We start from the raw sequence: 144,179 nt of genomic DNA, 5'->3' as shown, positions 1-144,179 counted from the left end.
CACCACCATCTCCACCCAGAGCCTCCCGTGTCACAAGGGCGGGACTGGGGGGATGCTAGTGCAGGCAGCTGTTACAAGCAGGGTTGTGTGGTCAGGGAAAAGAGGGGAAGAGTGATGGGTTCCTGACAGGGGACAGGAAGCTGGGGCTCTGAGGCCCGAGAGAGAGAAGCAGAGGGCTCATGAGATGGAAACAGGGAGGTAGAGCTGTCCTGTGTGAGCCCTGGGCCAGGAGGACAGGGCAGACCCCGGGAACTGGGCCACCAGCCCTGCTGACTCTTAACGTCCCTGTTTCCCGGAGGGTCTCCTCATTCTGTTGTAATTTAAAGAAATGTTTTCATTGGAGTAGAGTTGATGTACACTGTTGTGTTAGTTTCTGCTGTTCAGCAAAGTGAATCAGTTATACATATACGTGTATCCACTCTTTTTTAGATTCTTTTCCCATATAGGTCATTCCAGAGAGTAGATTTCCCTGCGCTCTACAGTAGGTCCTTATTAGTTATCTATTTTATATAGAGTAGTGTGTATACATCAATGGCAGTCTCCCATTTTTACCCTCCCCACTTTAACCCCTGTAACCATAAATTTGTTTTCTACATCTGTGACTCTATTTCTGTTCTGTAAATAAGTTCATTTGTACCATGTTTTTAGACTCCACATATAAGCGATATCTTACATAATTTAGAAGTTTCTTTGTGATTAAACTTCTTCTCCATTTCACTCTGGAGTTAGTTTTCCCTGTGGATACCCAGCCGGCAGAGCTGGAAGGGCTGTAGTCTTCGTCATCAGATCTATCAGTGTTCGAATCCCAGACCCAGATTCCGAGAAATTGTTTTTCTTCCATGAGCTTCGGTTTTGCAAACAATAAATGGGGACCATATTAATACAGATCATAAGATGCTTTAATGTTTAAATGAACATTAAACATTGTCCCTTATTAACAGTCCCTTATTCATTCTGGCCCGTATTACACATTCACCAAACGTCTATTTTATTTCAGTTGTTGCTGGTCTCACTTATGCACCTTGCTCAACCGTGGTAATATAAAGTCAATAAAATAGACTCTTGACCTCAAGAAAATTATGGTTTAATGGAAGCTGTTACAGTTTATTTCTCTTCATTTTTCCCTTTCCCGTTTGAAATCAGGAGTTTTACCTTTCTAACTTACTTACTCAGAGCCCAGCTCTATGTATTGTACAAAACAAGTGCTTAGAATACGTAGTTACTGGTGCGTCTCGAAATTGTAGCAAAAGGCCTCCCTAGAATGTTTTCTAACGTGATTAATGTAGATACAGGAGCATAAAGGACGAGCTGGCTGTGTCCTCAGCTTTCTTTTTTTACGCGGGCCTCTCACCGCTGCGGCCTCTCCCGTTGCCGAGCACAGGCTCCGGACGCGCAGGCTCAGCGGCCATGGCTCACGGGCCCAGCCGCTCCGCGGCATGTGGGATTCTTCCGGACCGGGACACGAACCCGTGTTCCCTGCGTCAGCAGGCGGACTCCCAGCCACTGCGCCACCAGGGAAGCCACCCTCAGCTTTCTTCATCATCTAGAGGAGGCCGAGGAGGAAATGGCACATTGTCACGAGGGTCTAAAGCTGAGGAGGGATGGAACACCCCTGACAAACGCATTCGTCCAGCTCTGCATAACAGGGTTCCTTTCCAATATGCTTCCAATGAATGGAGAGGACAGTGAAAGGGAAGTCTAATCTACAAAAGTAATATAGGCCTGTGGGATGAACTAGATAATCCAAAAGCAAGATGAATCAATAGTATTTCAGGGTTCCAGACCTCATCAGCAAGGCAACAACTTCTCTTTAAAATTAAAAAGTGCTTGCACAGAATGTTTAATATGTGAGGATACTCATACCATGTTTTCTACTAAAAAATAATCAGTGAGAAAGAAAAATAACAATTGTTTGTTTCAGATAGGAACAAACACTTTCTGACACTTTACAGAAATTGATGTGAAGGATTGCTATGAGATGTAAGCGATCTACATACATTTTCAAAAGAATAATTTTTCCAAAAATGATGAAAAATATATTCATTCAACGAACAGTCATTGGTCACCTACTCTATTTTAGTAGCTGTGATCAGTTAATATTTTGGGGGGGACAGAGACCTGCTACAGGAGTAACAAGGAATGTTGGACCTCCAGAAGAGAACAGTGATTTAGGCAAAATTGAGAAGTGGTTTGAATCCACCCGAAAAAGTTTCAATCCTCAACAGATATTTAGGTCTGGGCTCCATTTTTCAATTCATACAATCATGTTTTTAAAACAAGAAGAAGCTCTGCTACAGTCAGATGATTTGTCAGGAGGCTGAGGCCAGAGAGAGGGATTGATCTGCCCATGGTGGCCCACAGCACTGCTGCCGTAAGCTAGACGGGCCTTGCACTCTGAGCTGGTTCATGCTGTTTCTGACATTCCTTCTACAGACGGGTCCTAATGGAGAGACTGCATTTAATTAGCGACGACGGTCACCAGGAGAGGCTTGGTGCAGTGCTCTTGGGTGCACAGGAGGGGCGGCCACCTCTCCAATGGGGAGGCACAGAGGTCTTCCAGAAAAGATGACCCCAATGCTGTGTCTTACCCTTGGACTTGGTCTGTGCCAGCAGTGGGGAGGGGACACATAGCAGGGCTGAATGTGAGCAGAGGCCCCCAGGCAGATGGGGAGGAATCTTTGGTGCCTGGAGCAGATGGTCCACTGCAGACAGAGGGAGCCTTGGGGGCTTAGGATGGAGACTTTTCCACAGTGTGTTTAACTGGGATGACCAGACCTGCTTTCAGATGCTGCTGTGAATGACAATGATGACAAACACGCAGGCCAGCTTATAAAGTGAGCAGAACTGACCAGATTTCCTTAACCTAAGTGCCGTCAGGCACTGCAGGGGCCCCTGGGGTGGAAGAGTCACTTTCTCCAACACCCCTTCTTCTTACACATAAATTCTAGAACAATCCACAGTCTCTCACAGAGTTGCCAGGGGAGCTTCCTAGCTGGAAACTTTGAGGATGTCTCTCCCCTGCTTGAAGCATCTCGGTGGCTTTCTGCTGCTCCCAGGACCCGTGTGTGAACTGTCGGATGTGGTTTAGGAGCACCCCTGCCCCAGAGGGTGACTTTTTCCCCAGCGTGTATCTTGGCCTATCCTGAGCGTGGACCTTTTTGCCTCTATCCGACATGAGTTCACTCTTGAGACCCATTCTCCTTGGTCCTGTGCATGTGGTCAACATCGGAGACAGTTTCAGAGATGGAAATTGACCCAGCTCTGGTCATCCGAGTCAGCACAGAGCCCACATCCCGGGTCCCTGTGCTCCAGCCCCTAAGGGGAGTGTCCGGCTTCTGACAGGCTGCATGGGGCCAGCCCCTCCATGTCTGAGCACCCGCATCACTGGTGGAATAGTGAAAATCTGCCAGGACGGGCCCCGCCTCTGAAATTCCAGCCGCTGCTTCTATCACAGATTCCAATGGGCAGAGGCTCTGCTCATTCAAGGGCAACTCTGCACCTAGACTATCTATGCAGACAGTGTGAGGAGCTTCGGTGGCAGCGAGAGCTGAAGGATGCAGGGAGGGACAGATGTGTAAACAGAAACCCGGGTCTCCAAATGAAGACGCAGCTGACTAAATGCACCTCCCAGAGACTGGAGCTGCTTTTGAGAGATATGAGGGGTATTTCTAGGAAGAAGATAAGAAGAAGAATAGTCTGAAAAGGAACAGTGCATTTGCAGTCGTCAGACAATTATCCCCTTGCATGTCCAGAGACCCTGGAGGAATTGTAAGTAACTGAAGCTGTGGATTGTGAGGGCTGCAGACTGCAGACAGCGTTCCCGGGGCTGATGACAAGAGGTGACAGCTTGGGCACAGAGGGCCGGGTGTCTTGCTGTCCACAGAGCAGTCAGTGTCAAGTCTCAGTGTCTTAGAACCACAGATGCCTGGGCCCCATGCCAAAGCCTCCTAATGGCGTAGGGCTTGGGCATCACCTGGGCATCTGCATTCTTAAAAAGTCTCAGGTCCTTCTGACATGCATCTCCCAATTGATAATCACCATGACCATGATGGGCAAGGCCTTGAAAGGTGAAAATGAAAAGACACATGGTCAGCTTCCCAACATTTAGAACTAGCTCACATGTTCAGTAAAAAATAAAATAAAATAAAATACAAAATTAAACTAAAATACAATATAAAATTAAAATAAAATATAAAAATACAATATAATATTAAAATGAAATGGAATAAAATGAGAGGTCCTTTAATGATGGATGAAATTTTTCTGAGATCTTAGTAATTGGGGGTTGTGTCGAGTATCTTAGTGGTTAACAAAGTAAAAAGCATCAGAACTCTTGAAGGAGTCCAGGTGGGGAAGCCACCTTGTTCCCTCATTCTGAAGCAGCGAGCGTGCCCCAGAGCCTGGATTCTGGAATCCCTGTAATTAGACACTTTCCAGCTACATTTCACAGGAAAGCACACTGCTACAGGAAAAGTCTAACAGCGGTTGTGTGGATGGTGCTACGAGGACAGACGAGTGCAGTGAATGATCTGTAAACTTGTCATTTGCAGGCAACGAGCACATCCTGTAAATAAATCGAGAAGCTGACAGACGCAGTGTTTACAAAGGAGACGAGGAGGGTGGGCGTGTGCTGCAAGCTTGCTGGCTTTCATAACCACCTGCCTTTCCGCCTAAGATTCGTAAAACTCTAGTGAACGCCCGGAGACCCCCTCAGAAGGGCCGCTCTACCCAGACTGCTGAGGGTAAGTGAAGCAGAGGTGGGCAGTGACAGAGCGTTTGGTCCTCGGCATGCCAGTGCATCCTTAAAGCCACTTCCTGGGGTGCTGCAGTGCCTCCCCCAAGAAGAGGTGTGCGCGCTGGGAAAGGCAGCTCATAGAAAGTCCCCAGGGAAAGCCAGGTAAATGGGCAGTGCTCTCTGAATTCAGTGGGACACTGATTTATTTTCTTAGAAATTTCCAAAGATTTAGATTATCTTTCTTGAAGAAGCCTGCCTTTACGAACATCTTTTACCCAGTCTGGCTTTTATGACATTTCGAACATACTAAATATCTTTTTCTAATACAAAGGGTCAGAATTAATCAGGTCAGAAGTTAAATAGAAATGTGTGTGTGTGTGTGTGTGTTGAAGGTCGTACCCAAGGAGGTGATGGGCAACACTTTGGTCTTGCCATATGGCATCTATGCAAATATAGATGCAGGAATTCTTAACCACTCTAAATTAGGCTTCTGTGCTTGACAATATTGCCTGAAGTTAGGCTTTCAAAACAAAGATAGTCATATTAATGCTCTTACAGTGAGGCTGTCTGTTGGTTTATTTGGAGAGTGGCATCCCTGAGCTCTGTGTCTAACGTAGCCGCCACTCACCCAGCACCTTGCAGAGCTTGCAGGATTGTTTGTCCTCTGTTCGATGAGGTCAGATGTGAACGCTTTCTTTCCTGGACACTGGCAGTGTTTTATTTTATACTTCACTGCAACTCAAAACTTCTAGATTGAAGGAAAGGGAGTGGAGCCTATTCCCAAAATATTTAAATGTCCCAGAGATGAGTTACTGGTCCAATGCCATTTTGCTTGGAACCAATCCTCACTCATATCTGGATTGAGAATTCCTGTTTTTCACCCTGCTCTACTTTTAGAATGCAGATTCCTAGCAAGGTGTGCCTGGGGGTTCGGAGCTTTGTTATTTCCCTTTTATTTGTGACCAGGGCTCATGCAGTGCCTCTCCAGGATGACATTGAAACAAGTACCATAGTCACAGTCAATAGTGTGCTCGGTTCAGATGTCTGCAAGCATTAGCATTGCTTTTCTGAGCTGACATAACGGAAGTGCCCACTCCTCTAAGACTCTCCTTTGTATGTGTATCTTCTCGCCTCTGGAAGACCTAAATTGTCTATGTTTTCCAGTAGTGTTTCTGTGGAGAGTTCTTGGGCACAGTTGCACCTTAATAATAGTGTACCACATATACCCCCAGCATCGGAAGATGCTTGCCAGACATACTAGGGAAATAAATCACATGTGCCTTTTCATTCTCAAAAAAGCCTGCTGCTCCAGCACCGGGGCAGAGCAGATATTCGGACAAGACTTATTGGAGGCCCACAGAAGATATCCTTAGCAGGCAGGGCCAGAATGACCACTGGCCCTTTGCACAAGCTAGTCATATATGGAAAGTGTCAAGTAAACGGCTTTGTTTGAAAAAGCCTTGGAGTTTAGGCAAGTGGCTGTTTAACCTGGTTAAATACATTTGAACTCAACAAGATATGAGAGCGGACAGCACATCAGAGTACACGAGGCGCTAGCATGCGTGACACTTCTTTGGAGATAGACGGTGTTTCCCCCAATACCACCTCATTGTGATTGTGAGCCTGATATCCATTCTGTAAGGGTATTTTTTTAAATCCCCACTGGGCAGAAGAAACTGGAGCTCAGAGAGGAAAAGTAACCTAGCCCATGGCGTGGAGGAGACAGTGTTTACATCCAGGGTTTTGTGCTGTTCCACGCCACACGTGTCTTTTCCCCAAGCAGATGGCTCTGGCTGGGTTTCCCCTCCCAGCAGGATGGCCTGAAAAGCCACTGTGGGGTTTGCCTTCTGCATATTCTTTCTTTCAGGAATCAAAGTCCTGCACAGCCTGTTCGACGCCTGACAGACAACTGCTGTTTTATGTGTTTTATCCAGGTCTCCAGCTGTTTAAGGAGGGAGGGGAGTCCCGGTCTTGCTACTCCATTGTGGCCAGAAGTAAGTATGGAAAGGAGGCTTCCAACCTAAGGGTGTGGAGGTGCCCCTCAGAGTACTTACTATAGATGCAGATTTTGAATCTTTCCCCAAAAGCTTAAATTTAGGACAGCAGAGAAGTCAAGAATCTGCTTTTCCTAACAATATCCCAGACGATTCTAGTGCAGGAAGTTCAAGGATTCTGTTCTCAAAAACAACATTTAAATAACGGTTGGCTTATTAGAATAAATGACAAGCCCCAAACCAAACAGTCAAACAATGAAACTCTCTGTATCTAAGCTGGAAGTAAGCTTTTCTAAATCTTTAGTTCTTGGCCTTTTTTCCGCCAGACGCTTCCCTCCTCTCTTGCTTAGCTTTCCGACAGAAGGAGGTCTCGTCCAAGTGGAAGAGAGACCTCTGCAGAAAGGGACGTGGCAGGTTCCCTCAGGTGGAAGAAGGTGTCAGGAGCTTACACCATAGGAAAGAAAGCCAGGGGGACCACAGTAAGATCATGTCTGTCTGTTCAAGTCTGACTGTTCATCTTTTTTCTGGTTTCACTAAGAACTTCAAGCCCATTTCCATGGTCCTACCCTACCCATTCCCTTTTGTTCTTTTTTTTTTCCCCTCTTGTTCTTGACTCTGTGACTTCATTCTCTTGGGCCGTGAAGGCCGGTTGGCAATAAAGCAACGGGATGTGGCAATAAACTGATCTTAAAGAGCATTTGTTGGTCTTAACCACCTCCCGATACACAGCCTTGAAACTGGATGCCACCTTTTCCAGATCTCAACACAAAGAGGCCTTGTTTTATGGGCCGTTGAACCCAATACTAACATTGCAGTGAGTGAGCAAGGGCTGTTTGCCAAAGTTTGGATATCATCCCATCTTTAGCTTTTAGGGTCATAGAATCAAGATTACTTAATGCCATGAGATATGAACTATTATGATGTCCTTCAACTTCATCCAGTTGGATATGAAGCACCGAATTCTAGGACTTTTCTTCCAAGAGTATGTATTCCATGAGTCTGACTATAGAGAAAACAAAGATAATAAAGTCATAAACTTTAGCAATTGCTTGTGTCCTGAGATGACCTGTGGGATCTCTGGGGTGGACACTTCCTATCTCCTGCTCAGCAAGTGATTCCAGTATAGGACCAGACACTGCAATGATTTAAACTGTTTATGGATTCCTGTGATGTCTAGTGACAGTATTTCAGTGGGATGTTTCCTACTCATCCAAGTGTCCAATTCCTGCTCATTAAGATTCAGTCAGGCTTCTCCTCTTCTGTGGAGCTGGCCTCACATTCCTCCCAGCTCCTCCTCAGAAGTGAACCATCACCATTTTGTGCCTTTTATTCCTTTGGGTGGCACTTAACACACTGTTTGCACCTATCACACTGTTGCCGTGTGTATCATCCCTTTTGGATCACATCATCTTGACAGTTGAAATCATGACTAACCCATCATTCATCCCAACCTACATAATATCTATACATAGTATGTGACACGTGCATGTTTGTTGAATGAATATTTCCTTCTTGGTGCAATTACATTTCTTCCTTGAACTCAACTCAACTTCCTTGAACTCAACTCATACTGGCTGACTTTGATCAGTGATGTTCTGGAGTTGCCAAATTTAAACATGGATTTTGTTTCTATTTTGGGGTGGAGACTGGAATCCATTATTGATAAGGAGTCCAGGGAAGAGAATTTACATTGTTGATGACATTCTACTTTTTATCTTAATACATACTGTATTTTCTCTCACCAAAAGTGTTGTGTTTCCATAGCAGCAATAGGAAGAAATCAAGCTAATTACAGAAATAACATTCTATTTCACCTTGGAAAATACATACTTCGCTGAACTTTGTTTAATGTACAAAAGGCAGTTTCTTCTCTATAATGAGCAAGTTACACAAGTGCATCATGGACTCTGGCACATGTATAGACAAACAAGGATTGGGTTCTGATCTAAGGTAGGTCATTTTTGAAGGTGAGAAATGTAAGCAAATAATTGTCAGATAGAATAGTGGGGAAAAGGTTTGCCAACACAAAGTCAGTTATTAATTATAGAATCCAGAGCACGGTTTATGGAGGGTATGGTGGCATGTGAATTGCATCTTGAGTGATAGGAATATGCCAGAAAGCGTGGGGTAATGGGTAGAATATATGCATTCAGGTCAGTGTGACCTGGGTTCCCTGCTTCGCCATTCTCTAAGAGCTTCAGCTCCAAGACTTGTTGACCTTCCTGAGGGTCTGTTTCCTCTTGTGCACAAAGGAGACAGTGACATAGAGCTCACAGAATTGAAGTACGATTTACAGGGAATCATTTATATAAAGTACTTGAGCAATTGTGTTCCAGATTGAATTACATCCCATCAGAAAGACACTGTAGTCCCAACCCCCAGAACCTCAGAATGTGACTTTATTTGGAAGCAAGATCTTGACGGAGGTAATCAAGTTAAAATGTAGTTACTAGGGTGGATCCTAATCCAGTATCTCTGCTGTCCTTAGCAAAAAGGGAAATTTAGCCCCAGAGACAGACACCCTCAAGAAGGAAGACAATGTGAAGACACAGAGAAAAGATGGCCATGGAACCAGAGTGATGCAGCTACAAGTCACCGGCCTCTGAGGGGCGCCAGGAACCAGCATAACCTGGAAGAGGCAAGAAAGACATGGAAGGCAATCCAGCCTCCCCTCCCTGTGGAGCTTGCCCTGGGCCAGGAACACAAAGCCATTGAGGCATGAAGGCTCCTGGGTACTCAGAAGAGGAAGAAAGCTCTGCTCTGGGGCAGAAGAGAGGGGGGCCAATGGCGGAGAGTAGGGAGAGGAAGGAAAGACCACCATTGGGGAGGCTCCTGCTTCCCGCGCTTGGGAATCTGATCCATCAGACTGCTTTGGCTGATTCATAAAATCATGGTAGGAACCGAGTAAGAAAGACTCTGGCGTCATGGTCCTCCATGCGTTTTTCTATACTGATTTCTCCTTCATCCCTCAGATTTTCTAGAGTTGTCCAATGGGCAGCCCAGCATTGCACACAAATCTGTGGACTAAGGATGGTGATTGGTGTGGTAGCCAACCATGCCCAGGTTCCCAGCCTGGGCTTGACTCCTGCACTGTAGCATGCTTTGTATCTTCTCCTCTCCAAAGCTCAGGGTCAGGAAAAGAGACTCCCTCTGAAGATGCGGTGAGACCATTTGCCTCGGTGCTGGGAGGATGCTGTCTCAGGCTGGGCTCCAGCAGCTGCAGACGCCTCCCTCCGTGCCCTGCCCAGGGGCCTGTGTAGGAGGCACCAGCTGTGGAAATAGCTGTGATGCAATGGGCGTGTGTTCTTCCGGCTGCTGCTTGACCCCTCCGCCCGGTCCAACAGCCCCGAGGTCTCCCATGCAGGAGGCAGCAAGGATGGAGCTGCCGGCTGTGCCTGTGGGAAGCCTGCTGCCCCTAGACCAGCTGGAGGGGAGCAGGAGTCACAGCCGAGGTGGACCCAGACCTCCTCTGACCCACAAAGACCTGAAGGTCCTGAGAGTGGAACTAGCACCCCAGAGTGAGATAGCCGGCTGAGCTGATGGAACCAGAATGCCAATTTCACTAGGTACAAGTCTTTCCAGATAAATGGAGTCATTTTTTATTAAGGTTTGTCATAAAACCAGTTTCCCCAAATGCTCAGCTTTTCCTCTTGCTCCTGGGCATCGGGCTTCAGGAAGTTTCCTTCTCCTCACCTCTTGCTGTGACCGCTGTGTAATGTCTCCAGAACAGCGGCCATGAAAACAGTCGGGCAAATCCTACTTGGCCAAGCCTGTAATACCAGTACCCGCTCCCTCGGTGCCTAAAGCCGGGAGATTATTTCCTTTGCGATCTGCTCAGAACAGACAATGCCAAGAACATTTCTTTAGCTACAACTTCCCCACCATGGACACTTTTCCAAAAGTTTTTCTTGGTCCCTCACGTAGAAACACAGCAGAACTGTCACCATTCTCAGTGACCCTGAATTCAAAGACAAATCGGTTGCATCTGCTGAAAGCTTTAAAACTAAAGTCACCATCAGCTCCAAGCTCAGTCAGTTTAGAAGCCAGAACATAGTCATCACGGTTACATTCTCTCATTTAAGAAAACTAACTTTGCCCCTCTATCTTTTATAACAAATGCACATTATATATGTTGATTTTATCAAATCATAGGCTTTCTGCCCTAAAAGTCTCCTTTGGAATCATCTAGTTAGAATTTCTTTCAACTTATAAATGAGGAAACTAAACACCAAATAGCTGTGCTTTTCCATGTTCTAGAAACTGGTAGTCAGGTTTGGCAATCAGAACAATGGCCCCGATCCTTCTGCAGTAGGGAGGTTTTGTGTGGTGTGATGTTCTCTGTAGCGATCGCGTGAGGACTAGACCCCTGTGAGGCTATCTTGCCGCCTCCTGAAACACCAGGTTGGGTTGTCATTGAATTCTTTTCAGTTACTAGTGACAGGTTGGACCTGATGAAACCATCTCTGAACAACAGAGATGTTGACTTGAGGGCGTTGACTTGGCCAACTTCTGAGGAAGGTGAAACTGCCCAGCTCTTTGTCTGTACAAATAGGTGGGTGGCCCTGGTTGACCAGCATGTGATAGATGGAGATGGGACACAGACCATGAGAGCAGTTTCTCCAGAAGGTCCGATGCCACAGAGATGACTCTCACCCTCACCGTGTGGTGGGTCTGTGTGGAGTTTGGTCAGGCCCAGCTCTTCCAGGGGTCAGAGAGACCTCCTGTCTCCTCACCTGCCCAAGTGGTGGGAAAGGAGGAAAGCAACTGTACCTGCAGTGACAGCAGGTAGAGCTGACCTGGGAGCTTTCTACTCTTGCCTCTCCCAGAAACTCAGCTGAATATTATTAGGCACCTGAATTGCCTTGGAATGGAAGCTTTTTGTCCAACCCAAGGAGACAACAGAATAACTGTGGGACAGCTATAAATACAGAGGGACACTCATTTCCAAGATCTCTTGCCTGGTCACTGTCAGAGGCATTTGTGCCCACACCCAGGAATGCCTGGTAGGTCCCGAGGCCATGAGACTATGAAGAGGGACTCAGAAAGGATGGGCCCAGGACACAGCTGTCCCACAGGCCCTGGCACCTCCTTCTAGGAAGGGTGCAGCTGCATTCTTGCATAGGTATCACCCCAGTCCTTCCGGGGATTGCCCTAGAAGCTGTCCGCTGGAAATGGAAAACTATGCATCCTTTAATTGCTCATGACCCCTGGAAAATTCCTGGGCATGGCTGCCTCTGGGACATCATTGGAGGGTCTCTTGGCTTTCAGATGAAACTGGGTGGCTATTGATGACAAGAATCTCTCTGTTTCTCTCTACTTTGCATGCTCTCTCTTATTCTGTTCTTTATTTCTTCTATGTGCTTATTTCTTCTATGTTCTCTTTTATCTCATTGGAGAGGTGAGAGTTTTTAAACATGGAGGGGATGTTAGGCTCGTGTAGCTGTGACTCCCTTTGCCTCATTGTATTTTAAAGATGGCAGATTGAGCCTGGAGATGGGTAGTGGTTTGCCCAGGTTGAGAAAAGGGAAGCCCAGAGCCTGGACAATTCTTAATTCAGGATGGAGCATCTTTCTTCCTCACCGAAGCCCACTTCTTCTTACTCACATGCACCTTCTTTCACCTTAGCTACCAAACAGTTGGACAATCTATTTGCTTCTCAATCCACTTATTCACAAATTTTAATAACAGTTGGTTTCAGAGTTTCTGCAGCATTGCAAACAAAACTAAGCAACATGGCCTCACTGGATTTGGGTTTCTGGTTTGTAAAATCACCTTTGCTTCTGTGACATCTAACCTCAGGCCCATTAACCTCACACTCAGCGGTCAAGCCCTCATCTTTACCAGGAGGAGGTTGGGCCACAGGTCCTTGAGATGTTGTTTGGGTTGAAACATTTTATCATCTCTCAAGTCATTTCCATGTCATCTGGAAGATACACGTTGAGGGGAACAGGGTGTTTAAGACATTCCAGTCTGGCCAGCCCACACACTGAAGAGTTTTACTTGTCATTCTCGAGGGTGGCTCTTTCTTAGATCTGCTAAAAAGTGTGCCAAAGGGCACAGCATCACCCTCTGCCCCACAGAGGACACATTCTCATGCACAGCCCCTGAACAGCTGTGCGAGCCAGAGTCCCAGTACAGATTTTTCTTCTGCCACATTTTGTGCTGCAGTTTGGATCAGCCTCTGCATGTGGCCATTCCCATGAAGGCTTACTAGCTCACCCACATCTCAGAAGTGAGAATTCTCTCACAATTACATTTCTATGGCTTAGGGGTGTACTGAAGTCAGCCAGGGCCCGATGGGAGAGAACCTTGTACCGGTCTCACAAGTGGGAAGTTATGGAGTATCTCACTCCAATATGCTGGATGATTTATTAAAGGCATGCAACTGGAAAGCTAGAGAGTTTCTAGTTTTATCTCAAGACCTTCTCTGTCAGGCTGGATCCAGTAGGAAAGGTCCACTCTAGGGCTCAAGGCTAGAGTGCTAGTCAGTGCTTTCCAAAGGGCCCTGAGTGTAACTGACCCTTGGTGTGAAGTCCAGTGCTGGCTCTCCACCTGTCATCCTCAGCTCCCTTTCCTATCTCCACTGTTTCTCATCTCCCCAATGGGCAGTGGTAGAAAGAACCTGAGAGCAGAAAATTTGACTTTATCATATAATAACGCTTGTGATTCCAAATGAGCTGCCTAATTTCCTCATTAGAAAAATAAACCGACTCACAATATGGCGATCACTGTATTGTTAGGATTAAATAATTAAGGGTGATAATGTAAAGCATTCTAACAGCTAACATTTTACTTATAATTAATATTTGATTTATATTTACAATCTGTGAGTACATATTGTATGTCCAATATTTAACATTTCATCCTCATAAATATATTATAATCTCGTTGTGATGCACAGAGGGGTTAGGTAACATGCTTAAGGTAACAGAGAGAATACTGCAAAGAGTCCATGGTCTGAGTCTGTGTATCTTTATTCACCTGAAGTGCCTGCCGTATTTAAGTGCAGACCCGGGTTGGAATGAACAAAGTTACAGAATGTTTCACCAACATTCCTGTCGTAGATGGTGACTCTGCATTTCTTCCCCAGAGCCCTAGCCACTGGGAGTGGGGATTCCATAGTGCTCTTTGGTTGTCTGTCTTCCAGGTATCCAGGCAACTAGTGATGGATGATTTACTGGACCAGTTGTCTCCAGTTCTGCTTCGTGGGATTTCTCAGGATTGAAGATAAAATCCATGCAGTTCTAATTTTATTACAGTGAGAAAACAGTGGTCCATGCCCAGGAGAAATGTCTGCAGGCTCAGGGCTGAGATAGACATTTCCGTCCCAGGTGTGTCCTCCTCAAGCACAGTGCCTCTGAGGGCACTGCATCTGCCAAGTCACGATTGTTCTGGAATGGTGTCAACTCATGTATTCTCTGAGCCCGGAAGAGTCTAAGACAATCATTTTCAGAAATGAACCAAATTAATGAACATAGACTCAGTTTTCTATAATAAGAATCAGTTAACTGCAATGAATTCTCTTATAGGTGAAGTACTTCATCTGAGCATGTTTTTATAAATTCTTCCAAGCAATGAGCTCATGGTGTAGTCCTGTCTGGCAAGCATCTCCTTCAGCTGCAGTCTTTATAATGTATAATGTAGAACCAGCACTCTATGTACAATGTTCCATGGAGATGTTTAATTTATGTAATTATTGTATGAAAAAATATATGTACTGTTAACTGGTACACTGCCTCCTGAATGACCTGAGGCTGCAAAACGTCTCAGCTGCACTTGTAAGCACTGATAATTTCCTTACAAACCACAAGCTTGACTGAGGGGACTGGATGGACAAAGGATTATTACTTTCTTTTTTTTTTTTTTGAATTTTATGTTATTTATTTTTTTATACAGCAGGTTCTTATTAGTTATCTATTTTATACCTATTAGTGTCTATATGTCAATCCCAATCTCCCAGTTAGGATTATTACTTCTGATCTCATTTAATTGTGAAACTCTTCCATAAATGTATCTATATGCAGCATTAAAAGTCTAGAGTCTATCTATTCATGAAAATAATTATCAGCAAAGTATGAAGAGAAGAGAACTTCATCCAACTGAATAAAAGACATCTACAAAAACACAGGTAATATCACGTTCATTGGTAGAAGACTAGATACATTTCTCTTGAGTTTGGGAACAAGGTTTGGGTACTAATTCTCACCATTTCCATTCAATATTATGCTGTAGGTCACAGCTATTGGAATAAAGCAAGAAAAAGATATAAAGGCATAATTATTTCACAGGTGGCATGATTGTCTATGGAGGATATTCTAAGGAATTTGCTAGGGCAAATAATGAATTTATCGAGGTTGTAAGATAATGATTAATAGCCTAAACTCAAACAAGTCAAAAACTAAACATAAAACACCATTTACAATAGCCTCAGTAATAACCAGGAATACATTTTATGAAAGATATTTAAGGCCTGTGTGAAAATGACCACAAAACATTGTTAAGAGAAGACAGAAAAGGCCTCAATATGTAGAGATAGTTCATGTTCATAAAAGGAAATATTAAATGCTCTTAAGATAATTATTTTCTCCAAATTTTCTATAGATTGAATATGGTCCTAGTAAAATTCCATGCATGCTTTGTTGAAGTTATCATTGGGCTGCTTTAAAAATTTATATGGAAATTCAAAATGTGAAGAATACCCACAATATCTTGAGAGTTGGAGACACAGGAAAACTTACACTAACTGATCTAACGACCACGGACTTAACATGGGCAAACTAAAACTCTAAGAATTCTAGGAGAAATCATAGAAGAAAACTTCTGCAATTTTGAGGTAAGCAAAGAAGTCTTAGGACAAACAAAGCATAAATCATTAAAATATATAAATGTATGCTCCTCAAAGATAAAAACTTCTACCCTTTAAAAGTTCACAGTTAAGAAAAGAAAAAGAAAAGCCATTGACTGGGAGAAAATATTCTCAATCTCTATAACTGGAAAAAGTGTTCTTATCTAGATTGCATAAATAATTTGTACAACTCAATATTAAGGGGAAAAAGGTTTAACATAAACGGGTGTAAGACTTAAACGGACACTTCAGAAAAGAAGATACACCAATGTCCAAGGAGCCTATGGAAGACTATTCTAATTATTAGTTATAAGGGAAATGCAAATTAAAACCACAATGCCATGCTTGTACACACTCTCTTGAATGGATAAAATAAAAAGATATATATGTATCAAGTGCTGTTGAACATAAGGAAAAACTTGAGCTCTGATACACTGAACTTGGGAATGTAAAACGGTCAACCATATTTGAGAAAGACTGGGCAGTATTTATAAAATTATGCATACATTTATCATATTAGTTTATCTTTTGGTTTTTAATTTTTACTTCTATGTAACAAATTGCCACACATTTAGCAGTTGAAAACTTATTATCTCACAATTTCCATGGATTAGGAGTGCAGGCAATGCTTACCTTGGGTCCACTGCTCATAAGACTTTAATCAAGGTGTTGCCTGGGGCTGAGGTCTCATCTGAGGCTCAGGGTCCACTTCCAAGGTGGTTGTCTCAAGGAATTGAGACAGGGTGCAGCAGGGTGGCTTGTTCTTTGAAGCCAGCAGGTCCATCTTTCACTCTGGAGCCTCTTTTAAAAGGCTCACCAGGTTAGGTTAGGCCCACCCGGAAATCTCCCTGTTAATTAACTTAAAGCCAATGGATTAGAAGTTTTAATTACTGCTGCACATCTCTGCATCTTTGCAACTTAATCATGGGAATGACATCCATCATTCACAGGTCCTGACCCCACTCAGAGGAACGGATTAAAAGGGCATGTTCACCAGGAGGCAGGGAATCTTGGGGGCATTCTTAAGAATTCTGTCTACCATACTTACCATAAAACCCAATAATTCCACTACAAAGTATTTACCCAAGGTAATTGAAAATATATGTTCACAAAAGACTAGTACATATATGCTCATGCCAACCTTATTCATAATAATTTAAAAACTGAAATAAACCAATTCCCCAACAGGTTAATAGACAATCTGTGGTTAATCATACAACAGAGCAATATAAGAAGGAAAAAAAATACAATTCCTATATGCTACAACACGGATGTATCTCTAAAAATTATAGAGTGAAAGAAGCCAGAAATGAGTACTAATGATACCATTAACATGAAATTCTAAAACAGACAAAATCAACCTATGGTAATCATGATAGTGATAGAAATCTGATCACTGGTTTTATAAGGAAAGGGAGGGCTGACTGCAAAGGAGCAAGAGGCATCTTCCCGAGTGATGGAAATGTTTTATATCTTTTTTTGGAGTGATCATGAATGTACATGCATGTATTTGTCAAAACTCATCAAACTATACACTCAAAAATGTGTGCACTATGCAAATTATGCAAATTATATCTCAATAAAGTTGAGTCTGTTTTTTAAAGGAAATGTTCTACCCAAACCAAGCAAAAACAAATCCCAGAGGCCAGATTATCTCAGAACACATTTGGAGTTATTCCACTGCTTACATATAGTCACATTCACATTGAAATCTTGATTGCCAGCTTGTCAGAATGCTCCTGCCCTAAACCGCACCTGCCAGCCAGTTAGTGGTCAGCATCTGGCATCCGTGATTGGCTTCATTTGTCTTATAGTTTATGGATCTTCAAGCATCTTCACAATTGGTTCATTTTTTGCCTGAAGCCCTTATGCATCAATGGGGGTCCTTTTCTTTATAAGAACAAGGAATAACTTGAAAGGAAAAACATTTTCTAACATGTGTAGCAAAATGTATCATGATGGTATCAGCCAAAGGTACAGTTTTCCGTATAGAAGTTCTTTCTTATTTTTTACACACACACACACACACACACACACACACACAGCAACTTATTTCATGACATTTGTCTCATTTACAAAGAGCAATTCAAAAAATACACTATGTGAACAGTCAAAAATTGTACTCTGCTACTTTGTAAAGGGAAAGGAGAGTTTGTTTTCACCAAACGTTATTGAACCAGTTGAATAGCAACCTGGCATCCAGTTGAATAGTCCCTGGGAAGAGGGGCTCTGAGGTGACATGCTGTATCATGCTTGAACAATTAGAGAGACTGGGTGTGGAGCAAGACAAGAGTTTGGGGAGGAAGGGCTTGGGTGGGTTCTCTAATTTCCTCTTCTACAGGGATGTGTAGGCCCACAGGCATGTCACTCATTTCTTAGCACCTATTAGAGATTCAATAGATGAATGAATGGATATATACGTATATATATATATATATATATTTTTGTTGTTGTTGTTGGAGGAAAAATTCCCAATCTATAGTCAAGACTTACTAAATAGTGTTTAAAAACATCTTATATTTATTTCAGTTTTTAAAGAATTGTGAATTATGAACAACAAGGTATTAAAAGAAATGTCTTCAATTCACATCAAAGAGCTTGTGAAGACACGAAGACCATGATTAAAGGCATTTTTAAACGAGATCTCAAACAAAGTCAACAATTTCATTCTTGTGACATCCTAGTAGAATACTGGCAAAACTGATAATTTTGCAAATGAGGAAACATGGCCAGAAGGTTTTTAATTCTATATATTTTAAAGCAAAACCCCAAACTATGTAGCTAGCAGTCCCTGGAGGTAAGAATTGGACTTGCACCTGTCCTCCAGCTGCTCTCAGACCAGTAGGGAGAAAACCTAGTATTTGGTGATTTCAGTGTGTCCCGTATAATGAGGTCACAGGATGCACAGACCCTGTAGGAAGAAAGGGAGGACACCAGCAGAGAAAATGGTGTGGTATTACAGAAGCTGGTTTCTGGGATTCTTACAGACAACTCTGGAACTGAGATGTGAAAGAGGAGACGTGAAGAGGGGAATGAAAAAGTGCAAGATAAAGAGGCAAGAGTGAGAAGGAGCAGGTAAGAGAATGGGTGAGTGCAGCTGGAGGACACAGGGATGGATGAGAGAGACGGTCTTGGTCAACACATTAAGGGCTACTTTTTTTTTTTTTTTTTTTTTTGCGGTATGTGGGCCTCTCACTGCTGTGGCCTCTCCTGTTGCGGAGCACAGGCTCAGAGGCCATGGCTCACGGGCCCAGCCGCTCCATGGCATGTGGGATCTTCCCAGACCGGGGCACAAACCCGTGTCCCCTGAATCAGCAGGCGGACTCTCAACCACTGCGCCACCAGGGAAGCCCAAGGGCCACATTTTGTAACTTAACACCACTGACCAAGTTGCATGCTTCAAGTCAATGACATTGCAAGACCTGACTTTATCACTGTGAATTTCAAGACTTACTACATGCTCAGGGATGTTTAAAAGTATGTCAGCATTATACTAAGCTATGCACTTAGGATGCAAGTCATAAAGACAATCATCAACAGAGGATTGTAAATTAGCCAAAGGAAGTCACATGTGTGAAATGCATAAAGTACACACTTTCAGAATTGTCAAAAAGCAGGCATCTTCCTGAAAGTCCTGTAGAGCAAATCCCAAAATGTTTCATCCGGTGCTAAACATTTGAAACTCCAACAAACAAACGAAATCCCTTGTCTTTTTTTCACAATTCTATAATGCAAGGTGAAAGTCGTTTTACTCATAATTTATTTTTGAATGATCAATTTTCAAAAGCAATTGAAATGAATCAGATCCAAGGGTCTGTATTTCACCACATAGCAGAGTATTAAATTTAGTGTTTGGTGGGGTAGAGCTATAAATTGGAGAGAACTGCATATGGAGCATGTAAAAGGTATTCTACTGTGCGGGCTTAAATATAGTTACTTTTGTCCTCGTCAAAAAAAAAAATACCATGCCGTGAATACTAAATAGCTCTGTATTACTTAAAAAGCCTTTAGATACAATTCAAGACGTTGACTTCACAAATATTAGGAATGACACATTTTTAGTGCATGTTCTTATTAAGGCTATTTAGTACTAATGAACATTAAATGCAGCGGTAATCACACTTATTTCCAGTTCTTTGTTCTTTTTTTTAATTGAAAAGAAGAAAATTTTAACAACCATTTAAACATGTTCTTTTAGGCACATGACAAATATTCATTTGAAACTGACAAAAATAAATGCAAAGGGCTCTACAATGAAGTGTTTGGCTGTTCATTACTAAGGGTAAGAGTAAATTTTATCCACAGTGTTTTGGGAGATTGAAAGCTAGATAATGTTTCCCTCTCTTCTCTGTTACACAAGAAGGATTTGAAAGAATATAGCAAAATATACAAGTACAAAACATCATTAACTCATGCCTCACCTGATAGCTATTTGTGATAACCACCTGACAGAAGTGATCCTACTTCAAAACATATTTCCAAGTAGTTTTAATTTCTGTTTTCATTCAAAACTAATCATGACAACTGAGACATTACCTACAAACAGATTTTCAAATTTAGGGCTTGAGTTGTTGGGAATCACTATAAAACCCTTTCTAGGACTTCCCTGGTGGCGCAGTGGTTGAGAGTCCGCCTGCCGATGCAGGGGACACAGGTTCGTGCCCCGGTCCGGGAAGATTCCACATGCCGCGGAGCGGCTGGGCCTGTGAGCCATGGCTACTGAGCCCGTGCGTCCGGAACCTGTGCTCTGCAACCGGAGAGGCCACAACGAGAGGCCCTCGTACCGCAAAAAACAAAAACAAAAAACAAAACAAAACAAAGAAAACCTTTCTACATATTTTAGTATTTCTCACCCTCAAAATCCCTGCCAAGCCCCCAGGAACTTCAAGAGACTTTCCCAAACATCTCCCATTCCTTTTCAAACACCTGCGGGCAATGGTTTGGTAGATTTCCTTAGCTTTAGGCTCTGTAGAATGCCTTTCACTGGTAGCTCTAATAAAAAGAGTGTATTAGGAATCTTAGACCTAAAAGGACACTTCCGTGCATTAATTTCCAACACCAAAATCAATCCCATTATCTCCTTGCAATGTGAGGGCTCTTGGACAATTCTCAGTGACAGGAAACAACACACTGCTTCAAAAACAGTCATTGCTGGATAATCTAAACTATTAAAATTCTCCCTTAAATAGGAAAGTATCAACACTGTTGGCCAAACAAATTAACACTGGTTGTCACTGTGTGTTTAGACTCTTCTTTATTGACTGAATTTATTCCAATGGGTGTTTTTTAGTATCATAATTCAACTAACTGGAATAGTTACAGTAAGGTTTTCTTATATTATTTGAAAGATAAATATGCTAAGATGAACCCCTTGGGGCCATAGAAAGCAAGTTTCTTGTGTCAACTTTGTTAACATGTAACAACTTTGTGATTTGCCTCCTAACCGTGTCCAGAGTGATGTGCTTCTTTTAATGGAATCCAAGGTTGCTTTTGTGTCTGGGCAGCGGCACTGCACCATTGACTTGTGTAGAGTTATTTGTCAATGAAATATTGAGTTCTTTACACAGCTTATGCTCCATCATCCTCTACAACTTGAACAGTGTCAATTTCACTAACTTCAGCCCATTGTTTCTAGTTTATCACAATCTCAATAATAAATGCTGACATTTATTAACTGCTTCCTACACGGTAGGAAAAGTTCTAAGACTTCCATATTCTTTATTTGCATGATCTCAATTAATTCTCAGAGTAGCACTGTCTGGTACACCTGCGGTAATTTGAAGCAAATAGTTTGAACCTAGGGAATTCAATAATTGTATTTGACTTTCTATGCTATCACCTTCTACTGGTTGTGGGAACTTAGAAAATTCACTTTCACTGGAGGGACCTCAGTTGCCTAAACAATAAAATGGGTACAATAATGGCTCCCTGAAATTCTAAAGAATATTTTAGAGGGTCAGAAATGACCACCAGAAAATTAAGAATGAAGAGATATATACTTAAATTTCAGAAAAGTTTTCTTTAGTAATGCACATAGTACCTTGCTACATAAAGCGTGATCTGAGGTCAGCAGTGCTGCCTGAGAGATTGGTGGACCCGTAGATTCTCAGGTATTGCACCAGACTCATATCTACTGAATCAGAGTCTGTGGTTTAACAAGACTCGCAGGTCCTTCCTGTGCACACGCACATCTGAAAGTGGAAAGAGGTTGGTGGGGTGGGGAGGGGGGCACTGTCATAAGTCATAGCTCAGCACACAGCAGCTGTTTGCACAAGTTACTGCAGCCTCTTCATTTATTTTTTAAAAAAATGGCAATGCCACTACCTCAGAGCTGCTTTAAAAGTGAGACAAAATAAGCAAACAGAAAGGCATTAAAAAACCTGCCGTCTATAAGCCCAAAATAAGGAGAGAGCTACAGACATCCAAACACAGGAAAAGTGCATACTAGTTTTTTTTTTTTAACACAAGTGGAAATAATCTAACTATTATCCATTCTTCCTCTGATTTTCTTCTTCTCTTCCCACTATCAAAATCTATGGCTCTGGCTTTTCTGTTTTCCTACTTAGTTTTATTTAATTTTTAAAATTTTTATTGGAGTATAGTTGCTTTATAGTGCTGTGTTAGTTTCTACTGTACAACAAAGTGAAGCAGCTATATGGATACATACACCCCCTCTTTTTTTGATTTCCTTCCCATTTAGGTCATCACAGAGAACTGAGCAGAGTTCCCTGTGCTAGACAGTATGTTCTCATTAGTTATCTATTTTATACATAATATCAGTAGTGTATATATGTCAATCCCAATCTCCCAACTCATCCCTGACCCCTTCCCCCCTTTGTATCCATAAGTTTGTTCTCTACATCTGTCTCTATTTCTGCTTTGCAAATAAGTTCATCTGTACCATTTTTCTAGATCCCACATATAAGCAATATTATACGATATTTTTTTTCTCTTTCTGACTTCATTCTGTATGACAGTCTCTAGGTCTACCCACGTCTCTGCAAATGGCACTGTTTCGTTCCTATTTATGGCTAATATTCCATTGTATATATGTACCATATCTTCTTCATCCATTTATCTGTTGATGGACATTTAGGTTGCTTCCATGTCCTGACTGTTGTAAATAGTGCTGCAATGAACATTGGGGTGCATGTATCTTTTTGAACTATGGGGGTTTTCTCTGAGTATATGCCCTGGAGTCATAGAAGAAAAAGAAATAAAAGCTACATATATCCATTCTTTTTATTTTTTTTCCCATTTAGGTTGTTACAAAATATTGAGTATAATTCCATGTGCTATACACTAGGTCCTTGCTGGATATCTATTTTATATATAGTAGTGTGTATCTGTTAATCCCAAACTCCTAATTTTTCCCCCCTCCTTTCCCTTTCGGTACCCATAAATTTGCTTTCTATGTCTGTGAGTCAAACTCACTTTTCATTCTGCCCTGCAATGTTTGGCTGTAAAATGCAATCAGCGTGTGGGGAAGACATTGACTGTGCTTAGGAGAGATGATTCTGCTTAATGAAGCAAGTGTCCAGAAGTGCACTTCTGTGCCCAGCCTGCCTGCAAAATTATGACACTTACACATGTGGTGGGCTCTACATGTGTGATTAGTATGTGTTCAGTCTTTTCCACCTCCTTGCCAATGTGCAAGAATTACAGCCTGGTCCACTCAGATGTTTACTTCACTCATCATCTGACTCTTGCCAACAGGGGTTCTTCTGCTTTTAATGGAAAATGGAAAAGGTAGCAGTGGAAAAATAATGATGCCAAGAGCAAAAGCTAGAACATTTTTCCTCAGAGTTTTGAAGAGAAATATATAGAAGCAGACTCCTTCCTAAATGTACTTGTCAATATGGAATATACTCTTTAACCATGTCACCTTTGAATGCACCAACATAGACATGACTTTATAATTGGTTCATGTGCATTGAAATGCTATTTGGCAAAGGTCATTTTAGGGGATCTCATGAGAGGAAACATAAAGCAGCAAAGGCAAGCTCCCTGCCACAGGTACACTGGACACCCAGGAGAGGACACAAGGCAAATGTGTGCACAGTTGCATAAAACCAACATTTAACCTGAAAAGTGATGTCTCTAGGCTGCAGGGGACTTCAGGATGCGTGAAATGTGTAGAGGGAAGTGGGGCTTCCAGGAGAGGGAACAACACGGTGCCCTGGAGGAGGTGGGAGTCTTTGCGGAGTCCTTTTCTGAAAGGTGGAAGGATTCCAGGTGTGCAGAGGGGAGAGGAGTGGAAAGGGGAGCAACATGAACAGAGCAACAGCTGTAGAAAGTGCTAGCCTTTGTCCTGGAAATGTAGGCTCTTTGTTTTTGTTCTATAAGTCTCTCTCTCTCTCTCTCTCTCACTATATATATATATATATATATATATATATATATATATATATATATAACAAAACAGTTTTCTGTAACTAATTTTAAATTAGCTACATGTACTCCAATATTCATTGTAGCACTGTTAACAATAGTCAGGACATGGAAGCAACCTAAATGCCCATCAACAGAGGAATGGATAAAGAAGATGTGGTACATATATACAATGGAATATTACTCAGTCATAAAGAAGAATGAAATAATGCCATTTGCAGCAACATGGATGGATCTAGAGATTATCATACTAAGTGAAGTAAGTCAGACAGAGAAAAACAAATATCATTTGATATCACTTATAGGCGGAATCTAAAAAAAATGATATCAATACAAATGAACTTATTTACAAAGCAGAAACAGACTCACAGACTTAGAGAACGAATGTATGGTTACCAGGGGGAAGGGTGGAGGGGAAGACATAGATTAGGAGTTTGGGATTGACATGTACATACTGCTATATTTAACATAAAATGACTTTACATGAAAATAAAAAGAAAAGTTGGGAACCAAAAGTAAATAAATAAATAAATTGGAAACACAAAAATGGCTCAAGAGTTTTCTGGTTGATAATTCTTTTTTGAGTGGCCAAAATAAACACTAGGTGACCCAAGGAGACATTTGAAAAATTCTTGGCCAATCTTAACTCTTTAAAATCAAATATTTACCTCCTTGAAGTTCTGAAAATATTCTGCTTAAAAATTCTTGCCAGCAAAACAGATGATTGTCACAGGATACTGCAGCCGGTATGTGAAGACATTACCAAGTAAATTATCACCAAACCATACTCATGACTACTATTGGTCATATGGCCTGAGTGTTAAAGTTAGCTTTTTACAGGTGAGTGGTAGTGTTGGAAAATCTGCAAAAAGAGTGTCAGTAAATTAGGGCAATATTTACTCTGTGGACATTACACACTTCAAAACATTTGCAAAGCCCATCTACAAAGGCAAACACTCGCCTCTACAATAAAAACTCCCTGGAAGGTGCACACTTCACATCACTAGGCTTGACAGTGAGCTGCACAGCTACTGTCTCCGACCTTCCCAAATGTTTATAGAGATTTTGCTGTAGAAAACAACCACAATCAACCGGACCTTCCTAACTCCAAAGTTGTAGTATCTCTTAGAGAAGTGAGTTTGAAATTCTTCTTTTAAGACAAAAGAGTAAAAATGATTTTGGGGTCACTTTTTAAGCAAGTTAATAGGCTGAGCTATTTTTAGCACTGTGAGACACACTTATTTGCAGGTCGCTCCAGTCTATGTATTTAAGCAAGCTCCCTCAAGATCCTCTTGAGTATGTGGACTTTCAGCCACTTTGAGGGTTTTATTGTCAATTTTTTGTTTTGTATGTTCTTTAGAAGCAATAAAGTTGCATGCATTTATATTGTTCCCAACTTTAACTGTCTTATGTACCCAAAGAATTGGTGACCTTTGCTTTGAACAACCTCCTTGCCTCAACTAGGAAATCAGGCAGCATTTTTTCTTATGCACAAGTTAGCAGTAAAAGACTTTTGCCTCAGAGACAGGTAAGCCTGCATCCTTTTAAAAATTCTTTGAGATAATATAAAATTCAGAATTCTCCAGCATGCTATTGCATATGGTATTAGCACTTTAGGTTAACGGTGGGTATGTTCTGAGTACTTATTGAGTTTCGACTGTGTTCTATACATAAAGAAAGAGTATCCATTGCCTTAGAGGCTTAATATAAATTACCCACATCAATCTGTAGAAAACAAACCAGCAGAACAGAGAGTAGGAGAGAAAAAAAAAGCCATTCTTCTAAATCTGGGTTTGTAAAGATGTCAGTTAATATTGAGTGTGGTGTCTGAATTGAATTAGAAATGCTGTCATAGAAAGATCATAAGCTTTACATCTAAAAACCCACTCTGTTATACATTAGAACTTTTGAGAAATGGACACGGCCAAGTCTCAATTCTGGGGATTTTGACAGAGTGGTTCTTGGGTGAGATCTGCCCAGGAACTTTTGAAAGGCTTGAGGGTGACTCTGATGCTGTTGGCTGTAAATGGAAGCCACAGTAACTGGGAGTTTGAGAACCTGAGTGCCAGTTTTGACTTTTTCATTTATCAGACACATGACCTTGGTGGAGTTACTGATTCTACCTGAGCTTAGGTGTAATATTCATGCAGTGCAGTGCTCTTAAGGATAGCACTTGAAATACACAGGGAAGGGTGAGGAAAATCGCAATCTTCTGTAAAAATGTATGAGCTTATTATTTTCAGAGACTAGCGGTTTCCATGAAAGACGGCTTTTTTGTGGAAAATATTTTGTCGCATGTCACCAATCTAGTTCATTCACAAATGCTTCCTATTGCCTTGATCAGAACTCCAAACTAAACTAGGTTTTCAGCTCAAGGATTGACCAAGTGGCTCCCTTTGGGTTGATAACACAGGACAATTCGGGAAGCAGATGTGCGTCCACACAGCAGTGCACACAACTTGAGTGTTTGTGTCAGTGAATCAAGACCACAGTAGGTCTGGGACCCTGGCACTGAGGTGTGTGGTACCTGAAAAAGGCAGAGGAAAGATTGTGTATTTTAAGAAGAGACATGGAAGATATAAACATGGTCCAAACTGAACTCCTATCCATGAAAACTGTATCTCCTGAGATTCAAAAAACACATTGAATAGGATTAACAGCAGATTAGATAAGGTAGAGGAAATTATTAGTAACTTGAAGACATAACAATAGGCTCTAACCAAAATGAAACGTGGAGAAAGGAATGACTGGAAAAAGTGAACAGTACTGAGTGAGCTTTGGGAAAACATAAAGTGGCATAATATACATGTAATTGGAGTTCCGAAGGAAATGCAAGGAGGGGAAAGCAGAGAAAATCACTAGAAAAAATAAATAATGGTTGAAAAATTTCCAAATTTCATGAGAACTCACAGAGTCAAGAAGTTCAAGAAACCCCAAACACAAGAAAAATGAAAAAAAAATGCACTATAGTCAAATTGTTTAAAACAGTGACAAATAGAAAAATTTTAAAAAGTTCAGATTACAAAGATATATTGAATATAGAGAAAAAAGATAAAGATGACAGTCAATTCCTTATCAGAAATAATGGAAACCAGAAACCAGACAGCGACATCTTTAAAGTACTGAAAGAAAAGAAAAAGTCAAACTAGAATTCTAAAATGCTATGCTCAATGTTTGATGTCAAGATTTTCTATATAGCTACAATAATAAAGAAAGTGTAAGGTGTGAGGATGGACATGTAGATCAATGAAACACAACACAGAGTCTAAAAATAGATCCACATGTAAGATTAATTGATTTTTAACACATGGCCCAAAGTAACCTAATGTGAAAAAGACATTTTTTTTTCTCAACAAATGACACTGGACCCAGGTAACATGCATATGCAAAACAATGAATTTCAAATCTTCCTTTGAACTGTATACAAAAATTTAAGTCAACATGAAATACAGAACTAGATATAAAAGATACTGTAAATTTTTAGAAGAATGCAGAAAATTTTTGAGACCTTGAGTTAGGCAAATATTTCTTTGACATTATACAAAAAGAATGAACCAGAAAAGAAAAATATTGATCGACTGAAATTCATCAAATTTGAAATTTCTTTTTCTGTTCAAAAGACATTGATAAAGAAGTGAAAAGACAAGTCACATATTGAGAGTAAACATTTGCTAAATACACACTTGATAAAAACTTGTATAGAGAATATAACTTTTGATTCAATAATGAGATAATCACATAAAAAAACGGAGAAAATATGTGAATAGATACTCTACTAAAAAATATATGAAGGTGGTAAATAAGCATGGTCATAGTCAATAGTCATCAGGGAAATGAAAATTATAAACACAATGTGATATCATGGCATACTGGCTTGAAGGAATAAAATTAAAAATACCACGTGTTTGCAAGGATGAAAGCAATTGGATACTCATGTTTCTGGTTGTCATACAATGTGATGTGTCCACTTTGGCTATGGGTTTGGTGGTTTCCTATAAAGTTAAAATATATAGACTACGCATATTAGTATATTAGGGCTGCCACAGCAAAGTAACACAGACTAGGTGGCTTCAACAAGAGAAATGTATTAGCTCACTGTTCCAGAAGCTACAAGTCTGAAATCAAGGTGTTGGCTGTGAGGCATAAACTGTTCCAGGCCTCCTTACTAGCTTCTGGTGTTTTGCTTGTGATCTTCTCTGTTCCTTGGCTCAGGGATACATCACCCCCATGTCTACCTTCATCTTTACCTGTGTTCTCCCTGTGTGTGTCTGTGTCCAAATTTCCCCTTTTTCTAACAACTCAGTCTTATTACATTAGGGCTCACCCTAAAGTTCTCATCTTAATTTGATCACCTACAAAAACCTGATTTCCAGATAGGTCACATCCACGGGTACTGGAGGTTAGAACATCAACATCTTTTTAGGGGACACAATTTAACCCATGGTACCATAGGAGCTAGTGATCACACACCTAGCTAGTTTTCCTCAAAGGGTTTTGTGAAGATTCAATGAAATTTAAATCTCAATTCATCTGATTGCTGTTAATAGAAGTTTTACTATATTGAATCAAGCCATCCATTTTGTACTTCCAGGTTGGATGAGAACAAAAAACGTGATTTATTCTGTTCTTCAACACAAAATGCATTAGTTGCATTGTGTATAACCTTGCTCTTAAGCAACTTATAGTCTAGAGGAAGATGTGGCTCTCAATACTGACATGGCCAGGTGGTCTTGCCTTGTATAAGAAAAGTTAGAAGACTTTTGGTGAATTCACAATTGCTAGAGAGTCCTTTCATGTGAGAAGGGTCAGAGATGGTATAATGGGGAAAGTGGCAACTGATCTCATCTTAAAAGTTCTGGACAAGTGGATAGAAACAAAGGCAGTCCAGGTGGGGAGAACAGTAGAAGCCACGTAAAGGAGATGGGAATGCATAGAAATACGTGCCAGCAACCATAAGTCGCTGATAGGACAAAGGAAGTGCAGGTACAGTGGGCTGCTGGGAAATATCATTGCGATGGTAGGTGGGCCAGGAGGCCAGCAGGAGAGGAGACCTGTGTTCTGGAGGCAAAAAGGGAAGGAGGGACACATTTTGAACAGGAGAGTGATGGGATTAGCGCTATTTCAGCAAGTTCATCTTGCGTGGGGGCAGGGTAATCACAAAGGGGAGCATCACATGGGGGCCACTCGGTGGTCTGCACAAGCTGGAGGAGAGACCCCCGCACAGGGGCTCAGTCTGTCTTCCCTTTGGGGAGGTTTGCCACTCACATAAATGGCCTTGCGCATATCAGGTAATTTTCTTTTAACACCAGTCCAGCAGAGGGTGTGTCTAAATGGTCAGAGAGGCTGCTGGTCCTTCCAGGTAGGCTAAAAGGGCAAGTATTACCTGATGCTGCAGTTTCTTCCTGTTCCCATGATGAGAAAGGCTCTTGATCACACAGTGCTGCTGGAATAATGGAACAATCAGCTTTATTTTTGCAGAAGAAACAGGATAATTTTTTTTCAGAGTCAGACCTCTGGATGACCAGCATTAAAGATAATTCCCACAGCCCAGTCTTTACAAGGTTGAGTCTTACACTGCTGCTATTGTCGTCTTCTGCTGGAAGGCACCCAAGCACTTAAGGCTGTACCTCAGATTGTACGGATTTCCAAATGACCCCTCACAGCAAGATCTTTAAAGGTCAATGGCCAAACAGTCCCTTTGAGAAAATCTGAGAATGACTTGATTTCACAGTAAACTCATAAAATTGGGGATCCAGGGGAGCAAAGTTGAAGGACTTCTAATCCCTTAGTTTTATGTCTCTCCTTGAGTATCATCATAAAGGTAGACCTTGGCATCCTCCTTTCACTAAATACCTCAGGGGACTAACCTCTCACCTAAATGTCTTATCCTCTCCCAGTAAGTTGCCACCGTAGCTTCCCTGCTTTGGGAGCGGAGCTGTGTCCTTTATGACAAGCTCAGTGACTCTGAGGTGAGACCCAGCCGTGGGAAAAGGCTTCGGGTCTCCCCAGACGGCTCGGAGATTGTGGATGTACCCAGCCAGACTTCGCACTTACGCAACTTCAGGAAAGTGGAGGCTCCCTTGAGAAGGTGACTCCAGATGCCAATCTGTCACTTGTGCACAGCAGTATGAGTTTAAGAACAATTGAGTTGAATGCACACATGCACGATTTCCATGAGTTTCCCCGGGAAGCATTTTAAGCAGGAAGCAAAAAGTTTATTACTATGTAAAGCTCTGAATTTCCTGAATAAGAAATCTGTTCCCGTATTTCTTTATTTAAGCCTGTACTTCATATATATATCCATGGAGAAGAGGAAAATATTTTAGGTAGGAGCATCTCTGAAAGGCAGCCTTGTATTTGTAAGGAAGACATTTGGAAATTATTTCGATGATCTGAGGGCCAAAGGAGTCTGTGGCTTAGTGCAAAATTCAGCTGAAAGCCAAAGCAACTAAATAATTTTCCAAGCTCCCATGATAAATTGTTGGCTGATTTGAAATTAAGGTCCTTATCTCTTGATTCCCTGCTTCTGTTGTCTACTACTGTATAATAAATCACCCCCCAAATTCAGTGGCTCAAAAGAATAGTAATCATTTTTGTTTTCAACTAGTTTGGGCTGGCCTGTTCCATGCAGAGTCAGTTGTGTTGGTTTCCTTGGGTGGCACGGGGGTGGGATCTGCTTTCAGGAGGGCTCCCCTCACAAAGCAGGCAGGTGGGTCGTGGCTATTCCTGGGGGTTCAGGCAGGGATGTATCCAGGGACCTCATTACCTCTTCACAGCATGGTGGCTACATTTTGCTTGTTTTAGTAGACTTCATTTTTTTAGAACAGCTTTAGGTTCACGGTAAAGTTGAGGGAAGGTACAGAAATTCCCCTCTACCCCCTGCTCCCCCACATGCAGAGCATCCCCCATTATCACATACCCCATCAGACGGTACATTTGTTATGAATGACGTACTTACATTGACAACATATAACTCAAAGTCCATAGTTTACATTATTTATTTTAATTAATATTTATTGGAGGATAGCTGCTTTACAATGTTGTGTTAGTTTCTGCTGTACAGCAAAGTGAATCAGCTCTACATATACATATATCTCCTTACATTATTGTTCACTCTTGGTTTTGTACATTCTGTAGGTTTGGACAAGTGTATAATGACAGGTATCCAGCAGTACTGCATCATGCAGAGTAGTTTCATGGCCCTGAAGTCCTCTGTGCTCTGACAATTCATCCCTCCCTTGCCCTCCCCTTAATCCTCTCAACCAATGTTCTTTTAACTCTCTCCATAGTTTTGCCTTTTCCACATAGTTGGAATCATAGAGTACATAGCCTTTTCAGATTGGCTTCTTTCACGTGGTAATATGCATTTAAGTTCCTTACATGTCTTTTTATGGCTTGACAGCTCATTGCTTTTTATAGCTAACTAATATTCTATTGTCTGTATGTACTATCATTTATCCACTCATCTACTATATCTTGGTTGCTTTCAAATTTTGACAAGTTTTGGCAATTATGATGAAAACTGCTATAAACACCCATGTGAAGATTTCTTTGTGGACATACATCTTCATTTCCTTTGGGTAAATACCAAGAAGCATGATTGTGGGAGCACAATTGCTGGGTCACGTGATGAGTACATTTAGTTTTGTAGGAAATTACCAAGCTGTCTCCAAAGTGGCTGCACCCAATTCCCACCAGCAATGAAAGGGAGTTCCACGTTGTCACCAGCATTTGGTGCTGTCAGTGTTCTGGATTACAGCCATTCTAATGGGGTGTAGAGGTATCTTACTGTTGTTTTAATTTGCATTTTCCTGATATGATATGCCTCCTTTTCTTATGCATATTTGCCATCTTTATATCATCTTTAAATGATGTATCTGTTGAAGTCTTTGGCCCATATTTTAAATTGTTCCCTAAAGGGTTGCTCCCTTTCTGATTGTTGAGTTGTAAGAGTACTTTGTGTATTTTATATAACAGTCCTTTATTAGATGTGTCTTTTGCAAATATTTGCTCCCAGTTGGTGGCTTGTCCTCTAAATCTCTTGGTATTGTCTTTTTCAGAACAGAAGCTTTTAATTTTCACGAAGTCCAGCTTATCAATTATTTATTTCATGGATGGTGCCTTTGGTGTTGTATCTAAAAAGCCATTCCCTTACCCAACATCATCTAGGTTTTCTCCTATGTTATCTTCTAGGATTTTTATAGTTTTGTGTTTTACATTTGGGTCTGTGATCTATTTTGAGTTAATTTTTTTTTTAAAGAGTGTAAGGTATGTGTCTATATATATATATATATTTTTTTTGCAGTTGAATGTCTAGCTGTTACATTACCATTGTTGAAAAGACTACCTTTGCTCCATTGTATTGCCTTTGCTCCTTTGTCAAAGATCAGTTGACTATATTTATGTGATTCTATTTTTAGACTCTCTCTTCCATCCCATTGATCTATTTTTTCTATTCTTTCACCACTATCAGGCTGTCTTGATTACTGTAGCTTTATAGTAAGTCTTGAAGTCAGATAATATCAGTTTTCTAACTTTGTTCTTCTCCTCCAATATTATGTTGAATATTGTGGGTCATAGCTTCCTCTATGCATGAAAGAATTTTGCTGCTGGAAGCTCATGGAATCTCTCCCATTCCCTCAGCCTATGAGTTTTAAATCCCTTCTAGGTCCTTAAGAATGAAAATTGCATACATCAGGTTTCTGTCCCAGCTGTGCTGTTGTTTTGATCTACTGCACCACAGTGAGCTCTGTTGTACAGTTGCTAACATGCTCCTGTGTTTGGGTCATTGTTGATGTTGCTGTGGTCGCTTTATTTACATGTGGGGGCCCACAGTACTATAAAGCCTGCAATGTGATATGCCTGTGTCATCCCAGGGATGTTGTTCTCATTAGTGTGGCTTCAGAAACAACCTCAGTACATACAACACTTTCAGGGAAAGCCTATTCCCTGATGAACATTAAGTAAGAATAACACATCTTTACTCATGGTGATTTTTGAAATGTGATTCTCTGGGTTAAATGTGCTATCCATATATTTTTTAGTTTTAGGACAAACATAGCATTTAACTTTGATTACATAGGGAATAGATGTGAATTTAAACTAGTGGAACTCAATTATTGGACTGATTAAACAAGAAGTATATTTATCTATTTTAATCTGCTTAATTATTGAAACAAGCTTTTCTTTGAAAATTACTCCATTAGCCAAAAGAACAAAATCAATGCATATTCAATTAATATTAATTATACAACAAATTCAATGTTGAGTCAGGTTTAGCACAGTCCGATACTGTGGTTTTCTTATTGGTAAATTGAAAGTTCACTTACTGAAAGAGAGTTGGGTGCTTTTGACTGTATTTAGAACCAGCATGAATGCTAAATTCTAAATGTTAAACCAATCTCAAACTTGTAAGGGTTGTGTTTACATGTATGCAAGACTGGGTGGGGTTCACAATATGGTTCTCTTCCCTCTGCTTCTAGAGCAAAAACATTAAAAAGACCTATACAGTGAAGTTGTGAGCCTTCTGTATATGAAATTAATTTAGCAAAACAATGTTTTAGTGATCAAAGAGTAATGAATCAGAAGATGTTGAATGAATTTTCCTTAAGCTATGTGCACGTTTACAAATGAAGGAAAAGAGCTGTGGTGAGATGGGTCTCTGTTGCCGGTACAGAATTCTCTAGGGGGCCACTGTCCACGGCATCTCACTTTACCCAAAAAGAAAGAATACCATGCACATGTCATTCATTTTGCCAACCAAAGTCCATTGACTACTGACCAATGAAAGGGGAGAAGAGAGAGAGAGGGCTGGAAAGTTTCTCTTACCAAGGTTGACCTGAACTCTCCTGGGTCAGATCCTGCATGCATTCCAGGGGCAGATTTGGTCTTGTAGTGCTACTTTTGTTTAAATATCACTTTCCATTTTACAAAGCTTTCTATTTTCTTATTTAACTTGTGTAATACCTTAACCAGGCTCATATATATATATATATATATATATATATATATACACACACACACACACCTATAGATATACACACACATATACATATGATGTATGCATATATATGAAGTTACATATTATTAACTCTTAATTTAATATATATTAATAATTAACATATAGAAATTAAATAAGTTGAATTTTACTTATGTTTGCATATATGCACAATGATTATTATTCTTCATCTGTCAATTAGCAAACAGGCTCAGACAGGTGAAATAATGATATTAAATAGCTTAGGAAGGGCAGAGCTGGAATTTGTCCCTGTATTTTCAAAGTCTGGTGCTCTTTTCTCTGTGTTGAAACTCCCATTCAATAAACTAAGTTGCCATTCAATAAGCTAAGTTGTTGGTTGACAGAAATGGAGATATAATGGTGTGCACATATACTTTAAGGACCATGAAGACTTTTTTGCCCATGTGGGTCAAGGTAACTTCAGACTGACTACAGATCTGCTTCTCAGCAGGCTGTTACCCTAGAACCTCAGTCATTAAGCACACGACTTCGATGTCCCATTAAAGTACTCACTGATTCATTCATTCATTCAACACATGATCGCCTATGACAGGTGAGGCTCTGTGCTGGTCCCTGGGGATAATGCAATAGTGCAAAGCATCGATATGATTCCCACCCTCATGGAGTCAAGAGGAAACTAGACTAGTGGTCTAGGAATTAGACCAGTTGAGGGGCCATAAGAAGGGAAGGGCAGTGAGCTGCTGTGGTGTTCAAAGAAGGGAGGGAACTCCTAGAAGGGTCAGAGAAATGCTAGGTGGCATTTCCAAGGTCAGTTCTCATAGGTACGAATTATCCAGGCAAAGATAAAGCATGAAGATTTAGGGAGAAAAGAATAATGCCCTGGGCAAAGTAAATAGCACACAAGAAGGACCAAGTGCCTTACTTAGTCTGATTTTTTTCAACAACACAAGAGGATGCTTCGCCTCGCTGGAAATACACGTGATCCTCAGTAGTCATCCCTGTTTGAACCCTGTGGATGATAGGACTCAGGAAGGAAAAATAATGTGTCCCCTTCTGGAAAATAGCAGAGTCAGACTTAAAACTTAGTCTGTTTCCATACATATTTTTCTTAGCATAATACTACATTAACCACGTTTTTTATCAAAATTCCCAAAACCACAGTTTGCCTTCAAATAAGGAGAATGTAACAGCGATTGCTGTGACCAATTAGACTAGACCTTAAAATTATGAGTCCAGGTAATTTATTCAGTGGGTCTTGACCATAGAGATGGTGACACAATCATTATTTTTCCAGTGATTTCTGTGTCATAAAGTCTGGAAGCGGAATAGAGTTTATGTGGGCAAGAAACAATTTTCCATTGTGGATGCAATAATTATCAACTCATACTGATTTCACCCTTTCTAATTCATCAGTACTCTTATCTTGTGATGAATGGGCAGAGAGAAGGAAGATGAATGTAGCACACCTTTTTAGGTTGCTTTGGGATTTGTACATAGAAACAGGCAGAGGACTTCCTATTTTCCTACCTTCCTTTCCAGCTCTCCAGGACACATGTTTCCTGGGATGTGTCTCTCAGATCCAAATCACCAAGTGAGATGTACGTTTCTCTTAAGAGACAACTTGCATACCCTAAAAATAAACCCTTAGAAATAAGCAATTAAGATAGATAGACAGTAATACAGCTGTTAATCATGTAGTTGGCATTTAGGTCATTTTTGATCACTCACCATTCATTTACCAAGTGTTTGCTGTTTCCTGAAAAACCCCCGTCTTCACACTTTTGTGTTGGCATCCCTCTGTGAGTGCTGTCTGCCTAGCAGACTGCTGTCCACACCTAACTTCACTTCCTATCTTCCAGCTTCTACATCCAGCTCACATATCACTTGTTTTTGCCGCCCAACCTCCATTCAAATTTCTTCTGCTAAAACAAAAATTTTTTTTTTTTGAGGGAAGTTCTTTCTTCAAGACTCTTAACCTATGAGTATTGGATGGAGCTGACTTCACTCCCAAGCAGTGTGGTGGGTGAACTCTGATTGGCACAATCAAAATAATACATCCCCCCTAATTAATTCAGAGGCAATAAGATACAAAAGACTCTGCTGGAGCTTCATGAAATGTGTAGGTGTCATGCCTACTGTACATGAACCTGGTGGAAATGTAGTATTGGAGCTGACACAGCCATTATGCCCCAACACATGATCTGAAAATGAAGTCCTCTCCCACCTGCTGAATGGACCCAACAGAGAATAAGAAAAGCAGGGTCTGTGAAGTCAACCCCATCCTACCGCTGACCAAGAATTAGCATCACTACTCCATAAATATTCTCTTATTCTATAAGCCAATTTGAGCTGTGTTTTTGGCCATTTTCCATCGAAAGCGCATAAACTGGGCCACTTTGCCAACCCTACCAGGCAGAATGGATAGCTCCCTTCTCTGCATCTTCAAAATGCTTGGTTTATGGTACTATTGGATCACTTATCAAATGGTTTATAGTTAGTTATATGTGTCTCTAAGCCTCTGGAGGGCATTAACCATGGCTAATTCCTCTTTCTCACTCCCCATCTTTAAGCACAGAGCCTGGCACATGGGAGGGGCTCGATGAGGGTTTGTGCAGTTAACCAACAAGTTTACTGCTCTCCCTCCATTAGCTTCAGATCGGCTTCCCTCTCTGTGTTTACAAGCTTTGACTCCCACAGAATGAGAATGTATCAGTGCAATGTTTCAATGCTTAAAATAATTAAAAGGCAATAGAGCTACGTTATCTTGACAACCTCCTCAAAGGTTGAACCAAGTTAAACACTGTTAACTAATTACCATCAGAGGGAAACCAAATGTAGGAAATTGTCAGTTGTTTGCCAAAAAATGTCACCATGGTTTTTAAGGCGTATTTTCCCAGGCTTATATTATTTCAATCCTTCTATGGGCATTGGAGACCTTTGAAAAATGAAGTATGAGTATTCTATTGATGAAAAGATAACCTTTAAGGGTTTTAGAAGAAAAGAAATAGCAATTCCTGAAAGTGCCTTCCAAAGCCTTATAAAAATGCTACCAGCTGAATTATTACAGTATTTCTACTCTGTTTCAGAAAATCCACCCCCACCATGATTAACACATACCAGCAAATTAGCCATCCACACAGGGTGAGTGCTTCCATTAGACCACAGATGTTTGCTGAACCCCTCACTTGTTCCTACACAGGGCAAAACCTGGTTCATGGGTCCCATGTGCATGTAATCAATAGAGCAGATTCATCATTTTTCACTCCTGGTTCTTGACCAAGTGAGTGAGTTCACTACCACTGTCCACATATTTATGCTTTATCACAATTTTCACAATCATCCTTTCCCCACCCTAACTGGAAGGAAAGACTGTATTAGACTTTTATCAATCATTTCTTGCCCTGGTCAGTAATGCCTACACATGCTGCTTCTGTTTTTCTATAAGTTATTGGCACATTTATCATTACTTGGCCTTAGTAGGGCTTTTTACCATTAGGTAATAATGCTCTTGAATTTCACCTTCAAAGTGTCCTTCCAGGAAGAGGAATAAAGCAGCATGGTGTGTGCTAGGACAATAGGCTGCTTCTGACTCTGGGCTCATAGATTTTGGTGACTTGTGAAAAATCATTTTTTTTTCCTTCACCACACAGGCTTGTCAAAGAAAAGAAATTGGTATAGTCTATAAGAATTGTGATAATGTTAATATTTTCTAATTCTGTAGTGCTTTTCTCTGAGAGCATGGCATGCTGGTCCACGTGCATGGAATGCAGTGAACTTTACTTGGAGAACTCTCAGAATGTCTTGCTTTATTTGGCAACACCTTTTTCTTTCAGGTTACTTTGCTCAGTTGTTAACTGGAACATAGGCTTGTCTAAAGCTCCCTTTCTTGTTGTGGAAAGCAAGAAGTGCAATCACGTGCAAGAAGAAATAGAGCTCTCCTTACCGTTAAAGCACAAAGAATTGTGCAAGTATTAGGATAAACTCTTGGAAAAGTAATGAATTATTAGGGGTTCTTCTTTCTGTTTTCTGATACTTTAACTCAAACTTTCCAATCTAGAGAATTTCTAGTGACTTATGGAACCTCTGTTCAGGACCGACCTACTCTAGGAGGCCTTCACGGGTATCCCCAAGCCTTGGTTAGACACCCCTTCTCTGTGCCCCGCTAGTGCATACCAACAATTGTACCCTACGTGCCACTGTGTTTAAGGTCCTTTAAATTAGATCAATTTTCTACACGTTGAATTCCTTGAAGACAGAGAATGCCGTGTTCCTCTCTGTATGCCCAACACACAGCCTAACAGGTAGCACGTTATAGAAATCATAGTCAGTGTATGAAAAGTAAGTTTAGATAAAATTTATTAACAAAAGCCTTAAATAATACTGACAGACTAAATAACAATGCAAAAGGATTCCCAGAAATGTGTATGACAAATGGGAAATGAATTGACCAGGCCTGGAAAGAAATAGAGGAGATGAAATAACATTAGAAAAGGGAAAGTATGAATAAATATAAAAAGAAGGTAATGTGCTTTTTGTGATTAAGAACTGTAATTAGTTCAATATGGCTCAGGAATGTTAGAAAGTGAGGTTGAGAGGAAATTAGAAGAAGCTTTGAAGGTCAGGCTGAGACTTTATGGACACATCTATGGGCCAGGCTAAGATGTTTATGAATATATCCTGTGGGCAATTCAATCTTGCATATATGTTATAAAGATAGAAATAATCTCCCCAAGCCTCAGTTCTTCACATATGAAGTCAAGAGGTTAGATTCCTAGGTGATCCCTAAGGTCTCTTTATGATCTATTCTCTATGAACCAGGGCAGGGCTGGCTTATTCCACTTTGAAGGCAGGCACTTTGGAAAGTGTTCGCCTCACTGGGTCGGCCTCCTTGGAGCCCAGGGTAAGAAATAACTGCAATTATCACTTTGGCTTACTCATTCAGCTTCCTTTCCTAACTATCTTTTTATTTGTTTCTTTTCTCTTTTTTTTTAATGAGGTATAATTTCCATATAACTTGATATCAGTTTCACGTGTCAACATAATGATTCTCAGTTTGTATACACTTAGAAATGATCACCACAAAGAGTCTAGTTACTATTCATCACCAACATATTTACAAATATTTTTTTTCCTGTGATGAGAAAATTTAAGATTTATTCTCTCAACAACTTTCAAGTATGCAGCACAGTATTAATAACAATAGTCACCATGCTGTACATTATGTCCCCGGGACTCATAGATTTTATAACTGGAGGTTTGTACCCTTTGACCCCCTTCACCCATTTTGGCCACCTTCCACCCTTTCCTAACCATCTTGAAGACAATTCTCTACCTCGGGACTTTATAAACACATAAGATAACTAGTTGAAGAGAACCAAGCACACTTTACAGCCACTCAGAGATGTGCTTGTCTGCAGAGGAAGGGCAGAGCTGAGTCAGAAACAAGGACCCAGAACCAGAGCTGAGTTGACTTCACATTGAGAAGGGCAATGCGTTCTGAAAAGGAGCCAGAAGCAGAAGCCAGAACCCCAGAGCAGGCGGTGTAGGTATGGGCTGGCAGAACAGGGAAAGATCTGGAACGCTGAAGTCAACACGGCTGGGCCCAGGGAGGATAAAAAGAGTCCCAAGGGGACCCAGTAGAACTAGTGTGGCTGGCTGGTTGTATGTCCATGGGTTTGTATTCCTCACCGTTTTCCATAGACGTTTCCACTTATGCCTCAGAGAAACTTAAAGGTCCCAAGTTACCTACAATGGTTTGGAGGCAAACCAACTCAGCAGAAGCTCAGACCAGCCAATATGAAGGCACTTTGGCAAATAACTCAGTGAAATGCATTTACTGTCATATATTATAAGCAATTTGTGTGGTTCTGTGGCAAAATAAAAATGTTATGTGAACCTTTGGATATAAAACTATTTTGTCTATTATAATCTGGACTCAAAAAAAAAAAAAAAGACTTTCTATGTGAGGAGTTCCTTTGACTGCCTCTTTCACAAAATGGTTTGACTCAGTCTTTTATTCACATGTGTGGGATAAAATACTACCCCAAACACAGGAAGTTAGGGTTTTTGAGCTTATGGAACTTTACAGGAACAATGAGGATCATAAAACACAAGTATATGTACAGAGCCAGCTTCACATACTTGCAGCCTGTGTTGTCACACCAGGCCCTATGGTTTAATGCTCTGCCATCAGCACCTTGAAATTCTCAATAATTTTCGAAAAAAAGCTCAATATTTTCATTTTGTGCTGGGGTCCTACAAATTATGTAGTGATCTTGTATGTATGTGTAGCTAGGAAGGTAGATGGGTAGATAGATAAATACATGATAGATAGATGATAGTTGCTTGATACACAGAAATAGATGATGATGATGGTGATGGTGATGGTGATGATAATGGCAGATACAGAGAAATTTTAGTGAAGGAAATGCATCTTGGGGATGGGGAAGAAACCTTCTACCATATGTTGAGTGGCTGGACCACTATTTTTCTGCAAACTCACTCTCCTTCTGCTCATTCACGTCCTATCTAGAGAGAACGTTTCCAACCAATGATTAATAGAGAACCTGAATGCTGTAAAGCACCTAATTTTTATGAGATGCACTAAGATTAGTTTGCATACTTCATTAAATGGAGTTAAAATGATTTATGTGAATACTTTAAAAGAGATTAGAAAGCCATTTTTTCCCGAAAAGGTAGTATACTTGTCAATAACCTTCTTCTGACTTCTCTTTATCATAACTTCACGCCTCAGAACCAGTTAATCCTCAGTGAAAAAGATGCCTCATCTGCCACCAACTCAGGCGTCACCCAGACTCAAGTTCATCCCAGATACGCTGTCAGTGGACTTTGGGCCTGAGTCGTACAGTGACGAAGGTTGACGTGGTCTGAAGACAGTTGCGTGACAGCTGATGTGCAGCTTAAAGGCACTTACATGGAGAGAAGTGGTCACAGTGACAAGATGAGTTTATTTTACAAAATAAGTTGCTAGAAATTCCCTAAAGCTCAGTGTTAATCCCCACTGTATTATTATTTTGGTGATTACATATGAGTGGTTTCCTGCATTTCCATCATTCAGTTGTTCTACATTTGGGGTTACTTCAAAACATATACACATTTTCTTTCTGGTGAAGGAAAATCACTGATTCCTGAATTATTACAGCTGGAAGAAGAATTTGACATCATCCACTTCATCGTTTTACAATTTTTCAAGTATTTGGGCATTAGCTTCAAATATATGTATATTTGCTATGTCTTCATTTCTCATATACAATTATTTCTAAATATTACTTAACATCAGTTCACTTTTTTTTTTTTTTTTTTTTTTGCAGTACGTGGGCCTCTCACTGTTGTGGCCTCTCCCTTTGCAGAGCACAGGCTCCAGACATGCAGGCTCAGCGGCTATGGCTCACAGGCCCAGCCGCTCCGCGGCATGTGGGATCTTCCCGGACCGGGGCATGAACCCGTGTCCCCTGCGTCGGCAGGTGGACCCCCAACCACTGCGCCACCAGAGAAGCCCCCAGTTCACTTTTAATATTAAATAAATTTAGTCTCATCTTAAGCAACAGCATCCATTAAATCCTGGATTTAATAAACTAGTTTTACGTTTTATGTTTTAGTTACATATGCATGTGTAACTATTTTTTTCTAAAGTTTATCTTGACGACCTAAAAATGCTTCATGTCCCTCTCTAAAAACATTCTACAAGCTGAAGTGTAGAGACATAATACAGACTTCTCTTGGTACATATGAGCTAGTGAAAGCAGAATGAGCTTATTAAAATAAAGAAAAGATTGTCCGATGACCCAATAGAAAATCAGAGTCTTAAAAAATTAAGTCTTGGGCTTCCCTGGTGGCACAATGGTTGAGAGTCTGCCTGCCGATGCAGGGGACACAGGTTCGTGCCCCGGTCTGGGAGGATCCCACGTGTCTTACAATCTTTACTCTGCATTTCCTTACCTGTACCTCTTTGGAAAAGTCACTTAAAATTCCTGCACCTCAGTTTGGTCATATGCAGAACCTGAATTTAATCAGCATCCTAGCTCATAATATATTCCTGAGCAAGGAGGAAAGTGAGTGGTGGGAGGTGATATAGTGACAGATGACACGTGACCTGACATTCTGGGTGACATAGGAGACCAGCACCCAAGGTCACAAGGGTAGCTGTGACACAAGGGTAGTTGACAGACCATGAATAAAACCAAACTTTCCTAACGCTCATCCAATGACCTCGGTGCGGAATGAAATAAGCTAATTAGATGTTGAATAAACTTCACTAGAATCATGCCTCTGTTTTCAAAGCATTAGGTTTTTGTATGGCTGATGATGTTCACAGAACACTGATAACATTTTCTGATGAAAATATATTAATACGGTATTGCATAATGATCATCAGTTCCATAATTCTTTTCTGACATGGTTGCTTCCCTGCAATTTATCTCTTTAAGCAAAAGGTAGAATGATTGGTTCGTTTCTGATTTTTCCTTTCAATCTAACATATGGTTCTGTTTAAATGTGTCCATGTTTGCAACTTACAGTTGACATTTTTGGCACTCGGAATAGTATCTTGCAATTATACTTAGTTTAGAAAGAAGGGTTTGCTTTAACAGCAGAATGCATGAAATAAAAAAGTTCAAGTCAAATTTATTGGCTGCTGAGAGCCCTCGAGAATGTAGACGTCTGGTCTGGGGGAACTCAATGGATTTCTGTTCTTGGTACATGCACCCACTTATGTGTTCACGTCCCACCCCCATCCTCACGGCCATTACATGAAAGCATCTGAGTGTTGTACAAGGCTAAAGCTTTTTGTGTTAATCTATCCCATATGGAGTAGCTATTAAACAGACAGCGAATTCACTCACAGCCTGGGGGTAAGCCTGTATTTGTAACACGGGGACACTGTCAAGGGACTTGTGTAGCAAAGAATAAGGAAAAAATATAGAGAAAAGGGAATGTGAAAAGTAGTACCGTCTAGGCTACATTCAGCCTGAAAATAATTGTTTGTGAAGACTTTGGTGGTTGTGGACATGTGCAAACAGCTAAGGAAGCTCTCCTCGAAGGAAGGTTACTTCTCCTGCAATGCTGTGCCTGGGAGACACAGATTTTCCCTGTTTCTGGGTCTAAATTCAGAAATTAGGCCCAGAAATAGAATGGTTCAGTGAAACTCAATCGTGTCCCAGCACCAGATCCGAGACATATGGAAATTAATGAAACACAGGAGTCCTGCAAAAGTAATAGAAATGCTCATGTAGATCCCTCTGTAATTTAAGCAGAAAGATTTTATGCTTTTGGTACTCAGTTTTAAGCAAATGAGAGAGATGTTGAGAGATTTGGGTGGTTAGAGTACCTATACCCAAAGCAAGAAATGATCAGGCCAGTTTGTCATGTCTCAGTAGATTATGGAGATCTGGGATCGATCCAGGGCAACGAGAAGTTTCTGAGGCAAACTTGGAGAGTGAGGCATTTGTATAGATGACCCTGGTTCAAGGATAGATTCATTCCCCAGAAGGGACGAATGGAAACTTAATACCAAAACACCTCAATTAGAATGGTTTGTTTCTATAATTTCTTACATACATTTCTGCTTGTTTATCAGATTTAAAGTAGCTTTGTGGATACATTTCTTCTGGGTGTATTTACTCTCTACTTGTCCTTACACAGTTCTTAAAGGACTCTTTCAGGTGATGCAATCCTAACGTCTATTAATGGAGATCTCTTGCACAGAATGAGCCCAAGCAAAGCCTGAAAAATCATTTACCAAGTGGAATACATGCCCTAGTCGGTTTGTGAAGAAGCAGAATCTTGGGTTGGATGATGTCTAAATTTTCTTTTATCTCTGAGACTATCATTCCTTGAAAGGTCCCTGGCTTCAAAAAGCCTAGCAAACACGACTAACCAGGTTGTACTTCCAACCTGCTGCTGGGATGGATGACCTGGTCTGGAACAACACTCTGAGTCATTCAGATCAGCGTTCTTCTAGTGAACAAATTTCTGTTAAGCAAATTCTGAGTATGTGCTCTGAGGCAGGAACTCTATGGTAAACACTGAGGACACAAAAGTGAGAAAAATGGGCATAATCTTTGTTCCCATGGAGTTGACAGTTTTGAGGAGGAATGCAAATGTCACTCAGATAACCACAGTAAAAAGTGTACACCTAAGAGTGAATATAAGAAGTTGGAAGGAAAAAAACATAAACGAACAGCTTGAGTCAGACTGAGCAGTCAAGGAAGGGTTCTTGGAGGAGGTGATATTTGAACCAAAACCTGGAGCAAGATAATTTAACAAGGGAAAGGGGGCATGGATTTCTGGAGAGATGAATCAGGTAGGCTCAAGGGAAAACTGTGACATTAAAAAAAAAAAAAAAAAACTAGATGGAGGCCAGTGGGCTAGATGAGAAAGAGGCAGGGAGAGAAGTGATGGAAGCTTCCTGGTACAGGAGCTACTCAGGGACCCAGAGGCCAGGTGGAGGATTTGGTTCTTGATCCTACGTGATGGAGGAAGACACCAAAAGTTTTAGGCCGAAGGTTAACATAATTTGATTTGAACTTGAAAGCATCAGTTTGGTATCCACTTACCTAGAAAGCCAAAACGGTCTTTGAATCAGCTCTATCTTACACTCCCTTAATAGACAATTCTCAGAAAATCTCCGTCGCTAGGTGCCTGCTCTACGTATCAGTGGCTGGGCTAATTAGCACACTATAGCTTAGACCCAGCGGATGCTACCAACAAGGGTTTCCCGGCCATTTTGTGCAGAAGAGCCTCTTTCATTTTCTTGAAAAGTTGAGGTCTTTGGGAAAAAGCCAGGAGACACAGTGAGGTGTCAGAACAAAGACTGTGTTTGGAGAAGAAATATAATTAACTAATGAGAAGACTGAACAACGGAGCTTTGAGAGATGGGATGTGGGAAGAAAAGCACGTAAAGGAATCAGAAATCCAGTTTCCCCTTAGAGAGAACATGTAGCCACTTTGGGCTTCTGTTTACTTGCTTATGAAATAAGATCCATTCATTCGCGCAGCACTTACGTTCCTTCTTGTTTTTAAACAATGCACCCATGTACCAAATCCCATGTTAAGCTCAGGGGATAAAAAAATAAAGTGTGGTGCCAGCCTTCCAGCCCCTGGCATTCTCCCTGGGGAGGCGAGAACCCAGTATTTATCAAGTCTGACCTTCTAGACCCTGGGCTTGGTGCTTTCACAGGCATTCCGCTATTGAATCCTTACCACAAGCAGGTGAGATCATAGGCTCCTTAGCCCCACTTTTACAAATGAGAAAACTAAGACTGAGAGAGAGGAAGCACCCGATCTCAGATCAGGCTGTCAGTAGTGGCAGGGCCAAATGTCACACACAGGTCTGATTCTAAGACCCTTGTTCTTTCCACCGTAACACAGTGTAAGCAAGTAATTACAGAGCAGAGTGTGAAGTGTTTCCACGGAGGAATGCAGCAAGAATTATGGCAGCAGGGTGGGGATGCACTAAGAATAGCTCCTCTGCTGCTTCGCAGGGCTGTCCCCGTGATCACGTGCACGGATGGACTTGAAAGTGCTTTCTTTGTATGCTAAAAAGTGCCACATAAATATAAGGGATTACTGTCACCCACACAACCGGATCTGCTATGCTCGGGCGCCGAGTGCCTCGCAGGGTGAGGCTTACAGGCTGGGACGATGGCTATTTCATTCATTCATTTCCAGGACTTTCTTGGCATTCACTGCACCACAGGGGCGGGTCTGACAGCCAGCAGTCCCACACGTCCTGATGGAAGCCAAAGCCTGTCAGCTGTGCGGGGACATTCCTGGGTGCCGCTGGCTGGAATGACACTTAAGGTTTTTATCTCTAAGCTGAAAGGGAAAGGATTGATTTAGCCTGGAGTGTTCCCAAGGAGCATCCTCCCTCCCTCCCCTGTGGCTCCGAACCCAGAGCTTAGAATCAGGAGTCCTCCCAACTGTCCGCCCGCTCTGAGGTCTTCAGCTGTCTCCGGGTGAGGGTGCCCACAGAGACCAGCGCCAGCGCCGGGCTGGGCTGAGTCATGGTCCCCGCCTTGCTGGGCGGGGTCAGAGCCAGTGATGGCTTGGGGACAAGGCCTGTATAAAGTTGCAGGGGTTTTCCAGGCTGTCCTGGGCAGGGGCTGCGTGGATTATAAACAGCTGTGTTCAGAAGCCAGAGTGACAGGAGGGCTCTGTGACCCGGCCTGGGGTCCCCGTGGAGAAACCTGTGGCGAGATTCAGGGCAGAAATTCTCTCATGGACCATCCTGTGGTTAGTGTGGGCACTGCCTGTCTGAACATATATTAGTGTGTGTGTGTGTGTGTGTGTGTGTGCACGCGCGCGTTTGCGTGTGTGTGTGCGTGTGCATGTGTGTGCGTGTGTGGCAGGAGGAGATGATGCTCTTACTTTTTCAGTGTCACAAGAACTATCATCTCATGACAGACTCATAAACCAACTCCTGACACCAGGAGGTTTTTTTTTTTTTTTCTGCTTTGTTTTTTGAGATTTTGTGATGAGAAGTAGACAAACAGAGAGATGGAGGCAAGTGGGAAAGGGAAAGGTCTGGAGCCAGAGGCTCGAAAGATGTGCATCTGGAGGGGGAGGGCAGGGACAGAGGGGCGCCCGAGGTTCAGCCACACGGGAAGAAAAGTTTTGGAGGCGTCGCCAGAATGTTTCTGTGGTTTAGACAAGCATAAAGGAAAGTCAAAGAACGGAAAGTTTAAGGACTCTTTTTAGACTTATTTTTTGAGGTAACATTATATAAGTTTCATGCATACCACATTGTCTATATGTTCTACCTCTGGATACCCTGTGGTGCTCACCGCCAAAAGTTTGGTTCCTATCCGTCACCGTACAGGTGACCCCTTTCACCCATTTCGCCCTCCCCCTTGGCCCCTTCCCCTCTGGTGACCCCTACTCTGTCCTCTATATCTACATGTTTGGCCTTGTTTATTTTATTTTATGTTTTATATCCCACATATAAGTGAAATTGTAGGGTACTTGTCTTCCTCTATCTGATTTAGTTCCCTTAGCGCAACACCCTCAAGGTCTATCACGTTGTAGCAAATGGCAAGATTTCATCTTTTGTGTGGATGAGAAGCATTCCCTTGTATACATACCTCAGCTCTCACTGGGGACTTGGGATCAAGTCTCTGAGAAGTTCAGGTACCGACTGTTCTCTTGTTTTAATATTGTTGGTTGTTCAGCCCTCGCCCTGAAACATGATATAACCGAGCAGGACCCTATGGGGCCTTCCCGGGACAGGGACACCTCCCCCTGTAGCCTCTGCTGTAGCTCCTCTCTGAAGTACCCAGATAATGATATCTCATGCATGTTTCCTGAGTTTTTCAGATGCTAAAAGCCGCCACCAAATGGAAGACATTAACTACTTAATGGTCATGCGCCTGTAGCCCCTGCACCTTCTGGCACCTAAGGGTTGATCACCATCAACTAATCATAGAATTGTGCCCAAGCTGATCACATCCCCTGGGATTCCCCTTCCTCACCTGACCTTTAAAAATGCTCTGCTGAAACCCTTTGGGGAGTTAAGGGATTTGGGGGCGTAAGCCACCCATCTCCTCGTTTGGCCCTGCAATAAAATTTTCTCTGTTCCAAACTCCTGTGAGTTGGTTTGTTTAGACTCACTGTGCGTCAGGCCTAGGGGCCCACGTTCAGTAACAGTGACACAGCCTGATCGTGAACCCCAGGGGTCTGCAGGTTCATAAGGGGGTGGATGCTGCAACTGACTCCCGTGTACAGAGTTTTGAGGAAGAATTCCATACGTTGGTAATGAAACGTTATTGTAAGAACAAAGACAATGAAAACAAAATCCTACTGTTGATCAAAGTATGTTTTAGCAAAACTGCAATGAAAGTTTCAAGTTTTCAGGACTCCCATGTGGCAGAATACCCACGGGCACCTGAATTACCTTTTCCAAAAAGTGAGTCAGTCTAGGTGAGTCATTTGAATATTAAATGCCAGTTTTCTGTCAAAGGAAGCTGCAAGACTGTCATCTCTAAAAGACCACCAACCTGCTTATTTTGGAAATGGAACCCACACCTACATCATAGCTCACGTCCACGGAAGCTCCGGCCTTGTGCTCATTTAAGAAAATCACTCAGGCATCTTTCATTTATATTTTTGCAAGGACCATGAGGTCACAGACAAAGGGTTATTTTCATGTCTGTCTTCAGCATTATTATGATAAGAAATTAATATCATCCACCTTATCTAGGAATGCTTTAAGGGTCGTGACCTGACCTGAACAGTGAACCCCAAACTGAACTGAACCATATTAATTTGCAAAACCAGCCACTGAAACTGAAACCGTGTAGCGATTTTTAGCTGAAATGTATACCAAAACGACGTCTTCTAAAAACGTGACTTGGCTTCATATATTTCGAAAGCTAATGAAGGGATGTAAAAATGTCTCTGACCGATGGGTCATTATTTATTTGTAATATGAGTCAAAGCACATGCAGTGTGACTAAAATAATTAAAGAAGAGAAAAACCATATAGGACCTTACCACTACTCAGCCATGGACTTGCCAGACTGTTCTGGCGGGGAAGGAGGGGAGCAGCGGGGGCTGGGGGAGTCAGGCCCCGGGTGGGGGGCAGGGGGTGGCCCAAGGCCTGGGGTGGGGCTGAGGGAGCACCACTGAGCTTGGGGGCAGCTCTGGGGTCAGGCTGGCGAGGAGGGAAAGCGAAGGAGTGGCGGCGTCTCCTCCTGGGTGTTCAGCAAACGGATTGGAACCTTCTCTACCACGGATGAGACAGAAATATGCCAGATGGCAAGTGATCCCTCACACTGACTGCATCACTCAAAATTGAATTAGAAACTTGCCTTGGTCCACTCCTCTTTGAAATACTGCTTTTAGTTGAAAGTTGAAATCTGTGACAGGTCCAGACTGGGGAGGATAAAGAAAGAAAGTAGAAAGACTGCCCTTGTTTCTTGCACAAGTGACTCCCTGTGAAAGCAGCCTTGGCCCCAGCCTCCAAAGGTCCTGATTTCTCTGAGGGCCCCGTGCTCCCCTCTACTGGCCCCCCAGGTTTTACCATCATGTCTGTCCTGTCTTAGCTTCTCCTGTCTGTGGACAATCAAGCCAGTGACTGAATGAATACGTGAGTAAAACAACCCAAGCGCCCTCCTTAACCTTCCATCCTGGCCCCCGATGCCATGCAAGCCTGCGATTCATTCATTCATTGTCCTGTTGGTCCTGGGGTCACAGGCCCTGCTTTTCCGTCTCCAGCATGTTCAAGTTCCTCCATTCCCTTGCTTAGCTGCTTTGAAATAATCATTTCCCTCAAAATAGACTTCCTATGTGAATTATCTTTTTATCTTTCCTTTTATTTTAGCAGCTGTATTAATTTCCTAGGGCTACCGTAACAATGTATTACAAACTGGGTGACCTAAAACAGCAATAATTTATTTTCTCACAGTTTTGGAAGCGAGAAGCCCCAAATTGAGGAGTTTGAAGGGTCATGTTCCCCACTGCAATCTGACCAGAGTCTTTATGAAAGAGGGTATTGGGACACAGCATAACCCCAAGGAGAACAGCATGTGAGGAGGAAGGCAGATCCTGGGGTCATGTGTCTACAAGTCGAGGAACACCAAAGGGTGCCGGCAAACTACCAGCAGCAGGGAGAGAGGCTGGATCAGAGCCTCCCCGAGAACCTTCAGAGGGAGCAGGGTCCCTCCAACACCTTGATTTCAGACTTCTACCCTCCAGGACTGTGAGGCGCTAAATGTCTCTTATTTAAGCCGCTCAGATTGCTGTACGTTATTCTGGCAGCCCGAGCAGACATGGGCAGACTGCTTCCCTGGCTCTGCCTGGCTCTGAAGGCTGCGGCAATCCTGAGCACCCCCTGGTTTGCAGCCTCCCACTCCGATCCCCACACCATCAGCACAGAGGCTTCTCCCCGTGTGTCTGAGTCCAGATTTCCCTCCTCTTAATAAGAACATGAGTCCTATTGGCTGAAGCTCACCCTAGTGGCTTTATCTTAGCTTAATTCCAACTGCAAAGACCCTATTTCCAAATCAGATCACATTCACAGGTACTGGGGAGTTAGGACTTCAACCTACCTTTCTGGGGGACACAATTCAATCCAAACTCCTTGAAAGGGTTAAGCACACTCATTGCTTCTTCTTCCTTAGAACTGGGTTACTCTTCATCTTTTCAATACAAGGAGCATCCTGCCTCAGACACCCCAGCGCTGGAATTGTACCACTTTCCTCTTTATCATTTTAATATCCTACATTCTCTTCTCTTCCCTGACATTGAGGAGGTTGCCTGTCAACCACCCGAACTTCCCACCTTTCTGATTTCCCAGGGCGCCGACCCTGAATTCTCTCTGAAATGCTCTTCTGCGCCACCCCTTCCAGAATGCTTCTCGAGTCCTTGACTCATCCTCAGAGCCCACCCACTCCTTAAATGCTGGCGCTGCCAGGCCTTCTGCTGTGGGCCTGGCACCCAGGGCACCAGTGGGACAAGGTTTAAGCTGTATTAGCCTCTCACTCCTCCGTGCTCCTCTGAGCACAGAGACCATGTGATTTAAGCATCACCAGGCCCCGCACAGAATAAACACACAGTAGCTCTTGCAGGACAGATGGAAGACTTGAATGAATGGGACCTTGTGAATTTTCAGAAGGGGAGAGTGACGTGGGCATGGCTGTGGTCTCTTCCTCCCACCTTGACAGCTGGGCTCACAGAGGCACTCGGCGTGCTCTGCTCAGTTACACTCCCAGGTAAAGAAAAGAACGATCGTGGGCTGTCATGGACGAAGGAACCTGGGGCAGTGGACACATGCTGCTGACTGCCCGCCGTCCCCCGAGGTGGCATGGGTGATGCTGCAGGGGGAGGCTGGGGTCCAGGGGCTAACCCCCTGGCGGAGGCTGTCAGGGTCCCTGTCCAACTGTGAAATGAATGGAACTTCAAGGACAAATAGCATTGTCCTTTCACAGGGACATGATGGGAATCAATAGAATGTTCTCATTTCTCTAGAGGAGACGTTTGATTCCTAGCATAGAAGGCTAGAGGTAAAAACAAACCTCATACTACAGGCAACAAGCAAACATCTCGAATCTGGATGGGAGCAAGGGAAGGCTCCACCCACCAGTCAGGAGGAATTTTGTGACGGCCCCGGGCTCCTCATTCAGTAAGGACCCCCACCCACTGCAGGTGTGAACAGGTGCACTTTCTACCTGGGTGGAATTCAAAACCTTCACTTCATTTGAAGGACCTTGAAGTCTGAGAAGATTCAAAATAATGTCTTTAAAGTCACAGGGAAGCAATCTCATTTTGTGAGCTATTCTCTAAAACAATAAAGGATGGTAATAATTTTACATGTGTACCTATAACCCAGGTCCTTCTGACATTGGCTTGTGCAGTTAAAGAAATGAAGTGATTTGGGTAATTGAAAATTTGCAAGGACCATGATAGAATAGTAATAATGGGTTGCTTCAATTTCTTCTCATTGCTAATTCAGACCAGGAAATGAGACAGCACATTAGGTCAATGGTTATGAACTAATTAAGGGGCAAACTAAAAGCAATTCCATTTTTAAATAGGTTATGCACAGAATATGCAATCTCTTACATGTCTGTACACTTCCAGGCTTACAGCTTGGTTTTCAAGGCAGCAAACACGGGTTTCCATCCTAGTTCTTTTATTCATTAGCTGTGCGACATCAGGCAATTTTCTTCAACCCTTTGGAGCTTGGTTTACTCATCTGCAATATATATACCTCACAGGCTCTTTGTAAAATGTTACTGTACAGCCCACGTCAGCATCCTTTGTGCAGTGCTGGCCAGATGATCTGCATGAAATATTTTTATCTGCATCTGACTTCAGATTGGGGGAAGCCAGAAAGAAAAACATCTCACTGAAAATTAAAATCAGCTGGTTGGGACCTCACCCCCAGATTCTAGCATTCCTTGCTTTGCCACATTCATCTCTTCATTAAATATTCATGGGCATTTTTCATCTCTGAATCTGCCTGGGGACCCTGGAGGAAAAAGCACGTCCTGTGTCCTTTGAAAAGTTACCCCAAGCTAAGGGACATGCTTGGATGCCGCTGGTGGGCAATTGAAGAGCAGGTGATGACGGAATGAGGAATGAGGGAGGCTGGAAAAAAGGCAGGTCAATTCAAGGGCAGAACTCTGCTTCTGAGCCACGCCAGCCAGCAGCCTGCCTTGGGCTCCCCACACCCAGCATCTGCTGGGCTTGCTTTCGTGTGGGTGGAACGTGCACCCCGCTGCCCCAGGAGCCCCTGCCTCTGAGGTCACACGGAGGGATACCTAGAAAGCACGCAGGACTTTTCCTGCAGCCCACCTGCAAAATCCACAGTTTCTCAAAAATACTAGATCAGCTGATTCTATCTTCACAAAGATGGCCTCATCAATGCAGAAATCATTTGTAGCTAGAAAAAAAGTAGAGTAACTGGTAACTACCAGAGTGAAATCTTTTTGCTGCCGGTTTGAGGTTTCTTTATGTCTTGTCCTAATGGATTCCAGTAAGAAGTGATGGTGGAGGGGAAATGGGGACCAGAGCTCACGCATGGCGACATGCTCTGTGCTCCAATTACTCAGCTAAAGATCTTTACAGTTTGCACTGCATAGTGATTCACATCTTACAAAGCTTGTTTGCCAGGGCGATTTCATTTCATTCATGTTAGAGGATCATGTTGCCTTCTCGAGAGGGTTGGTGAGAGAGTGAGTTGAAATAATATTTGCATGACAGAAGGACAGTTACTTTCCAATTTTCAGCAAGGAAACGGATTCAGATCAGGGAAAGAAGTGTAGGGCGGGGCCCAAAGTGTCTGTTCTCTGCCAGATACTGGTTGGAGGCTTTGCATATGAGTCCTCAGGTAACAGCCCTGAGTGTTGGGTGTTATTATTTTTTTTTTTATTTAATAATGAGAAAACTGAGGTTTACACAGTTTAAGCTATAGGTCAAAAGCTCTATGATAAGTTTATAGCAGAGCTGGGATTTAAACTTATGTTTTCAATCTATGTATGTGGTTTTGCTTAAATGATACTGATACATCAATACATTTTTTCGATACATCAATACCGAAAAAAAAAAAATCACAAGTATTGCCCCAATCTAAGACAGGAACACCAATGATACATCAATACATTTGCTTAAATGATACTGATACATCAATACATTTTTTCAATACATCAATACCGAAAAAAAAAAAAAATCACAAGTATTGCCCCAATCTAAGACAGGAACACCCAACCTGGACCCCCAATGGTCTTCCTTACTGTCACTATAATATTCTTACTTATTTCTCAATCTGTGTGTTATCTTTTCTAGACTGTTAGCTGCATGAGATTATATCAATTTTGCTCAATATCACATTACCAATATATAGCACTCTGCTTAAATATTTTTTTACATGAATTATAGTATTTTATTGCGCTCGCTTATTTACTACATTTTCTCATCCTACCGTTGCCCAAAGCAAGGAGCTGTTTTTTTTTTTGTTTTTTTTTGTTTTTTTTTTTTCTTTGGTACGCGGGCCTCTCACTGCTGTGGCCTCTCCCGTTGCGGAGCACAGGTTCCGGACGCGCAGGCTCAGCAGCCATGGCTCACGGTCCCAGCCGCTCCGCGGCACGTGGGATCTTCCTGGACCGGGTCACCAACCCGCGTCCCCTGCACCGGCAGGCGGACTCCCAACCACTGCGCCACCAGGGAAGCCCAGGAACTGTTTTTTATATAGTTTCATACTCCATGCACTAGACGTGGTAGTGTCTAATACAGAGCAGGAACAATAGTTACTTGTGAAAGTAATTAATCAGTGTATAGTGATGATTGCCTCTGTTACCTGGGCATATATGTCATATTTGTGTGGGAATGTTTTTGAAAGTCTTTTTATTTGTCCGCTAGCCTCAATGAGGACAGACATTTATTTTTCTTGCAACTCTACATGCAAGTTTAGGAAAGTATTTAACATATAGTTAACACATACTTCAACATATGGTTCAGTATATTCATCTGATTTACTACTTAAAGATTGAATTTGAAGTATGTACCTTCAGAGAGAAATAAATTGATAGATATTGATTGTCAAATGGCTGAATCTTATGTCACATTTAGTGGATCCTCTTGTAATTTAATATTTGTTCAACAACCACTTTTTACTTTCATTTTTTAAAAGTTTTTATTGGAGTTTATTTGATCTACAATCTTGTGTTAGTTTCAGGTGTACAGCAAAGTGAATCAGTTATACATATACATATATCCACTCTTTTTTAGATTCTTTTCCCATATAGGAAACCACTTTTTAAACTACTAACTCCAACCCAGTAATCAGACTGGGTGGTGGTTCTCCAATGGGGCTGGTTTGGCTCGGAGGAGAGCCATGCTGCAGGTCTGGAGACATTCCTAGTTGTCTGGTTGGTGCTACTGTCACGTAGTAGTTGGAGGCCAGGGGTGCCGCTCAAATCCTAGGGCAAAGAACAGCCCCACCCCCAAAAAAGAGAGGATTTCAGTCACATATTTCAGAGGTTAGGAGACCTGAAACTAGAGTTCAGGGGAACGCAGATGAATAAGGCACAGCTGTTGTCCCTAAAGGTCCCACAAGAAAAATAGAATTGGAACGAGTCCTTATACCAGGGTGCTTCCTCACAATAATAGAGTGTGTGAAACAGAATGGGATGTCGTTAGCTGGACTCATGAAAAACAGTTACACTGAAAGGGGGACAGCTTGGGTAAAGTCATATGAAAAACCCAGACTGGAATGTATAAATGTAGTAATTCTCAGAACTAGTAGGAACTAACTAGAAGGAAATTGAGGTTCCTTTTATTGGAAAATGAACTCAAGATGGACATAAAGACATCTTCCTATATCTATAAAAGATCTTCAGTGCTGAGACCAGCATATTGGACTTATCAATGCAAATTTTTGATTTAATGAATGACAAGCCAGTGAAGAAGAGATTTTTCTCTTTCTTCCTCCCTCCCTTCCTTCTTTCCTTCCTTCCTTCCTTCCTTCCTCTTTCTCTCTCTCTTTCTCTCTCTTTTTCCCTAAAACACAAAACCTCTGAGCTTAGCTGTGGCTCAGGTCTTCCTGCAAGGAGGGCTGCTCCTCTCTGTTCATCTGCGTTTCTCCTCCTCAGATGTATTCCTTTGGGTAGTTTGCCAGTGATCATGGGATTGCCTCTCAGCTCTTAACCCACCCTCCTTTGCCCTGCCCTATGCTACTGCAGCTGGACCCTGTTAAAGTTTCTCCTCTGCAGCTGGTAGAGTGTTAACTTCATAAACAGAGGCTGGAGAAGTGACCCCAAAAAGGCTGGAGACTAAAGGCACTGTCCTCCTAGATCCAGGTCCTCCGCTCTGGGTGCTGTGCTCTTACTATTTATTATTATCCTTCAGTGTGGTGTGGAGACATTGATATCTATCTATATATGTCTATATCATATTTTATATATATATATATATATATATATATATATCTTTTGGTGTCCATACTTAAAAAACTTTCTATAAGGCTTGTGCATCAATAAAAAGTTACAGCTCGGGACTTCCCTGGTGGCACAGTGGTTAAGAATCCGCCTGCCAGTTCAGGGGACACGGGTTCGAGCCCTGGTCCAGGAAGATCCCACATACCGCGGAGCAACTAAGCCCGTGCACCACAACTAATGAGCCCACGTGCCACAACTATTGAAGCCCATGCTCTGCGACAAGAGAAGTCACCGCAATGAGAAGCCTGTGCACCACAATGAAGAGTAGCCCCTGCTCGCCACAACTAGAGAGAGTCCACGCGCAGCAACGAAGACACAACACAGCAACAAATAAAAATAAATTAAATAAATAAATTAAAAAAAAAAGTTACAGCTCACTATTATCCATGAAAAAAGAAAGACTGAAGAGAAAAGGCCAATCCCTCTCTCTCCTGTGTAAAGCCCCATCTCTGTTTCTACTGTCTAGTTGGAATCTCCTTTACTTCCTCTGGTAATTTGTATGATGAATGACTTCATGTTTTAGGTAGAATTTGCGTCAGACTTCCGGGGTTCCTCTCTTGATTCAAAACTAATTAGATCTATCACTTTGGGCAAATTTTATAATTTTTTCTATGTTAGTATTAACAATTGGGAATCTTGTAAATGATTATTGAAAGGGAAACACTTTGCATAGTGCTCCGGGATACAGTAGATAATATAGAAAAAGTGCTTTACAGAATGCCCAGCACATAGTACATTTTTTGTTTTTGTGTGTTTGTTCCTTTTTGTTTTTGTTAATGTAAGACCCTGCCTCCTAAGCATAGAGAGGTGGTCTTATCTGTGTAAACATCTGTGAGAACCCATCTCAACAGGGCTGCGACTTTTAAGGGTATAAGCACCACAAGAGATGTGCATGTTAGTAAGATAGCGGAGGAAGAGCCAGGACCAACGGTGGACTACAGTAGTAAAGACGGCTCACATTTACTGAGCACTGACCGTGGACCGAGCCCTGTGCTCAGTGGTTTTGCGAGTATCAATTCACTTAATTCTTACAGCACCTGTATCAGCCCAGGTGACAGGTAGTGCTTTCCCGTGCTGTGAACGAGGACGCTGAGGCATCCATCTCTTCCAAGATCTGTCCTAGTCACAGAGCTCAGAAGGAACATGGCGCTGAGTCTACATCTGTGTCTTCAGTGATTCTAGTGACGGCCCCTCTGATGGCCACGCTGTCTCTGAAAGCCACAAACAGGGAGCTTTTCTTTTCTTGGCGCAAGAAAGGAAAGCTATTAAAAGGGTGACGCTGAAGGGGCTTTGGCCACCCACTAGCCTAAATGCTTGCAAGCCCGGGGGCATGGTGCAGCCTGAGAGCCATGTCACTTGCATAAATCTGCACAGTTAAGTGAGTATTAGATCTGGAACTGGAACCCAGGTTCTATGTCCTTCTTCTCTGTCTCTCACATCCCTCCAATAACATAGTCCCTATTCTAATGTGCATTATTAATTTCCTATGTGGTTACCTTCTAAAAAATATCCATGTCTCCCCAGTCAACCATATATCCTTTTCCATATGGAGTTTAAACTCTTGTAAATCAAATGAGAACATGACAGACAGGAACGAAGGAATGGTTGCTGGACTTCTTTTAAAGAATAAAATGGCTTCAATGAACAGGTATTTATGGGAAAACACTCAAATCTTTACAAATATCTTAATGCTGAAAACATATTTTAATTGGCTTAATTAATAAAGGGGAGGAACTTTAACAGAGCCTTGGGATTAATCATTCCTGAAAATGATGAACTCTTGGCTGGCATCTTTTGCAGGGGATGGATCGTGAACCCCTGCACGGCTGGAGCCCTGGCAGAGAGAAGCTTGGGCATCAGAACAGTGGCATCGCAGGAGCCTGCATCTTGGAGAGACATGAGGGATACGAGCGTGGGGACGAGAGAGTTAATGCCTCCCCGTGCGAGAGAGTTATATCACGCAGCACCAGTGCGAGGTCAGCAGTCTGGCTGGGGCTCGGACGTCGCTGCGTGTGCCAACAAGCACCCCGGGCAGCCCTTGAGAGGGTTCCAAATCCAGGTTTCATTCTGCAGCCTGGAGGATGCTTTGACGATCGCCTTGCGAAAGGAAACTAGAAGCTGCATCGGTGATTCCCAGACAAGCCACGGGTTAGATCACGGAACTCCCCCAGCTGGGAGCCCACTGATGCAGTGACAAAGGGAGCCCGGCTGAGACCCTGCTCAGGTGAGATGAGGCTTCCGGCTGTGGGGTCTTGTCTCTGCCGTTCGTACGAGCGAAAGTCAGTCTGCTGGGACTAGACGCTGCTATCAGGCAGGTTGTTTGCTGAATGCCTTTCGTGTTTTCTCTAATTCCTTTTTCAGAAGCGTGAGCTAGTCTGATGATGCACTTTGGTCAGAAAGCCACCTCTAAAACCGGGGAGCTTGTTTCCTAGAGAATCTAGCTGCTGGGGGATTCCAGAGCAGGCTCTCAGGAGGGTCCGCAGCAGACCAGAGTCGGATTAGCACGTCCCCAGCGGCGATTTCTCACTGCGCCCTCAGATTAATACTGGGATGGCGGCAATGGAATATACCAGGGGGTCTGGGGTGCTGGGTCCTAACTCAGAACCCATCCTGGGGTTACCAGGAAGCCACGTGATCTTGGGAAAAACATGATTAAATATTTGCTGAGACAGGTTTGAGTCCTTGGGGTCAGAATTGTGTCCGGTTTACCTTTGTGTGCTGAGCCCTGGACATGGGATCTGGTGATCTGCGTGCCTAAAAGTTACCCAGCGACTCACAGTGCTTTGGAACAGAAAGCGTCACAACAAAATATGGGTGTAAACTTGGAAAGGCCATGACGTCTGCGTTATCATCTCAGGGAAGTCCTTTAGCCTTTCGGACCATTTGCAAAATCGTGTGTTGTGATGCTAACCCGAGTAGGGCTCGGAGCAGCTGTGAGGCGAGTGTGGGTGCTGAGTCAGTGCCATGGCCCAGGTGGCCTGTGCTTTGGGTGAAGTGAGATCCCAGTGACAGGTCTCAGGGACGGAGAGAAACGGGAGTGAACCTGGGGCTTTGGGGAACAGCCTGGGTGAAGCCCAGTTACGACGGCCAAATGGTCTGACCACCTTGAGCCATACCCACGCTGGGGTCAGTCTCCAAGATGTCCGATCCACTGGGTGGGGTCTGTCATCAGGAAGCCTTGTGGCAAACAGCGTTTGCAATCAAGCAAATACCTGTTTTCAATGGCCAGCAAATGCTTCCAAATGGCACCTCTAGCTGAACTCTTGAAAAGGCAGGGATGACTGCTGCTTTCCTGATTGACACCGTCATGTCTCCTCACTGCCTTCAGGGCTGTGACCCACCAGGCTGATTCTAGCCTCTGCGATCTCTGCGCTCGCCTGTGCGCTTCTGGTCGCGTTTCTGGACTCTCTGCTTCACGCTTCACGCAGCACCTGCTCAGGGCTCGTATTTTCCTGTTGTGTCCCTGATGCTCTCACCATCGCATGTCTGTTTCTGCTGGACCCTCAGCCTATAACACCCCATCCGGCAACCTGACCACTTGTATTCATTGTTTAAGACCAAGTTTAGTTGCAGTTTCTTCCATAAAGCTTTCTGGGGCTCACATAGGTGTTTCTCTTCCTGCCCTGAAAGCGTCCTATGTTGTTTCTATGCCAGAATTGCATTGGAATTACCTGCGTCCCCCGCCAGTCCATGCTGTGGGTTCAGCATCCTGGTACCCCCAGAGTCTGGCACACAGTAGGGAGAACCTTGTCTGACCATATGTAGAAAGAAAGAGTGTCCACCTCTGGGAAAGACTTCGGAGCCTCCAAGTGTTTCATCGTCTTCCCCAGGAATGGAAACCAACAAAATATTCAGGGGAAAAGCAGGAACACAGTGCCTGGAAAACAGGACTGGGGGCATCCGGGGGGCTACGGCTCAGAAGGCTGAGCAGGGAACTTGACCAGGTCCAGGGCACTGAAAGCCTCCCTCTGGGTTCCATGGCTGCCGGCCTGGGTCTGCCCTGGACTGGAAAGGGGACACTGAAGCACTGAGCTAAAGACCGAAGCCAGGAAAGAAGAGTAGGGAGGGCAGTGATGGCCAAGCCTCCAGTGGAAATAAGCTGCATTGTTTCAAGTATTCATTCCCCGCATTGCTTTGCTCTCATGTGACAGTGCATTGCAGCTGTGACGTGGGAAATATGCAGAGAGAGGTCTGTGAGTCTCTAACTTTGTCCCCGAATCAAAGTCCGAGGCCCTCTGGTTTGGAAGGTGAGGTGGCCACCCCTGCCCTTCAGGCCAGGGGTGCACAGGCAGCCCTGCCCCCATTAGCCATGCACAGGAGGAAAGGCACCTGAGCGGGTGCCCTCGTCCCCCGGCGCCACCCAGGTGGACTTTGCCGCACTTGGTACAGGGTTCACTAGGAAGGCAATTAGAACACGCAGGTGGCAGGTGGTGTCTAAGAGTCAGAATCTGCCTCGTGACAAATACGTCTCAGACGGGTGTAGACGTGAAGGGACATTTACTGGGCCAGGTAGCCAGGAGGGTCAAAATATGATTTTGCTTCTGTTCCCAGCTGAGTCCAGGGGTTCAATGAAGTCAACAGAAATCTATGGGTATTTATGTGCATTTCGTTCTATTTTTCCTGTCTCTCAGGTCTGCTTTATTTATTTATTTTTAGTTGATTTTATTCACAAGCAAACACTTCCTGTAGGGCAGGGAGGATGGTACCTCTGACAGTTCTAATTAGTAAACTCAATAATAAAAGACAACCTCTTTCTCCAGAGTTCAAGAAAAATCCCAGTGTCCTTTGTTTGGCCTCATTTGGCTCCCAACCCCATTCCTAAACGCAGCCCTAGGGGCAAGGGGATGCAGTGCTTTTTTTGTGTGTGGCCTCTCCTGTTGCGGAGCACAGGCTCCAGACGCGCAGGCTCAGCGGCCATGGCTCACGGGCCCAGCCGCTCCGCGGCACGTGGGATCTTCCCGGACCGGGGCACGAACCCGTGTCCCCTGCATCGGCAGGCGGACTCTCAACCACTGCGCCACCAGGGAAGCCCAGGGGATGCAGTGTTTTGAGGGGCCATTCCTGGGTCTGGTTTCTCACCAACCCTCACACCAAGCAGCACTCACAGATCATCCTACAGCCACATGGATTCCAAGCTCGCAGTCGCCGGCTCTCAGGGCAAGCAGGGAATTTAGCAGCTCCCTGGTGAGCTGGCTTCATTTTAGGTTTATTAAATTTCGGGGGGGAGGAGGGGATGTGAAAATATTATACTTATTGATTACAACTTAGAGAATAAAGGAAAAGGAAAGATGAAAATAAGAACCTTTCATGATCCTCCAATGTATATAGATAATACCTCTCATTATTCATTATTTTCCTCAAATAATTGAAAAGTTTTCTACATAATTTGAAACATTTTCTATTTTGCAGTCCTGACTTTCATAGTGATCATTTTCCTTGATCGTTTCAATTTTCCTTATAATATACTTTAATGGCAGCATGACCTTCCCAGAAATAAACATACACGTTCATCTAAACTCTTTCAGCATTTTCCTTCCTTTTGTAGGTGAGGAAATTGAAGCCCAGAGAAGGAAAACAATTTTCCAAGATTGGCAGCAGCACGAAGACGTGATTTCAGGTGCTTTGATCCTAGTTATCTAACCTCTTACTTACCTAAGGTCTTTATCTTCACGTATCTGCAAGAGATGCTGAAGGGTTTAGATTTTTTTTTTTTGGTGACAAGAACTGATGGATAACCATCAATATTAAAGAGAGGTGCTTGAGAGCTGAGTAAATTTCCTGTCCATCAGTAGACGCTGCCTGAAGCTCTAAGGAAGAGCCTAGATGTCCTTCAAGGTCCTGCCCGGCATGGTGGGTGGGAGGTCGTTTCTAAAGGGGGCAGCAAAACGAAGTTGTCGAAGCTTTGTAAAGGTGGAGAATATTCTGAAAACACATGTTCTTTTTCACAAGACAGTGTGTGGGGATGAAAGTTACGAATGTTGTCTCTGACTCCCTGTTTTCATTCACTGAACAAATATTTATTGTGCACCTGCTCTGTGCCAGGCACCAGTCTAAGTACTGAGGACAAGCTGTGAAAAGACAAGGGCTGTGCTCTCAGGGAGCTCCTACACTATGCAGGGGAGGTGGGACAGAAGGTTAGACAACTAAGTTGTCAAGATAGGCTACTTAGGATGTAAGCACTGGGTTGAGCCGGGAGTGAGATGAAACATCCGGAGCCGGAGCAACCCCAGCGAGGGGAGAGTCAGTGCAAAGGTCCTGGGGTAGACCCTGCAGCTTGTGTGAGGAGCAGAAGAGGCCAGCCAGCGTGGCTGAGGCAGAGGAAGGAGGGGGCTGTGGTCTAGGCAGACGCAGGGCCAAGTAAGGAATCTGCATTTTATGAAAAGTGTGCAGGGGAGCTGCTGGGAAGCTTTAGAACTGGATTGTGACAAGATGCTCTGCTTGGTGTTGTGAAAGATCACCCTGGCTTCTGGGGAAGGATGAATTTGGGAGACAGGAATGGCAGGAGGGAGACGGGTTGGAAGGTTATTGAGAAGGACCTGCAGGAAATGGCGGGCCCTGGTTTCGGGGGAGAAGTGGCTGGGTGATGGCCTTTGGAGGCCACAGGACTCCTGCTGGTTGGATGGGGATGGGGGTGGTGAGTGGTGGTGTGTTTAGGGAAAGGGAAGAATGAAAGGTCATCACTACAGCTTGACCGCACCAAGACTCGACACCTTGTCTCTTCCCCCAGTTTGCTGCTTTATCCAGAGGGAAAGGTGGGAAAGTGGGAGAAATTCATAAGCAAATACTCCAACACTCATTCAGACGTTCTGTCATCTCGTGGAGTGGGGATGTCTGCCTTTTCACACAGGAGGGACGGGTCTCAGGGCTCCTCGGGGTGGGGTATCCCTGTGGAGGAAGGCTCAGGAGAGGTCTCACAGGCTCTGGACCGTGTGTGGTCCCTGCGCGCAGTGGGGTGGAGTCTGTGCTCCCTGGAGAGTTGCAGCCCCTGCCCTTCCTCCGCAGAGCGACACGCGGCTGGGTCTTGTCTTTGTGGAGCCCCTGCCCCTCCTGTTCTAAATGGTCTTAGGCTGGAGGCTGCCGTCATCCTTCCTCATCCTCAGACCTTGGTTCCCCTGAAACAAGCAGCTAAATGCAACCGTGAGGGGCTCGGTGAGGAAAGGCAACCGAGGTGATGTCTTATAAATAAGAGCTTCCGTCCCAGTTAAGCAGCCAGCGAGAGTCATCATTGTGTAGCATCAGGCCCGAGAGCTGACCTTCTCAGGAGTTGTGCCCGGCCGGGGCTGGCTTGCAAGGGGGCCCCGGGGCCCAGGCCGTGTGCTGGAAGCCAGGTGAAGTCTGGGGAGCTCTAAAATGACACCACTGAGGGGGGCAGGCTTTGTCCTGAGTTCCTGCCGCCTCTCCCCACCCGCCATCCACTGGCCTTCCTTCCCAGAGCCGGTGGCCGGCAGGAGGCACCAGGGAGAGGCCCTGCTGAGGCTTCTGCTTCTCAGAATCAAGGCTCCTTTGTGCGGACATGAAAACCCCCAGGGCCTGGCTCTGCCTTTCAAGCCTCATTTTTGCCATTCTCTGTCTCAAAATTCTTACCGTAATAATAGAAAATTTTATGCAGTCCTGCACACGTGCACGTACACACGCCAAATCTCTCCCTTGGGCTGTTTTCACGCAGCTCTGCCTGCTTAGATGCAGTGTCCCTTATCACCCTACTAGTTCATGGCTATTCATGCCCTGACACGTGAAGCATCACTACTCCTCCCACGAAGGCTTTTCTCTGGTCCTGACCCAGACTGGGCTGGACATGCTTCCTCGGTGTCACCGCAGCCGCCAGACCCACCTGGGACAAGGCTTTCTGCACACTCATCTGAACTTCTGCACTCTCTCCCCTAACGTGTCTGTGCCTCGCCTTCTTGGCAGTAGCCTCCCCAGAATAGAGGGGTTAGAGCAGTTAGTGAGCATCAGTGGAGTCCATGCTGAGACAGTGTGGACACCGGGAAGGGACCACAGAGGCTGCATCTCTCAGATCTGGTCCAGGGTGGTGAGGTGCGGAAGGCTGGCTTCCATTCCACGCCTTCTCTTACACGATTTTCATAGTTTTATAGAAAAAAGTGATTTAATGGCTAAAACCAGAGAGATGTCAGGCATCTGAGATGGTAAGGAAATGAGTCAGTGTGGAAATGTGAGTTCCCCCAGAAAGCCGAACATTTTTAAAGCCTTGACCATTTTGTATAGAAATCCTTTAACATTAACGATACAACTTTCTTTCTTCTTAAGAGCAAACATCGTACATTGTGATGTAGTACAGTGCTATTTTCAGGGTTCTGCAGGGAGGTTTTCTGCTATTTTGAACAACCTTAAGCTGCTGTATCTCTTGAGTTTTCAAGTTGGTTCCTCATGCTTCTCAATGTTGCATCTTTTTTTTTCCCCCTGTCAACTGTCACTTCTTACTTCTTCCACTATTGGTACATTTCCTTATAATAATAGCAGTGGTTCTCCATGTGCACATTTTTCTTCTAATCTGGAGAGAACTAGGGATATGAATAAGGGAGCTGGTTAAAGATAGACTTTTATATATTTATGTATATAAATATATGGAACAAGCTGGATTCCAGTGAGGACTCAGAGCTGTCTGGAGAGAACTAAAGACAGGGCATTTATAACAGAGCTTTGCAACTTCTCAGTCAATCGATGCAAAGAGGTTTTGTCTGCTTCTTTTGTGGCCATCCGTTGGCCATTGTACTAATAGGTGAGATCACTCAAAGTCTAACTTCCAACTCTTGGAAGTATTTCAGCTGCGACATGAATATTCCACTCTGTAACATGGTGTAGAATGTCCAGATTCAATTTAATGGTTCAAATACTTGATTGATCTGCTAACAGGCATTAAGCCCCTCGATGGGCTTAATGACAGTGTGTGGGTCACCAAAGGGAACCCAGGAAGGGCAGGGGGTTCACGGCCCCCCATCTTAGACAAAGCCTTGTTTCCCTTGACAGAGAATCCATCCAGGCTTTTTGCTGGAACTTTGCTGGATAGTTCAACACTTTCTGCAAAAGCAGACCTACTTTCTGTTTTCCTAAGTTCAATTTAAATATATGACGTAAGGCACTCTCTGAAGAGGCCGATCAGTTGCTGACCTATTTGTATGATATTTTAGGTATAAAATATCCAGGGTCATCCACGCAAACAGCAGAGTGTGAGCAAGATGCTCTTCGACACCCTGTAGCTAGAAGATTTTTTTTTTGTTTTTTGGCATAACATAACATTTATAAAATGAATGTTTGGATGCCCTTGAATCTCTCAACGCTTTACTGAGTTTAAGACTCTGCAGCCCTCAGTGTGTGAATTAGGTGTGTGGACTCTTCCTGTGACAGGAGACGAAGGTGAGGGCTCCTGTCACCTTGGACCTGAGCATAGGAAAGTAGTCCCTGGGAAGCTCACTCTCACCAGCTCAGAGATGACAAACGCAAGTAGCCACGCAGGCGAGGCCACCAGCACAAAGGGGTGAAGTGGGCCAGGTACGGTTGCAGCAGGGATCACCTGCCCCACCCGAGGTCAACTGGTCTAGAGTTGCAGGGAAGCCAGAGATCGGACCTGAACTTGGAGACTCCTGGCTTTTAGAGCCCCATGTACCTAACCATGTCCGTGGGTGGGAGGTGGTTGGAGGGTCCCAAATTTATCACATCTGCTTGGTACCATCGACAGAGCAGAGAACTCTCCCACTGGGAGACCCAGTCCCCAAATTCAGACCCAGAACTGTTTTCTGAGGTTGGCTTAGTGTTTAGAAATAAATAAATACGATCAGTTTGGATGAAAGTGTCTTTGAGAGGTGTTTCATCTCCAGTTTTCCTCAGGCCTCACCACTCCCTGCTGTCTTACAGCAGCTCCCATGTGCACATTTGTGCTTCCTCTCTGCCCCTTACAGGCATCTGCATTTTTAGCTGTGTATACGAATAGATGCACGTTTTAATCCCTTGTCTGTTCAGGCTTGACAACCTCACTGCAGATCTAGGGCAGAACCAAAAAACGCAGAACCAAAAAATGTTATAAATGATGTCCTGTGGGCCGGAAGAGTGCGGCCTTGGCTGGGGGTGTGGGCTGGCTTCCCTGCCACTGGAACTTTCTAATTCTGGTCTGTAACCAGTTAATTGTGACATTAGAAACAAAATACCCCGAGCATCGATTACAGCGCCTGCTGGATACATAATAATAACTCAATATATGGAAACTAATTATTGTTGCCATGAGTATTTTATGATGAATATTTTTATTAGAGTAACCTATATCCGTGGATCCAAATACATAAATAGCTTTGGAATCACCCAACGCAGAATGCTTATATTCATAAACTTACACAGCCCCTCTGCAGAGTGTTTCTTATAGACAAACACAATAGAGGTGGAATTCTAAAGCCCCAATTAAGTGGAAAAGGTCGCTTTTGTGGTAACAATAGGGCAGAGCTAAGCAACAAAAAAAAAGCTACTTAGTTTGGCAACCTTTGTTCCGAAGAATCTTCTGAAAAAGCCCCCCTCCGAACCTCCTGAATGGGGCCTGATCCCATCTTCCTAATCCCCTGGCCATCTCACATAGGGTTAATTGAATGCTGGGGAGGGGTGGGTCCCCTTTTGTGGCAGGAGCTGGTCACAAAACAAAAGCCAATTGCTAGGTTCCAAAAGGTTTCTCCCTCACACTCTGTGCTAAAATAAGAGCTGCAATTCCTCTTCCTTCTCGGCCGGGAGGGGCGCAGAGAAAGTTAAATCTTTCGAACACGCAGAATTTTCTGGAAAAGGTGAAAGTTCCGTTTCAAGTTCCAAATTGAATGCAGCCTCCCAGCCCGATGCTTTGACCCGTCTTTGTCCCGGTGCTGCAGACGCACCGCTGGCTGCGGCGGCAGCGTGGGCCGGGAGGGCCCGGGCTCCCACGCCGGCCCCTCCCCCAAACACCAGGCTGCACATGGTAATTAAACCTCTGGGGCCTGGAGATGTTGGACTCCGGTTTGGAGAAATACTACACAGAAGAGCCGACCGGCAGCCCCTCCTTCTCGCCTGTGGGAATTTTCTTTAGTTACACATGGCTTCCCAGGTAAACAAGCTTGAAAAAAAAAAAAGAAAAAGTCACTGGCGGGAATTAAATTAGCACCTTAGTGTTGCTTGTAATGAACCAGTCTGCTTAATGAGATGATCATGAAATCATGTTGAAAAACATAAAATCCTAGCAAAAACTGGAGGGTTTGCCTCGCTTTCCTAGGTCCTTTGTGGAACGCCTTTATTGAATATGATGTTTTCTTAAACATCCAATGTGCTTTTTTTCCAAGAGACAAATTGGAATTGTGAAAGATCGGGTGTTTATTACCTAACAATTGTGCTACAGGGCTGCCCCATGTCCTCGTTTCTCTGAGCTTCCTTTCTGTAAACTCTGCACAATTTTACCCATCTGGGAGTTTAGTCTGGGGATGATGTGAAGTCGTTGTAAGGCCGAGTTTTGAACATTTAGGAGGCGGGTGGCACTGCACTAGTTCACCTGGTCTGAAACATGGTCTTCTGCACATATAGGCAGTGAAACGTCGGCATGTGGGGTGGAGTAACTCATCCAAGACCACGGACGGCACGTGATGGGGCCCAGGCTCAAGGGGAGCTCTGCTGACTCCAAAGCTCGGGCTTTTACCAAGACCCGACACCCCCGGACTCTGTGCACACGTTGTGCAGGAAATGTCCATGGGGTCCCCTGTGTCAATGCCCTCCTCTCCTTCCCTCAGGAGGAAAGGGAACGTCTTGCCCGGCCTGTGGTTTGAGGTCTACCAGGGATCAGTGGACCGTTGCCCCAGGAATCCCGGAGTCTACAATTCACAAACAGGAACTATATGTCTGGAATAATCACGGGGCATGCCTGCTGGTCTGGGAAAGAAGGAAAGGCCGATGTGTCACGAGGACATATTCAAACACGCGCCTGGGCTGCCCACGCCGGCTGCTCTTGGGAACCCTGTGTGTGTCCGGGGACCCCACCCCCTTGGTCTTTGACGGGGGGATCCAGCGATCCCCGGTATTCCTTTGAAGGGTGGGCATGCGCACGCTGGCCTGACATCTGCCCTTCCAGGCACCAGGGACACAGAGGGGAGAAGGTGGGTGTCTCTAGCATTTCCCTTTGCCTGGATCCCCACCGTTCCTCCAACAAAGAGAGCATTACCTGCAGGCGGTGAGGGCAGCAGGGCAGGAGACCTGACTCCTATCTGGCTCTTCCCGACAACTGACCAAAGCAGGCTGCTGAGCTGGGCTTCAGTTCCTCAGTCCCCTTGAAGTCCATCTCCGGTTTGACAAACCCAACAGATATCTGTCCGAACGATCATGATAAGATTAATAAATAAACGCAGAGCTGGGAAGATCCAACAGGAGGACCGTGCAGCTGAGAAGTTTGCTGCTGACCTGAGTCCCCAGGTAGTCGGAGGACATTCACCATTGTTAGGCTGCAGTGACTGGTCCCCTTGGTTGTCTGGCCGTCACCAACACCCTCATCCTGTCCTCAGTGTCCTGAGGATGGAAGTGGGGAGGGAGACAGGGCCGTTCCATGGGGAGGGCTTCTTGGTGAGAAAGAGGATGATTCAGGGGAAGCGGGGGGACTCGATCTTCCTTTCCCTCCGCACTCAAAGCACTTCTGGGCAGACTGCACGTCAGGGGATGAAGGGAGCTGTTCGGAGAGAGAGGCGGGGTTGGAGAAGAGCAGCCAGCTCGACGCCAGGTTCTCGGCCTTTGGTACCAGGAGTCCCAGTAACGGTGGTTGTGTTGGTAGTGGTCAGAATAGTAGGAATAGATGTGGCAGCTAATGGTCTGGAATGCTTACTGTACTTCCCAGATGCTCTTTATTTATGAGGATTTTCTAATTTCCACAAGAACCTTAGAGGTAATAGGTCTTTCATTTTCCCTATTAACACATGAGGGGTGTGACATTTACAGGGATGAGAAACTTAGCCCAGGCACAACAGCCCGGCCAGCAGATGGACCAGCTCTGGTAGATCTGAGTGTCCGCTGCTCCCCAGCAGTCTTGACACAATGGTTTCCTTCCTCTGTGCTTACTTTCTAGGAAGCAGAGGTCTTGGGGAAGAAGCAAACTGGGTGCCTGTGTGTGAGGCCGAGAGTGCTGTGAATTCTAGTGAGTTTCTTGTGATTGCTTCCCAGACCCTCTAGAAAGATTGCTTTCATCCCTGGTTTGGAGGCCACGCGCTCGGCGCTGACGGCCTTTCAACTCAAACCCAGGTCCAGCGAAGGCCCCCAGTTCCATCTGAAATGAGCGCGTAGCCGGGGCAGGGAACTTGGCTGGCCCTCCCCCTAGTGGCGGTAAGCAGAACCGCCCTGCTCCCCCTCTGCTCTCGGCTTCTTGACTTGACCTCTCCATAGACCGAAAGCTTCTTGAAGGCAAGGCGTCTCCACCCACTTACCATTCACAGAATTCTGCTAGAAGATGGGGGCACATGGCATTGAACAAGGCACAGTGACTTTCTGTCAGCATTTTTCATCAAGGGGACAGAGAACATGCCCCCAGGACTGAAACACAGACATCTGAGAACTGTTACGGGAGCAGAGAAAGGAAGGCCTCACTCTGCCCGGGAGAATTGGTCAGGAAAGGCTCCAAAGCGGGAGCAGCATTGGGTCTTGACCTAACGACGGAGCTGGCTTCAGCATGCAGGTTCCCGGGCCGCTGGAGTGGTGAAGCCACCCAGAGCTAAAGAAACCCCAGGGGGGGTGGAGCTGGCCTCAGGCAGTGGCAGAGGGGACGGTAAGAAGAGGGCAAGTGACTTTTCCATCTGATGCATGCCCTTTAGCACCTCCAGTTTTGAAAATTGTCTCTAAGATACTAAGCAATGCCGGGATACTTAACAGAAGTCAAGAGTTTTAAAGTGTTCAAAGGAAAAAAAAGAAAACACAAACAAAAAATGAAACGGGAGTAAGACCCACAGAGATGAACACTAACGTTTTTTTCTGAAAGCTCCAACCCATCATTTGCCTTGTTAATGATCCCTAATGAAGACAGCGGCCAATAGTCAAATAACTGAGTCGTAAAACTGAAAACCAAAGGCCAATACAGGTGTAGTTCACTGACTAAGGTGATCACGTAAGAGATTCACGCCAAGTACACGTTCCTCAGCGTGCACGCAGTAAGCTTTTCTTATTCAGATCGTGTGTACAGGCTCCCTGCAGAGCTGGGCACAGAGAGTCAGCACGGTTACGACAGGCTGAGCTTACAACACTGCAAAAGGGATGCCCATTCACGCCTATGGAACCTGAATACTCCTGTTGCGTTTACTGTGTGGCTTTTGTGTGAAACCCCTTATCTTTTCACTTGGACGCCTCCTGGAAGGTGTGCACCTCAGCCAGTGTGGCCCGGCTCCGGCAGCAAGAGCTGTGGACCACCGCCCGCCGCCTGGACGGATCCTCTGCTGGTGAGCATGTGAGATCCTCACGGAGTGCCTTTTGTGCCCCGAAGGTGTCACAAGGCAAAGTGGCAGGGGCTGGGGCAGACCCGGAGCTGTGGACAGCTCCTGAACCCCAGCCTCAGGCCTTGCACTCGTGAAACCTCAGCTCAGAAGCTGGGGTGGCGTTCCATGTGATCTTGCCCCTAGTGCCCCAGGTGGGTCCATATGGTGATCCCCCCAGGCCCCCATGGCCGTCAGCCCCCTCCCGCTTCCCTTCCCTGCGGACAGGCAGGAATTCGTCAACAGCTTTGCCATGACAGTGAACTTCACTAGGAGTTCCAGGACCAATTTTTGTCCTTATTTGGGAACTTGGTTGTCCTGCCATCTTGGGTACTGAGGATTTTGCCCCCTGAATGGTCCGGCTCACAGGAAAGCCTGCTGCCATGAAAAGACACTTGCACAAGAAAGCTGTATCCCTTCCACTGGCAGGGCAGGGTGCTAAAACCATCCCTCCCATGGGCCAGCTCTGCTGTACACCGTCTGCAGGGCCAATGGCCCCTGAGTAGAACCCTGGAGAGTATCCACCGCTTGATTGCTGTGAGACTGCTCCTTTCCTTTTGCAAGAAAAGCCTGCTCCCCAGCGTGGGGCAAGGCAAGCTGGCTCCCCAGCCCTAACTGGAGGGCTGGCACTGACGCAGGCTACTGGTCTGCATGGTCTTCAGCCAGGCGGGAGCCGCAGGGTGTCCTCGAGAGAGCTGTGCACACAGCCAGGGACATCCCAGCCATCTCCTGCAGCGCCAACAGGCTTGAGAAAAGGAGGAGGCTAAGTAAGCTTCCTCTGGTCGGTATGCAGGGAAGACGGTCTACCCAAATCTTAGCCAAGTCAGAGCTCAAGAGAGCATGTCTCCCCCCGCTAACCACATCCTCCCAGGCTTCTGTATGGCATGGCCCGGTTCCAGGCCTGCGGTCCAATACTGGTAATTTCATAGCATGGTTGCTAGTTGGCCAGCCTCCTCTTCAAGGAGCAAAGAGACCCTTCAGGGAGAGCTCGTGTCCTTTCTTATTTGCATGCACTCCAAGATGACTGGATGAATTCAAGGATGCCTGTGCTCAAAGGAACATACTTTTCCAATCCTGTACCAATTCCCCTTATTTATTCTCTACCCCTTCTGGCTTGAGGTAACCTCTTCTCACCCAGCCCTACCACGATTGAAAACAACAACAATGACATCAAAGTCCCTGGATATCAGACTTTTACTCTTTAGTGTAAATTAGTTTGAGATGCCGTGTTCTGTCTGAGAGAACTTACAATTTCCTGCTAATTTCTGATTGTTTATATACAATCAGGTGCTCTCCTGCTCAGAGCCTCTGCACTTGGTATTTCTTCTATGGGAAATGCTCTTCCCCCTAGATTTCTACCTGATCTCTCCCTCACCTCCTCTGGGCCTCCTGGGCACCTTGTTTAAAACACTAACCCATGCCTTCCTCAATACACCCTCCACCCCAGTTCCCCCTTAGTTTTTACCTGCAGCCCTTGCCTGATTTACAATATACTTTGCTCTTTATTTGGTTATAGTCTGTTTCCCCTTTTAGACTGTAAGCTCCCTGAGGGCAGGCACGCTTGTTTGTTTTACCTGCCGCTAAATCCCCAGTGCCTAGACATATGTGGTGTCCTAAGTAGCAAGTTAACTGTCTATTGAATGAATCAATGAGTAAACCACGGATCAAACGCTCCAGCAGGGAATTTATCTTACTGATGACACGAGGACTGTAGTCACAGAGCCCTGTGCAGGGCACAATTGCTGCCTGGCCCCAGGGGTGGGCAGACTGGTTCCTGGAAGACCATCTCTTCCTGGGCCTCAGGAGTGGGTGTGAGGTAGCACCCACGTGGTGCACAGACTGGCTCTCCGGGCCCTGCTGGAGGCACAGGATGCCAGGAGGATGGTGTGGTCTGGAGGTGGGATGAACACGGCTTCCCCTCCCACATCTGGTGGATGGGTTTCATCTGGCAAGTGTCTTAGCTTTTTTTTTTTTTTTTCTCTTAGCTTTTTGAAGTTTGGATTTTCCCTTCTGAAAAATTCAAACAGGGAACCCTATCTTGCTGGGTTTCGGTAGATGCTCAGTAAATGGTCATGGCGTGGCTGGTAGGAAATTAGAACCATGTATGCCCCTCCTGGCACAGAGTAGGCACCTCTGACCGGCAGGCGCTATGGTGTGCAGGGGAGCAGAGTCCTGGCCTCCAACAGACACAACCACCAGGCTTGGAATTGCCCAGGGGCTGCCACCGGTGCTGCCTCCCCCTGCTGTTCCCCAGGCCGCAGGACGGAAGGCAGCACACTCTGTGCACAGGGCAACCTCGACGCTGACGGGCACCTTGTGCTCGACCTCCTCACCTCCGCTTCCCCACCAGGAAAATGAAGGCGTTGTCAGTACCTGGAGGGGAAGTGTTCTGATGATTAATCGGGACTCCTGCAAGTTGCCTTTGGGGTCACAGATCCTGAGCACTGTTCCGGAGTCTCAGTGGACACTGGTTTTAAGGCAGTCGGAGCCCCAGCTTGTGTTTCGCCTCCGTCTGTCAGAGACCTGACGCAGCTCTCACCATCTCCCCCTCCCCTGTCTCGGGCCATCACCACATGCTGTTATGGCTCCCGTCCAGGGACCACACACCAGGGATGGGAGGACCACCACCCATTGGCCGAGGAAGTCCCTTCAGGTGTGAGGTAAATATTCAGTTACTTAAGGCTCATACGTGATGAGATGAACTTAACTTCATGTCATCTCTTCGAGATATTATTTTTTTTTTTTTAAGAAAAGGAGAAAGCACTGCTTTGATCTTAAATTAGACAAATGTCCTTTGGATGAGCCCACCATGGGGTTGATCAAGAACAGGGACCACTGGGGACTTGGCAGGGCTCTGGCCTCTGGGGCGGGCACACACCAGGCCAGGTGGCCCCTCCTGCTGGGGCAGTTCCCTCTGTCACCAGGCTGGAAAGGGGCGGTGTGAGCAGACACTGGGGGCCTCACAGGGGGAGGCTTCACTCTGATTTGTTCACGGCTTCCGGGGAGGGGCTTCATTTCAGCAGACCCTGCGCCCACCGCCCCTCCCCCCGGGCCCCCCATCTGAGTGGTCTGGGATCAGATGTGTACAGTTAGGGAAATACAGTGGAGCCAGAACCTTTCCACTGTAAATTCCGCCCATATGCTCCAGGGCTGCCTGCAGGATATGCAGAGCCTCTTCTCAAATGTCCAAATCCCCTCTGTCGGGTTCCACAGAACAGATGTTACCCCGGCTCCTATGACATTCATTTATGAACTTCACATATGCTGAGTTATGGACCCCGCGCTGTTGCATGTGCTTTGCTGTACGTTCCAAAAGCACATTTGTGTGGTTTTGCAGAAACTTTGCACTGCTCTGGCTCTCTACGAAATTTTGAGGTCTGTTCTCATCAGCATTCTAGCCTTGCCCTAGAACATCGCAGGTGGAAGAGGAACCCTAGCCACCCCCCATCCGTCCTGCTAGAGGTGGTGAGAGACTTACAGAGAGGAGGTGTCTCCCCAAGTTTGCCAGGTTCAGGGACCAGCTCAGGACTCAAGCCTCTGCTCCTGACTTCTCAGCAGTCTGGGCTCTTTATGTCTCAAAATCTACCTTCATAACGCCAGAGCTTTCACAATGTATTTCAAAACAAATGGTTCGATAATTTTAATTCTTTTTTGTTTTATTTAAAAAGACCCTATTATTTTAGAGGAGTTTTAGGTTCACAACAAAATTGAGGGGAAGGCACAGAGAGTTCCCGTAGACCCCCTGCCCTCACACACACACAGCCTCCCCCCAATCAGCATCCCTCACCTGAGTGGGGGCTTCGCTACAACTGATAACCCTACACTAACATGCCATCATCACCTAAAGTCCGCAGTTTACATCAGGGTTCACCCCTGGAAACGTACATCCCATGGGATGGACAAGTGTATGATGACATGAATCCGCGATTATAGTGTCATACAGAGTGGTTTCACTGCCCTAGAAATCCCCTGTGCCCTGTCTATTTATTCTGAACCCCCAGTTTCTGGTAAGCGCTCATCTCTTTACTGTGCCCATAGTTTTTCCTTATTTGATGTTTTTTAAGGTTCCAGTGTTAGCCCAAGAGGTTATATGAGTAAAGAGTTTAACCATTGCAGCCTCAGGGTCAGACCTGGCCAGGTGTCCACCTTCAGGACAGAAGCATTTCAGAAAAGTCCTGACACCAGCTTCCCTGCAAGTCTCAGAGGCTGCCTGTTTCCATGGTGACGTGACTCTGCCCCTGCTCTGAGGACCACTGCCCTTCTGGATGTTGTTGCGTGTCCTCTCTGACACCCACTCCCTTCGCCCCGACCCCAGGCACCAGTATCCCAGGTTGGTGTCTAGCTTTCTGGGCTCTTCCAACACTGTCTGGATCCACCTCCTCTGAGGGGGACCTGGTTGTCTTGCTGACTGCTGTTCCCAGCACAGGGCATACTGGCTGGGTTACAGTGAGTACTTCATGGATAAATCTTCAAGGAACGAACAGATGCCGTACTCAAATCGATCTTTCTGATGTGTTACACTTTCTGTCCCAGAGCTTTGAGGTCTTATCTCAGAGTTTCTAGGACTTTGGGTACAGAGCCTTCACCTGCTGAGCCAGACTTGCTGGCTTCACCCCCAGGGCCCTGAGTCAATGTGTCCAGGAGGCCCAGGAGTCTGAATCCAACACGGCGGGGGCAGTGGGGTCTGCTCTGGGGGCACTGCCTCCTGGAAGACGCTGTCAGGTCAAGTGCTTAGGGACAGGGGTGTTGTCCCTCGTCTGCACTTGGTGACTCCGGGCGTGTCTGCACTGCGTGGGGATGTGCTCGCTATTTTGTGGGATGACAGCTCACAGAAGGGGTCCTCAGACTTGAGTTCCAGTTGCTGCTCTGCCCTCCATGGGCTGGGTGAACTCGAGCATGTTGCCTTGCTGCTCGGAGCCTGTCTCTTCATCCTGGACGGAGGGCATTCGAATACCTGAAGGTTCTTTTCGGTCCTTAATAGCGCAGGAGATTAGGGGTCCGGGCGATGTCTGCACTGGCAGCTGCGGCTCTGTGGTCCCCACACCCAGGCAGTCAGGACACAGTGAACAAGGCTGCGGTCCTGCCTGCACTCTGCTGGCGGCTGTCCTGAGGGACCCTGCCCCACCTCCCAGCCACTGCCACACACCCCACTTCTGGTGGGCGGTCCCCTTCCATCACTGAGGAGCAGAGCCCTGGCCTCGCCTTGGTACCCTTCGCTCCCACCCGGGGAATTGCCTGCTGTTCTCTGGTTCAGCTCAGCAGGGTTGATGGACACCGCTCGAGACCAGGAGTCAGAAAATGCTCAGAGAGTAGTCCGGCCCTGCCGCCGTGAGCGGGGACTGGGGGTCCGTGTTCTCTGACTTTGGCTTCCCGTGCGCACAGTGAGGGATTTGTGTGAATTCTCGGTTCTCAACCCGGAGCCCGGTCGGGTTTCTTTGTGCCAAATACTCGTAACTAGGTTCTAACCTCAGAGAGTCTGACTCAGGAAGTCTGGAGCAAGGTCCAGATAAAAGAAATCTGGGGCAAAAACAGCTGTGGAGGGGATGCTGAAGGGCTCCACTGGGTCTCGGTGACAGTGTTTCCCTAAATAATCCTCGCCCCTGACAGCCAGCTAGCAGCCCATTCCAGTCAGGGCAACACTCCCACACTTTGATGTTGTGTCGGGAGATGCAGCCTGCAATCATAGGTCTTTTCCTGCTGTGCAGGCTGTGTGCAAATGCACGTGGAACACCATTCGTAAGTGATATTGAATCCATCCTAAAAGTGCCATTGGTGGCAGCACAGAGGCAGCCCACGTACAGCAACACTTGCAAAGCCATGACCAGGTAGGTCTTCAGGGCTGGGGCCTAAGTCACCAAGGACTCTCCTTGAACTTAGAAGGACAGCCCTGGAGTTGGATGGTCCTGGAGCCGAGTGCATCTAAGCAATGCTCCCTGCATCTCAAGAGAAGCTCGGAGTGATGTTAGTGTCCATGCTTTCTTGTCATACAAATGGCATGTGGGAAAGTCACCAAGTATTATGATGATCCTTCAATATGTATTATTATGACATTTTCAGAATATTCTACTTGTTATTAATATTATTTTATAACAATATTAATATTAATGGGTACAATCTTCTCTGCATTTTCTCTTTTGCCAAGTACTCTTATAAATGCTTCCCATGCATAACCTCAGAAGCACATGCTGAAGTAATTCTCATTACCTTCACTTCACATACAAGGGTACAAGGGCATCTGAATGTCTTGGCCCGGGTGGTGGAGCTGAGACACTGTGACCAGGGGGTGGCCTGGCTGGAAGAATCCGCCCTAATCACTATGTCATATGGCCCCCCAGGACTCAGGATGGCCTTAGAAGGGGAGGCCTTAGAAGGGTCAGCAGGGCCTGACCACTCGTTTTTTGCAAACACGGTGAGCATGTTTTCCGTGTTACAGTGGTTGAGGTGACACCTGTGAAGTGCGTTTTGGGGCAGGCGTTATTTTGGCCTCTTTTGGCCTCTGCGGCAGGGATGAGTGTGGGATGAGGCATCAGCCCATGGGAATTCAAAACGGGAACAACACACACAAAGTTAAAGAAGTGATGGTTACCTGGGTCACCTCACCTCTATGTTTGGCTGAGAGGACTTCCTGCTTTTCTTAACCTAGTTCTGGAATAGGGACTCACGTGGCAAAGCCCCTTTGCGCCAGGGGCTCAAAGCGTGCATCGTCTCACACAGCCTCCTCTATGATAGGGCACCAGCACGCCCCCTGTGTGGGTGGGGCACAGGTGCTAGGGCTTTCCCGAGGCCCCTGAGAAACGGTACATCCACGTAGGAAGCCCGGTCGGTGGTCACCAAACACGCACATTTGCCCTTCACCAGGTGAGCTGGTGAAGCGGATTTTCAAAAGCTTGAACAAGTTCTGCTCCATCAGGTGGGGAAGGACTGAGACTCCCAATGGGAAGGGGAGGGGCTGTGTGGTCAGACTCCGTCTCCAATTCTACACCTCCTTCCTTCTGCTCCCTGAAGTGACGGCCCACTTAGGGGCTCAGCCTGCTCCGTTTCAGGCCAGGAAACAAACATCCCAGCCTCTGCCCCGCAAGGCAGGTGCTGAACCAGCATTTACCTCGCCCTTTCTGTTGCCAGGGCTGTGCTTGGTGTTCCTGAGACTACTTCCCGTAAACCTTCCCACTCCCGCCAGGAGAAATTCTCGTGTTCCTGGTGCAGCTTAGGAGATTGAAGCCCATGAGAATAAGGGTCCACGGTCACACAGAGAGGGACAAAACAGGGTCTCAGAGCAGAGTTTCAGACGCCAATGCCAGAGCTCTTTTCACGTTATTCTGTCTTTGCTTTGAAGGCTACTGTGGGTCCGCTGTGCTTTTAGCACCAGGAATAACTTGATTTAAATTGGATTCTCACTGGCACTGCAGCCAGCACTGTCCTTTCTCTCGAAGGTCTAGGACCCCTGTTGTAAAGTGGGGATGAATTTGTGTGAAGAAGATGGGTGGGCAGTGTACAACCTCCTCTCTCACATCCACAGATCTGTGTTCCAGACACAAAGGAATGCTGAATCATCTTGAAAATGCCATAGGTGTACTTAAAAAGCATGAAAAAGGTATATTTTCAGGTGCCAGAGAAGAAGGGAAGATTAAAGATAGAGAGCATAAGCAGGGCTTGAAACCTAGCATCTTACGAAGCTATTGGGACCAGAAAGACATCTTAGGGGATGGGACAGCTGCCTGAGGGTGTCCAGGGAGCTTGCAGGTACTGTGTGCAGGGAGAATCAGGGGTAGCAGGTTTGCAAAGCCAGGAATAGGGATGGAGCTACCATGTCTGCATAGAAACTAGCAGTGTTTGGCCTTCCATATCCCAGAAAGCAGAGTGATAGCTGATGTTGGCTCTGGACCCCAGGCACGCCTGGTAGGGGGGCCGCAATTCACACTGTCTGCACTATTTGGAAATTTTGAACAGGAATTTCATGTAAAAGCTGATCTGGAGCTGACTGCAACCCCAAAAGCCCCAGCCCCGGAGGAAGGATCATTGCCCCAGGAGAGGCTCCTGCACGAGTCAGGCCATCTCTGGGACTCCAGGGATGGACAATTTCGAAGGGAGATGAGCTCACAGCACCTGTGGAAACTCACCACCTTGAGGCTGAACAGACTCAATAAAAGGAGGATTCACATCCGAGGACCTACAGATAAAGGGAGCATGAAAACGCACCTTTGACCATTCGAAACACAACATAAAGGGGGAAATGAAGGAACATAGCCCGCATTCCAACAATAGGACTTAAAAAGAAGGTAATCACAAAATGAAAAATAGAGTCATTGAAAGAAAGTGAGTGGATTGGACAGAACGTCTCCTGGTCTCCGTTGTGTTCGTTCCCGTTCCCGCACTGTAATATCCTAGGAGCAGGGACCGGTCTCATTGACATTGAATCTTATGCCTCCCGTAGGCCCCTGGACTGGGTGGACACACAAGGCACATGCACCTGCTGGAAGGGTGGACCGTCCATGTTAAGTGTCCATGGTGAGCTGCTACTTCCAGAATCTTCAGATGTGGATGGTGGTGGCCGCCAGATGGCTTCTGTTCCAGCCAGGTGTGGCGGGCCTCAGCTTAGGGTGTGAGGAGATGGCGTGCACAGCTGGAAAGGAGGCCAGCAAGCGGGGAAGAGCGGACGGCCTCTCCCGTCTCATGCTCTGCACAGGGAGGGCGCAGCCTGGCCTGTGGATCTCATGGCGGCACTGGTTTCCTCGCCAGGCCAGTGGACCCGCATGAGCCCCATTGGACAGCTTCCCTTTCTGCCGTGTCCCCTCTTCCTCCATTTATTGTGTTGTTTCGTCTTGTGCTAACAAGGATCTTTGAAAAATGACTGGTGTGGTAATAATCTATGGAACTTACTGTAGATAGCAATTAAATATGGTTAACGGCTGGGTTGCACTGACACATTAAAAGGCCCACGGGCTGCAGTTTATGAAGACAGCCCTGCTGTCTCATTTGTATCTGATGCATGTCTCTGGTGTCCGCTCAGGAGGTCCAGTCTCAGAAGGGCACACCTTCCAGGCCTCCCCCAGAATCACTTCAGTCACCAGGCCACCCAAAACCATGTTAGCACGACTTGATCATCCTTACTGCAGCCCATAATGTCCTCAGGGGGCCTGATGGCCTTTATCCTTGTAAAAAAAAAAGCATGTGCTATCCAAAGGAAATCTTAGTTATAATATTGGGGATGATTCTCACACATGATGGAAAGTGAGTTGATGACAAGAATTGATATTAAAGGCTGGGATCTCACTGTCCCCAACGTTGCTGATGTCTGGATATAACAGGCACTCAGACCCAGTGTGAGGTTGGTCCATCTCCCTAGGGGCCAGCAAGCCCTGCAGAGTCACGCCTCATTCATCCAGCAGCCTTACCCCTGCAAGACTCCAGAAGGAAGAGAAAACTCTGAGAAGCCAGAACAAGAACGAAGATTATGCAACCTACTCACACATGAACAACTAGACAAGAGATGACCAACTGGTCCCAGGTGTCCCCCATCCCCCCACTGGCCAAGTCCACCCACTGAGGTCACACTTGCTGATGCATGTACTTCCATCAGCAGTCAGGGCTGGAGAGAAAAGGTGTGTCTGCTGCTTCTGTCCTGGATTTTCACCTACAGACTAAATATAGAAACAATGCTAATAATGTAATTTTTCAGGACAAGTTACTGAGGTTTCCTTCGTATTTTTCCCCTTTTGTGGATACATTTTCTTCTTGAGAAAACAGCCAAGACTGTGTGCTCTCTTGCCTCTGGGATTGCTAATGGTTTCATGCCACAGGGCCCAAAGTGGAAGCATCTAGGCAGCTGGACGGTGATTCAAGGCCTTGTTTTGGAAAGTCTAGGCTTACTGAGAGAAATTATGCTGGACAGGCCAGTGGAGGAAACCACAGAGTCGTGGGGTGTCCAGCAATGAGAGACGAGAATTACCAGACCAGGTGAGGGCGGAGGATGTCTTGGGGTGAAGAGTGCGATGACTTCCTGTTGTTGACATCATTGTGGCTGCTGTCCAGTGAGTCCCAGGGACCCTGCTCACATCAGAGATGCTGGGGGATGTGAGGATACTGAACACAGAGAAATGGCCTTGGAGAAAATGACAAAGAATCCCTGTGTCCAAACTCAGTTCAGACACAGCCCACCTCAAAGAGAGCATGAGGGTGAACAGAGAGTTTATCTGTGGGACACTCAGGGCTGAAGAATTGAGAAGGCTTCCTTGAATGTTTGGGCCATCTAGAACCTTCTGGAATTTTGTTCAAGTCTAGGAGGGATGATTCATTTGCAGTGAGCCAGCTGAAGAGACGTTTGGACCAAATTTTATTTAATTTGGAGAAACAATGTCATATGATAGCTCTGCTGGGGCTTAAAGTCTGCTGGCGAAATGAATTTCCTGAAAGAGCTAAGGCTGTGGAAGGTGATGCTATGGCCTGTCTCCAAGTGTTAACTTCTAGGAAAATGAAAGCTGTCTTCTGGAGTAGGAATGACATGGGGTCTACACTGTCAGAGTGCTGGGGGCAAGGACAAAGGACAGGGGCCAAAGTGCATTCAGGTTGTGATCCCATTAGCAGTACAGAAATGACTGGTTCACCTAAATCAGTCCTTTTTTTTTGCAGCTTTATGGAGGTATAACTGACAAGTAAAAATTGTGTATATTTAAGGTGTACAACTTGATGTTTTGATTTACACGTACATGGTGAAATAATCACCACAACTGAGCTAATTAACATCTCTGTCACTTCACATAGTTACATTTTTCATGCATGTGGGGTGAGAACACTTCATATCCAACCTCTTAGCATGTTTCGAGTATATAATACAGTATTGTTAACCACGGTCACCAGCTGTACATATGATCCCCAGAAACTATTCATCTCATAACTGAAAGCTTGTACCTTTGACCAACGTCTTTTTATTTCCACCACCCCCCAGCTGTTGCCAACCGACCTTCTACTCTCTGTTTCTATGAGTCTGACTATTTTCGATCCCGCATACAAGTGAGATCACGCGGTATTTGTCTTTCTGAATCTGGTTTATTTCACTAAGCATAATGTTCTCCAGGTTCATCCAGGTTGTTTCACGACAGCATTTCCTTCTTTTTAAAGGTTGAATATTTAATATAATCACTCCATTATCCATTCATTCCTCGAAGAACACTTAGGTTGTTTCCATATCTTGGGTATTGTGAATAATGTTGCAATGAACACAGGAGTGCAGGTATCTCTTTGAGATCCAGATTTCAGTTTGCTTGTGTAAATATCAAGAAGAGAGATTGCTGGATCATATAGTAGTTCTATTTTTAATTTTTTCAGGAACCTCCACACTGTTTTCCACAGTGGCTGCACCAGTTTACATTCCCAACAACAAGGTACCAGGGTTCCTTTTCCTCCACACTCTCACCAACTTTTATCTTTTGCCTTTTCGATAATTGCCACCCTACCAGGTGTGATGTGTTACCCCACTGTGGTTTTGATCTGCCTTTCTCTGATGATTAGTGACATTGAGCTTCTTTTCATATATCTGTTGGCTATTTATACCTCTTCTTTTGAGAAACGTCTATTCGTGTCCTTTGCCATTTTTTAACTGGGTTATTTGTGTGAATTTATTTTTGCTATTGATTTGTAGCAATTCCTTATATACTTTCGGACATGAACCCTTATCAGATGGTTTGCAAGTATTTTTTTTTCCCATTCCATAGACTGCCTCTTCATTCTGTTGATTGTTTCCTTTGCTGAGCAGAAGCCCCATGATATCTTCTAATGCTGAGACTCCTGGGCTAACAATGGAGGTGTTTGAGCTTTAACTGGCATCCCCCCGAGAAGCTGAATCAATGGTCAGTCTCTGAGGCCTAGAGAAGCATCAGCTGATGGGGGTATCATAGGGCTCTGGTGTTTGCGTACCAGGTGTTGGTGGACCCAAGGAGACTTCATCTTCAATGACGGTGAGGCAAAGAATGCCTGAATAATTTAAAGCAGCCTTCGGGCATGTTGACAATCAGAGAAACAGAGCAGGTCACCTGTCTAAATACCCACGGGGTGGTGGCTCTGTGGGCAGAAGCATGACATCAAGGCTCTGGGCAGGGAGGCACAATGTCAGGAGGGATGGCTTAGGCCTCCAGAGATCGGGTATGGTTACAGCCAAGCTGGGGGTGCCCTCCACATGACGAACAGCACAACTGGGTTCAAAACTCTGTCAATATCCTCAACCAGTGGAGATATCAAAGGGAGGGGAGGAGGAAGAAATGAAGCAAGACTGGAGGTCTTGACTCAGGTCACTAGCTGTGGAAGGGAGGGGCCAATCCCAGACAAACAAGTGCGGGCATCCATGGGCGGGTCTCTGAGCACCAGCTACAGCAGAGAGATCATGTGCTACTCTAGGTTGCTTTGCACACCTGTACTCTGCATCCACGGTGTGGGTCAAGGCACACCCTGGAGGGGTGTTTTGGGAGAGGAAGCTTGAAGCTAAAGCAAATACAGAAATAAATACACTTGCCTGGATACTGAGTGGGGAAAGCAACTCAGAGACAAACTCTAAGGACTTTGGAAAGTGCACCCTTCAGCACCACACATTTTATAGGGGGCTGGTAGTAGGTAGTTTGGAGGGATGGACTGGGGAAGCAGAGCTGGGCCTTTTATGACAGAATGACCCAACAAAGAGGATTTGTAAGTACTAATCTGAAAGCTAAGGGATTCTTGGGTGATGGCAAGAAACTATCGAAGTATTAGAGAGTGGAGCTCCGTGGGATTTGTAAGAGATTAGGTTTGCCCATCTGGCCTGAAGACCCAGGAAGTGATTTACCATGAGGCCCAAATGCTCCCTTGGAAGCCACATCTGGTGATGGCAGGGCCCTGAGTCAGGGCTAGTATGTTCCAGGATGGGGACCACCAGCGTTGCAGTGTAGACATGTTTTAAATAGCATAGAGCTACCCTGGAATTTCAGAGGAAAGGGAAAGGTCTTATTGGCATGCCCCTTCTGACAAAAGTCACACACATCACTTCTGCTCTCATCCTGCTGTCCAGAACTTTGTTGAGCGGCTGTACCTAGCATCAGGGGAGACTGGGGGATGCAGTCTTATTCTGATAGGCTGCGTGTCCAGCTAAATATTGGAGGTTCTGCTATTATAAGAATAAACAAGAAGTGCAAATACTGGGAATCATCTACCAGTCCATACCATAGGTACTTTTACAGTCCAGAAGAGGGATCAAGTTAAAAGTTAGAATAAATAAAATATGAAGGTAGGAAACCCACTGAGAACAGGGTTGCTTGAGTGGGACTTTCAATGATGCATCGGTTAATTTTTATGGGAGCTGCCAAATAACAGTGTTCAGATTGTCTGCTTTCTTTAAGTTAATACTTTTCTGATTATAGAAGATTCAGATTGTCTGCTTTCTTTAAGTTAATACTTTTCTGATTATAGAAGCAACACAACTTCCCTGTCCTTTGTTTAGAAAAATATTGAAAAGTGTGGAAAATCAAATAGAATTCATTCATTAATGATCACACCGCCAAGACGTAACCATCTCTTTTATGTTGGTGTCCATTCTTCTTGTATTTTCTGAGACGTCTGTCTCACAGGTGTATATTTTTGTTTATAAGAGCATCATAGTATATGCATTATCTTTGACAGACTTTTATATTTTACTAGTTTTACCAGTGTCTTTATTGTCGGCTGTCTATACCCTCAGAATCCTTTCTTTCTCTGATGGATCCTAATCAAGGAAACAGGGAGAAGCAGGCAGTTTACTGGGGGTGCTCTCCCTGAGCGCCTCTGGTGGAGAAGATGCTCTGAAGAAGGAAAGTGTGGACACCCCTCCACATGCCGGTAAGGGTGGACCTACTTGCGGGTCCCACTGCCCACATGACCTCCACTCGCTCAGCCCTGCTGGGCTTTTCCACCAGGCACTGGAGACACTCCCTGCTCCCTCTGGCCCCCCTGAATCCCCTTATCCGGCATGCCTGCCTTCTGGATCCTTAACAAAGAATAGAGCACATTTCACCTCCCCGGTGGTCTGTGTTTAGAGATGCAGCCGTGGGTGAAAAGAAAACCACAGCGCAGTTGTCGTGATAAAAGCCCGCAGAGACTGCCGTGCACACCCCAGGCCAGCTGAACCGACGTCGTCCTGGCCACCCCAGGTCTCGCAAGCTGCTGTTCTTAGAGCATCTTATCCAAGTCCAAGGGCAGTGGGGTGAGTGTCTGTGACAGTCTAAGGCCTGAAGGACATTCTGAGAGGACTGTGGAAAGGACATGGCATAGCCTACTGGCTTGAACTTTAATTTGAATTGGAAATTACACTTCTCAAGGTCAGCTTTTCCTTGGGTTATAGGTTAGTTTTAGTACTAGGTGTGTGCCTGTGTACACGTGTGTGTGTGAGTGTGTGTGTGTGACAAGGGAATGAGAGGGAAGGAAAGGGGAGGGCAGACCCAACTACATAAGCACTTTATCGATTCCCAAGTCGGTCCTAGTTAGGAATAAACACTTTATGGCTGGGAAATGTTCCCTAGGATTTCAGTGTGAATTAACATATTTTTTTAAATTAAGATTTTTAGAATTTTTATTTTATATTGGAGTATAGTTGATTTACAACATTTACAATGTTGTGTTAATTTCAGGTGTACAGCACAGTGATTCAGTATAAGATGATATATATATGTGTGTATGTATATATATTCTTTTTCTGATTCTTTCCCATTATAGGTTATTACAAGATATTAAGCAGAGTTCCCTGTGCTCTACAGTAGGTCCCTGTTGTTTATCTATTTTATATATAGGACTGTGTATATATCAATCCCTCCCCACCCCCCTTTACCCTTTGGTAACCATAAGTTTGCTTTCAAAGTCTGTGACTCTGTTTCTGTTTTGTAAATAAGTTCATTTGTATCATTTTTTTCAGATTCCACATATAAGTGATTAAGTGATAAAGAACTAATATTCTTTAGGCACACATGCGTGCATGCACGCGCACGTGCACCCCATGCCCCTGCTTCCTCCTCCTTTCTGACATGACGGAGAGCAGGCTCAACCGCTGCCTGGAAGGTCAGAACACGTGGAGGAATCAGTCTGGGGCTGTTCTCTTGCCGAGCTCCCAGGAGAGCAGGGCCTGCACCCTGGCTCAGCGTCGCCCAGGCTTTTCCCAGCTCGCAGCCTCCCCATCCAGTCAGAAGGCAATCCTTTTCGTTAAGGATCCAGGGGCAGGCGTGCCAGATAAGGGGGCTTCAGAGGAGAGGGGAGGGCTCAGCTCCCCACCCTCCGCTCGCACAGCAGGCTGCCAGTAGGGCCCTGTGCTCCCCAGACGCTGCCATAGATTTTTCATGAGAGTCATAGATCTGGAGAGAGAGAGGGAGAAAAGGCAGCTAGCTTGGGAATTCATCAGCCCCACATGGATAGCATATACAATAAAAAATAAAAATAAAAAAAAAAAACCTTCTAGATAGCAAAGAGCTCATTAAAGGCCCACATTGTGATGCTCTGAATAGGAACTTCCTTCCCCTGCAATATCCCGGCTCTGTTTGTCCAGCAGGCTTTGTTGTCATGTGTGCTTTCCCGCATCCTCCTGTACATCTCCTCCTGACTCAGCTGAAGGAGGGTGGAGAATTATCTTTCCAGGAGGGAGACAGGGGCTAAGGGCGGGCCCAGCCAGTGTGCAGGAGCCCAGGTTTCCTTCCCCGCTGCCCCCGTCTGGTCCACAGAGATGGACCTGAAACAGGGAAGCCACGTCCCAGGTACCTCGACAGGGCAAGATGCTGTCTGGGTGAGAACCCGTCCTAACCTCTGAGTCCCCTTCCAGCACATGTCACCTTGCATGGCGATGTCTCCAGTGTCTGTGGTGCTGACTCAAAGTGCTTTTATTTCAAATAAAGTCTGCTGCACAGCCTCACCCTGAACGTCTCAGGAAAAACCCTTTCTGGCTGCTTTTTGGAAGGAATCATGTTGCCTTTGCCTCTTGACTCGGCTAGATGTAAACGTGGTGGCCTTGTTCTCTCCACTTCAAAAATATAAAGAAACATGTGGAAATGTTCTATTTTTCAGATCGAAAACCATGTGCACCACATTTTCCCAGACCTGATCTTAATGTAGATAAAAGTGAGAAACCCAGAGGGGAGCCTGCTGTTGAAGCCCTGCATTGTATGCTCTAATTTAATCATCGTGTGCCGCAGGATTTCTTTGCATAAATTACAACCACAATGATAGCATCACTTTCACAAAAGGTGGTCTCCGGTCGATTCAACTCTCCAAGTCATGGCCGGGTTGTTCAAAGCAGAGAAAGGGAGCCTGCGGTCTTACAGAGCTGGAGAATGCACCTGGGGCTCGTGGTGGAGGCCAATCGGGCGACACCTCCCTGCTCCTTGCCTATTCAGCTCATTTTCCTTTTCATCTCGACATCTGCTAACTGCTTGGTTTTTATTTTCCGGGAATAAAGGGTTATTGGCAATGGGCACCACCCTGGTGTATGAAGGAGGGGGTTTCTAGGAAGACCCCCAGAGTGGAGAAGTGATGGAGGGAAACATCCTCCTATGATGCCTCCCCTGGCCTCCTTTTTCTCCTCCTTTCCATCCCCCCATCCGTTGGACAAACACAATTTTTAAATTATCTGCATTTTCAATGCTCTTGGGTCTTCATCTGGAAAAGCACTGTCCCTGTGCTGCTCTGAACAGTCCTGCACCCATGGCCTCCCTTTTCCCAGGCTTAAAATTGTCTCCCTCAGAACCTTGGAAGCATGTTTTGTAAGCCCCTCTACAGAAGGCAGGCGGCTAGCCAGCTGTGCTTGTCTGCATCGTGGTGGTCCCAGAGAGCTCTGGACAATTCTTTGAAAGAACAGGGGTGGGAAGATTCTCAGGACATAGGCAGCTCATGTCCGTCCTTGGAGATTTATTTCACAAAGGACATCTAAAATAAAGGTAAAATTGAATCTGTGGAAACTGCTCCTGTTTCCCAATGGATTGAGTCTAGAGGAAATGGGATTTTTTTTTTCACAATTTTCCCAACAGAGTGATTCTTTTAGTGCCAAAACCCTCGAAAGAGAATGAAGCTCACATATCACACCTATGTGTGCAACAGCAGGAACGTGCAATGGAAAATCCAACGGCTACAAGCAGAGAGTTGATCTTCAATAAAGGTTAAACAATAAATGAAAACTTCAATATTGTCACTGCTGCTCAAAAAAGTGGTGGTCATCAACATATGCAAATGTGCACTGCCTTTTAAAACCACAGCAATGCAAAGTCTCATCTCCTGTCAAATCACCATGGGAATTTTTGATTCCTGGGGGCGAAATAGGAGACCAGCCAGCCTCTGGGTGTGTGTATGTGTACGTACTGTGCAAACACAGTTAAGCCCACCTGGGCAGCCCGGTTCTGCCTTGTGTCTTCTCGGTGGGGGGAAGGGTCATGAGTCAAAATGCTTCCATGGAATGATGGAGGGAATTTCGAATAATACAGCCTTAGATATACGTTTTCCTCTAACCTGATTTACATGTATAAATAGGAAGCACCGAATGGAAGAGAACAGTGAAAACAGAGACAGTTATGAAATGCAGGAAGTACATCTACAACAGATGCCTGTTGCTTTCTGCAGATCAGATTGTTCTGTGGCCCACCCTTTAGTGCTCCTAAAAGGTCAGGCTCACTGGATGGCTGGACTAGTAGCCTAATAAATCCCTGGTGTAAGAGTGTGTGTGTGTGCCAGTGTGTGTGTGTGCCAGTGTGTGTGTGTGCCAGTGTGTGTGTGTGCGAGAGGGTCCCCTTCCGTGTGCTGCAACTGGAATCAGTCTGGCCACCGTGGCTGTACACACTTACCTCCTCTTCCGTTTTTTTTTTTTTTTTTTTGGTACGCGGGCCTCTCACTGCCGTGGCCTCTCCTGTTGCGGAGCACAGGCTCCGGACGCACAGGCTCAGCGGCTATGGCTCACGGGCCCAGCCATTCCGCGGCACGTGGGATCTTCCCTGACCGGGGCACAAACCCATGTCCCCCACATCGGCAGGCGGACTCCCAACCACTGCGCCACCAGGGAAGCCCCTCTTCTTCCATTTCAATGCGACCTGCAGACATGGGAACCCAGCTGCAGGATTTGTGTCGGGGCTAAAAGCAAAGCTCAGCCTAATAACACTCCCCAGCTTTGTTTGTACATTTCCAGCGTTTCACACTTTTCCTTGTCTTTCCTTAGATTAAAGAAAGAAAAATATATTGAGATGATTCTGTGGGTTTTCTCTTCTGTTGAAAATACACCTCATCACTCAGAGAGACCTTGGATATTTGGAAGTTATTAGCATTGGCTTTGGAGTGAGGCAGATTTGGTGCCCATCCTGGTGTCCATGTCTGCTTGGGTGTGATCTTTGCCACCTACTCTGCTACTATAGTCTTCTTCCTGAGAATGTTCTTACCTGCAGAACAGAGGCAATAATTCCCACCTTGCTGGGTTGTAGTATTGAATGCAGTTTATGTAGGAAATATATGCAGTGCACAGAAGTTTAATACATAAATAGGAATTATTACTTGTTTTGTGGGTGTGTATCAAAGTATATAATGTGCTTAATATTTATTTAAAGCAAAAACATTCTGGATTAAAGACAGAAAAGTTGCAAAATGCCAGAAATGTGCTTTCATGAAATATTTGCAAAACTCTAAATAAGGAGATGATATAATAGTGTCTTAGTTCTGCCATCAGCTAGTTAGTTATGCAGGCTTAGACAAACCATGTCACCTCCCTGGATTTCAGCTCTAAACCAAGAGGTGCGTCATAGATCGGCCTTTGGGAGGGGCCTCTGGGGGCACTCCCTGGAGGAAAGTGTGGGTCTGTACCCTCCACCTCTGCAAGTGGCCCCCTGCAGACCCGCTCTTCTCTGGAAACAGAAGCCCTTCTTTTCATGTGTCACTTCCTGGAGGCTTGCGCGGGCAGGTATCGTCCTGGCCCTGAGGTGTGGGCCGGGCCTCCACCTCTCCCTCGGCTGCTCTGGCGTCAGGCCGCCTCCAGCAGGTGCATCCCTGTCCTTCCCACTCCCCCGGCTCTGCTCTTCTGTTCCGGAGGTCAGGGAGGGCCCACCTCTCCGGAGCCTCAGGGCCCCTCTCCCGCTTCCTGTGCTGGGAATCAGCATGCCTCAGCTCACGTTCTGGCTGGGCCTCGTATTCACTCACCTCCTGGACCCTCAAGTTCCGTACCCCTAACAGGTGAGGGCAGACCCCAGGCTCCCCCAGCACAGCATCCTCGATTTCCCATGAGAACGCACGAGGAGGCCCAGGCTGGCAGGAGCCTGTCATCCAGGTGGTGCGCCCTGCAGCAGACCCACAGAAGCAGAAGGACCGCCTCCTCCATCTGTAGGGACACAGCATTAGGATCGCGAGTGAAACAAAAGCAAGTCCCATCAGCGTGAGCCGGGTGGGAAAGCAGTCGGTGTGGATGGTGGGAACGGAAGGCGACCAGAAGGCTGAATCCCTGGTGACAATTAGAGACAGGCCGGCAGGCAGCAGCTGAGGCCCCTCCCCGAGAGCCATTTCCATCGCAGAGTCGCCACAGAAGGGCCTGTCGGCCCCAAACCCACATCTCTGCCAGGCCATTGGTCCACAAGGGGCATAATAGCCCCGGCCTCATTGCTCTGGGCGGCGGCAAGGACAATGACCCGCCGTGAAAAGAGTTAAAAAGATTCCGAGGAGGGGAGAAGCAAGCGCGCACGGTGGCAATTCAAGATCTTTTGGACGCCATTCGCAGGCTCTTTAATTAAGCCCCCTTCTTCAGCTCATCCGGCAGAAATGCACCTGCCCCCCATCTGCGGGCCAAAACAGCAAACGAGAGCGTGACTTCACACAAGCCCTTCCCCAGTTCTGCCTTTGCTGATTGTTCACGGGAGGCGGCCACAGACTCGCTCACTCTTTCTCTTTTTTCCTTGCTCTGAAAGAGTCTATGAAAACCATATTAAAAAGTGTGTGAGCCAAGGGATTCCATCTATCAAAGGAAGAAGGCCATAAATAGCATTCATTCTGAGAATATCAAACGTACTAGCAGATTTCTAGGCAAGGTGTGAAGGCCAGAGTTCCCTTAATTGACCTAATCTCCGTTTCACCCCCAAACTTCATCTGTGCCTGAAAGCTGGGACACAAAATATTTCCCTCTCCCAGAAGAATTGTCTTTTCTGCGGCAGCATGTAATAAACAATCAGGGCCCAGGACACGAGGGTTTACGTCATTCTCTGAACAACCCCGTTCTGCTTGGTGTCATTGCAGTGGTTGCTTTTTTCAGGTGGTTTAGTGCTGACTCCTTTCTGCAAATCGGTTCCGTTCACATGGGTCTGCGGTGGGCAGGAACCCACGTCCTGCCAGAAGGCAGCAGGATACGCCTGTCTGCCCTCCTGGAAATCTTGCTGTTGCCAGAACTGTGTTAGTGCATCGCCCCGTGCCCCTCCCCTCCTCTCCTCACAGATGTTACTGCATCTTCAGGAGAGGCCCTGCGTGGGCTGGTTCCCTCTCCATATGTGCCTGCTGTCTCCAGAACCATGGGAAGCTGGTGCAAACCCAGCCCAGCCGTGGTCCCACCGCTGCCTGCGGCAGCTCAAACTGCCCCGCTGCCCTTTACACCGCCTGGGAGAACTGCTGTCCCACGGCTATGGAAGCTAAAGTCCTCCTTGATTTCTGCAGGATACAAAGAAAGTGCAAGTCGGAGCTCCATGTCTGGGCTGCCTGTCTTGAAAGATGCCTGTGTCCTAGAAGCTGTAAGCGGAGCAGTGCGAGGTGGTCCGCCTGGAGCTGGGAGACTACCCGGGGGGCTCATCCATCAGACACCTGCTCCGGCGCGCCAGTTCTCTGCGCTCACGCGCTCCCCCGAGCTGCCCCGCCCCCTCTCACGTGCTCTCTGGACACGCCCCCCTCTGGCTGCCTCCTGACATGTCTTGACGTCACCTTTCACTGTGCCCTCGCCCTGCAGGCTCAGGACCTCCGTGGACGCCCTTGTTCCCGCATTGTTCCGGTCTTCCGTGATCAGCCCAGGGCTCACTGGGTCCCCGGAGCTGGACATTGAGAGGGCATTTTTTTCATATGCTGTTAATTATTCAGATAAAAGATTCCTAGGCTCAGATTTCTCTCCACTGCCTAAAGAAAAATGGAGAATTAAATGCAATTCCACTTTGAAAAATCCAGCCTTAAAAACAAAATGATGATTCAATGGAAGGTATTCAGGAAAATGTGCAGATTGAATAAACTTGATGATTTTCATCATTTCCAATAGATTGCGATTATCATCACTTGTTAACTATTTTGGAGACTGTGAGGTGATGGTCATTATTTCTCTTTTACAGACAAGCAAATGTGTCCACTGTCTCCTAGAGTGGCTGGGGGAAAAAAGAGAGAGAAAAGCCTGCCCCCCCCTCAAAAAAAAAATATATCTGGCTTCTCAAATGGCACGTAATTTCTTACGAAATTGAGGAAAGGAATAGACAGAGAGGAATCTACCATTAGGGTGGGGTCTCTTTCCAGCCAAGGATCTGGGCAATTCCAGGAAGGAAAAAGGTTTGAAATCAGGAATTCAGTTTCACAGTTTCCACAGGCTAACGCAGACACACACTTCCAGGTCAGAAGGATCCGAACAGAATGTTCTCCAGGGGAGAAGGCTGCGTCCTGCTCCCACGTGGCTCTCTCAGCATCGTGCAAGTGGGCGGGGCCTCCGTAGGAGCTTGAGTGTGCCCGACCCCCGCCCATCCCTTCCCCACTCCCACGCCAGGTGGGGAGAATGTGGCTCCGGGGTATCCTCCGTCCCCTGTGGGTGTCCCTTCCTGGAACAGCTTTTCAATCCTGCTCAGTCTGTTCCTTCCTAAGACTCACCATTCTTCACAGTGCCTTCTATTGCCACCCATCTAATGCTGTACCTTTTCCCTCGATATTCTCGTTGACATCTAAGGCCTTAGCTTCCAGTTTATGCTCATGATTCCGAAGCCTTTCTATTCCTCTCACATGTCTGTTGAATCTTGGACAGACAGGTTCAAAGCCCGCTGGGCACCTCAGCCCCAAAATGTCTTTGCTGTCTCTGCCCCGACCTCATCCTTCACAGCCTGCATCTTCTCTGTAGAGTCCATCTCGAACCAGTGGCATTCCTGTAATTAGCCCAGACTAGAGATCCCGTCCCTTCCTCCACACACACGCCCCTTTAGTTGATTTACTGAATCCTGTCTTCTCTGCTGTAGAAAGATCTCTGGACCCCCTTTCCTCTCATGACCCCCACCACGGCCCGAGTTCAGGCTCCCCTCATTCTCGCCCACAAGGCTGCAAAAGCATCTGATGGGCTTCCTGTCTCCAGGTCACTCCTCACCCTCCAGTCTGCCTTCCACCTGCCTGTAGACTTATTTTCACCTAGAAAGCTTTTGTTTTCCAGCACTTAGAGAATAAACTCCTTAACCTGACACTTGAGCCTCTTCAGCAGAGCTCCCAACTGCACTATGCACCTGGGCAGGCTCCTGCCTGCTCTGACCCCTCGACATCTGCACCCTGTTCCCAAAAGGCTGTGCCCAGGGCCTGGCAGCTCTGTGTGTGCTCCTCTACCAGGGATGCCTTTCCTCCCTTTGCTTGGTAAATTACATTTTAAGGCCTCTTTAAATGCTATCTGTGCTATATAGCATATGGTATTTGCTCTCTGGTGTATGCCATGTGGTATATACCATGTGGTATATGTTATCTGACATACATCTTAGAGTATATGCTATACAGTATATGCTATGTGGTATATGCCATGAGGTGTATGCCATGTGTCATATGAAATATGCCGTCAGACCTTGTGAATCAAAGTAAAAGTTTCATATCGAGCTCTCCCATCTGCCTCCCACGCTGGGGGCTCTGCCCGTTCTCATGTTCAGCCTCCTGTCTGCGACGGGTAACACGGGCGGGTGCTGACACTGTGATGGTTCTGGGAGCCTCTGTGCTCTCTCAGGGCCTGGGGTGAAGCCCCGGTCTAGCTTATTCATCACAGGCTGAGCCGAACATATGCCTGGGAGCTGGCACCCTTGCACTCATCAGTAGCAGGCTGTGTGCTTATTACCTGTAATGACACACTTAGACCTTTACTTTATTCTTTTCAAAGCACTTTCCCATTTATTTTCTATTCAGGACAGTGGATTTTATCCCCACCATACAAATGAGGGGATAAAGATTCAGAGAGAGTAAGTCATTTTTCAAGGCCGTGGTTAAACCCCAGATTCTCCTGACTTGGGCCGCCTTGTGGGAGACCTGCCTCCCTTCCTCTGTCTCTCTCCTTCCCCCAGCCCTCTTCCCTCTCATATTCTTCCGTCCATCTCATTCTCTGACTACTCAGAGCTCTCTCCCTTTGCCTCACCCTCAGAGGATAACATGGGTTTCCTCCAAAGTGCTCCAGGGGCCCAGATAATGTAAACTTCCTCAGAAGTCTGAGGAAGTGACAGGTATGGAAGCAATGTTTTGCTGGAGGTGGATAGAGGTGGGTGGACCACCAGAAGGGAGCCCCCTCCCAAGAATCCTCTTGGTAGGCTCTCAACTTTTATGCCTGCTGGTAGGACCAGCTTCACCTGACTCATCATGTCTTTTACATAATGTTGACTTTACATTGGTTTTCGGCATCTTGACCAAAATAATATATGATAGTCAGAGTTGATATTACCGAGTTTTTGACCACACTCATTTAAAATCACTCATTAAGAGGGCTGATTTAAGTCACGAGCATCAATGCAGCATGATATTGTGCAAATTTCGTCAAACTTTTTTTGATTTTTCATTTATATTGGGGTACATTTAATTAACAATGTTGTCTTAGTTTCAGATGTACAGCAAAGTGATTCAGTTACACATATACATGTAACTACTCTTTTTCAATTTCTTTTCCCATTTAGGTTGTTAAATAATATTGAGCAGAGTTCCCTGTGCTATGCAGTAGGTCCTTGTTGGTTATCCATCTCAAATAAAGCCGTGTGTAGGTGTCAATCCCAAACTCCCTAACTATTCCTCCCCCAATCCTTCCCCGCCGGTTACCCTAAGTTTGTTTTCTAAGTCTGTGAGTCTGTTTCTGTTTTGTAAATAAGTTCACTTGTATCCTTTTTTTTTTTTTTTCAGATTCCCCAAATAAATGACATCATACTATACTTCTCTTTCTCTGCCTGACTTACTTTACTCAGTATGATAATCTCTCAGTGCATCCATGTTGCTATAAATGGCATTATTTCATTCTTTTTTTATGGCTGATTAATAGTTTGTTGTATATATATATATATATATATATATATATATATATATATATATATATATATATATATACTGTATCTTTATCCATTCCTCTGTTGATGGACATTTAAAGTTCATCAAACTTTAGTGGGAAAGGAACCTGGGAGGCTTTTGAAAACTGTAGTTGGCCTCATCTCCAGAGATTGTGACTGAATCACAGGATTCCTGGCATGTCAGATGATTCTTTACCTTTTCAAGGTTTACTGAGATGTAATTAACTATTAAACATTGTATATATCTAAGATGCACAACTTAATGATGTGAACAGTCAACAGGAACCTCACTCTGACCGTCTCTGGTAGGAGCACTGACTTTACATTTACATAGACTTGAGTTCAGATCTGATCTTTGCCATGCAGCAACTTTCTAATTTTGGAAGAATTGCTCTTTTTTTTTACACTTAGAAAATAAAGAAAAATACCTATGTCAAGGTGTTGGCATCAGGATTAAATGAAAGCAATTAAATCAATGAATTGAATAAATCATTCATGGAAGTAGCTCTCATATGTTGGTGTTCATAAAAATGGAAGATTTTTTTTATGTGATAGAGTGAATATTTTATAAAAGGAAAATGATATGTAAATGAGAATATTATAATCCATTGTGGAATTTCTTAGTTGGTTTATTTAGTTTGAGAAATACATACTATTAATGAATCTCTATCAGTGGAAAGTTGGCAGAATTACTATAGAAAATAATTATAATAATTTTTAAAATTTCAACTTCCACAATGTGTTAGACCAAATACCTAAAAACTGTAACTCTAAAACCTGCTAACGATTCTGTATACACAATTACAAATATTGTTGAAATGTATGGCTGAGTTTACAAAAAAGGAAGGAACATCAGGAACAAACAAAAGAGAGAACAATGTGTCCATGCACTCAGGCTGGCACAGGAGTGCGGGTGACAGGGAGGTTCCTCCACTTTGTATATCAAGGGGCTTGTGTGTAATGACCAGAGAAGACACAAGGTGAAGCCCTGAATCAGAACTCACTGGCCCCTCCTGCCCCACCTATGGGATAAAACCACGTACTAGGAGGGTTACAGCTTAGTGAAAAGCACACTGGACAAATTCTGCTCACCAGCTCAGTGAGTTGACAAGTTTTCCAGGCTACCCTTACCGGGGGTTGAGGTTTAAATAAAAGGAGAGGAGGGGCACAAACTTCCCTGAATATGTGTAGCTGTTAGCCTACCTTGTAAGGAACGGGGAATCAAATAGAGGAAATCAAGATCATGAAGCCTGAACACACCTGGCAAAAGCAAATGCAAAACCACTTTAGAAAACTCAACTCCTCCAAAGAGGGGCCCAACACCCCCAAATGCAAACTTCCTGTGGAATGAGAATGCTAGAAATGTTTAAAGACATCAAAGGAGGAAGTGAAATCATTAGAAAAGATAATGACTACAAAATACCACATCACAGTCAGAAACAACAACAAAAAAAGAAACTCCTGAAAATAAAAAATGTAATCATTGAAATGAAGTCAATTAGACACACAAGTAAAGAGAATTTATGGACAGGAAGATAGATTTGAATCATGTAGAACAAAAGAGATAAACAGATGTAACCTGCGAGGGTACATCTACTTACGTTTGAGATAACTTACCTCTAATAGGAGAACCAAAGGAAGAGAATAGAAAACAACAGAGGAGAGACAATCTTGGTAGAAATAGTGAAAGTGCATGTTTTACAGCTTAGGAATCTCAGTGGATCCTAGGAAGGCTAAATTCAAATAAATCCATAACTGAACTCATCACATGCTACCAAAGACAAAGACACCATCTCAGAATAAACCAAAGAGACATGACAGATCATACTCAAAGGAAAAAAAACACACAAGTCTTTTTTTTGGGGAGGGGGGCGGTTATTTTATTTTTTATTATTTTATTTTTAAACATCTTTATTGGAGTATAATTGCTTTACAATGGTGTGTTACTTTCTGCTGTGTAACAAAGTGACTCAGCTATACATATACATACATCCCCATATCTCCTCCCTCTTGTGTCTCCCTCCCACCCTCCCTATCCCACCCCTCTAAGTGGTCACAAAGCACAGAGCTGATCTCCCTGTGCTATGCGGCTGCTTCCCACTAGCTATCTGTTTTACATTTGGTAGTGTATATATGTCCATGCCACTCTCTCACTTCATCCCAGCTTACCCGCTCCCCTCCCTGTGTCCTCAAGTCCATCCTCTACATCGGTGTCTTTATGCCTGTCCTGCCTCCGGGGTTCTTCATAAGGAAAAAATACAGAAGTCTAATAGTAGACCTTCCAGCTGCACTCAGGAGCAGAGATTGGTAGGAGAAGACCCAAGCAGGTCACTTTGTCAACCTGAGTGAAAGGTCCTGTTGGGGCATCCCAAAGGGCCAAGCAGCCCTTGCTCTTTTGCAGAGTGCAGAAGTTAGTGTGGTTTGGAGTGGACTGACCCCCACTCTACTCTGAATGCTTTGGACCCTGAGGCAAGCATGGCGAGTGTCTGCAAGAAGCCTTTCCTGACTTCCTGTGCATGCTCATTCAACAAAGGGACCACAGCAACCCCTGTGTTTACTCTGTCTGCAGATAGCAGTGTCTTCCTGTGGGAGATGGAGATATGCATAAGAGTCAATCAGGGAACACATATGAAAAAAAAAAAAAAAGTTAAACCTGACTCCCGTGGATGTGCTTTTCCTCCCCTCTGTAGAGGAGAACGAAAGACACCTTGAAAGTCAAAGATGAGGGTATGCGTACTGGCGGAATTCTCAGTATAAAGAATGTAGAATCATAGGAAAATGTATGAGGATATTAAATTGATGTGTTCTCATTTCCCCCTGAAATTATTTTCCTTTGTGGCTATTACTTCCAAGGCTGAGCCATGAAGCTTGTGGCCCCAGAGCAGGAAAGATCAGACACTGGTGTGAGAACCGAGAAGTCTTGAACCTCATGTTTAAATGTTATTTTCTTCATCTCTTTAGTCAGACTTAGTTTTGAAAGTTATGCTCTGGAGAGACAGAAAAGATTTTTTTAATTTTAAGTTCTCCCTCTGCATATCAAGATTTAGATTCAATCACAATATTTTCCACAGATAAGTCCATGAGAGGAGAGAGAGAGAGAAACAGCAGGAGAGAGAAGGAGATTGAGAGGGAGGTATGTCAGGGCTGTCCACTTGCCCTGAAAAAGCTGAAACCCTGGAAGGGGAGGAGGGGGGAGGGGTGTGCTGGGCAGAGTGGGTGGGGATGTGGGTGGAGAACTGTTGGCAAACAAATATCACATCACTCCAATCTTTTCTCAGCTATTAGTGTGGCTTGCTTGCTTGTACCTTTTCTCTAATATCACTTCCTCAGAGAAAACTTCCCTGATCTTCTTACATACAATAACACCCCTTTCTTCCTTCACCGTTATCTACTAGAGCCTGGACATGGTGCACCCTCATGTTTACGCAGTCAGTGAATGAGGGAAAGCTAAAATGTGAAGGTGTTTTGCTCTGCTCGCCTCCAGGACCATGGCAGGAAAATGCCTTACAGGGTGCTTCATGCACCAAGGTAGGGAAACCACATCACAGTCAGAAAAGCTTTGTTGGTCAGAAGAAGGGCTACCTTACATGACCTCCCTGAAGGAAGCCAGACTCCATGAGTATCTTTGAAGTGAGGTGATGACATGAAGGTCATCAAGTATAAGAAGATCAGAGAGTAAATCTGTGTGGATCGGGTTGAACAAGGATTATCTGTGCACTCTCAAGGCCATGGGAACCTGAGCCAGAATTCAGGGAGCTTTGATTTTTCTGTTACACCCTGAGAACTATCATAATGAGAAACATAATTATGTGGAAAGGAACCCCCAGTGATTTCTAAACATCCTTCTCAGCCTTTAACAAATAAAGACATAAGCATTTTGTGTTAATGTTAAGGAATAAATAATAAATTATAAACATAATAGAAATTATAATACAGTGGTGTGGTGTCTGTAGATTTTTATGGTCCCTGGAGTATGCTCCTGTAGCAATGTACACTCTTTTCCTATTTAAAGATGTTCACAATTCTTTATTAATCTGGTTCACCATAGCCATATAGGAACATTGGAATGGAAAATGTATTTAGAATTCTATGGGCTCCACTCTTCCATTGCATTTCAATTAGAGAGACCATTTGTCTTGTGCCTTTTATCTCTTGGAACATTCTCCCATGTGCTGTTGGAAGATAACACCATTTTCAGGTCTTTGAAGTTGCTGGGTTTTACTTTATGTCCCTTAACACCCTATAGGTGGAAGTAATCTCACTGTAACAGAGTGTTGTCATGTCTTGTTGACTAATTAAGCTCCTTCACTCCACATCTCAGCAGCTGAAAGTTCAAGTGTTAAATGGTGGGATGGTGAATCCAAAAGGGAGTCAACGTGGAGATGATCAGACCCAAGCCGGGTTTGATTTCTCCTCCTTTCTTTGCTCTATTTTCCATCTGTCCTGCCAGGGCCTGCCTGGTTAGAGATGCTACTGGGCTCAACCCAGAGCCAGAGATATTATCCAAATGTGAGATCAGGAACCAGATCATATGTGATGAGAGACAGCAAATTCTTATAGCTTGGTATTCCAGCGGGGGAGTGTAACTTGTTATCATCAACTTATTTGTTTATTCACATGGAAAACATTGAGTGTCTACTGTGTGCCAGACACTGGAGAAAATACTGGAGCTCCAACGATCCATAAGACAAGATTCTTGCCCTCAAAGTACATGATCTGGTGGGAAATAAAGACAAGTGGACAATTACAGGACAATGTTGGGAGGACAGAGAGAGAGGCTTGCTTAGGAGTCCTGAGGGCTGTGAGGAGAGAAGGAGACCTTTGTCTTTGTCTAAAGAGGGGTCTAATCAGGGAAGGTGACTTTGAACAGTGTGAAAATCAGTTCAGAGAAGGATGAGAATTGAAGTAGGAGAGGAAGCAGGGTCTAGACCATCATAAACAGCCACACATTTCACAGTACAAGCTTTTGGTGAAGGACTTGAGGGGCTATTGAAAACATTCCAACTGGGAAATTCCAAGGGAAACCTTGAGGTTGAAACCATACCTTGACAACTGTGTTCAAGGATGGACCTAATGGGGAAGAAAATGGGATCAGACAAATTGGGGGAACTCTTTCAAGGTAAAGGAGACAACAAGGCTCTGGGCTGAGGCAGTGACAGTGATTCGAGAGTTACTGAAAGAGCTTATTGATGGGCTCAGCACACAGCTGGAGTGAGGATGGCTGGAGCCCAGTTTGGCTACGCTGAGTGGAGATGATGCTGTAACAGGGAAGAACAAAATCTGACTCCATGTTGGATCTGTTTCTTTTACTTTGACCTTTGCTTTCCATTGCTTTTGTTCTGTCTAGAGCTATAGGCATACATAATGGTCTGCCTTGGGGAACCCTGTCCCTTTGTCTCAATGTTAAACTAAAGAGCCTTTGTTTAGCCACAGGGAAACACTCTGAACCTGCCCACCTGTGAATGGCTGAAGAAAAGGAAAAAATAATCCTCCCCAAGGATGGCCAAAATAATCCTCCCCAAGGATGGCCAAAACCAGGAGATATTTTGCAAGTCTTATGGCCTTTTTACTTTACTTTCTCACCTCATTCCTCTCTCTGTTCTATAAAAGAAACTAGCATCCAGACCCCAAGAAGATGGTACTTTTGGACGTTAGCCCACCATCTTCTCAGACACCTGGATTTCCAAACAATGTTCCTATTCCTTGCCTCAACACCTCATCTCCCAATTTATTGGCCTGTTGTGCAGCGAGCAGAGCAAGCTTGGACTCAGTAGCAATGCTACTCTTTAAAGCAGGGAATGCAAAGAAAAAACATCATGATTTCAGTGCTGGTCAGACTGGACCCATATGAGGGATTGGAGGAAATATGTTTAGAAAGATGGCAGCCTGCTCTTGTGAAGGGTCTTGAATTTCAGTCAAGGCATATACACTTCAGTTTATTACTATCATCAGTTTCAATGTGGAACTACTGAAGATTCTTGAGCTGAATGGTGTCATGTTCACAAGAACACTTTAAGAAGAAGATCCATCTAATATAAATGAGCATGAGGCTGCAGGGAGATAAAGAATGGTAAGGTAGGAAGTAGAGATTGGAGACAATCACAAACTCAAGTGATGAGGGCTGAGCATACAGGATTGAAGAGAATTGGATTGAGAATAGTGAGGACCATGTCAATGCATGAACAGAGGGGAAAAATGAAATAGAGACAAAGGCTAATAGTAAGGTTTTCTCACTTCTTATTTTGAAGGAAGAGAGATTCATTGGTAGAAATAGGAAAATCTGGAAGAAGTATTGCTTTTTGGAATATAAAATGCATTTATTTATTTATTTATTTATTTATATTTTTTGGCCACGCCACCTGGCTTGCAGGATCTTAGTTCCCCTACCAGAGATTCAACCTGGGCCCTCGGTAAAAAAACAAAAAAAACCATGAGTCGTAACCACTGGACTGCCAGGGAATTCCAAAAAATGCCTTATTTTTTAATGGTGATTCTGATATTCCAGAGAAAAATCAGTCTAGATTGTACCAGAAGGAGACGAAACACGTCACCTAATACACATCTTTAAATGTGTATGTGCTCACTTACCAGGGAACACTGAGAAACCTTCATTTTATCCCTGGGTGAATTCTCACTGACTTTCACACTGCTGTTTCTTCCAATCCAGCCATTGGAATGCAAGCCCCTCGGTGGTCTCGCCTCACCTGTCAGGAGCGATTGAGTAACAGAGAACAGCAGTGAGGTCTCATGTTACTAATATTCCATTACTTTTACAAGAGTACATTCATTAGTACACTATGAAATATTATCCTAAATAAGTAAAATTAAATTATGCTTGTCAAAATAAATGAACACTGCACATGCCACAATTCTGTGTCCCTAATTCTTTTAATTATGTTTTTTTTTCTTACTTGCTAATTTGTGAAATTTGCTAACTCACAATGGGCTCCCTGTCATTAGTGAGAATGAGTCGGCTTCTGCCGTAGCAGTTTGCACACCCTGCTTCCTGTGGCTTCTGGCATGTACTACCTGGGGCACCATGCAGACTAACTGATTGGTTCTTTTTCTCTCTTCAAGCTTGTTGCAAGCTACATATTAATTTTCACCTTTTGAAATAGGTGGTTAGGAGATGAACATTCTCTCGGCAGATGGAAGGACACCATTTTGCTCTGAAATAGAAAATTCCAGCCCAGTCTACACAGTGACAATACTTGCCTTCTTTTAAGTGTTGTGTGTGTGTGTGTTTTATCAATGCAGAGAAACAATTGTGCTAATTTTCAGTGTGTTGCTCTGCTGAGCCTTCTCTACTGATCCATCTCCTGGAGGGATGCAAAAGTCACTTTGGCCCAGGTGTTCCTTGGAAGAGCTTCAAGGAGGGACAGTGTTCCCTGAGTGACTTCTGGTGGTGTGGTGCATTCCACAAGAGTTTTGCAAATATTATCTGATTCATCCTCACAATATTTCTGTGAGTTAGGCATTTTGAATTCCCTTTAATGAGTCTGCAGGTCAAAGCAGTTAGGGGGACTTCCCAAGTTCACGTACCCAGTGAGTGACAGGATGAGGACACATGTCTTTCTATTACATGTTTTTACCTACTCCTAATGAATCATGGGCTCTCATCAAACTGCCCTGAGACTGTATATTATTAAGAAACAAATGTGTTTAGACGGTAAAGAAATAGGACCTGTGAAGAGAGAGATTAGGGAGATGGTGGAGGGGAGGCTTTAGAGGTAGGCATTGAAGAAAAGCTTACGTAGTGGTCTCATTCCTAGTTTTAACTATTTTTTGAAAAAGTATGTTTATTGAAGAAGATTGAGAAAAGTACAGTGACAGAATAAATGCCTATCTTTCAATATTTTCTTTCAGGTGCCAGTGGTTTTAGAACTTGTTTATAGCCCCTGAAACAGCTCTCATCAAGGTGGGGTTTCATGCCCTCTCCTTGACCATGCGCTGGCTTTCAGGACTCACTTCTCAGGAAGTGAGGACACAGGACAGGAACACAGGATGCCCTCTGACTTTCTCCCAGGCTAAGCCATGCAGGGCTTCTTCCCAGTTCCTGCTCTTCCTTGGGGTTGTGACCCAGGAAACCCTGAACGGTTGTGCAGTGTGTTTGTTCACTCTGATGCCGCCAGGCTGGAGACACCAATTAGATGCTGAAAAACCCAAGGAGCTCACTGTGGTCCCAGCACCCATGGGTGAGTGAGCACACCTCCCAGCCATGAGCCACCTAAGCTTCCCCAGGTGAAGTCGAGATGCTGTCCTCATGGAGACCCAACTCAGAGGCCGAGTTGTGAGGAAAAGAAATAAATGTTGATCCCGTTTTAAGCCACTAAGTTTGGGGTGGTTTGTCACATGGCCACAGTCCCTGGAACACAGGCCTAGCTTTTCTTACACACCTGTGGTGGTATTTTATCAGATCTTAATTCAGTGTATAAAGAAAGGCTTGTTCAGGTACATTTCTTGGGTTTAATTATGAGAATGTTCACATAATAAGGGGAAACACTTTATGCTGAAACTATTTACTTTTAAACGTCTAATATAATCATGGACCAAATCCATTGGGTAGAGGTTTTACTGTGGCCAATTCGATAGGATAGGTTTTGCTGAGATGATTTTTAATTGTCCTATGAAAACATTTGTGGTATTGGGTCTTGGTTAGCGAGAGGGTAATCAACAGACCAAATACCATCAAATAATAATAACATAAAATATTGCCTTATATTCCCATAATACTCAAGAATTAATTTTGATTTTTTTCCCAGTTGGCCATCATCATCCCAGGTAACACTGTCATATTCCCCAAAGATACAAGGCTGATATATTTTCAAAGCATTTCTATATCTGATGGCAATATAAGTCAGCTTGGTTGAGCATAATTTCTGAAAGTCAAGTTTAATCGACTAGATCCCCAGAGCTGTGTACAGGGCCCTTTACTGCTTCCTGCTGATGGGGAGTCTGAGACTAGCCTTCCTTTTGTGTCTTTGCAGGTAAGCCCTGTCCACAACCCCCACACTGAGTGGATAAATAGATGTTTATAAGATGTTGCTTCCTTCTTCTCTTTTTTAAAGAGTTTTTTTTGTTTTTTGTTCTTTTTGATGTGGACCATTTTTAAAGTCTTTATTGATTTTGTTACAATATTGCTTCTGTTTTATGTTTTGGTTTTTTGGTCCTGAGGCATGTGGGATCTTAGCTTCTTGACCAGGGATTGAACCCACATCCCCTGCATTGGAAGGTGAAGTCTTAAACACTGGACCACCAGGGAAGTCCTGCTTTATTCTTCTAATTTAAAGACTGACAGAATCAGTCTGGGTTTGGATCTACTAAGCATTTGGGGGGCTCACCTTACGTACTCAGGTATTTCTAAAATCATGGATGTCCCAAATGGTACGGCATTTCTCACTGTTCACTTCATTCCCAGCCTGGGAACTCTGTATGTCTTTTGCCCTTTGTGGGAACATTGCTCTCATTAGTTTATCTTCCTGTGGCTTATTCTCTGTCTCAGCATTCAGGACTTGGATCCTCCTAGGATATATAGATCCTGATCACGTGATCTAAAGAGAGTTTCTCAACTTCGCCATTTCATATTTTTAAAAATCATGTATCATTATCTGAAAATACCCTATCTCCCCGCTGGTTTGCTTGTTCCTGGCCGCTCTCCTACTTTCTCTGGAGCTGAAACTGCAGGAGAGCAGGACCTTTTTGGGTTATTCACTGAGTTATTCCCCACAGCCTGACATATGCCTGGAAAGTAGCAATTGCACCATAAATATTTGTCAAGTGAATGCAAGAAGAAAGGAGTGGATGAGAGCTTGATTTCCTTAACAGAAACTCCTAAAACATTTTTTGGATGTGCTAACCACATCCATCCCCATCTTCTTGTCATTTTGGCTCCTGGTTCTCCCCCCAAACCCCGATTCCAGATTCTGCACATGGCTCCCTTTGCAGACATGGCAAACGGTGCTGTGTTCAGATATTCCGTTACATGTTAGCAGTTCCCCTGCAATCCTTCTGCATCCATTTCTTTTATTTACCTTGGGTGTAGCATAAACTCCCTCTCTACACACAACTGGGAGTTGTGGGGTGTAACTGGCTATATAAAGAGAAGTATTTGGTTGGGGGAACATGACACTGACAGACTCATGGAGCAGCACCTAGGAAGTCAGGCGGCAGCCTGAATGTTCCAGTTTGGAATTTCCCTATTATGGAGAAAATTGGGAGAGGAAGAGGATTCTTTTCATCTATTTTCAGACAGGCTTGGCACAAGGGCATGAAAAATATTATCCGTTTCGTTCCACTGGCCTTGTAGTTATTGTAAATGTAACTTAAATTCCTGAATGCATCTTAAATTGCATTCTATCTCTCCGTGGTGTAATCAGAGGCTTTGATTTCTGAGGCTACTAGCCAGACATAAGTTTTAACAAAAGCTGGTGCCCATTTGTCTTTATTGGAAAATTTTTTATGTATATATTTTACAGATCAGTGTTGGGAAAATAGTCACAGAGGAGAATTTGTTTTTATTCAGTCTTCAAACTGATACTATTCCTTAATTGAGGAGTAACTTACAGAGAGTAGTAGGAGATGCTTTGAAAACTCTGGGATTTGGCTCTGAGATCCGAAGGCGGCCTTAGCAGAAAGAGCTTCAAGGCCATCAAATCTATATATCCATTGGTGGAATAAAGGTTTCAGTCTCATTGTATTTGAATCAGAACTTATTACTTTCAATACAGATTAACTGTGGGTTACTCTCTCTGTCCTATTTTTAAAGGTATCCCTGGAAACTAAGCTTGATGCTTTGCCAAAGAGTGGGACTTTGTCCTTGGCCTTGACATAAATGCTCTTCCTCCAACTAGCTGAAAGGCTTTAGCTACTTATTCTCCAGAAGAGCCAAGAATTCTACCATTATGTGTAGGCGTAAGGAGAGGGGAGGGGAGATGTGGGAATAATTCAAGAACTTTACTGCAGGGTAAAGAAGAGTGACAGTGCCTGGGAGTCAGTACGTGTGAGAAATTAGACAAGATACGCATGTGTGGAATCTCTTCCTTCATTCATGCAGTGATCAGCACATGGACATTCAAGGTAGACGCTGCACTGCTTACTTCTGTCTTTTTAGATGCAATTTTACTTGTATTTGTAATGCTTTGAAGTTACTTAATTTTTCATTAAATCGCTGAGATATGTTTTTAAAAATGATGTTTGCTGAGGCTGTTAATCAGAATGAAGAAGAGGAAAGCCCTAAGATCTAAGACATTGCTTTTAGAATTGGTGCCTGCCCAGTATCTCAGCCTGAATTTACTTAGAATACAGAAAGGGGTTACACATGCATGAAGGCTTGGGGATTGCTTATGCCTAGGTAGGTGCAGTCTGGAAGCTGATTCATATATGCAACCACTCATTTACATTATTTTAAGATATGTATACACACACACATATATATATGTATATATGTATGTGTATATATATATATATTTATATATATATATTTATATTACATAATGTTAGGCTCAGATCTATTTGTAGGTATTGGAAAATTATCTGGAAGAGAGATTGTCACCTTAAATGAGGTTGATAAATAATTACAATTATGATTAATACCACAGATTAGAAGTGAATGCTGATCTGGAATGTGACAGGAAGATGTACCCATTCTGAGTGATGCAGATTACTGTGTTGAGCACCTGAACTGGATGTGGTCCCTAAGTTACTACCTGCCCCTTTGGTGCAACAGGGAAAGGCAGTAATATCTGAACAGTGGAGTTTAGCTGGTGTCAACCTTTTGTTTTGTCCTTGATAAGATGGTCACTCTTTAAGATGACTCCTTCAGGTATCCAGAAGTTTCCACAATCTAGCTTCATTTGAGAAAAAGATACATGAGTGTCTTGGAATATAAGCACAGAGTTGCAAAATTCAACATTGACTCACAACTTGGAGTGTTTTTCTTGAACTCTGAGAATAAAGAGGTTAACTTATGGTGAGTTTCATGTGACAAAGGAGAGCAAAGGTATAAAAGAAAGATAGTTGTACCTGCTTGATTTTATGTTTATTTATAACCAAATGTACTAATGCATGTATTTTTTATTGGCCTTCATGTGATGTAGGGGTAGAGGCACTGGCCTGACTGTCAGAAGGCTCAAGCTGTTAGTCTTGGGTTTGGTACTTTGTGTGTGGACATGGCAAAGATTTTAAGAATATTTCACGAGATTCATTATTTATTCATTCATTCAGCAAGTTTGTTTTGGGCTAATAATCACTTTGGAGGAAAAGAAGTAGTAATTTTATCCATAATGTTTGTAAAACTTAGATGTAAAATTTTACTGATTAAAAAAATGTGTGTAGTGAGAAGACACTAACGTTGATAAAATACAAAGACCTGATCTCTGGGGGAGATAAACACAAGCCAAGCCCTGCTATGGACTGTGTTTTCAGTGGGAGAGTGAATTCTGTAGAAATACACGTGATGAACAGAGGGTGTGGTCTATTCTACATGTAGGGCTCAGGACAAGCTTTGTAAAGACAGTGCAACTGAGACAGTCTTTAAAGAAAAGTTCATGTTTTCACAGCAAATAAGGATCCGGGAAGAACATGTGGAAAAGTCTGAGAAACAATACAGTTTGACATGTTCTAGGAACAGAAGTATTTTGGAATGACTAGAACACACAGAAAGTTAAGAGTTTTGCAGCAGGAGATAATTATGGCTTACATTTCTTGGGCAGTTTTGTGTTAAATTAAACATCAGCTTGTATTAAACATCTCTGGGTGTTGTTTAAGTGTAAACTCACTTACCCCACCCTTCAAACCTAGAAGGAGTTACTCTCACTGCTGGACTTTATCATGATGGAACCAAGGCCCACAGGTGAGGTAGGGAGCCAAGGTCCCAAGCTAGCAGGTGTAGGGAGCAGTGTTGTCAGACAGTCTGCCTCTTAACCACTAAATATTCTGGAGAGATGAGACCCCAGCAGTCTCATATGTAGGCTAAAGATATTGAACTTTATTTGATCTACTTAGAAAACTCTGAACATGCCTTCAAAATTTGCATTGGGAGGAAGTAGGAGCTTGACTTCCAGGACACCATTTAGGAAACAAATGCACTGATCAAGACAAGAAATGGTGACAGTCTCCCAAAGGCAGTAGTGAAGGAAGTACAGGCAGTACAGGCAGGAATGAAGGAAGGTCAGGGAACAGATTTGATAGCATGGTAGATTTTATGAGCTTTGGAAGCTGCTTAGATATGGCCGAGGAGGGGACAGCCCAGGAAGACTCGTAGGAGAATTCCAGAGCAAATATACGTAAATGCAACTGGGTCAGGATCCTACAAGCAAATTGGTAAAATTAGGATTAAAAATTACACTTTAGTCTTTCTGGCTCTGTTGACACTCACACTATGAAAACAGCAGCTCTTTGGATTTCCTGACCTCTACTTTCCCATTCCATGAACATAGTTATCACATCCTTGAAGCAGCCTCCTTTGTTGCAATGGAGCCACTATCACTTTCTTCTGGTCCTATTTTGTCAATTAAACGAATGTCCCTATTCCCATCTGTATTAGTTTTCTCAGGCTGCTGTAACAAAACATCATAGGTTGGGTAGCTTAAACAAAGACAATAAAGAGAGAAATGTATTATTTCACAGTTCTGGAGGCCAGAAGTCCAAGATCAAGGTGTCGGCACAGTTGATTTTTCTGAGGGCTTGTGGGAGAGCCTGATCCCGGCCCCTCTCCTAGCTTCTGGTGGTTTACTGGCATCTTTGACCTCCCTTGGCTTATAGATGAATCACCCCAATCTGCACCTCATCTTCACCTGGCGTTCTACTTGTATGCAAGTCTGTGTCCAGATTTCTCCTTCTCATAAAAATTGGATGAGGGCCCACCCTACTCCAGAATGAGCTCATTTTAACTAATCACACCTACAACAGTCCTGTCTCCAGATAAGTTCACACACTCAGGTGCTGGGTTTTAGGACTTTGACATACGAATTTCCAAGGGACACATTTCAACCCATAACACCGTCCAATGCCAAAAGCAGCAGGTATGCTCACCATGACAGGGAAGGCACTGCCACCAATGTCCCATGCTGGAAGCACAATCATTACTGTTGATGAAGCCCCTGATGTCCACACTAAAACTTCCATGTTGGGTATTTTCTCCAAGGGTAGTGTTACCTGTGGATCCTCTCACTGGCATGATGTTGCTCAGATCTTGGATGTTCAACCCTCCCAGGAGATCATAGTGAAGCATCGAGGCATCTTCAACTTGTGTTTATACTTTAACACATCCCTCTTGCTGGAGAGTTGAGCATGGCCCACAGATCTGGACTATGGAACAATTGAGGAAGAGACCCTTTTTTTGCCTCAATGATCCCCATGCCTGATTTTCACGGAGAGTGAGCAGGTGACAAAAACACTGATGCTGAAACCACTGTTCATCACATCATTTCACTTCACTTCACAAGGTCACAACAACGACATTCTCAAAACCACAGTCTTTTTGTTGTCTGTCCTAGATTTGCAAAGCTGGCTGTGTTTTATAAAACCTGAATGAAGTTAGGAGGGGATAACATTGAATAATGGGTCTCATTCATATTTCAAGAAAAAGTACCAAATGAGTTTTTCAATTCTATGTAAAGCAGCTGAGGACATCTTAGAACCCACTGCATATATAGTAGTGGATTTGGGTCTGGACATTGTACATTAAGAAGATGTGGTCAAGATTGAAGTTATTCAGTGGAGGATGACATAGATATTGAGTTAACAGTAGTGAGTTCCCTGTCAATGAATGTGGTTAAGTCCAGGCTAAACAATGGTAAGGCCAAATAGCTGGGCAGAGAGCCATGTAATGATGAACTCATCATGGGGATTCAATATTTGTTGGATGGATGGATGAATGAATGAATGAATGGATGTATAGAGCATCAAAGGAGTCACCCAAACTCATTGACTTTAAAGTGTCTCATAACCCTGAGAATCTATGAGTCTATAATTACCTTGTCCTTTATCAACCTGTATAAAAACAGCATTATTCTTCCTAAAATGTGTGTGCAATGTAAAATATCTTATTGCTAGCTAAGCCATAGATTCATATTTTGGCATTCTAAGAGAGGAAATTCTCTCTGAATGCTCAATGCTGATATGTGTATTGGCTGTCTGGCACACCATCATTCATGCCATCTGTTCGGGTGGCATTATGCCTAATTGCAAGGTGGCTTGACAATTTTAAGGGGTTTTGCATGCCAATCACATTGAGCTTAGCTAGCTAACCTGCAGAACCCAGAACATAACAAGCTGAAAAAGTTACCCTGCTGGTAAATCACAACTTCAAATGAAAAGATCATGCCTCATTAAAAACGGCCATATTTTTTGACTGTGGTAGGTATCTTTCAAGGAGCCTCTATAGATTTACCTTCCCCTCAGTGATGACTGCTGCAGCGATCTCATGCCATGGAGAAGAGATAATGGACAAGACCATGTCTTGTCCAGCCTGAATCACTGATGCCTTAGAAATGTTCAGAATTCCTAAAACTCTCATGCTTGGAAACAAATGCACCAACCTGCCAGAATTTCACAGCATTGTCTTCCTATAATAAGCAAACATCTGTTACACTAAAATTCAGTTTATCTTTTGGAAAAGATGCAGTAGGAGGCTGGATATGAGTGCATTTGCTTACCTTCTGGAATTGTCATGGAAAAGACCCAACATAAGCATTAAAATATGTAGATTACAAAACAGGAAATTAAACTGCTTTCTTGACATTGAAAATCTGGGAATGTACATTGAGATTTAGAGCTGTTGGTTACAGATGATGTTAAAAGACTTACTCAAGATCAAATAGGTAGCTCATGCAGAGCTGGAATTATGTCACCCAACATATACTCCTTTCTCCCAACACAACTGGAATAATTATAATTGTTATTCTAGTGAAAATGGTATTCATGGCTCTAAAGAAGTCTGGATTGACCATGACATATTTTTACTTTCCTGTCTTTTAATAACTTTTTTTCTCATTATCAACCCAACTGGCCATGCACTTAAACATATGTCTTCAGTGTATGAATGTATAAAATACTTTGAAGATTTGATGTTCTTCATCTTATAAATAAACTTTTGGAGACATTTAATATGGTAAGTTTAACCCTTATTTTTATGAAGTAATCTCTATTTTGAGCGAAGCTCTCATTGAATCTGCTGCAGACAGATGCTTTTGTGTTCCTGTATATTCCACAATATAGTATTGAGTACATAGCAGGAGCTCAATACTATTCTGTACTGAATAGAGATTAGTGAAATGGATAAGAGCAGGGAAGGTGTGAATGGAAGGCAAAGAGAAGAAATACTGCCAATGATTGTGTATATGAATGATGGTGGCTTTTTAAACAAAGTCCAAACTTCTGAAGGCAATACTCCTCACACAATATTTCCATTGCAGCATTCTCCATTTAAATATATTTGCATGCATGCGTGACTGTCAGTGGCATATTGCATGGGCTGAACGTGACAGAGGCAAGTTAAGACACAGTGTATTTTTCTCTCTGCACTCTTTGAACCCACTTTATTGGTCTTCTTTTCTCCATTCCCGAGTGGGTAGCTTTCATCCCCTTTTTTCGTCATATTCATGCATTAGAATAAACTCATTTTCAGTCATTAAAACTCGAAGCTGGTCTAAATCAGCCTTTGTATCTCACTTCTATATCTACATCAATCCTTATCCCAGGATTCAGGTCTGAATAAGGCTCTGCAGCCTTTAGTTCATTTAACGGGTGTCATCTGCTCTTATTTTTCATCTCATGTTATACCTTATAGTTTCTTACCTGTGCTTCCTCTAAAGGAGGAAGCAAGGGCAAGGCCCTATGTGATTAAGGACCTCTGTGCAGATTCCAAAATGTTGATTAGTCATGTTGGGGCATATACTGTGGGTTTAACCGAGGTACAATCGGCTCTCTGTCCTCCTCCTGTTCTCCCCTCAGATGTCAGATAATATACATTGTTTCTGGTATGGATGATGTTCCAGTTGACTTCGTGTAAGTCTTATCTTGTCAATAAGAAATACCTGGCATTCCTACTCTCCAAAATCTGGATATGTACACACCTCCCAGTGGCAATACAGCCCTCTCCCAAGGGAAATGAAGAAACCTACCAACAGAGATAGGGTTGCCTAGAATGAAAATGCAGACACTTTCCAGTGTTAGTTAATCCCCCTTCAGTGGAAATGTAGACACATCCCTATAGCAATACAGACCCTCCCAACAGAAGTGGAGCCATCTGCCAATGGAGTTACAACCACTTTCAAAGGTGATGCAGCATCCCCTCACCCCCACGTAAAATCCAGGCCCCTCCTGAGACCTCCTCCTGTTCCCATTAGGAGAGACAGGTGGCCCCATGAGTTTGTTCCTGACTCTGTGAGCAGCTTGGTTATTTCCAAACTGTGATGGGGAAACTTGTTAGCTTTTGGTCTTTTCTTTTGGAAGACATCCCCTGTCTTCCTATGGTCCCTCACTTGCATTGACCTGGTGGTAATCCTTGGGCGTTCTCCACCCTGCCTTCCCTTTTCTCCTTCCAGCTGTGATTCTTTTCTAGTGTCCTCTTACTTAGAGTTCAAAGAATGATGATAGATTAATTATCTTAGAACAAGCTTTGACTATTTCTTAGTAATTCCTGAAAAGGATGAGTCTAGCTACCATTTTTAGAAAGTGAGAGACTTGTCCATCTTGGTGCTCAGTTTAATGGCCTTAGCTAAGACTCTACAAATGAGAAAAAATGAATATCCAGTTACATTTATTTATATCAAATTTTGATCTGAAAAGACTCTGAGGAAGTTCTTTAGAAAAAAATGTCCAATTACTAGCATGATACATAGATGAATAATTTTTCTAGGAATTTACTCAATCCACATACTTAGTACTCTATATTATAAAATGACCCAATGCACCTTTAGTTCTAAATGACTTCTCTGGACAAAGGATGTGTAATAGTACAATGTTCTAAAGTGTCTCTGAAAAAATGCAGCATTATCTTATCAAAGTTTATGGGAAAGCAGTGAGTCATTTTCTCAAAGGGCAGTAAAGACCTAAGTGCCACAGACAGTCCAAGTGAAGTCAGTGCAAATTAAAGTCCTGGGATTCACTCAACTCTCAGCACCCATAAGTAGCAATGCCATTTTGATAGCTTCCGTATCCTGATCTATAAAGGAATGGGAATTAAATGTACCTCAAAATATTATTTTAGGGTTTGCATGATGACTTTATTTTCATAAAGTCCCCTAACTGGCACATAGGAATATTTCTTTTAATCTGTGAAAAAATTATTAAAATCAGACTCTTATCTAAGTAAACACACATTTTGAACAATGTACATCTCTCAACATGTGGCTCATAAAATCTCAGATAAATATTATCTCCCTATATAGATAGATAGGAAAACTGAACCCAAAGACATTTTTGCTAAATAGGTAAGAACCTTCCTTGAAAGACAAATCATAGCATCATAATTTTTATCTTATATCATGACTGGTGAGTAAAATCACGTTGCAAAGTGAAAATGTTCTGCGCTTGCTGTCTGGGTCAATTATCATCATTTGGCCGGTCTTTCTACATCTTGCATGGAGGCCATGTCAATAAGCCAAGCCCTCCAAGGCTTCTTATGGCTGCAATTAAGTTCCACCCCTCCCCTGGGATTTTCAGAATCTGGGCATATTGTGGATAAATCCACACCATGTAAAAAGGTGGAGGGTAGAGAGAAATAAACAGGGCAGGAGATTGCCAGCATTCCATAAAACATGCTTGCTTTTCGACAGCCTTCTTCACTTCAGTGATGACTTTTATTATGTTCTATTGATTTTCATGTTATTTCCCATTTTTGAGAAGAATGGCTTGAAGCAATAGCAGCAATAAAGCAGTGTTTCTGTCAGTCATCTCTGTCTTTCTCACCCACACACAAGCTCTCTCCATCACGTACACACTCATACACATAATTCTTGTGAGTGTTGAGTTTCCAAATATAGGAAATGAGACAGAGATTTCTAGAACAATAATAAGACCATCCCTAGAAGCTTTTAGAATTCATAACTATTCTTAGAAGTCATCTGAAAAGGGATGTCAACACATTGAATACCAGACCCTCCGACATTGAGAGCTGACAGTATAGACACATTACCTTTGGCATTTAAGCTGAATGTATTTTTTTTCAGTTTCTGCTCTGTGTTAGGCCATGTGATGGTATTCAAGAGTATCCATAGAATAATCCTGAAGATGACAACAGGGCAGGGTCAGCATAAAGCCATGGGAATTTCTAGCCATGGGGCCGTGGTAGACAAAATTATAAAATGCCCACCTAGAATATAACCTCATGGTATACACTCCTGGTATAATCCCTGGGACTGAATAGAATGGAAATCACTCCCATGATGAGGTTAAGTTACAAAGCACAGCTGGCTCTGAGAAAGATTGTCCTGGGGAACCACTGACCTAATCATATGAGCACTACAGGAGACAAGCCTCACCCTGAATAAAGATAAGCAAATTAAATAAATAAATAAGAACAAGTATGAGCAGTGAGATTTTACACAAGGAAGATTCTTTATTTCTGGCTTTAAAATGGAGAGGACCACCTGTCAGGGAATGTGTGAGGCCTCTTGAAATTAGAGTGGCCCTCAGCTGACAGCAAGCAGAGCATAGGGATCTAGCCCTATTTCTTTGCAGGGAACTGAATTTTGCAAAGAATAAGTTTGAATGAGGACCCCAAGCTCAGAAGAGAGCACAGCCACCAAAACCTTGATTTGTGTCTTGTGACACTCTAGCAGAGAACACAGATATGTCAGGTCTGGACTTACAGAATGATGGGCTAAAAAATGGGTGTTTTTTATACCAACTTTATTGAGATATAAATTATATACCACAAAATTCATTCACAATGTCTCCTTTTCTTAAATGATGATCACAGAGCTGTTCACTGTCTAATTTCAGAACACCTTTATCACCCCCCAGAGAAATCCCATGCCCATCAATAGTTGCTTTCCATTTCTCCCTTCACAATCCCCTGGAAACCACAATATGGTTTCTGTTTTTATGTATTTGGCTATTCTTGACATTTTGTGTAAACTGAATTATATACCATATGACTATCTGATTCCTTTCATCGAGCATAATAGTTTTGAGATTCACCTGTAGCATGTATAAATACTTCATTCCTTTGCATAGCTGAATAGATTTCCATTGTATGGATATACCACATTTTATTTATTCATTCATCAGTTGATGGATATTTGGGTTTGCTTCTCCTTTTTGACTGTTAGGAATGGTGTTGCTATGAATATTTGTGTATAGAATTTTGAATGAACATATATTTTCAGTTCTCATGAGTGTATACCTAGGAGTGAAACATTGAGTAGTATAGTAATTCTATGTTTAACATTTTGAGAATCTGCCAACTTCTTTTACAAAATGATCATATCATTTTGCTTCCCACTAGCAATGTATAAGCGTTCCAGTCTCTCTACAACCTTGTCAACGTTTGTTATTGTCTATCTTGTCATGGAATTATTGGGCATTTTTATGTCTTCTTTGGAAACATGTCTATTGAAATCCTTCTCCCATTTAAAAAAAATTGGATTGCATTCTTATTGTTGAGTTGTAAGCATATTTTATATATTCCAGATATGTCTCATATCACATAAGAGATTTGAAAATATTTCCTCCCATTCTATGGATAGTCTTTTCACTTTTTGATGGTGTAGTTTGAAGCACAAATATTTTTAATTTTGATAAAGTCAAATTTATTTATATATTATTTTGTCACTTGAGTTTTTGGTGTCATAGTTAAGAAACCATAACCTAAACAAAGACCACAAAGTTTCACTTTTACATTTATATAAAATATGAAGTGTTATAATTTTAGCTCTTGTGGTTAAATATATAATAAATGTTGAGTTAATTTTTTTATATTATGTGAAATAGGGGTCCATCATCATCATTTACCTGTGAGTATTCAGTTTTCCAGCATCAGCATCACTGGTTGAAAAGACTATTCTTTCCCCCATTGAGTTTTTCTGACACCTCGTCAAATGCAAGGGTTTACTTCTGGATTGACCGTAAATGCAAGTTCTTACTTCTGGATTCTCATCTTCTTCTATTGATCTCTAGATCTATCCTTATGCCAATACCACATTGTCTTAAGCTTTTGAAAAGTGTGAGTCTTTCAACTTTGTTTTTCTTTTTAAAGGTTATTTGGCTGTTCTGGCTATCCAGCATCTCCCTATGAATCGTAGGGCTGGTTTGCATTTGTTTTTCTTAAGCTTAGCTTTTCTACATACAGTCTTTCTGGGTACAGGTGGGATGTGAAGATCCACCACCATTTATGGAAAATCAAGAAGGTGTTGACACTGGAAAGTTCAAACTTGTGTCTGATTTCTCAATCACTTTACGTTTATCATCTCATTTCCTTTCTTAGGAAGGCAGTGGGCTGGTTAAAAATAACTGGAAGCACCCAAACAGTAACTGAGAAGGAAAGAACCACCTGAAAGCTAGGGGTGTGGAAAAGATGGAAGCTACAGGCCTGAGTGAAGCCACAGCTGAAAGGGTAAGTGATGGGCTCAACATGCCGGGCACATACCACACACTTCACAGACATTTACTGAGTTAATTAACAGATCAAGGTTCAAGAATCTGAGGGATGCTGTGTGATTCATAGGGAGGCTCTCTGAGCAGTGTGGAGGGCCAGAGGCCCATTTTCATGTGGGTGTAGCTGCAGCCTAGGTCCTTGAACAGCTGAGTCGTGAAATTATACAGTCAGGATGTATCCTTCTACTGTCTTCTTATTTCCCCTTCTGTCTAAATCTGATTCTCTTCAGCCTAAACGTGGATGCATTGTTATGGCATTTGATTACTGGCTATTCAACCAAAAGGTAAAATAAACTGTTTTCATCTGCTGTATGCTTAGTGCCCATCAGATGCTGGTCAACCCAAGTGGTGTCTCAGTGGAAAAGCATGGCCTGGAGAGATTGGCTTAGGTCTGTATGCTGGTGTCTTTGTTCCAGATACTGTAAGAAAATTCCACAGACTGGGTGGATTATAAACAACAGAAATTGATTTCTCACAGTTGTGTTGGCATGAAGTCTAAGATCGAGGCACCTGCATAGTATCCTTCTGGTGAGGGTCTTCTTCTTGGTTCACAGTTCACACCTTCTTTCTGTGTCTTCACATGGAGGAAGGGCTGAGGGAGCTCTGTGTATCCCTCAGATACACAGGGGTGCTAATTTATAAGGGTGCTAATCCCATTCTTGAGGGCTCCACCCTCATGACCTAATCACCTCTCAAAGGCTCCACTTTCTAATACCATCACATTGGGGGTTAAGGCTTCAATACATGAATTTTGGGAGGACACAAACATTCAGTTCAGAGTACACATCAAGTGACATAATCTTTATATAACTCAACCTCTTTGTCATTAAAAAATGTGAATAATCATCATACCTACCTCACAGTTTTGTTTTGAGGATTAAATGAGTTCATATATGGAGAATACTTAGAATAACATCTGGCATAGATACTTAAATAGTATTAATATAAATAAATATGAATATATTTCATTATTCTGAGGAGTATATTAAAAATTATACTTCTCACTTCTTTAAGGTTTTAAAAAATACTTAGGTAGATATAATGCAGACTTGAAATAACCAGAGCATAATTAAGTGATAAATATTGTTTAATTGCCTGTTCCTGCAATGGGCATTCCAAGATAGGAGAGAGAATCTGGAGCTGATACAACCAGAGAAGTTTCCTAAAGAGGACAAGAATGAGCCCTCCCCAAAACACTAGGTGCCAGTGACAGCTGAGGGCTCTCTCTTAGGTCTTTTTCTTGTGGTAGCACCAGCTGACAAAATAGAATTCAAACTCCAGTTCAACACACACACTCACGTTAATGCCAGTAAGCCACCACCCCTTGGTCCAGAATGGAGTACTGGTCCCAAAATATCTGAGAGGTGCTACAGTGTCAGTTGTAGGTGGAGTCAGTGCACACTGGCAGAGGAAAGTAGCTGGAGTGGGCAGAGAAGCTTGGGTCTGCTCTTCTGATGGGAAGGGGGCAGGGCTTTTGGTGAAGTGTCCCAGCTGGTTTAGCAGTGACAGTCTGTTTGGAGTCTGTGTCCCTAACGCATGGCGCTGGCCCAGAGAGGCCTCGTGTGTTGCAAGAGCTTTTTCCTTTTCTCCCTATCTCCACTCTTACCGCCATACAGCACCTTTATTTAATTGAAGCCTAAATTATTACTTATAAACATGAATCAAATATCATGTCTACCTTGTGCAAAACCCTCATTATATTCCCATTACACTTGGTATAGATAAGTGAGACTTCTCACCTCTCCAGGGCCATCCCCTCCACTCCTACCTGGGCCAGGCTGCCTTCTGGCCTTGACTTTTATCCTTCTTCCTCGTCCTGATGGTGTTAGATCCCCAACAAACTGAGTTTGCTGTTGTTTCTTGGGCACCTTAAGATACCTTTGCTCTTACTGTTTCTATACATCTCTTAGCCCTTCATTTGGGGTCCAATTACATACCGTCTCTTTGACCATTGGTCTAATCTCGCTACTCTTGTCACTCTTCCACCCTTATTGCTGCTTCATTTTTCATCCTAGGATGTATTGCTTCCTGCTGTTGGGCAAAGGGGTCTGTCTATGTTGTGAACCACATCAACTCCATTGAAGATAAAATTGTCCGGTATATTTTAGGACCTCAAAAACATTTCTTGAATGAATCAATGCATATATGAATGAGTAAATGGAAAGTTAGAATCTGACATGAGTCAATGGGGAGCCGTTATCAGGGCAGTGACTCCATGGACCTGGTGTTTTGGAGCATAAAATTAGATGGTGCTGTGCATTATGCTTGGTAAGAAGTTGAGGTCAGGGACAGTCACCTGAGAGAATAGTGCACTCATTAGCTGGAGTTTGGAGAAATGGAAGTCTGAACCCTGTTAAGTATACTGGGCATATAAATAAAGGGTCAAAAGAAGAAACGGCAACACTTGTTGGCATTCTGGATAAGGGGAACAAGGGCAGACATTGGTCGAAGTGGACCCCAAGTCCTCTCATGACAGACTGTCGAACTTTAAGGGAGTTGGGGCATCTGGAAGGAGAACTCAGGGAAATGACATGGCCAAATCTGGACACACTGAGTTTGAACTGTCAACGGAGTGTCCAGCCAACAAGGGCTATTTGCCAGTTGACCTTTGGGCACAAGGATTCCAATCATCAGACAGGAAGGAGGTAGGTGGGTATCATAGGTATGACTCTCCCAGAAGCAGACCCTGGAAGAAGGATTAGATGAAAGTGATTTAGTAAGGAAGTATATATATATATATATATATATATATATATATATATGTGTGTGTGTGTGTATATATATATATATATGTATATATATAATACATATATACACATTATAGTATGTAGATACGAGAATCTTAGCTCCAGCAGTTTACTGAGTCTGTTCTAACAACTGTTAGTAAAATATCTTCGTTGTTTATATTAGAATTCTAACTTTGCTACCCCTCCTAATTATTATGATGTATTTCTATCTCCTCACTTCCAAGTCCCCCAAATGAAGTGTCTACATCTTCTTACAATCACCCATTGTTTTTAACTTAATCACTCAGACCTGGACCTCAGTGTTTAGAATGTACCAGGATTGCTTGCTACAAGTTCACAGACATCTCCCTATTGACCTGGTCAAAAGTTTCTTTACTGAGCTACATAAGTGATGAGTTTTACTGAATTCAACATTATCCGTTCTCTTCAGCAGTTGATGATGTTTCTGACCTCTTGGTTTCCAGGTCATCCACATTTCCAGGTCCCTATTTAGGTCTCCTTCTCCCAAAACTTTCCTAATGGTGGGTTTGGGCCAGGGCCCTTGACCTTCTGTTTCACGTTTGCTGCACTTTTTCTCCTCACATTCAATCCTTTTGTCAAGAGCAGCTATTGCTTTAACTTTAACTACCCTCCAATTATGCAAAGCATCACCATTTTTACATCTTCATCATGATCATTTGTGCAGTTATGTGAGGAATGGAATGTGTATTCCAGAAGTGGTCCTATCGTATATATTACTCAGCATCAAAATAGCATTTCTGAGTAGGTTTTAGTTTCTTTGGTTAATCTTCTTCTCCTTTTTAAATAATCTTTTAAAATAATCTATTAGGGACATTTAGGGCTTAGCAGAGCCTAAGCTCTACCTCCCTATTCTGGAAACCCGAATTCCTCTCTGTGACCACTACTGTACGTTGTTCACTGTCCTCAGAATGGCAAGTGCCAAACACTGTCAGGAAGTTTCACTCCAGCCTGTGCTGTGGGTGGTGCCCTTCTGGACCTCATCAGAATCTTCATCGGTTTGCTGTGTCTCATTCCCTGCTGGTCCTGCTTCCAGGACATACCAATTTTTCTGGAGAGGACCTCTGACTTAAGATGGTACAAACTTATTTTTTTTGACCTTGTGATGTTGTGAAAGTAATATACATTTAGTAGAAAATGTACATCAAGTTTGAATTTTGATCTTTTCCCAGGCTAATGCTATGCTGTAAGATACTCTCTTCTGACGTTGGGCAGTGGCAGTCACAGCCCCCCATCAGCCAGGTGATCAATCACAAGGGAAAAACACCTAGACACTTACAACTATTCTGTACCCAGACAACCATTCTGTTTCACAGTTTCAGTACCATATTCAATCAATTACATGAGAGAGCCAACACTTTATTATAAAATTGGCTTTGTGTTAGATGATTTTACCCAACTGTGAGCTAATTTAAGTGTTCTGAGCATGTTTGAGACAGGCTAGGCTAAGCTATGATGTTAACTGCCAGTTCCCAAATCTACCTGAAACCCATTGAAGTCACCCCAGGATGTCCCAGGGGAGTCTTGTAAACACTGGGATAAGTGGGAAGGGTTGGTTCCATTGACCTTGGTTCTTGGAGTTTGTTAATCATGATATGACCTGATACAGACATCTTTGCTCATTGTTCTTTCCAGCAAACTACCTACAAAGATATCCACCTGACTGTTATACCTCACATCTGAGCCTTAGCCATTAGACAAGAACCAAAGCAAACCGGGATGTATGCAACTTGTTATAGATTGAATTGATCTATGTTCCCCCAGAAAGATTTGTGAAAGTCCCAACTCCCAGTATCTCTGAATGCAACTTATTTGAAAACAGGGTCATTACAGATGTAATTAGTTAAGAGGAGGTCATGATGGAGTACAGTGGGCCCTTAATCCAATATGACTGGGGTCCTTATTAAAAGAGGAGAAAGACACAAAGAGGAGAACCCTATGTGAAGACAGACACATGGAAAGAATATGGGCATGCAAACCAAGGGAGGCCAAGGATTGGTGCAAACACTAGAGCTGAAAGAGGCGAGGAAGGACTCTCCCTACAGGTTTCAGAGGGAGGATGGTCCTGCTGACACCATGATTTTAGAATTCTCCTCTCCAAAACTGTAAAACAATAAATGTCTGTTGTTTGAAGTCTCCCAGTCTGTGGTGTTTTGTTACTACAGCCAAGCCCACCACCAGCAGCCAGTAGAACCCTTTGGGTTACACTGACCCTAGTTTGCTTAAGGCACCATCCTATGCTAAGCATGTGTTTGACATGAGGTTGGAAAATGGCGGTGCTTCACCTTAGGCATCAACTGCAAACAAAGAAGAATATTTTTCGGTACTCTAGATAATGTGTCCTATGTGAAAATGCCTATTTCTAGTATTAGTTTAAGAGCTCAGATTAGCTAACTGCCTTTTCCTGCTAAAAGGAAGACCTATGGCATGATTTAATTAGTCGATCTCTTGTAAATGGATGGTTTAGAAGAGAATGACTTTAGGCAAGATATCCCTGTAGCATTTTTATCTCTCATTGATTCTGCTCTGGTAAGCGCATGCAATTCAACATCAAGAAGAAGAATATGCGGAAGGCACATCGTTTTATAGTGCTGGAAAGCAGATGTATAGAGATTCTTGTAGACTTTGAATGCCAACCCAATTTTTTAAAGTGCTAACATTCTTCCAAGTTATTTGTTATTCTAGGAAACTTGGTCCATACAACAGTGAATACTTTATCATGTAAGTTAATATGATGTTAGAAAAATGAAATGTATTGATTATCCTCTGATCAAATACTGCATCTTATAGCAGTAGAAACCTTTATTCAGACATTCCAGCTTGACCGGATGGGTTATTAGGCAAGGAATAAACGGGCTGGTCCCATGAAAGCATTTATAGTGAGGGCAGTGCAGTTGTAAAATAAAGGGTGCCATAAATTTTGTGCCCGGTAGCTCTTCAAACAGGCACTCACGTTCTACACAGATGGCAGTGCATTTCAATTTCATAAGCAGCCCCTTATCACCATCTCTTTCTTTTGTGTACATTACCGTGGCAAGCAAAGCCCAAGGCTATTGGCAGAGCTGATAATTTTTTTTTTAACATGATTGCCACTGCTTTGGGATTAGGTAAACGGCGAGGAACCAGAAGCAGGACTTTCCAGCTTGAGAGCTTGTGCATTTGCCAAATGAGTGGTTTTGAAAATTGGCCTTCCTTTGCTGAAACATGTTTTTCTACACCCTAAGAAACTTCCGGCATGAAAGAGAAATGTTGTGTCAGGACACAGGAGGCAAATTGAACATTGTGCCTCCTATTTTTTCTTTATTTTTATTTTCTTTTGTGGAATGAAGACTGGCCAAATACTAACTACATTTATATTTCACCACTCTTTTTGGTGGCTCCACCATAGGGGTCCCAGGAGACAATCTGGAGATGGTTGACTGAGTGAACCAGAGCTGTGGACACTTTTTGCAGGAGTATCCACTCAGCCTAAGAGAAGGGTAGGGATGACAGGTTGACCAGAAGTCCAGGTGAGCAGGGGAGCCTTCTGGAGGTATTTGAGACAGAGGTGTCCAGTGAACTCAAGGCAGAACAGACTTTAACAAAGGCACAGGGGATTGTTGCTCAAATGCCGTCCTTGTAATCTCGGGTTTCTTGGCAGAAGATACTGTCAACTAAGAGTCAGGTTGATATGTGGGAGCCAGAAAATAATAATCACAAAATCCCAGAGGTTTAAGTTGGGAGACACTCCTCCCCACCTTGCTGCCAGAGTCAAAAACTGATTGGAGTTGCAAGACTGGATGCAGAGAGAGGGCCGGTATGAGGGAGGTTGCTACAGAACGGGCATCCAGAGCCCACAAGTGGTAAAGGAGAGGGGGGCACACACTTCACCATCCTAAGGGTCTATGAAGTGGCCACAGAGCCCGTCCTCAGACCAGGATGCTTCGAACTAAAGTCTAGAGCTTCCTCCACGACACCAACTTGTCTTCTCTTTTGTTTTCATCCATGATAATAGAGACCAGAGATCTGAAATGTTTCATCTCTAAAGGCTCTGAAATCGTTATCAACTTGTGTGCAGCCTGAGGGCTGGGGGTGTTAGGGGATGATAAGATCATGCTGTCTTGGCTCAGCGTCCAGATCCCAGAAGTTTGAATGAGTTATGGGATTTTATTTGGGAGCCAGGAGATTGCATATGGTTATTTATGAGTCATCCTACCGTGTGTGTTGCATGTCCATCAGCTGTTCTTGGCCCAGAGGAGCAGAATCAACATGTCGCTGTAGATGCAGATGGGGCCGTCCCTGGAAGTGGTGAGTCTGGCATGGGAGCAACATGAGGATGAACACAGTACAGCTAGGTATGGCCGCCCTGGGGAAGATCCACCTGGTTGCCTTGTCTGTGTTGGCACCTGCTATTTAACGAGACTTGAGAAGGGAAAACCTGGATCATTTTCTTACTATCTGATCATAGAGTCTGGTATGGAGACAATTTAGAGGGGAAAAAATGAAAATTCAGTTACTGAAATATCACCTAGTCTTAAAGGCAGAAGAGCACTGAGCTATTGGCTCACATGCCTGGGAAGGCCTATCAGCCTGGAGCTGCCCTCTCCTGCCTGTGACCATGAGCCCAAGATGGCATCGCACTATGTGTACATGGACTTTTACACCTGCCCTGGTCCAGGTGCCCCATGGGGTCCATGACTCCAATATCCCCCATCTTCCCTTCAAGAGGTGGATCTTAATACCCTTCCCCTTGAGTGTGGGCTAGACTGGTTTCTAACACGTAGGATAAGGAGGAAGTGATGGTGTCTGACTTTGAGACTAGGTCATACAAGCCACAGCAGTTTCTTGAGTGCCCTTCTCTCCTCTCTGTCTCTCTTTGTCTCTGTCTCTGCCTCATCACTTGATTTGAGGGAATCTAGTTGCTTTGTGGAGAGGCTCACATGCCCAGGAACTGATGTCTCCAGACTCCAGACATGTGAGGAAGCATCTTGGAAGCTCACAGTCAAGCCTTCAGAGGGTAGTTAATCCAAGCTGATGGCTGGACTACAACCTTGTGGGATACCATGAGCCAGAAGCACCCTGCTAAGTTGAACCCTCATTCCTGACCCTCAAACACGGGGTGTTGTGCTAAGCTGCCGGATATTAGGGTTATTTGTCACGAGGCCATATATAACTGATTAAGCTTGGACCCATCCTTTCATACCACTTCTCTAGCCCTCTGGCAGGACTGCTTTTGCCTGGGTCATTAATGGGCCCAACCTGGCCCATGAATCCCTAAACCAGTATACAGGCCCCTGAACCAGAATTCAGTGTTCTCATTGGCATCTAAGGGATCACCTCAGAAAACTTGACTGGACCTTGCTATATTTGTTGCACTTCCTGGAAAGAGCTTCATCCCAGTTTTTGTTTAGGGGAAGTACAGGAACTGCATGGGGTTTTGTGAGAAGGTGAATGGCACTGAAGCTGAGTGCTGAGTTGCTGTTTCATTTGATGGCTGCACAATCTACAGCCCATTTGATCTTCCCATCTTCCTGCCATGCTTACTGTCAATCCCACAGTAAACCAGGTCTAGTCAATTCTGCCTTCATTTTGTTTCCCACACGTTTCTCTCCATTTTAGCATCGGGACATCTTTAGTTTGTCTCAAGTCTCCCGACCAAGAAAGTTTTCATAGCATTTACCCACCATGTCTCTTCTCTTCTGTTCCTCATGTACAGAGCTGATACTCACCTCCTGAAAATAATACCACCGATCATGTCACTTTCATGTACAAATATCTTAAATTTATCCCAAATTGCCTACAGATAAGGTCTAATATTTTATCTGAACTGAAGATTTGCTCTCCACATACACTCCAAGCTTCTCCATCTGTCTTGCCCTTCCACATGAAATTCCTCATTTCTCCCATCTTGTCATGTCCAAATCTTCTCTTCAGACCAAATATACCTTGTTTTAAGATGCTAAATTTTGTGATAACTTGTTACATGGCTAGTAAGATAAATAAGACATGTGTACTTGTCTTTTGACACAGTTTCACTGTCCCTCTTTAAGTTTATATTAATGCAATTTCTGCATTATATATCACATATAATTTTATATATATATATATATATATTACACCAAATTGTTCTTGAGAAGTAATGAGCAACATAATTCTTTGTCATCATGACCGTACAAATTTATTAAATCTCAGTTTTCCCATTTGCAAAATCACGTTTTTGGATTGCGATTACTGATATCCTTGGTCCTTTCTAATTCTCACATATCTTAATTCTTTGTGCTTCTATTAGTTCCAAGTGCAAAGAAAACCAATAAAATATGTCAAGTTTTTGAAATCTAATGAGTCAATTAGTGAGTGTTTATTGAGTGACTACTATGCACTCAGAATTTCACCAGGAGCAATGAATTTCAAAACTCCTTTATGTGTCATAGATCATTTTGTTAAAACTACTGATTTTTTAAATTCCCCCATATGTCTTTCATTTCTATAGCTATTTTCATACTGATAATACTTTAAATAAAGGATTTACGGAAAAAAGAAAGCATTCATCCAAACCCAGCACATCTGGTTACTTGTTAGTTGTTAGTGGTCGTTAAAGGATGGCTGGATATGGGAAATTTGAATAAGGTTATTAGGCAGAGCTGACTTAAGGACATGGGGCCCGTGAGCCTCAGTTTAATGATCTGCTCTCGCTGATCTTGAAACTGTTAGTACTTTTTGAAGAAGAGACGCTACATAATGTGGGCTCCACATACCATACAGCCCCTCCTGTCCTTGAGGGATTCTGATATGCTCCTCCATCACTTTCCCGTTGACAGACAATTAGTACAGAGGTGGTTCTAAGTTGACTTCCCAGAAGCAGACCCTAAGGTAAGGGCTTGTGTGCAAGTGATTTATTAAGCAAGGCTTCCAAGGAGAAACAGGTAAAGGATTTGGGGAACCAGCACAGGAAAGGGGAAGAAGCCAAGCCAGAGTGTGATTTCAGGGAAGCCCCCTAGGGTGGCTGCAGGTTGGGAGGTGTGGGAGATAAGCTGTGCTCACAGTGTCTGGACCTGAGTGAGGCTGTTGAGCTTCCAGCCTTCAACCCCACACTCTTTGCTTTGGGGCAAGAGTTGGCAGTGGGGAGGATCTCCCAAGAATTTCCAGCTCTCTGCACACAAAATCAAGGAGACTCCAGTGGCTGAGGGCTGTCCTCAATGAACAGCTACAGGTGCAGACCTTTGGAGATAGAAGCACCTTGAAGCTGGGAAAGGCAAATTGAAACAGTAGAAGGAGCCCCCAGGGGATCTGAGAGGAACACTGACAGCATTCACTATAATGAATGCTCTGAAACCAATAAGCTATCCTTGCTACTCCTGAGAACACTTAACTAAGATCTCAAGTGTAACATTCCGCCAAAGCTTCAAAAGTGAGCAAACATCCTGTGTTCATTAACTTTATACTATTTGCCAGTCGCTGTGCTTTACACCGTGAAAAATACATGGAAAGACAAGGCATGGATCAAGTTGTATTCAAAGGTGAAAAGTTAAAATTGTGGTAGAGACATTCTTTTTTTTTTTTTTTTTATGAGACATTTACTGTGAACCACACACCAGCTCTAAGCATTGAGATTACCAGGGTGGTGCCATTTGGTCCTTGCTCTCAGAAGTTGATAGTGTTGGATGAGGGCATCTGATTGACATGTGAACAAGTCAGCATGATAAGATCTTTCCGAGGCACACACAGGGCCCATTCTAATCAAAGAAGAGGATCCAAGTCTTCAGATGCATTTTGGTGTTAGACTAAACTTCTAAGAATAAATACAATGAAGAGGAGAAGGGAATTCCAGCCTAGGCAATGTATCAGCCAAAATATAAAGACTTCTGTTCATTCTTCCACAAACCTTATTGAGTAAGATTCTGGGGAAAAAGTGGTGAATAAAGGAGAAAAAATGTTTACCCTCATGGAACGTACATTCTAGTGATGGGAAGCAGACATGCGTGCAAAGAAACTTCAAAATATGAAATTCAGAAACAGAAATGTTTGCAAGGAGGGAGGCATGAAATAACATCATACATTCACATATCTGCAAGTAGCTTAATGTGGCTATGAAGCTGGAGAGATAAGATTGTGAGAGAGTACATTATGAATCATGGCAAGGAGCTTTATGAAGTTCTCCTGTGAGTGATGTGGAACTGACAGAGAGTTTTAAATACAAGAGTGAGGTGGCCATGTTTATATTTTAGAAACATTATTCTTGACCTTAATTGCTCTGGGCTTATTTTAATATGTGGTTGCCCAGTTAGTCTCATTGGCTTCTTGCATCTCTGTTATTTTAAGAGTCTCAGTCATCTAATTCAAGGGAGCTTAGCCAGAAGAGTCTCTCTGTTAGTCATCTGAAACCGGGGAGATCGCCCTTCTCCCGGGGGAGATTTGGTGAAGTCTGAAGACAGTTTTGATTGTCAGGGTCTGGAGATTGTTACTGGTACCTAGTGGGTGGAGGCCAGGGATGCTGTCACACACATTCCACAGTGCCCAGGACAGCCCAGACAACCAAGAATTACCTGATCCAAAATGTCAGTAGTGCCCAAGTTGAGAACACCTGTTATAGATTGATTAAAGAGGGATTAAAATAATTTTATCAAGACAAGAGAGTGTCTGGTGCCTGGAAAGGAGTCGAGGAGGTTTGGGGCAATCTCTGAGGGAAATTCATGAGCATTGTTGGATGGCAACAGTTGTCAGAACAACTTACAGAACAACAGTTACAGAATTGCTAAACCAAGGGTGCCAAAATTTGAGGTGTGTTTAAGCACTTTATTACTAAAAACAAAATACTAGGTTTGCAGATTAAATACTCTCTTTTATAATGTTCTCATTGATTTGGATTCAGCTATGTTGTTCTTTAGTGGGAAGGAAGGAGTGGAGTTAACTTTAATGGGACAGTCATTGAGCATCAGAGTGTAGCAACCATGTGGTATCATTTATTCTGTGACAACCATTGTTTTATGACATTAAATCACGGTCTGATTTCCCATCCCAATTAGAAAGGTGTTTCTTCTCTATTATTCAAAATCAAATTTAACCAACAAATATTGAGTAATTACATGCACGAACTCTGGGATTATAAGTATGAATAAAACATTGAAATTCGAATCTATAAGGGAGACAGACATCTCTAAATCCCTGAGTAACTGAGATAAGAGCTATTATAGATGTATGAAGGATATGGTAATTGGAGTGCTTTATGGGAGAGAGATTGCATGGAGATGAGAAGATTTTATGGAAGAAGGGAGAACAGAGTTGAAATATGAAACATATTTAGACTTCAAACAGGGTAGAAGCGGGGAAGAAAATATTCTAGGTGAAGGAAACACCCTAATCAGAGGCTTGAGGATGAAGGAATATAATCTTAATGCAGACTGAATTATCTGAGTTATCTAGGAGATAAACCTGGAAGAATCCACACGTGTCGGAATATGCATAGGCGTCCGGCTCTTTCTTTAGTTTTAAAATTTATTCCTGTTAAATATCACAACTTTGTTAATGCTGTCATCATGGTATTCTATAGCTTTCCACGTTCTTTGTAACTTGCAAAACATTTGAGTTTCATTAGCTCATTGAACTTTACCACAAATGAATCAAATTTAGTGAAAGGTTACCATTTCTTCCAGTGGCAGCAAGAGTGGAGTACAAACTCAGAAACACAGAAGGGACTCACAAGACATTAATCATCATGTTTCTTGGCACTAGTGCTTATCACACCAAGAAGTATTGGCAAAAGCCCAGGAGACAATGAATATGCAACATTTAACTTCTTTCGTTCAAATTACATGTAATCCTTTAGATGTGTCATCTGACACTCAGTATAGCAGACATCCCAGAAATCATGACTCTCTCTCTCTCCCTTTCTCTCTCTCTCTCTTTCTCTCTCTCTGCAGTCCCCAAATTTGAAGTCAAGTGGATCTCTTTACAGTTCTGTAAAAGTGTTCATATCTGATATCCTGGATATATTCAAAATTTCCAAAATAGTTTTTTATTTAAACAGTGCAGCTCTTTTCCTGTCCTGGATAATTTTCTTGCTGTTTTATGACTTTGGCTTTCTTATTTGTGTTTTCTGGATTTGGTTGAAATTTGATGTTAATTGTTTTAAATGAATAATCTTAATGGGATATAGAATTTCTCTTCATTAATTACTAAACTACGAACTTTGTATTTGGATAATCATTGATACTAACGGCAATTAGAAGTTGAAAAGGCTAAATAAATCCTTTGAGAAGTCCACACCTGAGCCACAGTAATTCAAATTCAGGGGATCTCCATGATTATATTTTGAAATAAACATAGAATATGTTACTTTTTGGTCATGACATGTCATAAAAAACCAATGAGAGCATCACAGGGGGAGAAAATAACAAGAAACATTTAGTATAAAAATAGACCAGGAGGGCAAAAGATGTTTCATATCTCAAAACTTTCTTATTAAAGGAGCTCTTGGTCTAAAAATAATATTTTTAGAGTGTTTTAGAGTTTAAAAAGGACATTCATTTCCTTTTTTCATGTGGTTCTTTCAATGTCCTCTGAGCCATCATCAGTCTTATTTTTCTGCTGGAGAAACTTGGGATCATAGAAATTAAATAATTTATTTTGTTGAATTACATTTTTCCTTAACATCTTTGAAACAAGGATTCATCTTGCAATTAATGCATTAGCAATCATTTCTTAGTGTACTGGCAGTATTTTCTTTCATATCAGTGCTACATATATCAATACATCTTATAATTAATGACATCTTCAAGTCAATAAAATATGGTGAATTCTCAAGTTCATGTGGCTTTAAAATCAACTCTGACTCCAAATTATATACTCTTTCTATGAAACGGTTATCTCACTTATGGTCATCTGTGAAAAATAAATCAACCAACAGAAAAAAGCTTGAACATTGTAGATTTTAAGCTTCAATTATAATGCCTATATTCAAAATATACAAATATTATGTGCTTCACTTGTTTTTTAATAATAAAATATATTGATGCATTCCTATCAATTTTCTTTATCTACATATTTTTAATTCAGTTTAATTACATAAACACTTACCAAGAGCATATTTTGTGCAGAACACATTGCTCTTCATTACAGGGTCTATGTAGCTTCTTAAAATTCAAATTATGCCCTGGTAGGTCATAATTTTTCCTACTATGTATGAGATTTGTGTTCAGAACTGTTGCACGCTTTACCTCATTTAATCTCCTTTTTGTAGATGAGTAGACTGAGGCTTATAAAATTATGCTTTTCCCATGATATCAGAAGTAAAAATTGTTGAACTGAACTTAAAACCAAATCATCTAGCTCTCTAAACCTATTTTCTTCCATTATTTCATGTAAATAGGTAGCTCTTATATAAGGTATGAAAAGAGATGATACACAATTACTTTGGTGTTTTGTAAGGAGTGAGTTTTGTATTCTATTGAGAAAACTAGTATAAATAATCTCTCCTCTAATCAAACAGGCATTCCTTTATTTTGTGAGAATGCAAGCCTCCTGCTGGGGATGTTTCTCATGAGGTCTTCTCATCTCACAAAAGGAGTTTGAAATCAATAAAATGTTCACAGTGTTGATAAAGGCGAAGAGAGAAGATCCAGCAATTTTATTTGTTAATAATAACACTAGATAACTAGAAACTTTAAATTTGCTTGTGTGTTCTCTTCATTTCATAAAAATACTTCTATCCAAAGAGAAGGAAAAAAGAGATATTTCTTCAGCTCTAACCTGAGCTGGGCACCATATATTTTGCATCACCTTTAATTCCCACGATGACACTGCTAGTTATTATAACCCTTATTTTGTAAGTGTAAATATCCACAGATATGTTGCAATGTTAAATATCTTGCCCAGGGTCACATAACTGTGTTTCATTCCAGAACACGTGACCTTTTGCCTACATCATATTGACAGGAAGGATTATTTCTGGGGTTGGGGAGCCCACTGTATACATATATTGACCAATAAATGAACCATTGGAGTCTAAAGACTGCCATCCTACTGCCTGGGTTACTGACACAGTTACACCATTGGAGCCTCTGTCTGAGTTCTGATAGGGTGGAACTAAATGGATTTGTATTAATACCAATCATACATTTAATTGATCATTCTTAATCTTAGAACCTGTTTACCACTCTCATTTGGCTTCATAATACTACATTGTTAATTACCATGGTTGTTGCAATTGGTCTTACATCATATAATACTGTTTTTCAGATGAGAGAGAGGAAACATGTAGAATCGACATGAACTATTCAAGGTTACACGGATATTAAGGGATACATTGCACATGCTTAGATCTCAAATTTTGAGCTCTTTCTCAACATCACTTTGAATGTCAAAATTTGAAATGTATTTTTGGGGGGCCCAGGCACGAACAGGTGATGGACTTACTTCCTTGGTATATGTAAAATGTTGAAGATAATTCAGTCAGAGATGTTGGCATTTTGAAAGCAAAAGAGTGATGGCTACATCTATGTTTTCTATACAGAGTGTACAAGCCAAGACCTGGGGGGTGATGTTGGAGAAAGAGTTAGTGTAAGTGAAACAGATGTTGGTAAAATTCTCAAAGATGGAGATGCTGTTGTCGGAGAGAAGGAGACGGTCTTGACATCACAAAGCTAGTCCTTCACAGAAGGAGTGAGGTACAGTGGTTGGCCATCTCTGTGCCCTTGGCCTCCCTGTAAACAAAGGAGGGACAGTGGGTCATTAAGAACTTAAGCACTAACCATTCTTGAGTCGTGGCACCCCCATTTAATAGCTCTGTGACCTCAGATAGTTAACCTCTCTTCTCTGTGCTTCAGTTTCCTCTCTCAGTAAGTCATGGAGATCATACTTTCACCTGTCTCAGATTTGTCATGAGAACGTATAAAGTACTTGGAACCGTCCCAGACACAGACTCAAGCAGGAAGTGTTATGGACTATTATTCCACCTGCCATAGCCTCGAAGTTCCTATCTGTAGAATGGGAATTGATGTGACATTTTGACAAGGCCTTAGTAAGAATCACCTGAGAAATAATGTGTAAGATATCACAGGCCCTTGATAACATCTCTTACCTGTAAGATCTCTACAGATTTATAAAAGTGATAAAAAAGAGAAAAGAGCCAGTGGGAGAATCCTCTCAATGAACAAGTACCAGATGCCTTTCACACATCAGGAACTGTTTTGTGCAAGAGACATTAAGACAAATAAGACATGGATTGTGTTCGTCAGGGGCTTACAAGAGAGTAAGGAATGCAGACGTACAAAGAAACATTTCTCAAATGGTAGCATTATTTTTCTGGAGGCCTGAAGAGAAGAGAGGACATGTACTGGAAACCTGCGGGCTTCCATTTTCATGATGGACTCCTTTTAACACAAGGGGGGTTTAGCATCCACTTACTGAGTTTTACACCAGGGTGATATGATGGAGAGGGGGCATTGTACTGGAGACAGGGTGGCCTCGCCTTACCTTTGGCTTCTGTGTAACTCGGGGATGTTGCTCATTTCTTTACATTTCAAACTACTGATCTATCTATGGCTGAGTGCTCATTGGCTGCAACCACCTCCAGTGCTGCAGGCATTCAGAAAACAGAGGGAGGGCTTTGAGGAGTTGGCTATTTTGCTGGCGAGAACAGACTTACACACGAGAACCCATTCATGGACAGGATCAAGCAACACATCATCTGCTATTGGACAGCACGGGTCAGTGTCACTTTCCGGAGGAGGATAGAGTCAAGGGTCCAAGTCTGTAACAGAATTATTCCAGGTTTCCAGGAAGGTGGTTCTAAGGAATTCTGCACTAGGGACTAACCTGAACCTTGAGCTTCTGATTCAAAGATTAAAAATAATCTCCCCTCCTCTCAACAATTAATAGATTTGATCTATCCCACCAGCCAGGGTTTTGACGCTTCCTAAAGTAAATTCGAATTATAGGAGTAGGAATTTTTAAATATGAATTTTAAAATTCTCTTAGTAGCCTGAACATTCTTTAAAGACAGAGCAGGTTCTGATTATATCTGTTGCTCCAGCACATAGTAAGTTAATGCAAACTCATGGCATGTGCTTCTTAATGATTGTAACAAATGTATGAAATACAGCAGAAATGGAGTGATCCGTGAGGGCAAGGCAAGCTCCGGAATGTCCCTCAGCAGGAGTTCTAATTGACAGGTATAAAATCTAATGACCAAAGCCATGAATAAATGGCTCTGGATTTCAGCCAAGTGACCCATACCCAACTAGGTGAACAGGGTGATGCCCATGCCAGGGACCCCAGGAGGGAGGTGAGCTCCCAGCCTAGCCTTCCTCCATCCACCCTGTTTACAGGCTTTCCTCTGGATTTAGCTCCACTCTGCTTGACCCTGGAAATGAAGATGCCTTCTTTGTCATCATTGTGGGTCATCTGTATCCCTCTAAGTGAGTCCGAGAGGGGGAAGCAGACACTAGCAGGAAGCAGGTGGCAGAAGGGAGAAGCAGGGCTACGGGCGGGAAGTGAGAATGGATCCTACGCCCTGGATTCCTCCCCATCCCTCCAGGACCACTCTCTCTCCACTTCTCCTCCTCTGCCGGCAGGACTCCTGTACCCTCTGGACTCCAGGAGGGCTTCCCTCGCTGGAGCGTGAAGGAAGAGAAGGGGGTCTTGGCTCTATCCTTGCGGGGTCGCCATTCCCAAGTGAAGGTAGCCATAGATGCTTTCTTTTCTCCTTGCTGCATGTAACCCCATCATCTTTGTCTCCTGGCAGCTCTGGTACCTCTTCCTTCCCCTCACCCTGGTCCTTAGAGGAGGGGCTGAGTAATGGCTCAGCTGATAGCAGCCTCCAAAGTCCTATACCCCACCCAAAGACCTGTCATCGGTGCTTTTGTTAATAAAACTTCCTAAATTCTCCTATTTGTGGTATGTTTCCCTTTGGACCCCTAACTGATATGGATCCACAGATCAGAACTTAATTTCCCAGCACTACTTCCTCCTCCCCTTCTTCTCTATAAGCTCCAAGGTATTTTCTTTACGCTGTGACCTTAACAAGATATTTAGTCTGCATAAAGCTTCAGTTTCCTCTTCTCCAAAGTTCAATTAATAACTTGGTCTGTTCTAGGCATCAGACGAGATAATGCATGGAAGATGCAGTTATGGGGCCTGAAAAATAGTAGATATATTTCAGCTTGAAGAAGGTGCAATCTTAAAGCACCTCATTCTTGCACTCTAGTAGTAAATGAAAATACCCATCCTTTTGTGCCCTGAGTGGGGTTTTGTAGCAAAACAGTAAAAGTCGAAGATCAGGGGAAGTTGGTTTTCTAAAAAAAAATTTTAAAACAAACCACTTAAGAATCACTCCATGTGAGTAATACGAGCCTCTCAAACATCACTCCCCCCTCCCCTTCTAACCCCACAGATCCTGGAAACAACAGAAGAATAGTTCTGTTTGAAGTTTCCTCTCAACTGAACCATTCAGCGAGGTTTTATGGAGATCATATAGCTGTAGAAAGAACTTGATCAAATATGACAACAGGCCCACAGATAACATCATTGTCAGTTTACTGAATTGAGCTATCCGAAAAATATGGGATTTAATTAGAATATTTTCTGTTCTCTATATAAATGTGAGTAGAGAAGGGTGCGTGTGAGCCGACCCAGAACAAAGAGGCCATGCTCTGAGCAGAGCCGCCCGCCTCTCAGCCTTCTGAAGGCCAAGTAATTAGAAATTGTTAGGACGGTCACAGCTGAGGCAGAGAAGAAAAAGGCAGGAGAGTCTCAAAAATGTGAATTATCTTCTTACCTGAAAAGAACACAGAAATCCCACCTGTGTTTCTCTGAAAGGCAGGACTGTGCTGTAAGATTACCCCAAAACCATTCAGAATGAAGTGAAAGACAATTGTGGTTTTGAAAACATGAGGCCTAGTAGGCATCTGCGTGAGCAATGAAGTATAGAGGACGTTCGTTTGGAAAGAACACTATAGGTAAGTCCTCTTCTCCTTTCTGCCTTCGGTCTTTGTGACTGGAGGGCAGAGGCTGGACTTGATGATGCACATTTCTAGTACTTAGCCCACAGCCAGTGATGTAGCAGGGGGCCTGTCGATTTTAACGAAAAATGAGTGAAAACTCTTCTCATTTGTTTTTTTAAATTTTTTCTGAACTAGAGTCAGAATGGTTGATTTTCTTTATTTCTCCAAAAGTTTACTGCCGGGGTTGGTCCGTGGGGTAGGAGCTGAATATTTTGATGTAATACTGAAATTAGGCTCTTAGAGCCTTCAATCAATAGCTATTCCATTTTTTTTTTCTGGCGGATTTAAAATCCTTGTTCTTGCTAAGGAGATAAAATAATAGTATCTTGTGGTGGGTGGCAACAGGGAGTGTGAAAGCATTCAAAAGCGTGACTTTTTATGTGTAAACTTCCCCAGGACCCAAGGAGGCACCATGATCTTCTCATGCTTTGTCCCTTCATCTGCTTTTCGGATCTGTCTGGGACAAACTCTTAGGACCCCTTAAGACTCTTAGTTCTCATCCCCTTTCCATTCATAGCAGCATCTACCATGGAGGTGTGGGGTTTTCCTAGATGAGCATCTTTTTCCTAGATAAGCACATTTTGATGGCATAAACTGGCATTAGACCCGAGAAAGGCCATTCTATTCATTAATTAGCAAGAGGGCCTTTGGGTTTTAATTACAGGTCTGGTTTTCTTTATATTCCACACTATTTGGTAGGTATTTGGTCTTTCCCTTCTTGTTAAGCTAAGGGCTTTCTACCTCTCACATTCACCTAGCTGATCATCAGACACTTCTTCTTCTAAACAAATCAAAAAGCCATTATTCCTGAAAAGGTTCTTGAAAGCAAGGCACTGGCATCCCTGTGGCAGGTATGCAAGTTACAGCGTCCTACCTGAGGGGGGAGAAGCAAATGGTTTGTGCAGGAGTGTCATGCTTTTTCATGCCCATCATCCTGCTTTTCTGACAGTTTTTGCTTCTACTTTGTAGTTGCTTTTCCAGACCTTGATGGGAAGAAGCCACCATGAGAGGAACGTGAAGCTGGGCACCAAGAGGCTGAAGAGCTGGAACCTTCTGTGCTGTTGGCGGCTATTGCTCCCAGTGTGTGGTTTAATGTACTCATGACAAAGGTGATTGTTCCACGGTTATCTGTAAACAATCGCTTTCTCTTACATGAAAAAGTCCCAAGAACGGATTCCATTTCTTAAAGCATCAGTTAGATTTTTTGCAAAGGAAAGGGGTGTGGATGCTCTGAGCGAGTGAGGGTTGCAGGGGGCAGTGTGTTAGGTGTTCCATGGCACGTGGTGAGAGTCACAGCCGACTGCGGCCAGTGTGTCCACCCGGTGGGGAAACTGGGGACCACTGTGGGACACACACCCTACCGGCTACTGGATTCAAGCTTCAGCTTCCCTTTAAGATCACCTGTTCTCCTTCAGATTCCTATGCCCGCAGGGAATCACCTGTGTACTTAACTAAGGTTGTGTAGCTGTTATTTGTGAAAGGGTGTTTTTTTTTTTTTTTTTCAATAGCTGCACTTTTCCACACTGGTACTAGAAACCACAAAACTAGATATTGAAAAGAGCAAACAAATAACTGAAGCTAATAAAACCCTTTCCAAAATAATTAAAGACATAGATGACATTCACCAGAGCTGCTGTCCTTAGTTACTTATGTCTCTGAGTACAAACATCTCCACGTGGTAAGGCTTCCTCTTTTTCAAGACTCCTCAGTGATGCCAGGTGAGGCAGTGTACTTCTCAGGTCTAAACGTGTGGACACCAGTGGACCTGCTGCTCAGAGCTTCCACCAGGCAGGCATTCTTTGCTTCCACATCTGAGGTTGCAAACATCACACAGCAGAAGGTGGTCACCCACACTTCCATGAGTCAAGCCACATTGGAGAAAGGGAAGAGAAATGAGGATTTCAGAGGATTTCATGTGCAAAGGGGAGAGATTCTACTGCCTTGTGAAGAGGAGTGTCATTCAGTGAAGTGGCTGGGGGTACACGGCTGAAGTCCCAGCTCCGTCGAGAAGCTTCTCGGGACTGTGGATATACTGTGTACTGTATCCAGCTCATGCTTTCTCTTATGTGAAATAAATAATGTTCTGAAACTCTCCAGAAGCATTTGGAAAAGCTTTCAAATCTACAGAAATGTTGCAAGAATAAAAAATGAATATAAAAAGCACCTACATACTCTTTACCTAGATTTATTTATTTTGAATACCACATTTGTGCGCTCTCTCTCTCTCTCTCTCTCTCTCTCTCTCTCTATATATATATATACATACGTATATACACACACATATAAACATCTACACACATATGATTGTTTTCTGAGATTGTTTTCTTTGGTGTGTATTTCATACATATGTATGGTACAGTTATAAGCTATAGTAAAATTAATATTGATATAACACTTTCATCTAACCTATCATTTTATTGCAGTTTTTGTCAACTGACCTAATTTTATATATATATATATTTTTTTTTTTTTTTTTGACAGTACAGCATCCAGTCTAGAATCTCATATTACATTTGCTTATTTTGTCTCTTTAATCTCTTTTAGTCTGGATCATTTTACAGTCTTTCCTTGTCTTTTATGACATGGACATTTTGGAGAATAGAGCACCTTTCCATTTTAGTGCTGCATTTCTGAGTTGGGTTTTGCCTGGTGTTGCTCCATGACTACATCCGGCTTATCTTCTGGCCACAACACAATATAGGTGATGCTGAGTCCTCCTCAGCGTACTCAGTCTGGAAGCCCACCATATCCACATCCGTGATCTCCAGGTCAAGGGATTTTCCAATTTCTCTGGCAGTGTAGTTTAGAATTTTATTTTGCAGCCAATAAACCATGCAAATAGATACTGCTCTGTTCTTCATCAGAATGTCCCCCTTGATTTAGAATCAATTGATAATTGTTTTCATGAATCAGTATTTACTGTGATGTTTGAGAAATGATGGATTTTCCAACTACTGCATTCTTTTCACACTTACTAGCTGACATTGAAAGTTCTACCAGAAGCAGTTACCCGCTCTCAGCCCCCAGTTTCTTATGTATTATTGGCATGAACTCTAGACTCATGACTATTAGTGTTTAATTATTTTGATGCCCCCAAGCTCGCTCCAGCTTCTCTTTGACATCTTGCCTTTGTTTTGAGCACTTCACTACTTTCTGGTATAAAACGATATTCCAGGCTCAGAATGTACCTATTCTACACTTACCCTGTAATCACCATGACATGAAAATTTTTTGAAAGCATCAGCTCCATTGTTTTTCCTGGAACTCTGTTAGCAAAACAGCCTGCATTATGTGAGACTGAAGCTCTTTAGATATAAGACCATGTTTGTAGGGTTTGGCTCATTTCTAGCTTTAGGAAAATTCAATTATATAACGTTTTGATGACTATGTTTTTTTAAAAATCCATTAAGAACAGGATAAAGTGCTTTAAATTTCCAATGTTCCTATCTGTGACATTGAATAAATTATAAGGAAATAACAAAAAAAGACTCTATCCCCAAGATTTGAATTCTACAATACTTAAAAATTAGATACAATTACTTAAAGTTAAATTCAAGCAAACACTTTGTCTCTGCAAGTCTGAGGGTGGGCAGACACAGGCTGGAGGAGAGCACCTCCCTGGACAGGACAGAGCATCCGGACAGTGGGCAGCTTCATGCGTGTTTGACACTGGTCTTGCACTTACCTGAGTGTAGAATTCAAAGGCATCTGGAAAACCACTAGAGCTTAGATGCCTGCTCTTCATAATCTTGAGGCTTCTCTCTTGGTAAAACCAACAGATGTTTTACGTAGACTTTACCGCAAAGGAAAGGGAAATGCCATGTGCCATGGGGCTGTTTCTCCACTCATGGTTTCACAAGGAGAGTAGGTGAGGGGGCATGAAGGACCATTGCCCACAAATTAAATCCTGAATTTCATAATTCCTCAAATGTGCGCAGAGCAGGATTCCAGCACATGCCAGTCACTGAATTAATTTAAACTTTCTCTGCACAAAAGATTGTACTTTCTTTGCAGTTAGTTATTTTAACCCACACTTTAGATATATTACGGATATGATGTAGCCAAATATGTGTTGGTTGATAAAATAAAGACACAGTTATTTTCCAAACCATATATAGAAGAAAATCATCATAAACAAGTTTAATTAGAAATTTTAAAGGGTGAATATAAAATTAAAACTTTTTGAAAAAAAGCAAAAAATAAAAACCTCTACCTTGAGAACTTAAGCAAATCGTTCTATATTTTGTTAATGATATTATTTTTTTCTTTTTGCAATTATATCATTAATCAATTTCTAATTGACCTTTAAAATCTAACCTAAAGTAGTGACATAAACTACTTTTGTTCATAGTCAACTGCACCAGTAATATTTATTAAAAAGCCATATTTTCACTAGAAATCTGAAAAAAATGAAATTTTTAAAAGGTTTATTTTTTCAGAGCATAACTTTATTTTCAAATTTGAAATATCTGTTTCTTTCCTTTGACAAGTTTCCACATGCCCACTTATACCCAAGTCACAGGATTCTCTATATTGACCAGTAAAAATCAAAGGCATATTTCCACACCCCTGATGTAGCCGCCAAACAAGATTCTAGGTGTAGTGTTATAGGAAGAATTTTGCTTTACGCCACATAGAATGAGTACTTCCACAAGAAATTGTGGCCTTAATATACTGCTGGTTTTCACTGTGCAAGGGCAATAATATAATATAGAGGCTCTCTGAGAGTCTTGATTTTTTGTCTCGGGTTTTTTTTTTTTTTTTTTTTTTGCCACACACGGGCCTCTCACTGTCGTGGCCTCTCTTGTTGCAGAGCACAGGCTCCAGACACGCAGGCTCAGTAGTTGTGGCTCACGGGCCCAGTTGCTCCGTGGCATGTGGGATCCTCCCAGACCAGGGCTCGAACCCGTGTCCCCTGCATTGGCAGGCAGATTCTCAACCACTGTGCCACCAGGGAAGCCCTCGTCCATTTTTTTTTAAACAACCATGTTTTAAAATGCGTGTACGGTGGGGTAGGGGGCACTGGTAAATGAATGAGATGCTAACTCTTAATTCTCCTGACCCCCTCCCCATCCCCTTGTTTCCATAATAGCTCCCCACATAATAGGGCCACACTTTACACCTTGCCACTGCCTGGCAGGCAGCGATTGGGTCACTGTTTGAAGAGCGAGGAAGGTGAGCATCTTGCAAATAATGTGAGAAGAGGCTCCGTTGTGACTCGTGCTCTGAAGCGGTGCAGTGGTTGGAGATGCCGGCATCTTTGAAGCTCAGCCCATGGAGGCTGCAGAGATTTTCCCATTATTAAGGCACGTGTTTGCACACCACTGGGACACCACCATCTGATTTGTGCCTCTTGTTCCAGGAGCAGCTCTTTGCATTGCTTTTGTAGGGCTCTGCGTGTTGCGGCATTAGTCAGAGGACGCAGGCCTGTATAAATTATGCATGGATGAGCTTCTGCTAACGTGGGGGCCGGAGGCTCCTAGATGCATGGCTGTGTGCCTTTCAGGGGGAGCGGAAGGGAAGGGGGAGGGGATGGACAGGAGGTTGGAATCTAGAGGTTTCTGCGGATGGTAATACCTAAAATGAGGATAAATATGGAAGCAGAGGAGCTCGGGGGAAAAGTAACTATCTTACAAGACTAGGAGTCTGACCTAAGTCTTTTATTTTGTTTGTTTGCCTTTTCTCTCCATCCTCTCTCTGTTCCCGACCCCCAACCTCTCCCCTCCCCCAGAAGCCCCTCCCCGTGGGGAATTGCATCTACGTGGGGAGAGAGAAGATGGCGATGGCAGGCTATTGATCTCCTTTCCTAAGCCATGTATTTCACAGGGTGCTCGCCAATTTTATTCAGGAAGCTAGGATGCTAGGGAAGAGAGAAGTCAGACAGTAAACCGGCTGCTGCAGAGGTCAGTCCATGACGGATCCCCTTACATATGAATTACGTGCTGACTTTCTCTCCAGAGACAGAACTGGGGTTTAAAATCCAGCGTGGGAGGGAGGCAATAAGTAATATGTATAATAATATGAGTTCAAAAAAATCTCTGAGGGATGAGGAAACAGAAGATAATGGTTGACTACAACTTCGACATCCAGATATCTATAAAAGCAGTCCAAAATGTGTATAATAACCAAATGTACTACAGCTACTTCCCAGACTTGATGGGATGGGTCTCCTGATGGAGATGAGACAGGGGAACGTACACATTATTTAAGATGACTCATCCTTCTAGAAGGTGAAATCTGCAGGTGGACTCTCAACTACTGCGCCACCAGGGAAGCCCCCAGGTCCGTTTTTATACGTCTTGGTTTTTGACAGCTCCATCACATCCAAGTTTACACACACACACACACACATTTTTACAGACAAATCCATCTGTCCAGGTTATAAGAGGCAAAATCATGCAGTAGCTAAATCCACACATTTTAGAGCCAGAATTTTGATATCTGAGTCCCTCATCTCATCCCCTTGCCAGTTGTATATTCTTTGAGCAAAAAGCTATTTAACATTTCCCTGCCTCAGTTTCATCATCTGTAAAATGGGGATGGCAGTGGTATAATTCTCATGGCTTTGTTACTGAGTTTACATTGATTGAGTTCATTGATGCACTTAGAACATTAACTAGCACATCAGGAACACTGAATATACATCAGCTTTGAGATTTACAATTCTATCCTCAACATGTCCGTGAAAAGAGAATAAACTTAGTAATTACTAGGGCTGCAAATACTTTGCTAATCTTAGTTGAGTATTGACTATGTTTCAGGTACTTTGCTAAGCACTTGATATGATTAAATTCTACAAGTTTAATGTACCTCTGTCATCAGGAAAGTTAGGAAGTTTTTTTGAACAATTTTCTCATCTACAAAATGGGCAAAAAAAGTCTTTCTGAAATTGTTATAACAATTTAAGTGAGGTTAGGTAAAGTGTAGGCTAAAGCATTTACGATGTGGTGACTGCAGTTATGGTTGTAATGGTTGTTAGTATTGTCCTTGTTATTATTAATCACAGAAGCTTATTTTTTTTAACGACTGAAAAGAGATTGTGCTAATCCACAGACTCCACCTGCCAGTGGAAGCATGATAAGATGTATATGCGGTTCTTCTCCTGACCTCGAGGTCTGGGGGAACGTTTGTTCCTTCCTTCCTGACTAAAAGCACATTTAGTCAGCCTATGGGTGAAACAATAACAAAGATAAGAGGACTTAGCCTTTCTTTTAAAACGACACCGTTATTTCAATATGTGGGATGTTTTATTTTTCCAAACCTGGATAGTCTTACATTTTTTGATTACATTAATTGAAGAAATTAAGTTCCTTTTTTTCCTCGCTCCCATTAATAATAGGGAGGGAGAAAAAAGAAAAAAAAAAGGATAAAATAATGTCCTGCAAACCTAGCTAGTCCCGGATGTTTTAAAATTGCTTCTCCACTGAGGCAGCTGTGACACAGATGAGTGTTTCCTCAGCTCTAGGGAACCTTTTTCTATAAACGACTCCATTTTAAGAGTAGCCCCTGGTTCTTTTGTTGTTGTTTTTGTTACTTATTTATTTATTTCTTCCAGGAACAATATGAGTCTCCAATTAGTTGCAGGTGCAAATATTATGCATGCAATTAATTGTCCTGAAATGGTTAATTATGGGCCGAATTGGCTAATTCAGGGTGCAATTAACTACTTGCCACTTATTCGGAGAATGCCCGTAGACAATTGTGTCTGCAATTAATTTACAAGAGCCATTACAGTGAAAACCTTGAGCTATAAATCCAAGAATAGAGTGGGAGAATTTTTTTCCAAGCAGGACTTCACTCTGGGTTAATTGCATTGACTCTTTCCTTTGGCTTTTCTATGCCGGTTGACTGTAAATGGGGTTTTCTATGAGTTGCTGCTGTGATTGGAGCAGAGATGCCCCAGAGGATAACGCTGAAAGGAACAGAGAGCCAGGGTGCCCTCACGGAAGCCGCAGGACTCTAGAGCTGCCAGGCCTCAGATATCCTTTCTGGGAGCCCTGCTGTCCATGGTTCCTGCTTATCTGTTTTATCTATTTGTTTATTTGTCTCTGTACCTTTTCTGACACTGCAATGCCAGAGCATTTGCAGAGATGGGCATCCTCACATCTTCCCCAATATGTCAATGTCTTCACTCAACAACCTATTTTTACAGCTACTTATTTATATGTTTATCAACAGAGATCAACAGTTCCTATCAGCAATCATTTAAGTATAGTTTTTAAATTTGTTGTGTTCTTTCTGTAGGCCAAGCTTTGAGCTAAATACTACGATTACGTTATCATATTTAATCCTCACAATAATCCTATGTATTAGGCATTCTTATTTTCCCCATTTTGCTTATAAACTCAAAAGAGGTTTGGCGACTTGGAGGTAAATGGTGGAGCTAAGGTTAAACCACGCCTGTGCAACTCCAAGCCCTGGATCTTGGCAGCTCTGTGACGTTGGGGATTTCAGACCCCAAAGGGTGCTTAGATGCCACCCTCTCCAACTTCTTGCCCGTACAGATGGGGTAACCAAGGTCACACAGCTAGTTGTATACAAGCCAAGCTTAGAAACCAAGTTTCCAGCCACCCAGACCAATGTTGTTCTAACTACAGCAGGTTGCCAAGTGCAAATTCCATGGAGACAGCTCTGTCCATCCTCTGTTCCTTCTGCATAAAGGTTGGTTTTCTTGTGGAGTCTGAAGTGTTTACGTGTCTGCATGTCAACCGTTGATAGGAAATGACATTCCACTGACCGTGCCTCTCGGGACTGCCATGGATCCCCAGCAGGGGAGGGTTCAGGTTCAAGTTGCAGTGACTCTACAGGTTGGAGGAAATGTGCTGGTTGGCCATTCTTCACATCTTGTTTCTTTAGCACTGGGATAGGGAGAGTAATCAAAGGTGACATATTTCCTCTGCCCCTCGGGTCCCTCTCCCCGTGCAAGGTAGCCCACAAGCACATGGATCCACAGCGGGAGCTGCTGAGAGTCCTACTATCCAGAGACCCTGGGCCACGTGGGCCTCTGTCATGTTATTGGAAGGAAGGAAGGAACGTGTGTGTCACTAGCAGAGAATGAAGACAGAAAGTTCTCTCTGCCAACATGAGATTAAATCACCTTGAGTACGTGTAACTGTGATTTAGGTTCCATCTCTTGATCCTCTGATACGGGGAAGGGCAGAGCAAGCTCATCCCATGGTTGCTGGCCAGTTTGGGTGTTTTGGTTCCCTGCTGTCGGCGGAGGCTCTGAGAAGCTGAAGGTGTTCAAGTACAAGCGGCAATAACCTAAGTTCTGTGTTGTAAAGGAGGGCAGCACAGAAACGACAAATGCCCTTCTCTTCATTTCTGGTGGATTCTAAGCTACGTTTTAGAGTAGAAGTCAACAAAGGGAAAGAGGGAGAGAAACCTTTATCTTTAAACCTTTCCATCTGCCTTGCATGGGAGATGTTTATCACCATTTAAATAAGGGGTAAATGAATCTGGGAGAGATGAAGCAGCTTGCCAAAGTCATGTGCCCCATCGTGCGGAAAGAGCCGGAAAGGCGGTGCCATGACGTTGACAATAACGATCATCAAGGCTTTTTGTATCCTTTTGTCATGTTTCCCAAGACTTCCTGTAACACAGCTTTGAGAAAGGTTGGGTTCTCACCATCTTTTAGGATGATGGATAAATTTAAGCTTTTTTTCCCTGAAATGTGATTTTGTCTTGCTCCCAGGCAGGTGTGGCTTGGGGAAACATCTTCCATTTATGTCAGGTAGTGTGTGATCATTTAATGGGCATGC

At 43.5% G+C, this 144,179-nt stretch overlaps 2 long non-coding RNA genes across 5 annotated transcripts; both read left to right on the top strand.

Moving 5' to 3' along the window:
- The first annotated feature begins 46,005 nt into the window (after positions 1-46,005).
- LOC137205738 (uncharacterized) lies at positions 46,006-47,508 on the top strand. Of its 2 annotated transcripts, none has more exons than XR_010934287.1 (3): positions 46,006-46,196; positions 46,949-47,090; positions 47,277-47,508. It is a non-coding gene; the product is annotated as an uncharacterized lncRNA (long non-coding RNA). The 2 variants fall into 2 exon arrangements; XR_010934288.1 differs by having other exon boundaries at positions 47,269-47,508.
- Positions 47,509-57,309: 9,801 nt separating this feature from the next.
- Positions 57,310-136,628, top strand: LOC137205500 (uncharacterized). 3 transcript variants are annotated; one of them, XR_010934188.1, is made up of 6 exons: positions 57,310-57,620; positions 60,942-61,013; positions 83,549-83,685; positions 83,883-84,049; positions 84,559-84,598; positions 85,891-93,886. It is a non-coding gene; the product is annotated as an uncharacterized lncRNA (long non-coding RNA). The 3 variants fall into 3 exon arrangements; XR_010934189.1 differs by having other exon boundaries at positions 83,509-83,685; XR_010934187.1 differs by lacking the exons at positions 60,942-61,013; positions 83,549-83,685; positions 83,883-84,049; positions 84,559-84,598; positions 85,891-93,886 and adding exons at positions 115,507-115,635; positions 135,388-136,628.
- The last annotated feature ends 7,551 nt before the right edge of the window (positions 136,629-144,179 follow it).

The sequence above is a fragment of the Pseudorca crassidens genome, chromosome 14, assembly GCF_039906515.1.
Source record: "Pseudorca crassidens isolate mPseCra1 chromosome 14, mPseCra1.hap1, whole genome shotgun sequence".
Lineage (NCBI taxonomy): Eukaryota > Metazoa > Chordata > Mammalia > Artiodactyla > Delphinidae > Pseudorca > Pseudorca crassidens.
Note: the sequence above shows the minus strand (reverse complement) of the source record. Positions and strands in the feature narration are given on the sequence as shown.